Source organism: Musca vetustissima, unplaced genomic scaffold (genome assembly GCF_032173495.1).
Source record: "Musca vetustissima isolate MV318-11 ecotype Yass unplaced genomic scaffold, APGP_CSIRO_Mvet_v1 utg1456, whole genome shotgun sequence".
NCBI lineage: Eukaryota > Metazoa > Arthropoda > Insecta > Diptera > Muscidae > Musca > Musca vetustissima.
Window position 1 is genome coordinate 7,112 of NW_026882470.1, and position 144,179 is coordinate 151,290.

The following is a 144,179-nucleotide window of genomic DNA, read 5'->3' on the forward strand; positions in this document are numbered from 1 at the left end:
GGTACAGGGTATTATGTCTTTGTGCATATGTTTGTAACAGGCAAAAATAATCGAGATAGACCCATGGTTCCTTTTGAGAATATGCATAGAATCACTTTCTGAGTCGATTTATGCATGTCCGTCTGTCCGTCCGTCTATCCGTCCGTCCGTCCGTCTGTCCGTCCGTCTATCCGTCCGTCCGTCCGTCCGTCCATGTATTTTTGTTAACAAAGTACAGGTCACATTTATGATCCGATTTGGATTTGGATGGATTTGGTACTTTGAGTTCTTATTGGGTAGCAAATCTCTCTACCAAAAATTATAAACAAAGGTCAATTTTTTCGGATAGCCCCCATATAAGGGTACCCCCAAATTTTCGGTATTTTGAGGTTCTTGAGCGCGTTTTTTAACTGAATTCGCTGAAATTTGGTACATTGAGTTCTTATTGGGTAGCAAATATCCCTACCAAAAATTATAAATAAAGGTCCATTTTTTCGGATAGCCCCCATATAAGATTACCCCCAATTTTCGGTATTTTGGGGGTTTTGATAGCATTTTTCGACCGAATTTGCTGAAATTTGGTACTTTGTGTTCTCATTGGGTAGCAAATCTCCTTACCAAAAATTAAAAGTAAATGTCAATTTTTTCGGATAGCCCCCATATAAGGGTACCCCACATTTTCGGTATTTTCGGGTTCTTGGGCTTGTTTTATAACTGAATTCTCTGAAATTTTGTACATTGGGTTCTTATTGGGTACCAAATTACTCCACTAAAAATTATAAATATAGGTCTAGTTTTTCTGGTAGTTCCCATATAACGGTACCCCAAATTTTTGGTATTTTGGGGGTTCTGATCGTATTCTTCAACCAAATTGACTTAATTTAGTACGTCGAGTTCTTATTAGGTAGCACATCTCTACACTATAAATAGTGGTCAATTTTTTCTGGTAGCCCCCAGGTTTTGAGGTTCTTGAACCAATTTTTTTTTCTGGCACAGGATATTATGTTTTTGCGCATATGTTTGTAGCAGGCAGTAGGAAACGAGACTGACACATACGACTTCTGTTAGGATTCATTTCTTGAATATACTCAAAGTGGTGAAGGGTATCATATAGTCGGCCCCGTCCGACTTTACTACTTTCCTTACTGGTTTAATTATGTTGAAGATTCTAGAGGAGTTATTTTTAGAAAAAAAAAACTCCAATATGTGAATGCCTTCTAAGGGGCGTACCTGATAATTTTATGATTTATTATTTTAGGCTCCCCAAAATTATTTTCTTTTCATAATTTCGTTCAAAAAGTGCCTAAGACCACCTGGGCAAACCTTTAGCCCACCAATTATCAAGGAATGCCTTTTTTGGTTTTCTTTTACAACCTTGATTAGATAAGACCATTGAAGTCTTCTTTGTTTATAATCCTTTGATTTTGAAAAGTGTTACACTTAAATTTAGAAAGGATTATCAGTTATTGTCTTATCTATTTTTATTAACACCTCAGCCGCAGCTGCTATGCGGTTTGGCCTGACTTCTTAGGATTTCTTATAAAATGCTGTGAAATTTTTGTTTTCTTGGATATAGAGCAACAAAACATTGATTGTCCTTTTTGTTGGTTAATTCTACTTTACCACACAGGGTTTCATTTATTTTTTGCAATACAAGAAAACCTTTGGCAATTTGCGGTTAATATTATCCTGCTGTCAAAAATTGCAATTTATTGTTGTACAACACCTTGGGTAATAAATCTCTCTCTCACACACATACATACGCACCCAACCTTTGTGAAGGAAAAATAATCTTTGCTAACCTACATTTGTTTTTGTTGTTTGGCAAAAGAGCGAGAAATATTTATTTCATTCTAGAATCCTTCTTTGTTTCTTTCTTATTATCTCCAAGAAGGACATAAATCATAAAATTTGGTTTTTCATATTTTTTCGGTGATGAGTTTTGGTTTTTTTCGAATTTCAAAAATATCGAATGCAAATATTTGACACATCCTTTGTTGCATGGCCTAAAATTATGAATAAATTTTCACCAACAGCTGTATGGAACTGAGAAAATGTTTAAGTGTTTCTTTTGTCTAGGACAAGATGTTGTTTCATTGTCCTGATGTTTTTGTTGGCTACACTTTGAAGTGGATAGATTTTGCATGAGAAACAATACCAAGATTTATGTAGATCAACAGCAGGATTAACGGGACACAAAATGTGGTAGTTGAAGAATGTGAATGAAGTTTCAATGGTGTGTGTGAATTTGCAACAACTTGTCTTGGGATTTGAGTCCTTAAACAGGACACAACTTTGGCATATAGTTCTTAGACTCGAATTTAGTATCAAAATAAGCATTCTTGGTCTTTAGAAATAACGACAAATTTTAATATTCCATATCGTTAGCTAAAATGCAAAAAGGCGTAACTAACAAAAAATTGAAAATTGACTTTTTGAATGAATATTGTGAATGTCAATAAACTACATGTGTTGACAAAGTCAATTTCAATTATCAATTTTTTGTTAGTTACGCCTTTTTGCTTTAGCTAACGATATATTAAAAGTCTTAGCCTTGAAGTATGCTACACTTTTTAAAATGAACTTCTGCCTTCAAATATTTCTTCAAATTCTGCACATCATTCATTTAAGTATGTAAATATTGACATTTTGACAATTTTCAAGAGCCAAAATATATCTGCAAAAATATCTGAACATCCCTCTCTTCTTTTGGAAAATTTTACAGCTGTCTGTCATCAAAAAGAAAAGTAAACAAATCTACAATTTCACAGAATATTTGCAAACTTTATTTGTTCAACGAAGATGTTCGTGTGTTTACATAAAAACTTTACGGTTCTGTCACATGAGTCATGAAAAATAAAAAAAAAACAACAACAAAGATGTTAGAAATTTGAAACCATTACAAATACCGATTTTTTCTTTGTTTTGAAAATTAGAATAAAAAATCGAATCACTAACCCTTTATTTTAAAATACTTTTTATAGACAGCCTTTAGGCGTGGATTTTTATACCCGACAAAACTATGTTGTCAGGGTATTATAGCTTTGTGCAGCCCCAAGAGTTTGTAACGCCGCGAAATATTGGTTACAGACCCAACTTTAAGTGTACCGATCGTCATATCTCGACTAGCTAAGTCGATATAGACATGTGTGTCCCTCCGTCCATCTGTCCATTATAATTTATAAACACGATACAGGCCACAGTTATGGACCAGTCTTCACGAAATTTTGCATGTAGGATGGGTTCTGCCCAATGAAGACCCCTATTGTTTTTGGTAAATATCGGTTAATATTATGGGGAAGAAATTGACCAAATACTTAATTTTTGTCGGTTTTTCTGGTCGCTCCAAACACCGCAATCGCGAATTTTTACATGCAGACAGGGGATCGGGCCAAAGAATAAGCATGCCTGTTTTGATAAAGAGCGGTCAATATTTAGCGGATCAAATGGATCCTGAATTTTGTGTGAAAAATTAAAAAAAAAATTGTATTCTATAAGGTATATATTTACTCCTGGAGGACATAGACCCAATAAGTTGATATTTAAGAGGAGTGGTTGACCATTAAATTGATACCAATTGTATTGTCGTATGTGCTCGAATGTGGGAGTTACACCTAAATATTTGAAGGTATCTCCGTATTGGTATATTATTTAGTAACCCATTACCACACTAGAGGGCGGAAATATAGCGCTGATCGCTTTAACATTTTCCATGAGGTTCTAATGTACAAGGAGTTTAATTGTTTAAGAGAAAGCATACCACTTAGGCGTGGATTTTTTACAAACCACACTTAGGCGAGGATTTCTTATAGACCACACTTAGGAGTGGATTTTTTTATCGACCACACTTAGGCATGGATTTTTTAAAAATATTTTTTATAGACCACACTTAGGCGTGGATTTTTTATAGATTTAAAATATAGATTTTTATGGATTTATAAAAAAATTATAGATTTTTTTTAAAATATTTTTTTATAGACAGCCCTTAGGCGTGGATTTTTTGTTCAATTAATTTTTTTATGTTTTCTCATCTTCTGAATGGTATTATAAGATACTTTGTGATATATGTATGTATGTATATGTTTTATATATGTATGTATTATTTTTCTATTTATTTTTTTCCAACAGCTGATACGATTGCGAATTTTCTTGCTCCGTTTTTTTTTTCATTACTGCAAGATTATAATCTTCTATCGAGTTTCTAATATCAAACGAAACGAAAATCAAAACCTATCAACTTATCCTTTTCTAACGGATTTTTAATACCATTGTTTGTTGTTTTTATTTCTTTCATTTTCGATCTGCTAAGATCTTATAACCATCGCAAAAAGAGTAGCACTAAAGATAACTGCCAATAAAACTACAGGCAAAACGATTTTTTGCTATAAATAAACAATAACAACAAAGAAGGCACCCATGAAAAAAACAGAGTAGGAAAACAAAACACCGGGTGTTAAAAAAACAAAAAAATCGCACTTCTTTACTTCAACGGACCTAGCAACAACTTCAAGGAGAGCTCGTGTTCCTTTGGCAAATCTAATAAATCCATAGCCTAAATAGCCTTGGGACAAATATCAGCATCAGCAGCAGCAACACCACTACCACCAGGAGTTTGCAAAACAATAACATTTATACAACACTTTGATTCGGATTGTTGTTGTTTTTGGGTTTGCTTAACATGGCATGGGATGGCCTTGCTCTATTTAGTTAGGTGTTGGAAAGAAAAAATTGAAAAAGAAAATCTCCTTGAAGAAGAGGGTTGTCCTTTATGGGGTGTTATTTCGCCAAAGAAACAACTGCCAGGCGCACACATTTTTTTCTTTTGTTTTTTTTTTTGGCAAGGCCAAGGATTTTTTTTAAAGAATTTTCTTGTTGTTGTGTGTTTTAATTTCCGTTAGCTATGGCCCCCTCTTGCACAAAAAAAATTAATTAAACGTAATTGTTGAAGAGAAAGCATATCATAATTTTTATGGCTCAGTTTTTTTTGCCAATGCCTTGGGGGTAAAATTTCTCCCTTCCAAAGATTTTTGTTTTTTGATTTTCCGATTCCGTTCAGAAGACATCCTTGTTTGTGGTTTTCCCAGCAGGCCATGTTCGGCGACAGCTGGATACCACAAGTCGTAAACTAAAACAAAAAAATAATCATATTTTGCAATAAATTATTTCATAATTTCTTAATAAGAAAATTATGAGTTTGCAAACTTACAAACTAAGGTTGGGGGCAAAACAAAAGACTTAAGACACAAACCTCGATAAGAAATAAAAAATCATAAATTATGAGAATTTTTTGTAATTAAATGTGGAAAAAATATTAAATAATAAAATAGGGTTACTAAAAATGTGAAGAAGAAGAAGAAGAAAAAAAAGAAATAAAAAAATTTTAAATTATGAGAATTTTTCTAAAAAATCTACGACTACTGCAGTACTCAAAAAATATATGATAAAAAATAATTTTTAAAAAATCCACGCCTATGTTAGTAGCCAAAAAATATTTTCAGTAGTGTTGGCGGTTTATTTGGGATACCATTTGTATTTGGTTTTTGCAAAATAGTCAGGCTGAATCAAATTATAATGGACAGACGGAAGGACGGACGGACACACAGTTCGTCGTTTTTATAAAAAAAAATACAAACTGTTTATGACAACATAGTTGTGTAGGGTATAAATATTAAATAATAAAATAGGATTACTAAAAATGTGAAGAAGAAAGAAAAAAGAAATAAAAAAATTTTAAATTATGAGTACGACTACTGCAGTACTCAAAAAATATATGATAAAAAATAATTTTTAAAAAATCCACGCCTATGTTAGTAGCCAAAAAATATTTTCAGTAGTGTTGGGGGTTTATTTGGGATACCATTTGTATTTGGTTTTTGCAAAATAGTCAGGCTGAATCCCAGTTCGTCGTTTTTATAAAAAAAACAACTGTTTATTAGTGGGGAATGTATGGCTTTGTTCGCCACAGTAGCCAAAAAATATATTTAAAAAAATCCACACCTATTCTAAGTAGCCTAAAATTTAGAAAAACTGCCACTGGTGTGGTCTCCACTTCGAGGTGGCAAACGATGATTACATCTCCAATGGAAGAAAATCACAATGAACCATTGATACATCTTAATGATTACAACTAGTACCTTTACACTCCCCCTCATAAAAAAAATACCACCACTCCCCCTAGAACTACAATTTCATCTGCCGAAATTTGTCATCAAAGAAATTTCTTCTCTGAGAAAACAAAAATGGGCGTACATGCAAATTTCTTCTCGAATTCATTACTCAACTAATTGATATTGATCTAACAGTCTTACCCTGCCGTTTGAAATTGCTATCCTATCGAGGTGTGATTTTTTTTTTTTTTGAAAATTATATTCCGTCATAAAATTCGTAGCCGCATCAAATTTGTGTTAGTTTTACGAATTCTTTTTTTGCGGTGTCTTAAGCAAAGGATTTTCGTGGGACAGACGTTCTGGTAATAAACTCAATTAAGGAGGTACTTGAGTTCGCTGTTCGCTGGCTACCTGTTGGTGGCCCTTTTTGTTCATTCATTTGCTGTGTAATTTAAAATCGTTTAAGATTTTCTTCTGTTCTGTTCTGTTCTGTTTGTCGGTGTCAGTTGATTGCATTTCATAGCCACAGGTGTCGTAGGGTGGCCCTTAATGAGTTACTTTGTTAGTGAGAAGAAGTAAATTACAATAACAAAAATAATTTAATTTTTTTTTAAAAGAGCTTGAGGTGAGAGAATGAGAAAAGTACGATAGACGAATTCCAATGTCCTAGGAGTCACTTTTTTATGGTCGATTTTTTAAAATAGCAACCAAGAGTTGGATTTTTTTATACCCTTCACCACACTGTGGTACAGGGTATTATGTCTATGTGCATATCTTTTTAACAGGCAAAAGGAATCGAGATAGACCCATGGTTACTTTTGAGAATATGCATAGAATCACTTTCTGAGTCGATTTATGCATGTCCGTCCGTCCGTCTGTTGGTATTAAAACAACAAACAAAGTACAAGTCGCATTAAATGATTCACCAAAGTCCCTATTTATCTTTCGATTTGCACGAAATTTGGCACAGCCTTATGAATTAGGTCCAGAATGATGTGTGTTAAGTTTCCTGAAAATCGGATCAGATTTAGATATAGCTTCCATACATATATTCGTATGATTTTATGTAAATGGTGCACCAAAGTCCCTATGTATCCTTCGGTTTGCACGAAATTTGGCATAGCGCAATGAATTAAGTATAGAAAGACGTGTGTTGAATTTCGTGAAAATCGGTTCAGATTTAGATATAGCTCCCATATATATTTTCGTCCGATTTAAGGTAAATGGTCCACCAAAGTCCCTATATATCTTTCGATTGGCACGAAATTTGGCACCGCGTAATGAATTATGTCGAGAAAGATGTGTGTTAAGTTTACTGAAAATCGGATCAGATTTAGATATAGCTTTTATATATATTTTCGTCCGATTTAGTGCAAATGGTCCACCAAAGACCCTTAATATCTTTCGATTGACACGAAATTTGGCACAGTGTAACAAGTTAGGTCTAGAATGATGCGTGTAAAGTTTCTTGAAAATCGGTTCAGATTTAGATATAGCTCCCATATATATTTTCGTCCGATTTAGTGCAAATGGTCCACCAAAGTCCCTATATATCTTTCGATTTGCACGAAATTTGGCACAGCCTTATGAATTAGGTCCAGAATGATGTGTGCTAAGTTTCGTGAAAATCGGTTCAGATTTACATATAGGTCCCATATATAGTTTCGTCCGTTAAGTTTCTTGAAAATCGGTTTAGATTTAGATATAGCTCCCATATATATTTTCGTCCGATTTAAGGTAAATGGTGTACCAAAGTCTCTTAATATCTTTCGGTTTGCACGAAATTTGGCACAGCGTTATGAATTAGGTCTAGAATGATGTGTGTTAAGTTTCCTGAAATCAGTTGAGATTTAGATATAGCTTCTATATCTGACCAAATGAAAAATTTAGTATCGGTTGCAGAATGACATGTTTATGGATCCAATTTCATTTTACTGGTCCTTTAAAAATGCGACGTTTGTTAGGATTCATCGGTTGAATATACCTAAAGTGTTGAAGGGTATCATATAGTCGGCCCCGTCCGACTTTCCTACTTCCCTTACTGGTTTAAATAATATTTTTGCATGTACTGCAATTGGCGTGAATTAAAAAAAACATGCTTTTTCAAGTATCAACAACGGCGTGATATTCGAATAAAAATTTTAATATAGAAGATATATTCAGTAATGTCATTTTAAAATTATTTTCAATGCTACATTTCAAATTTCCAATAACAAGCTAATTTATATGATGATCCTTTCAATACAACTTTCCACTTATTACACTGCCATTGTCATATTTTTTAATCCTTAAATTATGACAGAAAAAAATATTTCCTGAAAAAAAAACACCACCATCATTGCATAAAAAAATTGGGCGCGTGATCATAACCTCACTTTTGTGCAAAAGAGGATAAATCGAATTTTCGTTCGGCTTATTATTTTTTTAATGTTTTATTTAAATAGTACAGCGAACAGATTCGGAAAAAATGTCAATCGAAAGGATTATTGAAATTATGACAGAACATCAATAAAATGCAAATTGTGATTATTGTTCTTTTGTGTTGTTTTTGTATTGAATGGGGGATTTTGAAATAATGCAACTGAATTGGGTGATGACAATTTTTCGAAATTGTCATAAATAAAAATGATGCTAGGCTAAGGAGAAAATTTGGTACAGTTCGAAAAAAACGTCGAATGGATAGAATGTTATATTTTTTTAAAATGTTCATTGAAATTTTCAAAGGACATTGGTCCTTTTTGGCCTACTTAACAATATCCTTGTTTAAGTTACCAATACATTCTAGTTTCCAATACCATTTTTCAAATCCTGTTAAATTCCCCGAACAAGTTTTTTGAATTTATCGGAAAAAGGACATGGCCAGGATATCAAAGTTTTCACTTGAATGATTTTTAATTTTTAATTTTGTTGTTTTTGTGACAAAGGATTATGTCCACCTTTTTTGGCTAGACTTAAAATGGGACATTGTTTGGCTTGACTGCTAATTGGGTCACCACCACCGAAGTTGTGGCAACCAGCCGTTATGATCACGGCAAGTGCCTAAGGGGGTTGATTGGGTTAAGTTTTTATTGTTTCCATTTAAATACAATTAAAATTAAAAAAAAAATTGCAATTCGAAATTTACAACAAAACTGTTTCCGTTTTGTAATCCTTTATTGAAATGCAACCAGGCGTTAAATCGTCACAACGACAACAAATTGGTCAGAAGTCGTCATGGCAAAAAAAAAAACAAAGGCTTCTCTGGAATTTTCAAATGAAACGGCATTTTTTTTAATTTGTCAACAAATTCAACCCCGATATTAAAATTTTTGAAATGAAAATAAAAACTTGCAAATTGTTTACAAATAATTTTGGGTAATTTTTCCAAACAAAAGTTATGAAAACAATGGAAACTTTTTTATTTGGAAAATTAACCTAAAATACAGGGGTGTTCGGCAAGCCCTCCCCTACTTGTCAACCAAAAAAAAAGCTTTTGTTTTCATATTTTTTTGACTCCTTGATAAAAAAAATCATAATTTCCCTGAAAACCCAGGTGTTTTCCATACCACCCATTCAACAGAAGGGTTATAACTGTGATTTCAATGGCTTACCCTTTAGCTGCCTTTATGCTCTGCTTTTAAGCAGCTAATTTGTATGCTGATCTCCTTTTTTTTCTGAAAATTATGATGATGACCCAATGAATGCATGGAATGGCTTATGTCAGCAGTCATAATTTTAATTCCAAAATTATGACTCTAATACACCCTGCATATGATTAGCAATGCTACTCTGTACAGCAAACAGAAATGGAGCAACAGCTCTGCCTCAATATGGGATATTGTGCCACCCTTATGAGTCAAGGGGAAGCAACTTAAAATATTCAAAAGGTTGTTTTGCATATTTTTGGAAATTACGTTACGTCTATTAAAATAATTGTTATATTTTGGAAGATATATTCCTCTACAGGAGATATGTTAAAGAAAAACCAGTAAGGAAAGTAGTAAGGTCGGACTGGGCCGACTATATGATACCCTTCACCACTTTGGGGATATTCTACATATGTATCTTTACAGATGTCGTCTTTTCGAAGGAACATTGACATGAAATTGAACGAACATAAAAATGTGATCTTTATCTATAAGTTCACTATTTAAAATGTAATACCAATCAAGCACCCATTGATTATTTGGTTTACAATCAACATGTATAGGTCGAAATTATATATGGAAGCTATGCTATATCTAAATCTGAACCGATTTCAAGGAGCTATATATAAATCTGACCCGATTTTCTCGAAACTTGGCACACGTCATTCTTGACCTAATTTAGTACTTTATGCCAAATTGCGTGCAAATCGAAAGATATATAGGGCTTTGGTGCCTCATTTACCTTAAATCGGACGAAAATATATATGGGAGCTATATCTAAATCTGGACCGATTTTCACGAAACTTAGCACACATCATTCTAGACTTAATTTAGTACGCTGTGCCAAATTTCATGCAAATCGAAAGATATATAGGGACTTTGGGGCACCATTTACATGAAGTCGGACGAAACTATATATGGGAGCTATATCTAAATCTGAACCGATTTTTACGAAACTTGGCACACATCATTCTGGACCTAATTAAATACTCTATGCCAAATTTCGTGCAAATCGAATGGTATATAAGGACTTTGGTGCCCCATTTACCTTGAATCGGACGAAATTATATATGTGAGCTATATCTAAATCTGAACCGATTTTCACGAAACTTGACAAACATCATTCTAGACCTTATTCATAACGCTGTGCCAAATTTTGTGCACATCAAAATATTTCCAGGGACTTTAGTGGACTATTTACCTAAAATCGTGCGAAGCTATATATGGGAGCTATATCTAAATCTGGACCGATTTTCGCGAAACTTAGCACACATCATTCTGGACCTAATTCAGTAGGCTCTACCAAATTTCGTGCAAATCGAAAGATATAAAGGGACTTTGGTGCACCATTTACCTTAAATCGGACGAAAATATATATGGTAGCTATGGGTAAATCTGAACCAATTTCAATAGGGTTCGTCCTTGGGCCAAATAAGTGAGCTGTGCCAAATTTCATCCAAATCGGATCATAAATGCGACCTGTACTTTGTTTACAATTTAACATCAACAGACGGACGGGCGGACGGACATGCATAAATCGACTCAGAAAGTGATTCTATGCACATTCTCAAAAGGAACCATGGGTCTATCTCAATTATTTTTACCTGTTACAAACATATGCACAAAGACATAATACCCTGTACCACAGTGTGGTGAAGGGTATAAAAAGGGGGTTATATGGGGACTACCCTAAAAAGGGGGGGGGGCGAATATTCGGCTGAAAAACGCGCTCAAGAACCCCAAAATACCGAAAATTGGGGGTTACCCTTATATGGGGGCTACCCGAAAAAATGGACCTATATTCCTATATTTTTTTTGTGGAGAGATCTGATACCTATTAAGAACTCAAAATACTAAATTACAGCCAATTCGGTGGAAAAATACGATCAAAACCCCCAAAATACTGAAAATTAGGAGGTACCGTTATATGGGGGCTACCAGAAAAAGTGGACCTATATTTATAATTTTTAGTAGGGAGATTTGCTTCCCATTAAGAGCCCAAAGTACCAAATTTCAGCAAATTCGGTTGAAAAACGCGCTCAGGAACCTCAAAATACCGAAAATTGGAGGGTACCCTTATATGGGAGCTATGCCTAAACGTGGACCGATATGTCCCATCTTCGAACTTGACCTGTCTGCAGACAAAAGACAACTTTATGCAAAATTTCAGCACCCTATCTCAATTCCATCAGAAGATAGCGTGATTACAACAGACGGACGGACGGACATGGCTAGATCGTCTTAGAATTTTACCCTGATCAAGAATTATAGGGTCGGAAATGAATATTTCGATGAGTTACAAACGGAATGAGAAAATTAATATACTCTCCATACTATGGTGGAGGGTATAAAAAACGACAAAAAAATAAAAAAAAATATTTTTTAAGAAACCAAAATATTTTTTAACAAATCCCAGCCTTGGGTTAATAGCTCGGTTTTTTAAAAAAATCCGCGCTTTTAATTGTATCCCAAAGATATTTTTTTAAATCCACATCTTTGGTAGTACCCCAAACAAAATTTTTTTTTTTTTTTTGAAAAATCCATCGATATTGTAGTATTTAAAAAAATATTTAATATATCCAAAAATTTAAAATCTTCGCCAATTGTAGTTCCAGAACAATTGCAACACATTTAAATGCGCAACATCTGCCTGCTATCTTAAAGAAATTTTGAACAATTGTTAGATAATTTATTACAATGTAAGAGAAGGTGTGATTCAATGACTTGACAAATTTTCACCAATGGTCATTTGGTCCAACTGGTACCTGGTCAAGGACACCTATGGTAATAAATAAGGGCGGTTGTCTGTTTTTCATTTGAAGTCCATGACAATGATTTATAATGTGTGGAGAGATTTATAGGATTTTGTTTTTTTGCAACATATGCTATAAAATTAATTATTTGGTATTAGAAGTGTTCGCCGGGTTTCGTAGAAAAAATTCTTACTCTTGATTTGTTAATGAAAATATCCTTTGAAAATTTGATCATGCAAATTCTTTATAAAATTTGTCATTTGAAATTTCGTATTTCGATTACCAAATTTTGCCTTTTGTACACTTTCAGAGATGATTTGAAAACCTGGATACAATTTTGGTATAAATAATTTTTTTGGTTAACCAAAAACATAATTTTTTGAAGGATTTTTGCCCACAAGCTATATTTATTCCCATGAAAAATGAATATAAATTCAAGGACATTTTTTAAAAAGGGTAGCCCAAACCAATCCATTTCTCACCCAAATTGTCCTTGAAATAAATAAAAATATTTTGGTGGTAAACCAGAATATAGATTGGTGCTTAGGTAAAAAAAAGGATTAGCCGTTGGAAGAAGAAACCCTCAGCTATGAAATTTACAAGGACAAAGTGATTCATTAAATTCCAATTTTATATTAGGACAACAGGACCTAGATCGAAAAATTCGAAAACAAAATTGAATGAAAATTGATATGTCCCAGAGCAAAAACAAAAAAAAAATATTTCTTGTCATTGTTTTCTTTGTAATTAGTTACTCCTTCATAATTGGTTCTCAAAAAAAAAAAAAAAAAAAAAATGGTTGACTTTTTCTGCGATTTCCCCCTTTTTTTAACCCAAAATCACAATCAATTATTTTCTTTATTTTGCCACACGAATTGATTGATAGGTGTCGAATGTTGAATAGAGAACAAAGGCAAAGGAAAAATACGGAGGAAAAGGAAATCATTAATTGGTAGTTGTGGTAAGAGGGGATGCTTTCTTTTTTATTACTGTGTGTGTGCAAAAACAAAACAAAAATTGTGGTTAAAATAACAAAAAAAAAATTATTTTTTTTTTATTATTGGTGGAATATCAAAATATTGTACATAAAAACTTTTGATTGATGAACATTGTTTTATAGAGAAATGTTATTGATTAATTTGGTTTTCAGACATCATTCTATTCTCAATTCAGTACGTTATGCTAAATTTCGTGCAAATCGAAAGATATATAGCGACTTTGGGGCACCATTACATGAAATCGGACGAAATTATATATGGGAGCTATATCTAAATCTGGACCGATTTTCACGAAACTTGGCAGGCATCTTTCTAGACCTAAATGATTAGGCTGCACCAAATTTCGTGCAAATCGAAGGATATATAGGGACTTTGGGGCACCATTTACATGAAATCGGACGAAACTATATATGGGAGGTATATCTAAATCAGGACCGATTTTCATGAAACTTGGCAGGTATTATTCTAGGCTCAATTCAGTACGTTATGCCAAATTTTGTGCAAATCGAAAGATATATAGCGACTTTGGGGCACCATTTACATGAAATCGGACGAAACTATATATGGGAGCTATATCTAAATCAGGACCGATCTTCATGAAACTTGGCAGACATCATTCTAGGCTCAATTAAGTACGTTATGCCAAATTTCCTGCAAATCGAAGGATATCTAGGGACTTTGGGGCACCATTTACATGAAATCGGACGAAACTATATATGGGAGCTATATCTAAATCTGGACCGATTTTCACGAAACTTGGCCGACATAATTCTAGACCTAAATGATTAGGCTGTACCAAATTTCGTGCAAATCGGAAGATATATAGGGACCGTTTACATTAAATCGGTTAAATATATATATATATATATATATATATATATGGGAGCTATATCTAAATCTGAACCGATTTTTCCCAATTTCAATAGGGTTCGTCCTTGGGCCGAATAAGTGACCTGTGCCAAATTTCATCCAATTCGGATCATAAATGCGACCTGTACTTTGTTTACAATTTAACATGGACAGACAGACGGACAGACGGACGGACGGACATGCATAAATCGACTTAGAAAGTGATTCTATGCATATTCTCAAAAGGAACCATGTGTCTATCTCGTTTCCTTTTGCCTGTTACAAACATATGCACAAAGACATAATACCCTGTACCACAGTGTGGTGAAGGGTAAAAAATTTATTTGGTTACTACCATATTCGTGGATTTTTTTTCGCTACTAACATAGTCGTGAATTTTTTAGTAAATATTTTTTTGGGTGCTACCAATTTTTGTAATATTTCGCTTTTTCTTAACCACTATCCTTGACCTTAATGCAATTAGCAAGGTCTTCCTTATCCTCCGTTATCACACATTGCCCATTACACAGAAAACCACTCAGACCACAACTTATTTTTGCGGAAATACAAAAAAAAAAAAAAATTCGAAAATTTGTCAAGGTCAACCCAAGAGATGTGCCAACAGTTTGTCAGATTGTCCGACACCATTTAAGTGACGAGCAGTGTTAGGTGATAACGACCTTGACCTTGATAAAAACAAAAAATAATATTTTTTGAGCGGTTGACCTTTAAATCCTGGACGGTAGACTTTCATATTTTTAGATAGCTAATTTTAAAGTGGTCGGAAGATAAAATTTGGCATGGTTATACCAAAAGGGAAATATTGAAGTCAATGCAATTAATTTTTCTGATAACAAATTAAATTTTGAGATTTTTGAAAAATGTCTGAGATTTATTTCCTTTGCTTCCATATTGGCGCCAATGTTTTGTGTTAATATGAAATAATTAAAATTAATTTGTTTAAGTGGTAATTGCCGGACCTCCATGATGTGATAATTTGTAACCTCTTGAAATAAGTATCCTTCAAAAATAAATAGTATTAAAATCCTGTCCCGCTACTAAACACTTCTGACGCCACTAAGTTCTTCCAAGAAATTTTATTTGGCAGCCTTAAAAAACTTATAACACTATTAGGCGTCCTGAAGTTACTGATCAGTAGCCAAGTGAATTTGTAGCATGAAATTGAAAGTCTTTGCAGCACCATCGGAAAATTGTATGGCGCCAGTGCTCGAAAAATTAACCCTGTTACACTTATATGGCACGATGCAGTTGCACTTCATAACCGCTGGAAACCGCGAAATACAAAATATCCATCCATTTTTTTCCACTTCATTAGAGGGCCAAAAAATACAAAGTGTTTCTAATTTTTTGTAACAATTCATATTTAGGACTCTCCACAGGCCTATCGTATTTCCTATAGTCAACTCTTGTCGAACCATCATCGATGGAAATTATTATCCCACTGTGTAACAATTTTTTGCTGCAGAGAGTTACATAGACTCGAAAACCACAGGTAGTCCTTGCTGATCCTTGCCTCATCACCATCATCATCATAAACCGGAAACAGGTTACAAAAGAGAGTAACTCTAACTGGCGCGCACACACGCCAGCGAAGAAAATTTCTAAAGTGTTCCATTGCATGTGTGTGAAAGGGAAATTCGTTACAGGAAAAACTCTTTTTTTCTTTTCCAATATTTTCCTATTGTGAAAATTTACATTTCCTAACGACAGGATATCGGGCAATCGGAATTTGCATGCTGTGTTTGTATGTAGAAGTCCTGCTGGAATTGAACTTGTGTCATACACAAGTCAAGAGTTATGTCTCCATTAATGCGATGACGAGGATGACTATGATGAGGATGTTGGACAAGTGGAAAACGGAAAGGGAAAGTCTAGACACCAGGATGCATAAATGCAAATATTGAAGGGGAATAATGGAAAACAATGTGTTCATTTCTAACAATTGATTTCAATTTCGATAAATATTTTTTTTTATAAATGACATTTGAAAAAAAACGTACCTTAAAAATGTACCCAAAAATATTTTTTTAAAAAAATCCACGCCTGTGGTAAAATATTTTTTAAAAAATCCTCGCCCGTGGTAAAATATTTTTTTTAAAAAAATCAAGCCTATGGTAAAAAATTTAAAAAAAAATCCACGCCTGTGGTAAAATATTTTTTAAAAAAATCAAAGCCTGAGGTAAAATATTTTTTTTCAAAATCCACGCCTATGGTAAAATATTTTTTTAAAAATCCACGCCTGTGGTGAAATATTTTTTAAAAACCACGCCTAATGTAATACTCAATATTTTTTTAAATCAGCGTCTGTGGTAGTTCTAAAAAAATATTTAAAAAAATCCACGCCTATGGTAGTACCCAAAAATTATTTTTAATAGAAAATTACTGTTTTTTTTTCTATTTAAAAATCTCATAGAATTTTTCTATTAAGCAGTTCATTAACCCTTTGGATGCCCTTTCAAAAAATTATTTAAAAATCCTGTTTCCCCACATTTAAATAAAATCCTTTCATCTTCCTTTGAAGATGATTTTAAACTACATTTGCATAATCCTCCTTTACTCATTGTCTTCATCTCGCCAAGCACTTGGAAACAGTCGATATTGGTAAGATCTGTGGCAAAATGTGTCCGCATGTTGTGAAACTAGCTCAGCTAGTTTTCGCAACCCCAATTGCAAAAACTCGAATCCTTGCAAAAATATTTCTTTACACTCCACTGAATTCAGTTGAAGCATTTCTAAGAAGGTTCGCAATTTCTTGTAAGCAGCCGGATTGCAAAACCAGTTCTAATTGAGAGTCCTCACGTGTCCTCACCAGGATATCCAGACATACAAGACATAGGATTGTGTGTGTGGAGGATAGCAGCACGATCTGGCATAGATTCATCCAGCTGTGTGGTAAGTAATAGCAAAATGCAATGATCGGTATTAGATTGGAAGGGAGAGAGGTCTAGCCATGCCAAGGGAAACTTAGTTGAGGGTTGTTCTAAGTTTCCCTTGGCATGGCTAGACCTCTCTCCCTTCCAATCTAATACCGAGACGCCAGGCTTTTGTCAAGTCATCCATACGTCTGTAACGTAAATATTTGTGGCCAAACAGATTTTTCCTAAAGGGGTTTTGGAATCATGTTAACCTGAATCCTTTTAATCAAATTTGTCTCTTTGGAGAATTTCAAATTTTCTTTTTTGGTAAAATTTCTCTCTCTCTCATTGTTAAAATTACTCCTCTCTCTCTTCCTATCTTGCTCCGTTTCAATTGGATGAGCCTGTCGCCAAGCAAACCATTCCAGGACTACCTGCTGTTTTTGACTCAGTTCGCCTAACTCAAAATGTTACACAGTGGGATAATAATTTCCATCGATGATGATTCGACAAGAGTTGACTATAGGAAATCCTGTGGAGGCATGTGGAGAGACCTAAATATGAATTGTTACAAAAAATTAGAAACACTTTGCATTTTTACCCCTCTAATGAAGTGGAAAAAATGGATGGATGAATATTTGTTTTTCGCGGTTTCCAACGGTTATGAAATGCAACTGCGTCATATAAGTGTAACAGGGTTAATTTTTCGAGGACTGGCGCCATACACTTTTCAGATGGTCCGGCAAAGACTTTCAATTTCATGCTACAAATTCACTTGGCTACTGATCAGTAACTTCCAGACGCCTAATAATGTCATAAGTTTTTTCTGGCTGCCAACTAAAATTTCGTGGAAGAACTTAGAGGCGTCAGAAGTGCTTAGTAGCGGCACGGGATATTAATGATATTTATGTTTGGAGTATCCATATTTTAAGAGTTTAAAATTATGACATTATGGAGGTCCTGCAATTGCCACTTAAACGAATTAATTTTAATAATTTCATATTAACATCAAAAATTGGCGCCTGTATTGAGCCAAAGAAAAATTCTTCAGACATTTTTTCAAAATCTCAAAATTTAATTTTTTATCAAAAAAAAAAAATAATAATAATAATAATAATAAAAATAAAAAATAATTGCTTTGACTTCAATATTTCTCTTTTTGGTATAACCATGCCAAATTTTTATCTCCCGACCACTTTAAAATTAGCTATCAAAGAAAATGAATGACTACCGTCCAGGTTCTAAAGGTAAACAGCTCAAAAATTATTATTTTTTGTTATTTTTTATCAAGGTCAAGGTCCTTATCACCTAACATTGCTCGTCACTTAAATGGTGTCAGACAATCTGACAAACTGTTGGCACATCTCTTGGGTTGTCCTTGACAAAATTTCGAAATTTTTTTGTACATCCGCAAAAAGGAGTTTGTGGTCTGAGTGGTTTTCGGTGTAATGAGCAATGGGAGATAACGATGGATAAGGAAGGTCTTCAAAATTCTATTAAGGGGAAGGATATTGGTTACCTTATTTTCCTCAAATTGGGTTTAAAAGGAAGAAATCTACGCCTATGTTAGGAGCCAAAAAATATTTTTCAAAAAAAAAAAAATGTTTTTAAATCCATGCCTATTGTAGTACCAAAAAAATATTTTTTTCAAAACACACGCCTATGGTAGTACTCAAAAAATATTTTTTAAAAAATCCACGACTATGCCAATAGCCAAAAAATATTTTTAAAACAAGACAAAAATGAAACTCAACAAGTGAAAAAGCAGTAAGTTCGGCCTGGCCGAACTTTGGATACCCTCCATCATAGGGTTGACAGCTACTAAAAATGAAAATATAGGGAACATACCAAAAAGGGGACCTATACCGACATTTCTAAAAACAGATTATGTAAACCATAATACAAATTTTAGAAATTTTTAAAGGATAATTACACCCTCAGCCTTATGGCTAACACGGTGAAAAAGTGCCTCATCGAAATATTGGTTCTAGACCCCATGTTTCTTTGAACCAAATCCGTTTCAGAAAATTTGGATTTCATCCGAACTTTGTCCATCTTATTATTTCTTCCAATTTAGTTCAAATTCGAAGATGGGGAATATTGGTCCACTCCTTCTGAAATCTCCACACAGGAATAAATGCGGCTATAGTTCATTATCGAACCTTACGTTCTAATTGTTTATCTTTCTATCCTCCGCAGGTAAAATGATTACAAAAGAGTCTTAGAACCAAACTCAAAACACGGAACAAATCAGATAACTATTTTAATATTAAAAAGGGGGTTATATGGGGACTACCCCAAAAATGGGTTGAGTATTAATAATTTTTGGTAGGGAGATTTGTTACCATATACGACTACAAAATACCAAATTGCAGCGAAGTCGGTTGAAAAACGCGCTCAAGAACCCCAAAATACCGAAAATTGGGGGTATCCTTATATGGAGGCTATCCGAAAAAATGTACCTATAGTCATAATATTTTGTGGTGAGATTTGGAACCTATTAAGAACTCAATGTACCAAATTTCAGCGAATACGGTTGAATATCGCGCTCAAGAACCCCAAAATACCGAAAATTGGGAGGTACCCGTATATGGGGGATATCCGAAAAAATTGACATATATCTCTAATTTTATGTGGGGAGATTTGGTACCTATTAAGAACTCGAAATACAAAATTACAGCCAATTCGGTGGAAAAATACGATTAAAACTCCCACAATACCGAAAATTAAGAAGTACCGTTATATGGGGGCTACCAGAAAAAGTGGACCTATATTTATAATTTTTTGTAGGGACATTTAGTACCCAATAAGATGTACCAAATTTCAGCGTATTCAGTTGAAAAAACGCGCCAAGAACCCCAAAATACCGAAAATTGGGGGGTACTGTTATATGGGAGCTACGCCTAAACGTGGACCGATATATCCCATCTTCGAACTTGACCTGCCTGCAGACAAAAGACAACTCTATGCCAAATTTCAGCACCCTATCTCAATTCCTTCAGAAAATAGCGTGATTACAACAGACGGACGGACATGGCTAAATCGTCTTAGAATTTTACCCTGATCAAGATTATATATACTTTATAGGGTCGGAAATGAATATTTCGATGAGTTACAAACGGAATGACAAAATTAATATACCCTCCATACTATGGTGGAGGGTATAAAAATATTCGGAAAAATATTTTTTAAAAATCTACGCTTATGTTTGTGGTCCAAAAATTCACGCCTATTGTAGTACAGAAATTTTTTTTAAATCCGCAAAAATTTTTTTAAAGGAATTCATTATTTGTCACTACTCTCTTATTATTATGACATCCTTTTATGCAAATTCCTTTAAAGGATACCTGATTTTGCATTAATTTAGAATTGCTAATGATGATGTTAATGTTTTTCCTCATTGAATTTCAAGTAGTTTCTGAGGTCCTCGACGGCAAGCATTGATATCCTTTGAAAGGATACTTTGTAAATAAATTGTTTGGTGAGAAAATAATTTTTTGCATAATTATGCAAATTTTCATTTCAAGTGCTAGATAGATAAGCAGGACCTCTTGTGTGTGTTAACAAAGAAAATTCGATGTGTGAACAAAAGGGGTAGAGAGGACCTAACATTATTTTTTGTCAAATTTATTATTGCAAAAAGTAGGGTGTGTATGTACAAGCACTTATACATATGTATGTATTGTTGTTTTAGAAAGGAGTTGTTGTTGTTGTTTCCAAAAAAAGGACACTGTCGTCCTAATGTGTAATATGTCATATTATCTTTACCAGCCATCCCTGCTCTGTCCGGGATCTCAATAACACATGCTACAATAAATTAATTAATACAATAATGTCCTGATCTTGATCCTCAACCTGAAGTGAGAAAAAAACTACAAGACCCTACTAATGAAAAAATCACCTGTTTATCCCAGAAGCACATACACACACGCACTCACATTCAGACAACCTAAGGAGAGCAGCTAAATTGAATTGAAATGAAAAAAAATAAAATAAAAACAACCTGCAACAGTTTCCATTCCACAAACATGATCCTGCCATAAGGACAACAACATCAAATCAATATTTTTTTTTTGAGGCAAAACATGGACATCATTAGCACTTGAAGTGTGTGTTCTGGAAATTAAAGGAAACATGTTGTAGAGAAACAGGTGGGATTTTCTATCTCTTTCTCAAATTTTTATTCCAATCGATTAAAAGGATATAAAACAGAGATGATAAAGGATAACGACTGAAAAATAAATGTGTTTACAAGGCGGGAATTTTTTATAAAGAACAAGTGGCAAAGGAAGGTAATAAAATAAAAACAAATGTTTTGATAAATATTATGGGGAATTGTATTTACAAGGATAATAAGGATTTTGATATTTTTCAGAGGCTGCTTAAGAGAGTTTTTGAAAGGAATTTTTTTATTTTAATTTTTTTAGTTATTAAAAATATTTGCTGCAATTTAAAGGATACCAATTTAAAAACAAAAAAATATTCGGAAAAGGATTTAAGGTTCCATGTCCTTGAATCCTTTTCAGAATATTTTTTTTTCAAATTGATATCCTTTAAATTGTAGCAAAATATTATTGAACATATTGAATATTATTGAACATTCAAAGGCATATTTTGTTCTTTTGCTGTCAAAATATGGCTACTTGACTCCCAAAGGATACCTCGAAATTTTCAAAAAAAGGGTTGGTGTTCCGCCAATGCCTCTGGTGTCCTCGTTTTCAAAAAAAAAAAAAAAAAAAAAAAAAAAACAAATCGTTGCATATCAAAACAAAACCCATTTGAATTCATAATTATATGTACATGAAATAATAATAATATTTTTTGGGAGGCATTTGAATATTGTCACCAAAAAAGGACACACAATCAAAAAAACAAAAAACAAAATTGGAAAAGAAAGGAAGGAGTTAAGAAAATCCAAATAACAACATCCAAAAAAATCTGCATATAAATTAGCTAATTATAGGAGAGAAAAAAGTATCAAGATGAGGGGTGACTTAACACAGCCCAGGAAAAAAATTCTGGGAGAAAGGATTGGAGACTGAGAAAGGACACTGAAAGGATTACATTGTAAGGCATTTTGTGTGTTACAGATTTTTTTGCGTTGTTATTTTGATAACATAAATATTTGGCTGCCAAAGGACTAAAAGGCAATATTCTTGTTTGAAAAAAAATATATATTTCGAACAAAAGGTTTGAAAATAGTCGCTTTGAAATTACAAGGATTTACATAAAATTATATGTCAGCCATTAGGGTAATATAACTGGAGATGCAATGCCAGACGTGAGACAGAGTGAGAGGCTGTAAGGGGGGTTGTGCCTGCCAAATGGTGTCACATTACATTTTCGTATTATTTTTTTTTCTATAATTTCATTAGAAATTTACATGAAAATTATGAAAATATTTTGGTGGAAAAATCCAAAAAAAAAAAATGGCATTTGGTTAGGGAGGAAAGGGGTTTAACTTTAATTGAATTATAGGTTGTCAAATAATAATTAAAAACATATTTTATGGGAGGGAAGGAGATTTTGACTACGATGACATGTTTATTCGAAAGGGGGAAAAATATTTTTGAAAAAAAAAATATATATAAAAAAACCAAGAAGAATATGACCAACATTGAATGGGGCCAATAATATGAAATCCTACAACACGTTCGTCATATATCGAAATCTGAACCGATTTTAACAAAACTCAAAAGACGTCATTCCAGAGTACAGCCGACAGCTTTTGCATCATTTCGTGTTAGTCGAACGCATGTAGGGGGTCTTTTTGCAGTATTTACCCGAAATCGGACGAAAATCTAAACCGATTTCAATAAAATTTGGGAGATGACATTCTAGTGTCAAATCAGAGGACGGTGCAAAATTTCGTCTCAATCGTACAAAAATTGGCTATTTGATGGGCGATTTGTTTGAAATCGGACGGAAATATATATGGGAGCTATAGCTGAATCTCAATCGATTTGGTTTAAAATTGACACATATTATTGTAGACTTAATACATTAATATATATAAAATTTCGTGTCAATCGAACAAACGTAAGGCCTTAGGTCCACCATTTATCTGGAATCGGACGAAACTATATATGGGAGCTATATCTAAATCTTAACCGATTCGGATCAAATTTGTCACACATTATTCCACGTTCAATTTAGTAGGATATTCAAAATTTCGGTTGAATCGGATCTTTGGTGCACCATTTATATTAAATCCGACGAAAATACATATGGTAGCTATATCGAAATTTCTACCGATTTAAATCAAACTTGACACACATTATTCTATACTCAATTAAGTACGATATACTAAATTTCGTAATAATCGGACAAAAATTGGATATTTCGTGCACTATTTACCGGATATCGGACGAAAATATATATGGGAGCTATATCGAAATCCAAACCGATTTGTATCAAATTTGGCATATGCGATTCTCGTCTCAAATCAGTTGGCTATGCAAATTTTCGTGGTAATCGAACAAACTTGGGGTCTTTCGTGAGCCACTTACCTGAAATCGGACGAAATTATATATGGGAGCTATATCTATTTCTCAACCGATTTCTGTCAAACTTGACACACATTATTCTACACTCAATTTAGTAGGCTGTGCAAAATTTCGTGCCAATTGGACAAACATTGACTCTTTCGTGCGCTATTTACTTGAAATCGGACGATATTTTATATGGGAGCTATATCGAAATCGGAACCGATTTGATTCTAACTTGACACAAATCATTCTATACTTAATTAACAACGATATGCCAAATTTCGTGACAATCGAACAAACGTGGGTTCTTTGGTGAACCATTTACCTGAAATCGGACCAAATTATATATGGGAGCAATTTTAAGATCTGAACCGATCAGGATCAAACTTGGCACACATTATTCTACACTTAATTAAGTAATGTATGCAAAATTTCGTAGCATTCGGACAAACGTTGGGTCTTTGGTGCACCATTTATCCGAAATCGGATAAAAATATACATGGGAGCTATATCTAAATTTCGACCGATTCCAACAAAACTCAATACACATCATTCTAGATCCAATTAAGTAACCTATACTAAATTTCGTGACAATCGGACAAAAATTGGCCCTTTTGTACGCTATTTACCTGAAATCGGACGAAATTATATATGGGAGCTACATCGAAATCGTACAAAATAAAAAAAATCGCTGTTGCAAACATAAATTTACTGTAAAAAAACTTCATTTCGGGGGGACGTCCCCCTGCGTACGTCCCTGATGGGAGCTATATCTAAATTTCGACCGATTTTAACAAAACTCAATGCACATCATTCTAGACTCAATTAAGAACGATTCACTAAATTTCGTGACAATCGGATAAAAATTGACTCTTTCGTGCGGTATTTTCCTGAAATCGGACGAATATTTATATGGGAGCTATAGCTCAATTTTAACCGATTCGATTCAAACTTCACGCAAGCTATTCTATATTCAATTCAATATGCCGTACAAAATTTCCCGTCAATCGAACAAACGTAAGGCCTTAGGGCCACCATTTACCTGAAATCGGACGAAATTTTATATGGGAGCTACAGCTCAATTTCAACCGATTTGATTCAAATTTGACACACACAATTCTACACTCAATTTAGTAGGCTGTGCAAAATTTCGTGGTAATCGGAGTAACATGGGGTCTTTTGAACACCATTAACATAAAATCGGACGAACATATATATGAGAGTTATATCAAAATCTTAATCTCAGGATCAAACTTGACACACATTATTTTACAAACAATTTAGTAGGCTTTGCAAAATTTCGTGTCAATCGGACAAGGAGGAGGTATTTTAAATTAAAATTTATTTTTCATAGCCTATCCATAGGCGTGGATATTTTAAAATATATTTTTCATAGCCTATCCATAGGCGTGATATGTTTTTAAGGGAAATTTTCATAGCCTATTCATAGGCCTGGATATTTTAACATTAATTTTTCATAGCCTATCCTTAGGCGTGGATGTTTTTCAAATAAGTTTTCATAGCCTATCCATAGGCGTAGATATTTTAACATTAATTTTTCATAGCCTATCCTTAGGCGTGGATGTTTTTCAAATGAATTTTTCATAGCCTATCCTTAGGCGTGGATGTTTTTCAAATGAATTTTTCATAGCCTATCCTTAGGCGTGGATGTTTTTCAAATAAGTTTTCATAGCCTATTCATAGGCGTAGATATTTTAACATTAATTTTTCATAGCCAATCCTTAGACGTGGATGTTTTTCAAATGAATTTTTCATAGCCTATCCTTAGGCGTGGATTTTTTTTCAAATAATTTTTCATAGTCTATCCTTAGGCGTGGATGTTTTTCAAATGAATTTTTTTAGTCTATCCATATCCCATGTTTTCTTTTCTTTAAAAATTATACCCCATCAAATAAAACACATTTTTTTTTTTGAGAAATTCAATCGTTGTGAATGATATTTGTTTCCTTTATTGTTGTTTTGTTTTTTTTTTCTTGTTCTTTCTCATATTGTTGTTGTTTTTTGGGTTTTTTGTTTTTGTAATACATAATTTGATTAAGTACTTTGTTTTGTCTTTTGCTTAATTTCATTACTTTCCCATTCAATTGTTGTTGTTGCATTTTAATTAACATTTCTATTTGCCGAACCTCAAGAACCTGTAGTTTTGCTACTGGGTCTTGGGGCAACTCTTTTATGTGTTCTTCTTCTTCTTTTTGGGGGTAATACTATTTGGTTTCACTTGATGTTTCTGTTTTCTTAATAACATATTTTTTATGTATTTTTTTCAATAATAATTGCATGTATTTCTTTTTTCTTAATTTTTTTAAATACATTTGAGCTTGATTTGTTTTGTTTTTTTTTATTGTGGAATTTATTTTTTTTATTGTTTTTTTTGGTTTTGGCTTTTTTCTTTTTTAACAAAATTTATTCTAAATAAAATTTAAAATTATTATTTATTGTATTTGGTTTGTTTTGTTTGTTGTTGTTGTTTTAAAAAATTCTATATATAATATGTGATTTGTTACTGTTGTTGTCTTAAAAAATATGCTAACTTTTTTGTTAATATTTATAATTATTCATAATAATTATTTTTTATGTTAATAATAATATAAATTTTAATAATTAATAATAATTATTATTTTTAATAATAATAATAAAAATAATTAAATAATCATTAAATCTTACACTCAAAGAAATGCTTTTTGTTTTTTTTTTCAGTGTGTCACATTGAGTCTTAACAAGACGAGAGAGAGAGAGAGTGTAACAAAAAAACGTGAGTTTCAATTGAGTGGATGAGTGAGTGAGAGTGTCCATCATGTGAGTGTATATATATATAGGGCGAGGGGTTAGGTGTATATTTCAAAAAGTTGCTAGTTGTTTTTTTATTAAATATTTTTTTTTGTTTTTTTATTATTTTAATTATTATCGTGTCCAAATGTTGAATATGAGAAAAAATTGTGAGTCTTAACATTCGTATGTTTCGTTGGTGTGTATGAGAATTTATAAAAAAATGTCTTTTTTGTAAACTTTTTTGTTAAGTGATTGTGTTTTTGTAATTTTTGTCGTTTGTTTTTTCTCAGTGTATTTTAATGTTTTGTTAGGTTTTGGTTAGTAGTGCAAAAAATTCGTGTATTTATAGTTTAAATGGTGAGCGAGAGAAAGGGGGTAATTAAAAAAATTATATATTTTTTTTTATAAAAAATTATATTTTTATATATAGAATTATATTTTCATAAAAAAATTATATCTATAAAAAAAATAAAAAAATTATTTTTATATAAAAATGTTTTTTTTTTTACATAAAAATAATATATTTTTTATATTAAAACCAGTAAGGAAACGGACTGGGCCGACTATATGATACCCTTCACCCCTTTGGGTATGTTGTACACATTTATCCTTACAATTGCATGTCACTGGTCCCTCGAAGGAACAAGCTCATGTCATTCTGCAGCCTATGATAAATTTAATTTCATTCGGGCAGATTTAGAGTCGTCTGCACCACACTTTGGTGCACCATTTTCCTTAAATCGGATGAAAATACTTATGGGTGCAATATCTAAATCTGAACCGATTTTCACGAAATCGCAATTTAAGACTTAATTCAGTACGCTATGCCGAAATTCGTGCAACTCAATTAATTTTCAGGGACTTTGGTGCGCCATTTACTTAAAATCGGACGAAACTATATATGGGAGCTATATCTAAATCTGAACCGATTTCCACGAAACTTAGCACACGTCATTCTAGACTCAATTCATTATGTTATGCCAAATTTCGTGTAAATAGATGGTTATATAGGGACTTTAGTGCACCATTTACCTAAAATCGGACGAAAATATATATGGGAGCTATATTTAAATCTGAACCGATTTTCACGAAACTTATCACACATCATTCTACTCTTAATTCAGTACGCTGGGCAAAGTTTCGTGCAAATTGAACGATAAATAGGAACTTTGGTGCATAATTGGTCTTAAATCGGTCGAAAATATATAAAGGATCTATATCCAAATCTGAACCGATTTTCAAAAATTTTTACACACATCATTCTAGACCTAATTCAGTACACTATGCCAAATTTCATGTAAATCATAATCACACCATTTACCTTAAATCGGACGAAAATACATATGGGAGCTATATCTAAATATGAACCGATTTTCATGAAACTCAGCACACATCATTCTAGACCTAATTCATTACGCTGCGCCAAATTTCGTGCAAATCGAAAGATATATAGGGACTTTGGTGTGCCATTTACCTAAAATCGGACGAAAATATATATGGGAGCTATATCTAAATCTAAACCGATTTTCAAGAAATTATACATACATCATTCTAGACGCAATCCAGTACTCTATCCAAATTTCATGGAAATCGGAGTATATATAGGGACTTTGGTAAACCATTTACTTTAAATCGGTCGAAAACATATATGGGAGCTATATTTAAATCTGAGCCGATTTCCATGAAACCTAGCAAACATTATTTAAGACACAATTCAGTACTCTATGCCAAATTTCGTGCAAATCGAAAGATATATAGGGACTTTAGTGCACCATTTACATTAAATCGAACGAAAATATATATGGGAGCTATATCTAAATCTGAACCGATTTTCAAGAACTTTTACACACATCATTCTAGACCTAATTCACCGATCATACGATACCCTACACAACTACCACAGAACTCTATCTTTCTGTGGATTTTTATTCCTTCTTCTTCTTGCCCGATTAGAGGTCAACAGCACCTCCTTCTTACACTGACATATTTTCCGAATGTTACCAATATTCAGTACAGCCCTTCTAATTACTTGTCCATATTCCCTTCACCGTGGGTTGTGTTGTGTTGTTCGACCTATAGATCGACTCCAAAAAAAAAAAAAAAAAAAAACACAAAAAATTAAGTTTTCGGTCCACTTTATACCAATATTATTATCTGATCATCACCGAAAATTATAGACGTTATCCTAGATCATACCTGGATCCTCATGCGAAATTTCAAAGCGATTTGCGCTATATTTCCGCCCTCTAGTGTGGTAATGGGTTACTAAATAATATATGAATACGTAAGCATCTGTAAATATTTAAGTGTAACTCCCACATCCGAGTACATACGACAATGTAATTGGTATCAATTTAAAGGTAAACCACTTGCCTTGGATATACTGTCAACTTCTCGGGTCAATATCCTTCAGGAGTAAATATATAAGCCATGAAATACAAATGTTGTCATTTTTCACACAAAAGTCAGGGGCCATTTGACGGGCTAAATATTGACAGCTCTTTATCAAAACAGGCATGCTTATTCTTTGGCCCTTCTGCATGTAAATATTTGCGATGTTGGGGCCGTAATTGCGGCCTTTGGAGAGACCAACATAAACCGACAAAAATTAAGTATTTGGTTCATTTCATCCCCTAAATATTAACTTATCTTTACCAATAGGCGTCTTCATTGATCTTTATCAAAACAGGCATGCTTATTCTTTGGCCCCATCCCCTTCTACAGTTAAAAACTAGCGATGTTGGGGCTCATAATTGCGGCCTTTGGAGCGACCAGAAAATACCGACAAAAATTAAGTATTTGGTCCATTTCATCCCCTAAATATTAACCGATCTTTACCAAAAACAATAAGGGCCTTCATTGGCCAGAACCCATCCTATATGAAAAAATTCCTGAAGATTGGTCCATAACTGTGGCCTGTGTCGTGGTTACAAATTACTATGGTCAGACGGGCGGACGGATGGACACACATGACTATATCGTCTCAGCTAGTCGAGATATGACGATCGATATACTTAAAAGAGGGTCTTGGGCAAATATTTCACGGCGTTACAAACTCTTGGGCCTGCACAAAGCTATAATACCCTGACAACATAGTTGTGTAGGGTATAAATATAATTTTTTAGAAATGTATTATTTTTTATATAAAACAAAAATATAGAAAAACAAATTTTTTATATAAGAATATATTTTTTATATAATATATGATAAGTTTTATTTTTTGCATTATATAAAAAATTTTATTTTTTATAATATTAGTTTTTAAATATATTTTTATTAAAAAAAAATATTTTTGATGATCTATATTTTTTAATTTTTAATAGAAAAATTTATTTTTCTTATAAAAAAAAATATTTTTCTATTAAAAAGGGATATTTTTAAATAAAATATGTATTCAAAAATATATTTTTTAATAAAAATATATTTAAAAAATAGTATTTGTTTATTAAAAATAAAAATTTTTATATATATAAAAAATAAAATTTTTTATATAATATATGAATTATATAAAAAATATATTCTTATATAAAAAATTTGTTTTTATATATTTATATTTTTTTAAATGATATATTATTTTCTTTAATTTAAATTTTTTTAATTACCCCCTTTATTATATATATTGTTTATACATTTATTTGTGAATGTCTGATTTGTGTTATTTTTAATTATTATTTTTTTAATATTTATAAAAATGTTTGTTAACAAAAAAAAGAGTTATGTGTAAATTCTTAAGGAATATTTGTTTACGTCTTTGTTGTCAATTTTTTCTATTTGTTGTTTTTTTTTGTTGTTGTTTGATTTAATAAATGTTTAACTTTTTTTCATAGTTGCATTCATGATTTTTTTATATATTAGTTATGATTTTTATTATAATTAATATTATTATTTATTTTTATTTTTTTGTTAAATACATTACACAAAAGGAGATAGCATTTGTTTTTTTCATGATTTTTTTTTGCCTTTGCTTACTTTCCGGGGAGGATGTAAAAAAGGATATAGTTTTTTTATAATTTTTTATAATAATTTTTTAATAATAATTAACTAAATTTTTTAATGGTTATGTGATGTTTTGGGGATTATGTATATATGTATGGAGGATATTAGAAAAAAATCTTGTATATAAGCCTGGTTTTTTATTACTTCAAATATTTTTTTTCATTTCATTGTATAATATAATGTTATTAATGTTTTTTGTCGCATGAGATATAATATAGTACTATCAGTCTCACTTCCCGTGCCTAAATAAGAAAAAAAATTGTTTTTTTTATTTTTTATTTCTTGATTTTGGAAGGGTTTATAATTTTTGTTTATAAAATAAGTTTTTTGTTTTTTGTTTTTTTTTTTTCATATATGTGTATGTATATTTTTCTTCCTGGGGTTCAATTTTTTGTGTATCTTTTTGCCTTCCATAATTTTATTATTTTTTTCATCTTTTTCATGTTAATATGTTTCATTTTCCTCATCATTAATTAAAATATATATATGTTCAATGTATATTTATTTATATATGTGGTGTGGTGTATAAATACTCGTTTTGTTTTTATTTATGTTTTTTTTTTGTTTTTGTTTATTGTAAGGGGACTAATACATGTTTACGGTTGTTGTTTTATTTTTTCATTTTTTCAAATCCATGACTTCTCTTGAGTGGAGAGAGGGGGGTGAAGATTTTGAGATGATTAATGTTATGGGGACATTTATATGTAAAAATACTCCAAAATATTTCGATTTGGAAAAATATTTTAAAATTTGGATTTTTTTCTAGTAGACAATTATTGCATGAAATATGTGAAATAAATAAATAATAAGAACTACTGCTGCGACTTTTTTTCTATACTGGAAAAAATTAAATAAAAAAATATAAAGAAAATTACATTTTTTTAGACGAAACGGCTGAAGCTAGATTCTTGACATGTTGGTTGAGGGTCACTCTTGCTCCAAAGGTGACAGATAAGGCTGGGTTTTTTGAAATTCGTACTAGAATGATACGAAAAGTACTAAAAAGTACTAAATGTGATACCATTTGTATTTGGCGAACCGGTGAAGCTAGAAATCTGAAATTTGGATTGAGGGTCACTGATGGAGTGCACAATAGATGTAGCAAAGGACTTTTTAGAAATTCGAACTATAAGTATCCGAAAAGTACTGAAATGTACTAAATTTGGTACAATTTCGTAGCATGTGAATGGATAGAGCTAAAAACTTGAAATGTGGAATGCGAATTAGGGTTGAGATGTAGAGTCTATTTAAGGAGATGATTTTGAAAGCGTGTACTCATGTGTACGAAAAGTACTATATGGTACTATATTTGGTAAAAATTTAACTTATGCTAATAAAAGAATAAAGTGATTGACTGGCTGACTGATTTAATGATTCATCAACTCCCAGTCGAAACGGCTGAAGCTAGAATCTTGAAATTTTGGGTGAGGTTCACTCTTGGTCCAAAGGTGACAGATAAGACTGGGTTTTTGGAAATTCGTATTAGAACAGTACGAAAAGTACTAAATGTGATACCAATTGTATTTGGTACAGCTAGAACTCTTAAATTTTATTGTACACTGATGGAGTGTAGAATATATATAGCAAAGGTTTTTTTGGACATTCGAACTATAAGTATGCGAAAAGTACTAAAATGTACTAAATTTAGTACAATTTCGTAGCATGTGAATGAATGAATTGAGCTAAAAACTTGAAATTTGAAATGCAAATAAAGGCTGAGATGTAGGGCATATTTAAGATGATGATTTTGAAAGCGTGTACATATGTGTACGAAAAGTACTTTATTCGGTACAAATTTAAATTGGAGATACAAATCGAACTGGAATCCTGAAAATTGAAAGTAACATTACCGTCAGAGTGTAGGATTGGGATATGTACGCTGTTTTGGAAATTTTTACTTATGTGTACAAAAAGTACTAAATCGTACTATAATCGGTACAGTTTGGATTTGGGTGATCCTATAGAGCGGGAAGAATGTAATTTGGAATCAGTATCACTGTGGGGGTGTGGGATTGGGGTCAGGATTCAGATTACGAAAATAATGCTGAATTTTAGGTGAACCAATAGAGCTAGAATCGTCAAATTTGGAGCCAGGATCACTGTTGAGCTGTAAGATTGAGATATGTAAGAAGTTTTAGAAATTTGTATTAATGTGTACTAAATTTGGTACAATTTGGTACAAGAGTTGGAATCCTGAAACATAGAATTGGGATCACTGTGGAGAAGTAGGATTGGGGTATGTAGAAAGTTTTGGAAATTGGTACTAATGTGTACTAAATTTTGTACAACTTAAATTGTGGGTGGAACCGATAGTGTTGGAATCCTGAAACTTGGATTTTTGGATCACTGTGGGGTTTGGGGTAAGAAGGAGGTTCTGGAAATTCGTACTACTTTCTACTAACTTTGGTACAATTAGAATTGTGGGTGAACTGATAGAGTTTGAATCCTGAAACTTAGATGAAGTTGAAGGATTGGGTTATTTAGGAAGTTTTGAAAATTCGTTCTACTGCGTACTAAATTTGGTACGATTTAAATTGTGTGTGAACCAATAGAGTAGTCCTGAAATTTGAATCTGGAATCTTTGTGGGGTGTAGGATCGGGGTATGCATGAAGTTTTGTTGGATGGTTGAACAGGGTACTTAAGGAAATAATGTGTGCTAAATGGAAGATTTGAGTGAACCTTTAGAGCTCTAATCATGAAATTTGGTTCTAAATGGTACTCAAATTTAATTTATGGTCGATGTTAATGCACGTTTAAATATTTACTACATTCGCTAACGAAGTTGCCGGGCATATGCTAGTTTACAATATTTTTTCTGTAATATAAAATATCCCATGCAATATTTTTTTTCTACTAGAAAAAATTATCTCATTTTTTTGTAAATTTGAATATTTTAAAATATTTAAATTATGGAGTATTGATTTTATATATTTTTGTTATGTATGTAAGTATGTGTTTGTCTTAATTTTTATTTTCCTTAATTCTGTTTCCGTTTCCTCCTCATCCTCATCTTTATGTTCATCATTTTATTTTTCTTGTTTTGGTTGTTCAAAAAACTTGAGTGCACAATATGTTAACTTTCATATATGTATCCATTTTTTTCTATATCAAAATTTTTGTTTTATTAGTTATTTCTGTATTTTTGTTTGGTTGAATGGATTTGGGAGGGCAAAAAATAAAAATTAAATTTTGAAAAAAAATTTCAAGAACAAATTTTCATTTTTTAAAACACACACACGCACATTTATATATTGGCTAATTTAAAAATACGCTTGCCTTTATAACAATGATAAAATTAATATTTATAAAGGATTAAAGGAAAATTATATATTTCTTATTAAAAAATATTTTTTATTAAAAAAATTTAAAAAAAATATATTTTTTTATTAAAAAAAATAATTAAATTTTAAATTTTTATATAACAAGAAAAAACATTAAATACAAAAAATATTTTTTTTAATAAAAAATAATTTTTTTTAATAAAAAAGTATTTTTATAATAAAAAATATATTTTTTATTAAAAAAATGTTATTAAAAAAAATAATTTTTTTTAATAAAAAAGTATTTTTTTTAATAAAAAATATATTTTTTATTAAAAAAAAAATTACTTTTTATTAAAAAAAAATTATGAAAAAAAATTTAAATAAAAAATATTTTTTTTAATAAAAAATAATTTTTTTTAATAAAAAATATTTTTTTTATATATTTTTTATTAAAAAAATAATTTTTTATTAAAAAAATATTTTTTATTAAAAAAAATAAAAAATAATAAAAAATATTTTTTTAAAAAAAAAATATTTTTTATTTAAAAAAAATTATTAAAAAAAATATTTTTTATTGAAAAAAATATTTTTATTAAAAAAGTATTTTTTTTAATAATTTTTTTTAAATAAAAAATATTTTTTTTTAAAAAAATTATTTTTTTAATAAAAAATATATAAAAAAAATATTTTTTATTAAAAAAAATTATTTTTTATTAAAAAAAATATTTTTTATTTAAATTTTTTTTCATAATTTTTTTTTTAATAAAAAGTAATTTTTTTTAATAAAAAATATATTTTTTATTAAAAAAATACTTTTTTATTAAAAAAAAAATATTTTTTTTTAAAAAAATATTAAAAAAAAATATTTTTTTAATAAAAAATATTAAAAAAAAAATGTTTTTTATTAAAAAAATATTTTTTATTCAAAATATTTTTTTTATTTATTTTTTTTGTTTTTTTATAAAACTATGTTTTTAAATAAAAAAATATATTTTTTTAAATAACAAATATATAATTTTTTAAATAACAAATATATATTTTTTTAAATAAATAATTTAAAAACAAATATTTTTTTTATTAAAAAAATATTTTTTATTAAAAAAAATAATTCTTTTTTAAAAATTAATAATTTTATTATATTTTTTTTAATTCATATATTTTTAATTTTTTTTATATATAAAAAATGTGCACCTTAAAATTTGGTTATAATTTATTTTAAAAATAAATTTTAACAAATAAAAAAATGTATATGAATTAAGTTAACAATTAGTGTTTAAATATTTTTTTTGCATTTTTTTAAATCTTTTGCTAAGAAAGTCCGTTGTCGTTTGTCTTTTTTTTGAAAAAGGGGGGAGTTCCATTTATTATGGGAGTTTGAGTTTTTTTCTATAATTTTTCGATTCCCTTGTCAATTCGTTCGATTTTTTCGTTTCGATGCGTTTCTTGATTCCTTCCATCATTCTATGCTTCCTTCTTTCCTTCAGATATCTATGGCGGTTTCATTCCAGGTTAATTTTGCTTTATGTTAAAGTATTTCCGTTTCATAGACCTGTTTAGTTGTGGTGGTGTTGGTTCCGCTGCTGCCTGTATTGGTTACCGTTCCCGTAGTACCACCATTTGTTGAATTGGCCCTATTCAAAATAATTTTCTCATTGGCCACAAGTGAAGAGGGACCATTGCCGGGAGCAATCACTCCCAGCGTGGTGGTGGTTGTGTTGCCACCTTGACCATTATCGCCAGCCGCTGGGGTTAAAGTTAAACTAATTTTCTGTTGGATATTCGATTCACTGCCCATTTTTTGTAGGGGTACTGGTGCCCCAGCCGCCGATGCTGCAGCAGCTGCCGCCGCCGCTGTCATATCAACCGAGGGCATTTTGCTCATTTGCTGCAAACGCTGATACTGCTCCTGTAGGACCTTCTGCTTTTTGAGTAACTCCTGGTGGCGCATCTCCAAGGCCACCTGACGTTGCATGCTGTCGTTGCCAGATTCGTTGCCGCTTGACGTTTCACCGCCACTGTCAACGGCGGCTGATGATGATGCCACCGCCGCCGCCGTCACAATGGCAGCATTGGCACCATCCTTTGCCTCCGTCTCATTAACCGTCGGCATAATTTGTGGTACATTTGGACTTGTGGGACTGGCCAGGGGACTACGGGAACTTGTGCGAGGTGGTGGTGGTGGCGGTATGCGTTTACCCACCTTCATTATTAGCTCTGCATTACGTTCGGGTACCGGTGGCTTGGCCACAGCGGTACGCATTATCGGTATGGGTATAATATCACCCTCACATTGGGTGGGCATCGAATGCAAACGCCTCAAACTGGACACATTGGATGCGGTAATTAGGGGTACAACTGGTATGGGTTTATTGACGGCATTGGGTGTGGATGAATTGGCCACATTATTCTGGGCCGTTAGTTCATTGATGCAATTGGCCAGATTGGCTTCGTTTTGATTATACAAATGGGCCTGGGAAATTTGGGTGGTTACGGTGCTTTGTACCAAAGGGGTACTGTCATCGGAAGTGGAATCATCGGGTCGGTTCTGCAAATAAACAAAATGACCAATTTTTTTCTATTCCTCCCTCACTCCCTCTCTTGCTCTCTTACCTCATTATTGGCTATTAGAGGCTTTGAAAATGTCTTCAATTCATCTAACAAAGCATCGAGTGCGTTTTCTGGTGGGGCTCCCCCGCCGACAGCGAACGTCCCCATCCGGGGTTGTGGGATTGGCTAATTGGAATAAATATTTTTTATTTTTATAAAATTATCAACGTTCTTGGATTTTTATTCTCTTAAAGAAATATCCATCAAAATATAGAATTGTAACATAAAATTGGAAAAAAAATCGTGTTGAATAAATATTTTATTATTTGCAAGGATTTTGGAAAAAATATTGAAAAAATTGCGTAATTTTTTCGGTGAGAGAGGAACTTGTGGATTCAAATATTTTTAATAAAAAAGTTTTTTTTTGTGGATCATAATTTAAACCACCATGCGGATGACAGGAGGAATGATCTGCAGCGGCTATCTACTGTTGAAATGGTAAACAGTGACTTAGCAGAGACATACACCCGAAGAGAAGATTATATAACACGGCACCATATGCCGCTAGGTGGCTCTGTAACCACATAAAGGCTATCATTTCCCAGAGATGGAAAATTGTTATTTTTGGAAAAAGTAACGTACTCGACCGGGCCGAACTATTTATGCCCTCCACCTTGATGTTAAAATTTAATATACCGGAAAACGATCGCAACTTTTAAATGAAATTATTCTATAGTAAATTGCTGTCAGGAGAAAATATAATACCAAACCACAAACACTCAGCTAGAAAAATGGGGCTAAAATACCAAAAAATTAGAGTAACGGGCGGCCTGAGGGCTATACCAAAAGTGGGACCGATTTTCCAGAATATTGGTAGAAAAATTTGGCAATCAATGCAAACTTAAAATATGAAAAATTAATCGGAAAGGATGTCCAAACTCCCGAATAATTCGGGGTACAAATTTAATAAAGACGTCATCTTGTGGTGGAAGGCGTAATTATTAACATTTAAGATATTTTATTATTCAAAGACTGCGGGACTTCTATAGAAATCTAAATATTTATAAATATTTGTTGCAAAAAAATATTTGATACAACTGAAAGTTGTACTCCAAATAATTTGTTTGTGCTATCAAAACGTAGACCTTTATATTCTATATTCAATATCAAATATCCAGGGAGTAGTAGCAGTTTTTACCTTATATATTGGATTATGCTTTTCATTTCTCACCGAAATTAAATTACACAATTTTTTCGTTAAGTGTTATTTTTTTTTAATTTTACATCCTTAACTATAGCAAATTTGTTTGTAGCATATTCTTTCTGTACATAATTTACACAAAATATTTATAACATTCATATTGGATTTTTTTTTAAATTATGAAAGCTTTCTACAGATATTGTCAATATGTCATATACAAAAAATACAAGAAATTTCAATCCAGTTAAAACAAGACAAATAAATCCAATCACAGTCAAAACAAGCTATTAAAAACATCCAATAAATAATTCAGCACATTGGAAATAAGGGACTTCGAAAAAGCTTTTCTATGCAAAAAAGTTCCACATGCACATATAAAATTACAAAAATTAATTATATACAAAAATTATAACTATGGTCCACATAATTTTTAAAAAAAGAAAAAATTATAAAAAAAAATAAAAATTATATATTCCGTCAATTTCATATTAACAAATTTTTCATGAGAAGCTACAACAAAAAATTTACGAAAGTTAAGAACTAAAAAATCGAATATATCTTTTGTGGATTGTGGACGGTGAGGGAAAGTTTATGGTTAATGGTAGATGGATGGAGAGAGTGAAGGACCGTTTCTTACTGCTAGGAAATCATTAAACAAATATATACGTCTATACAATTTAAATCATATTTGTTTTATAAAAATACTTAATTTAGATTGTAAGGTTCAGCATCAGTATGCATTCTATTGTGCTTTGTTTAAAATATTCAACTACTATGTTCGAATACATTCGATTAAGCATAGGATTTCCAAAATTTGTTTGATGATTTCCTCTTTTGAATTTTTTTTTATTTTCTTCTAACATTTATACCTATTCACGTTTCCTAAGAAAACTTCACCGACTAAAAACATCAATGCTAAATATCACATTGAATACTAATTATTATGATTTAATAATGCCAATTCCCATTTAATTACATTCAACATTTATTAAAGTGTCAGTTGTGGGTGAAAACAATGATGAAATGATAAAATTTACAAATGAAAATGACAAATGAGTATGTACTTTGCTGTACTATTGAATATATGAGTGATTATTTAAGACCGTAGGTTATGTGGTATAGTAATACTGTCGGAAGATATATCGACTCTGCAGTCCATGATAATCAATCTTGAAGAATACTGTCGTATTTGGAATCTTACTGTTAACATGGCAAAATCTGAAATTCTGGTATTCCGAAATGGCGGTCGACTTAGTAGAAGTGAGAAATGGTCGTACTGTGGAAGCGAGATAAAAATTACAAATGAATACAAATATCTAGGCGTTACCTTCACACCAAAACTTTCATTCTCAAAACACATTCAAAACAGAACAAGCCAGTCAAAAATGGCTATAAACTCGACCTGGCAAAACTTCCTGGGGAAAAAAGAAGTTAATATTCAAATGAAATGGAATGTCTATCAATCTGTATGCAGGGCAATACAATCATATGCGGCTGAAGCCTGGGGGTTTTCTTACTTCGACGAGATAGATAAATTGAAGCGTTATTTCCTAAAGAAAATATTAAACGTACCCAGTTTTACTCCAAATTATGCTCTCATGCTAGAGACGTCGGTCGATCTATACACACTCAATATAAACTTACAGTAAAAATTGTCATAAAATTAATAAATCTTAATTTTCAAAGACTACTATTGTGTATTTTCCGAGAATTTAACTTCTATTATAGGATACTAAAATTTTTAAACATGTTAAGGAAATCAGAGATATGATCTGGCTCTTGGCTATATAATAGAAAAATTGAATTTAAAAAATATTGGGCTATTTATGTTAGTTTTAAGTTCTCTATAAGGTAACAGTTCTGGCATATTTATGTTGAGTGTTTTTTTGAACCTTTTTTGTTGATATTCCGGTAATGAGATTCTTTGAGCTTGAGGTCTTCTGTTAAATTAGTTTATTTATTCAAATATTTCCCGATATTTCGCAATTATCAAATTGCATCTTCAGGGGTGATATCTACATAATAATAGTCAGGTTTTTCTTAATAGCTAATGTAGTTGTACTAAAATTGTCTATAGTTGATATTGCACTGACATATTATTACATGGTAAAGATATTGATGTTTGTATGTGATATGTAGCAATTTGGTCATTTTTGGAGAATATTTCGGTGATTAAAACCGAACACAAACGAAGTTTGCCTATTGCTTTGGGTAATGCTTGGTTAATATTAGGGTATGAAGTGGCCAAAAACTTTATTTGTTTCTTGTTGTCTAGACGTCACATTTATGATCCAAACCTTACAAAATTTTACACGGAGAAGGTGATTGAGCCAACGGCTAAGTATGACTGTTTCCACGATGTTCAATATTTAGCGGGTCAAATGAATCGAAACTTTTGTGTGAAAAATTCCATGTTATATCGTACATATAGGACATAGACTGGATAAGTTGAGAGTATATCGAACTTGGCCTTTAAATTGATACATACCGATTATATGGCTATATGTAATCAGATATAATAGTTATATATACCTATTCGGATATTGCTTAGTAGTATCATTAGAAGAAATGTCGCGTTTTGAAATTTTACACGAAGTTCCTATTATGATTAAGGACTACGCTTACAATTTTCAGTGATGATCAGACCCTATTTAGGGGATGAAATCGACCGAAAACATTATTTTTGGTCTTCTAGTCGATCTAGAGGACACAATTATAATCCGAACATCATACAGGAAATTTTGAATCTTATGGCATCCATTCCGGGAAAACCTAATTCGAAAAAGATGCCAGATGAGCTGTTGACCCCAAATCGGTTAACAGGTTGTAATGTAGTGGTAGTTGTTTAGGTTATCACAGAGCCACCCGTCTGACTGTACTGCTCGTTTCACTGGTTCTTTAAGTGTTTAATTCTCTGCATCTTCTATATCTTTTTGTTCCAATGAGTTTAAATTTTCAAATATTATTATTCCCGTATGATACATGTAGTTCGATTTTGGAATTATGGAATCCTAAATTAGTGGCGATTATGTGCAAAATATTTTAACGGGATATTACATAAGTGAGGATTTATTTAAATATTCTTCCTTGCACTTTCAAATTTGACATTTTTATAATTATTTTGTTTTGTATTCAATAGGTTTTTATAAAGGTTTTTAAAATGTAGATATTTATTCCACGATCCCTTGATTTTACATTAGAATAGATTATTTTTAAATAATTTTCCCGGATCTTTAAGAAATATGTTTCTAGGATCCCAGATTACCCGCAAAATGTTTTTTTTTTTTCAAAAATCCTACATTAGAGTGGATTTTTTAAAATGTACATTAACATATATTTTTAAAAATATTTTTATGGGTCCTACTCATACTTGGATATTTTTAAAATAATTTCTTATTGATCTATTGAAATTTTTTTGAAATCTTTTCTTTCTGAATCCGTAGATTTTTTGGGACCTATTTATGCTTGGATATATATAAAATATGTTCTCCTATATGAAACTTAATATTGAAATTTTTGAAATATTTTTTTTCATAATTTTTTACATTTGGTCGCATTTGAAATAGATTTTGTGGTATTCCATCTCTGAATATTCCGTTATATTTCGGAATGATCTTTGCAACCACAACGCCACGTATGGTCGAGTAGCAGCAACACAGCTGCGGTTTGTGTCTGTAAAAAGTGATTTCCTAATATTAACACCGATGTTTAACCAGCAGATGGCGCCCAATGTGAAAAATATTGATTTTTGAAGATGGTATAAATTTCAATATACCCAGACGAAATATGTGGTCTTGTGTATAACAAAAAAATAATTTTTATCTGATTGGAATATTTTCTAATTATCATTTTATTTCTTTTAATTTTTTTTATGAAAATCTTCTGAATGTTTTCTGATTTTCTGTTTTTCTAATCAGACTATAAGACTAATTAGTGCGCAATCGTAACGTAACGTAGAGTAATGCGATGATGGCGTTCATGAGTGATAATAATAATAAATGAGAGCAAACGATGAGTAATGATGGTGAGAGTGATGAGAGCTAATGAAGAACACTGATTGATCTTGCTTTGATGAGAGAATAATGTATATTAATGGACCAATTATTAGACGATTTTTTGTTTATAAATATACCAATAAATAAATCAATAAAATTTTGAAACATGACACAAAGTTAAGAAGCCATTTTAATTGCACATAAAAAAATAACATTTATAATGCAATTATGTGAAATGTAAATTTTTAAAAATACATAATTTCTTATATGAAAATAATACAAAAAATAAGACATTAATAAAAATAAATTTGAAATCAACATAATAATTATATAAACCAAAAAGGACAATTAACAAGCGTTTTAATTAAAAAAAAATAAATAATTTGAAAAAAGTTTGTTAAGATTTTGGTTTTTCTTTTTTTTTTGTTAATATATTACATTATTGTAACATCAACCTAGATTTGTTTTAAATTATTATTTTTTTTCATATAGCTTTAGATAGTTATTTATATAGATTTTGGTGATCTAATATTAATTTTTTATTTTTTGAATACGGTTAGTTAAATATTGTTTTAATAGAAAATTTGTTTGTTAGGTTCTCTGGTTTTGTTGCTTAGAGAGAGAGAAAAAAGTAGTTGGGTGGTGTTAACAATCAAAGTCCAAAAAGAAGAATATGGAAAACAAAACAAACGCCAAGAAACTTAAAAATAAGTTTATATATTTTTAAAGATTTTTATATCTTTTGTGATTGTTTTTGTTTTTTTTTAATTATTTAGCAAAAAAGAAGTGGGGGATCATTACTCAGTGATTGCCTCTTTGAAGTTTGAACTCCAGCGCCAGTTAAACTACACGCATTACCAAAAAAAGAAATGTCAAAAAGAAAAGAATCGTTGTTGGTAACAAAAGAAAAAAAAGAGAAACGAAAAAAGCAAAGAAAGAAAGACGTTTGATTTTTGTTTGGTTTGGTTTATTTTATTTTATTTTTTTATAGGTCAATTATAACACGCAATGCTGCAACAACATTTAAACTTTGTTGTAGAGAGACAGAGAGGGGGAGAGAGTTTTTTGTTGTTGTTGTAGTAGTAGTTTGTTGTTATGATGATAGGTCATAAAGAGATTAAAAAAGTAGTAGTTGGTTGGTTGTTGTTGATTGGTTGTAAGTAATAGTAGTAGTAGTAGAATGAGAAAGAGAGAAAAGAGAGGATAACAATTTTTGATTGGTTTTTTCATCTGTTTTCTTTTGATTCGATTCGTTTGCTAATTGATTTTGATTGATTTTTAATTGTTTTGATTAATACAATGACGTCCTAATTATACTGATTTAATGGAAATAAATTGTCTAAATAATAAACTCTTTTTGAAAATTAAGGGGAGCCAAATTGAGATAAATAGCTCCTATTGAAAATACTTAAACGGCTGCTAGTTCAAAAACGTGGTATACTTATGGGCGCAAAAATAATAAAACTTCAAAGTATAATTATTTAAAAAATACAGAAAAAGGGCATTTATTTTAGTATAAAATACAGAAATATACTTTTGCATACTTTCAGGTTTCCACAAAAAAGTCAAATAATCTTGGATTTGAAGGGCTTCGAATGGTTTATTTATTGACCTCAAAGGGCTTCAAACTCTACAAAGAGCATGTCGACTTTTAAAGGACAAAATCTTCAGAGCAACAGAAGTGATTTAATAGAAGTAACCAACACGTCCGACATGTGTTCCCAAATAGCGAACGTTTTTTTTTCTAAAAAAATACAAGTGCAATTTGATCAAAGTTGCTGTATAGAAGATTTGCATATTTGGCCCAATCGGACATTCCATAGCATGTTAAATAAAGTCATATAGTTCATATAAAAATAATGGATTTCTATAACACATTTAACAATAATTAATAACAATATACGAGGAAAGCCTATAATAATTTGAGTCCAGCTGTAGAAAATAATTTGTTTTATTGAAAAAAAATAGTTGTTCGGGGTATTTTTTCTGTAGAATTTATTTCCTTAAAAATTTAAGAAAATTGTCAGAAAAATTTAGAATATCTTTTAATACGAATCTATGAGCCTTGGAGTATTTTTCTATTGTGGTAGAGTTCCTAGATCGATAATACCTATGAAGGACGTTTTCTTAAATCTATGGTGGGACAAATTTCATGAATTTTTATAGGAAAAAATCCCTCACTCCCTTGACAAATAGTTTTTGACTCAGTACCTGAGCTCTTTTCTTATAAAAAAATGCAGTAGAAAATGACATCTCGTTAATATTAACCTAGGAATTCTGAAGTTTTTTAAGGATAACGCATAACTTTTCGGAGGCTTTAGAAAAAGGCTGACATCCCAAAAAAGAATATTAACCTATGAATTCCGAAGTTTCTTAACTTTTCCGAGGCTTTAGAAAAAAGGCTGACATCCCAAAAAAGAATTCATCCTTAAGGCATTTCGATCTGAGGATATTCCTCTAGATGAAAAAATTGGTTAACCAGCGCTGATAACTTTTCGGAGGCTTTAGAAAAAGGCTGGTATCCCAAAAAATTCGATTTCTGAGGGAATTTTTCTCTAAAAATAAAATATCAGGTTTTATAGACATTTTCTTAAATAAAAATATTATCCTAGCCTAAGGACTGAGAATTTGTTCTTTAATGTAAAAGAGTCCAGATTTTTGAAAATAAGTTGTCCGAAACTGATGACATAATAGGAAAAGCCCATTCCGTACTCAAGGCAGACCCCATGTGCCTTGAGTACGGAATGCCAAAGAAAAAATCGTCCTCTGAGCCCATTTATTTATTTCCAACACTTGAGAAAACTGAAGAAAAATTCAACTTCTATGTCAGAGAGTTTCTGAAACAAGAAAATATGCTAAAAACTACTGAGCGGCGCTATATAGTCGAACGGCCGACCATATGATACCCTACACAACTACCACGAAAATCAAATTTTATGCGGTATTTGCTTTGTTTTCCCGATGAGAACATTTACGACAGAAAATCAAAATTTTGTCACTTTAGGTTTTGTTTGATTGGACCGTCGGAATAGTGACCAATCATCATCTTAACAGCCGTTCAAAATATTTGGTCAGATACCCTTCATCGTGGTATAATGCCCTTCATAGCGTTCTTCATATAGTAATGTCCCCAAGAACTAGAAAATCTGACCAAAATAAAAAATTGGGTTCATTGCACCCCCAAATACCATCCCAACATCATTGAAAATTATAGGCGTTGTCCTTGACCGGAATTTCATCATTTCATTCTAATTCTATGGTCAGACCCCTTCCTCTGTGTTATAATTGCAGTCTCTAGAGCTGCCAGAAATACAGACAAAATAAAGTTTTTGTTCCATTTCATCCCCTAAATATTTACCGAAAACAATAGGGGTCTTCATTGGCCCGAACCCATCCTATGTGCAAAATTTCGTGAATATTGATCCATAACTAGATCGACTCAGCTAGTCGAGGTATGATGATCGGTATACTTAAAGGTGAGTCTGGGACCAATATTTCGCGGCGTTACCAACTAATGGAACTGCACAAAGCTGTAATACCCCGACATCATAGTTGTGTATGATATAAAAACAGTTCAAACATATTATTGAGGGCCGCTTGGCCTCAATAATATTTTCCGCTTGGAAAAATTATTCTGAAGACGTGAGGGATTGTTTTTATAATACAACATATTAGTACCTTGAGAGAATTTTTGGTGGGAGATTTTATTTTAGACGCTCAAAGAATGAAGCCTTTTTATTAATAGAAAACCAAAATGGAACTCGTGAGGTCATATTTCATATGCGATGCATGCGGAGTTTTTCACAACCAGTCATTCCCTCAGTCTGAGAGAATTTTTTTCAAAATAAAAATAATACTCCAATGATAGAGGAATTTGTTTTACATAAGAAAACATTGTAATCAGGCTAATGTATTCGTTTTCAGTACATAGAATGTTTATCGTTAGCAATAATTTAATCCAGAAATGAACAAAAATAATATTAAAACGTCTCAGGAATATTTATAATAAAAAAATCGGTCCCAATAATAAAAAAAAAAATACTTCAAGGTTTAAAAATTAAATTCAAACCTGAGAAAATGTTCGTCTAAGTTAAATACGCAACAAAATTTTTTAAAATATTCTAGAAGTGTTTAATTAATCAAATACATCATTGAGTTTAAATTCTACATTTTCATCGCTTGACTTAAAATTTTAAGCCAACGTAATACGCTCCGTTTAACCTCCAGTTAACTTCCTGCGTTGCGTTACTTCAAATTTGGCTCCCCTTGTAAATTGACTTGATGTAGTTACTGTTGTTGTTTTTTAATTTAAAACAAAATGCAATAAATAATTACTGTTCTGCGTCTAATGATGTCTTCGAATGATAAGATTGCACCGATTCTGTTCATTGATTTTTTGTAAAAAAATGAAAAACTTTGAAAACGAAACTGACTACAAAATTGTGGTGTTTGTTCTTTTTCTTGCTCTAATAGTTTTGAGACGTTTTTTATATGTTTATTTCTTTTAGATATTTTTCTAGTTTTGAATTTTTTGTTAGTTTTTGTTTTTCTTCTTTTTTGATTTATAAACTAGCTGAAGAATCGGTGAAGCGTTTCTTTGAAACTTGTTGTTGAATGAGGGAGAGTAACAGAAAAAAATAAAACATAAAAAATTAACCTAAAGCATAAAAATCACCAATGATATTTTTTGTTGTTGTTTTTGCTTTACGATATTTTGATTTTATTTTTTTCTTTTGAATGAAGAGAGGTTAAGGGAAAAATTAAAATTATTGAAATTAAATTATTTGAAAGTCAACATAAAATTTTATGGCCAATTGCAACATAGGTATAATTAACTGAAGATTTAAAATTTTTTAAAGTACAATAAATATTTCTTTAATAAAAATATGAGTTATTTAATTAAAAAATAATTTTTTTAATAAAAATATTTTTTTTTAATAATAATATATAATTTTTTTGTATAAAAACTATAAATTTAAAATGTATAATAATTTTGATATTGTATCCTTTTAAATTAAACAAATATTTCAAATTTCATTAACTCAATTTCAAAAATACAATACTTAGATTAACCAATGGGCAGTGGAACAGGGCCATAATGACTTATTTTTGTTATAAGGAATTATTTAGTTTATTATTATCATTTAAAGAATTAAAACATTATTTAAACATTATTTCAAAATCTACTTAATTTATTTATATTTTGTTATATATTATTAATTAATTTTCTTAGATTTTTATTATAATATTTTTCAAATATATTTATATATTTGATTTATATATGTTTAAAATTATAGGAAAAGACCCACTTATATATCCAGTCTCAGAATATTTGAGTATAGATATCCCTCCACGAGCTATAGTAAGCACATGGGTCTTCTTTGGAGTATGGAGGGCGTATGACTGCTGTCGTAAGTCATACGCCATGTGGTACACTAAACTTAAGTACATTGCGTTAGTAGTATCTGCCCAAAAATGCATAAATCTATTGAAGCTAGGTACTTTTGCTCAGAACAACATTGAAAGAAGAGGACTTGAACTTCACATCGATATATAATATATAGCTGTAGCTTAACAAATATTCGAGATATCGTTAACATAATACAAATACTCAAAATCTGACACATTTGTTATCAATACTTTATTATTTGCCAAAAAAATCATAATTATGTTATCGGTAGGTATTTTCAGGCAGAAGTAAGTTGAAAATAAAGGACATCAACTTCACACTGATATAAGATATGTAGCTGTAGCTTAACAAATACCAAAGATATCGCCAAAAATATACAAATACTGGAAATCTGCTACATTTTCCGTCATATTATATAGCAAATCGGTATTATTTGCCCGAAAATTAAGATTTGTGTTACAGCTAGACATTTTTGGTCAGAACAATATTAAAAGAAGAGAATTTGATCTTTATATTGATATAAAATATATAGATGCAGCTTAACAATTATTCGAGATATCGCCAAAATGCTGCAAATACTCAAAATCTGTCATATTTGTTAGCCATACAATATTATCTGCCACGTAAATCATGTTTAGGCTAAAGCTAGATATTTTTGCTCGGAACAAAATTAAAAGTAGAGGATTCGATCTTTATATTGATATAAAATATATAGCTGCAGCTTAACAATTATCCGAGATATCGGCAAAATGATACAAATACTCAAAATCTGTCACATTTGTTAGCTATACAATATTATCTGCCACGTAAATCATGTTTAGGCTAAAGCTAGGTATTTTTGTTCGGAAGAACATTAAAAGTGGAGAATTCGATCTTTATATTGATATAAAATATGTAGCTGCAGCTTAACAATTATTCGAGATATCGCCAAAATGCTGCAAATACTCAACATCTGTCAAATTTGTTAGCTATACAATATTATCGATCAAATAAATCATGTTTAGGCTAAAGCTAGGTATTTTTGTTTGGAACAACATTGAAAGTGGAGAACTTAATCTGCACATAGGTATGAAATATATAGCTGTAGCTTAACAAATTCCAAAGATATCTGACATATACAAATATTAAAAATCTACAAAATCTACTACGAACTATAAAAGACCCTTAGGTCCTCCATTGGCTCCAGAAGGCACTATTATGGACGATTTATAATTTCATTAATTTATTTCTTTATTATTATTTTCTAACAATTAAATATTTAATTTTTTTTTTAAATTTTCATTATGTTTTAATTTTTAAAAAATAATTTTAATAAATATATAATATTTATAATTTTTTAAGAATTTCTCAAAAATTCATTATAACCCTGAGCCACTGTATATTTTTTATATATTTTTTTGTATATTAAATAAAATTTTGTTTTAGGTTATGTATATACACACAGATCTAATTTAAATAATTATAGGTTTGGTTTTGGAAAAAAAACAAAAAATTCTGGTTTGTGGAAAAAGTATATGGGAATTTTATCGGTTGGTTATAACTGTAGCTTTCTACTTAGTAAATTAATTATAACAACAAAAATCAAAAATTAACCAAGGATATTTGAAATATATTTTTTGGGAAATTTCAGTCTTTTTAGAAACCCAAATTCCAACAAGAAACGGAAATCATAAAATTTGTAACTCAAAAAAAAAGAAGAAAATAAAATTTCAACTTCATGGTGGTAAAAAATTCAGTTTAGCTTAATTATGGGTTAACTAATCTGTTCAACTATATAAATGGTTTTAAAAATTACGTTTTAATGCAAAATCAAATCAAACTATAATGTATTTTTGTTGTTGATTAGCATTTATTTTTTTGTTGGTTGTTGTTGTTTTGGTTTCAAATTTGTTTGGTTTAGTTTTTGAAAAAAGCCTCTAAAAGTGAAGTGCTTTCTGTTTTTTTTATAGGTTAAGGGGGGCTAAGGGGGTTTGGGGGGCAGTGAAATAGTTGGGAATTTTGGCTAAGTCAGCATTTTCGGTTTTTGCTGGGTGTGTGTAAGTGTTACTGTGTGTGAGTGTCTGTATGTGAAAAGACTATGCACTGTGTTCGTATGTTGAGCTACAACTAAACTTACCTTATCGGGTACGGGTACATCAGCGGAACGGGGTGGATCTTCATTAATTGGCGGCTCAGTGGGTGGTAAACGTTGTTCTTGGACACTGGCCAATCTGCAAGTGAAGAAAGAAATTTCCAGAAATTAATTTTAATTATCTGTTAGGCAAATCATCTTCATGAAATACAAGACCCTAATTAACCTGCAATGCCATGGGGCAAAGGTGACTTGCTTTTTTTTGTTTCCCATGATTTCAATTTTAATTTAAAAGTCAAACTTTGTGTTAATTCATGATTTTTTCTGTTTGATTTCAATTGCAATCAATCAGTAATTGTCTGCTGAAGACTAACTGTTTTAATCCGACACATGAATAAGTTGTTTTGACATGAAACGACATACAAAATTGCGTACGGCAAGGCCACCACAAAATGAATATGAAATTAAATTTCATTGCACATAAAAATTCTCATAAAGTATTCGATTGAAATTGGATGAGAAAAAATAAATAAATTAATTAAAAAAACAATAACAATAACAAGACACTAGTAAATCTTCCAAAAATTTGATATTTTGTGACTTTGTAGATCTTATGAGTTAAAGGGTAAGTATTTGGTCTAAAATAATGGGTTTCTGGTAATAAAAAATGATTTTAAATTAATGAAGTTCTTCGCCTAGAAGTAGGCAAGAAATTGGTCTACTTTCTTATTGAGGTTAAGAGGCGTATGACTTATGGCAATAGTTATACGCCATGTGGCACACTCCATAAAAATACTTTGTGGCAGTATTATTTGGCATTAAAATCCTATTTGTGATGCAGCCGGGTATTTTTAGCCTGAATAACATTTGAAGTAGAGGACTTCAGCTTCACACTGATATCTAAAATATAGTTGTAGGTCAACAAACATAAGATATACGGGGAACATTATACAAATACTCAAAGTGTGGCATACTAACTTGAAATACTTTGCGTTAGTATTATTTGCCCCAAAAATCAGATTTGTGTTGCAGAAATGTATTTTAGAACAAAATAACATTGAAAGTAGAGAACTTAATCTTCAAATTGATATATAATATATAGCCGTAGCTTTATAAATATCAGAGGTATTCACAAGATGATATAAATATTTAAAATCTTTCACATGTTTTAGCTATACAATATTAACTGGCTAGAAATTCATATCTGTGTAGCAGCTAGACATTTTAGGTCAAATTTTGAATGAAATTTGAGGACTTAAGCTTTACATTTATATAAAATATTTTGCTATAGCTTACCAAGTACCCGAGATATTGAGAAAAGTATAGTGCAAAATGTTACCTCAAATTTTTAGTCGAATTCTTTACTGTATATTTTTCAACCTAGTTGTAGACATTATAAATATGTGCCTAATACCTGCTTCGAATTCTCTGAGGCTAAAAATCACCCTCCATAAATATTTGAGAGAGATATCCACAAAATGAGATATCCCCAAAATGATATAAATATTTAAAATCTGTCAGATGTTTTAGCTATACAATATTAACTGTCCAGAAATTGATATTGGTGTTGCAGCTAGGCATTCTTTATCAGAACATAGATGAAAGTAGAGGTCTTCAGCTTTATATGTATATAAAATACTTAGCTGTAGCTTACCATGTACCCGAGATATTGACAAAAGTATACACATAATCTAAATCTGCAAAATGTTACCTCATATTTTTAGTCGAAGACTTTTCTGTATATTTGTATAATGGTAGACATTATAAATATGTGGCTAATATCTGATTCGGTTTTTTTGGGGCTAAAAATCACCCTCCATAAATATTCCGTCGTTTATTTTCGTCCTGAGGGCGTATGATTTATGACAACAGTCATACGCCGTGTGGTACACTAGATTTAAATGCATTGCGTTAGTATTATTTGTCCCAAAATTATATTGGTGTTAGAGATGTGTTTTTTGCCCAAGACCACATTGAAAGTAGAGAACTTAATCTTTAAATTGATATAAAATATATAGCCATAGCTTTAGCAATATCGGAGATATCCCCAAAATGATATAAATATTCAAAATCTGTCATATTTTTGTAACTATACAATATTATCTGCCCAGAAATTCATATTTGTGTTGCAGCTGGGCATTTCTGGTCAGAACATAGATGAAAGTAGAGGACTTCAGCTTTACATTGATATACAAAATATAGCTGGAGCTTAAGACCTCCTAGAGATATCGCCAACATGATACAAATACTTTAAATCTGAAAATGTCACATTTTTCAGCTACCCCTTTAGTCGAATTCTTTTATTTATATTTTTCCAGCCTAATGGTAGACATTTATAATACGTGTCTAATTTCCTACTCGGATTCTTTGAGGCTAAACACATGCTTCCATAGATATTCATTCCCTCGTCTTTTTACCAGAGGGCGTATGACTTACGACAATAGTCATACGCCGTGTGCTACCCTAAATTTAAGTGTTTTGCGTTAGTATTATCTGCCCAAAAATTCATAATTATGTTACAGATACGTACTTTTGCTCCGAACAATATTCGAAGCAGAGGACTTGAACTTTACATTGATGTAAAATATATAGTTGTAGCTTAACAAATACCCGAGATATCGTTAAAATGATATAAATACTCAAAAGCTGTCACATTTGTTATCAATACTATATTATCTGCCAAAAATCATAATTATATTGCAGATAGGTATTTTTGAATAGAACTAACTTGAAAATAGAGAACTTGAACTTCACACTGATATAAAATATATAGCTGTAGCTTAACAAATATCAGAGATATAGCCACAAATATACAAATACTGGAAATCTGCAAAATGTTCTGTCACATTTCATAGCAATTCGGTATTATCTGCCCTAAAATTCCTATTTACGTTGCAGCTATGCATTTTCCGCTCGAACACCATTGAAAGTAGAGGACTTGATTTTCATATTGATATAAAAAACATAGCTCTATCTTAACCAATAACTAAGATATAGCCAAAAATATACAAATACTCAAAATCTGAAAAATGTTCCGTCAATTTTTGTTTGCAATTTCAAGGCCTAAATTTAATTCTAAAAACAAAAATCACTCACCTCTTCAATGTCACCAAAGTACCAGTTAACTTTTTGCACCGACGCAATGCCGATTCCAAGCGATCGGGTTCTTCTTTTAGGAACTTTTCTTCTCTGACGACTTTTTCCATTTCATTCGATAAAATACAGCGCAGGCCATTGGACAAGGCGGGGAATTTCATTTTTAGTTCGGCAACGGTTTTACTGAAAAAAATCAATTCATTAATCAAATTTATTAAAAAAAATGCTACCCAACTCACCTAGCTCTGCTCAGGACCAAAGCCATATCCTCCACCGCTGTCATATTAACTCTTGTCCTACGATTAATAACCTCTCCTCTTAGACTCTCCACCGATGATTCCAAATCACTTAAATCTTTTTCCAAACGTATTACCTCCTGTTTGTACAGCTCCTCCTCACGTGATATTCTCGTTGCATCTTGATCCTGATGACCCCATATACTACCGCTGCTGGCCAAGAGGGTGGCACGAATACGCATAAATGTACTTTTAATATCTTCACGGACGGCCACGGCTTGGGCCTGAGACAACCTCCTCAGTGTTCTCACTTCGGTTCTTAAATCTTTGGCTTTCTTTTGCAGACCCCTTAAATGATTATAGACCTCAGGGGCCAGAGCAATATCGGCCCGATAATTGTTGTGGGCCGTTTGGGCCAATACCATGGGTTTGGGAGGTGGTGGCGGTTTAAGGCGATCACGTTCTAGAGGGAGGAGAGAGAAAATATGTAGAGTTAGTTGGATATTCAATTGGAGAGGAGGTCTTAGAAGCTTCTACACACAAGAATTTTATGTGCAAAAGATAGGCGTGTCATTCATGGTCGATATTAACCTTGGCTCTTACCTTGTGATGAGGTTCTTGGCAAAGTGGAGGACTTAATGGCTGGTTTTGTGGGCTTGGTATCAGCTTTACATGTTCACAAACATTGAAGTGTTGTTGTTTTTGTTTTTATAAAACACATTATTATTATTTTTGAAAATTTTAAATTATGGTTTCAGAACACTGACAAGGGTCGGAATAAGGCATGCACAAAAACTACGTTTAGAAGTTGATTTTTCAGAAGGGGTAGAGGCATAGAAATTCAAAACTTGAAGCTACAAAAGAAGCGGATATTTTCTTCTTGGAAATTTAAAGCAGTGTGGTTAGGTTTTTTTAATGGGGTCCAAAACTACTAAAAGAGGGGGTCTTAGTTCGGTACGGATACCTTTATGGCAAATAATAAAAATATGTAGTTAAAACGGAAAATAAGAAGAATTTGAACATGCAGAATAGAAATACGAGTATAAAAAGTACAGATTTATGCCAGAAAGTCCAAGTGGAATCATTATAGGAACCTATGCAGGATAGTAGTCCTGTAGATTTTTCTATAGAATATAGAAACCCATTATATTTTTTTTAATGACTGGATAGACCTTCAGATCTTCATGGAGAATAAGATACGTATAGGCCTTAGAAGACTTTTCGCTGAACCCTAAAATAATTTCAGATCTTATATAGACCGGTTCAGACTTAAAGGGCTTCCTGAGGCCTTCTATTGAACATGGACGATCCTTAATTCTTCTATGGACTTTAGAAGAACCCCACGTCTTCTGTAGACTTTAGAGGACCCTTATGTTTTTTATGGACAGTAGAAGACCCTCTTATCTTCCATGAAGCACAGAACCAGCGCATGTCTTCTATGGTCTATAGAAAAGCCACAGACCTTCTATGGATTGGAAAAGTTCCAGATATTTATCCAGTATCAGAATATGTGTATAGTATAGAGGACTCTCCACGAGCTATAGTAAACCCTTAGGTTTTCTTTTGAGTATGTGGGGGCGTATGATTTACGACAACAGTCATACGCCATGTGGTACACTAAATTTAAGTACATTGCGTTAATATTATCTGCCCAAAAATTCATAATTCTGTTGCAGCTAGGTACTTTTGCTCAGAACAACATTAAAAGTAGAGAACTTGATCTTCACATTGATATAAAATATGTAGCTGTAGCTTAACAAATATCCGAGATATCACCAAAATGATACAAATACTCAAAATCTGTCACATTTCTTAGCTATACAATATTATTTGCCGATTAAGTCATGTTTATGCTACAGCTAGGTATTTTTGATCGTAGAAACATTGAAAGTAGGGAACTTAATCTGAGTATTGGTATAAAATATATAGCTGTAGCTTAAAAAATACCAAAGATATCGGAAAATATACAAATACAAAAATTCTACAAAGTGTTTACATCTTCTTTTAGACGATCTAAAAAACCTCTTAGGTTCTCAATAGGCTCTAGAAGACACTTCTATGGACGATTCTCAGGACTTTTATGGATTATATGAAACTCCAAAGGCTTCTGCGAACTTGAGAAGGCTCTTGGGTCCTCCATGAACTGTGGAAGACACCCCTATGGACGATTCTCAGGACTTCTATGGTTCATATAGAACTCCAAAGGCTTTTTCTGATTTTAGAAGACCCCCAGGGTTCTTATGATTTCCAGAAAAGCATTAGATTTTTTTAAGTTTAGGTCCTACATAGGCATTAGAAGAAACTTATATGAACCACCCATAGGACTTCTGTGGATTATATGAGACTACGGACCTTAGAAGATGCTTATGTTTTTTAAACCCTAGTAAACATTATCAGTTTTATGTGAACTTTAGAAGATTCTCGAACCTTTTACAGACTATAAAAAACCCGCAGCTTTTTTTGGACCATAGATTTCATTTTGGCCTCGGAAGAACCTCACATATTCTGTGGGACACAGAACACCTTCAGGTCTTCAATGGAGTATAGTATATCGGAGGGTCGTTTGGTCTTCTACGAACTATAAAGGAGGTCAAGCTCCACAGGCTCTTCTGCGGATTATTGTGGTCAATAAAAGTCTCCAATGAAGATTTTTTGTTTGTATCTCCAATGATGGCATTATATGGGATAATTGTCTTCGATGGAGATTTGTTGTTTTACAGAAGTCTCCAATAGAGGTTTTATATTCTATAATAGTCTCAAACTGAGATATTTTATTCTATAGAAGTCTCCAATGATGGAATTTTTTCTGTAGAAGTCTCCAATGGAGGTGTTTTATTCTATAAAACTCTCCAATAGAGGCATTTTGCTTTACGGAAGTCTCCAAATGAGGTATTTTATTTCACAAAAGTCTCCAATAGAGATAATTTATTTTACAGAAGTCTCCAATGGAATTTTATTTGATAGAAGTCTCCAATAGAGGTATTCTGTACTATAAAAGTCTCCAATGGACATCTTTTGTTTTACAGAAGTCTCCAATGGAGATATTATGTTTTAAAGAGGTCTCCAATGGCGGTCTTTTGTTTTACAAACGACTCCAATGGAGGTGTTATATTCTATAAAAGTCTCCAATAAAGGTCTTCTATTCCATAAAAGTCTCCAATGGAGGCATTTTATTTTATAGATGTCTACAATGCAGATTTTCTCTTCCAACATAAGTCTCCAATTAGTTTACTCGGTTCTATAGAAATCTCCGAAGTAGGTGTTCCAGTCTATAGAAATTTTTGAAGCGGTTTATTCATTTCTACAAAAGTCTCCAGTAGAGGTTACAGATTCAGAAGTCTCCAATGAAGCTGTTTTATTCAATAGAAGTCTCCAATGTAGGAATTTAATACATTTAAGTCCCCATCGGATGAACTATAGAAGTCTCCCATTTCTCTCACAGAGTAATATGAGATCTACAGATTCTCTATAGGTATTGGGGTCGCTGTTTGTGGCATAAATCTGCACTTTCTTTGTATATATTAAAGACAATTTTATATAAAATCAAAAAAATCGTATTTTTTTAAAAAAATTACCAGCATGTTGAGGACTATGTGATTTTGGGATACCCTGTATATCATCACTAAAGGATACGCTCTTCTCAAAGGATACCGATTTTCCTATAACAAAAAATTATTACCACAGAAAAAAAACTTTGGATTAGCAATAGTTTCATAATGATTTGGAACTTTGGATATGATTTGCAAAAATCTCAGAATTCATTTAATAAGGTGGGAGGTCAAGGACAAAAACAAGAACTTACAGGACCTTTCAAAAGGAGGCAGTATACAACCCTTTAAAATATCCTTAGAATCATTCAGGGATCTCCATTATGAAGAGGCCTTTAAGGATATTTCAGTCACTTGTTCCTGGCCTTGACCCTCCATCATTGAAGACCTTCGGGACTCTCACGAATATACTTACCACAGGCATTCTTACCCAATTTGGGAGCCTTTTCTCTAACATACTGATCATCACCGGCACCATTAACTAAAATGTGATAATTTTCGATAAAGCCGTGTTTGTGTTTGACAGGTTAATAGCATTTGGAAAATAATATTTAAAAACATTTTAGGTTAGTAAAAGCCATGTGAACAGAACTTTTTTCTCAGTGTATGATGAGAGTGAAAAATAAAAAAAAAAAATTGCAGGTGAAATTTTGTTTACACTAAAAATTATAAATGAAATGTTTTGGCAAAAGCGGTGACGTCTTAAATGACAATAACAACAATAAAATAAAAATAACAACAATAAAATTGATAATAAAAAAATTATTTGATGACTTGGCACGCGTTGCCATTGCATGAAACCAAGTGTCGCTAATTTGCGGCGGATGTGGCTATAACCGAACGAAACTAACTAACATACCATGGCATGGTGTGGGTACTACCAAATAGTTGGGATCCAATGTTGGCACTGGTATGGGAGCTATTTGTGGATTTTGATTTACTAACGCTTTTTGCACGAGGCCAGTCAAATTGGCCAGCTGGCGTTCCATATGTTCGACGCGAAAGCGATGCAAGTCTTCGGGTCTGGAAAAATAGGAGAAGACGAAGGAAATAAAAAATTAGATTGGAAGGTAATTAAATTTATTATATTTGAGGTTGGTTAGAGGGGTCCAATATGGTCCTACTTCGATCTAGAGAGCCCTTTGAGGTGTTTTTTATTTTGTAAAAGTCTCCAAAAAAGATTTCTTATTTTTAAAGGATTCTACAATGGAGATGTTTTTCCATAGAAATATCCAATAGAGATTTTCCATATTATATATTCCTCCAAAGGCGGACTTTTGTTCTCTTGAAGTCTCCACCGGAGATTCTTATATTTTATGGAAGTCTCCAATGGAACTTTCTATTCTAATTGCTTATAGAAGTTCTAATGTTTTATAGAAGTCTCCATTAGAGTTCTTCTTTACTCAAAAAGTCTCCAATGGACGTTTTCAGTTCTGTAGAAGTGTGCAAAGGAGTCTCCGAGTTTTTAGATGCCTCAAATGGAGGTTCTACATTTCACAGAAGTCTCCAGAGGAGCCTAAAAGGATTATTTTATTTTATAGAAGTCTCCAATGAACGTCTTCCGTTCTGTAGAAGTCTCGAAAGAGGTCTATGATGTTTTCAGTGGAGGTCTTCTATACTACAAAAGTCTCTAAGAAACGCATTCTGCTCTATAATCGTATACGTTGTAAAATTCTCCAATGAACCTATACAATTCTATAGATGTCTCCCAAGGGGTCTCCAATGGACCAATGGGTATTTTAAAAAAGTCTACAATGGAAGTCTACCATTCTATAGAATTCACCAAAGAAGGTATACTATCCTTTAGAAGTCTGGCGTGGAGGCCGTAAATTTTATAGAAGTCTCCTATGGAGGTCTCAAATATTATTAAGTTCTACAATGGTGTCCAAAATGTTCTCAAATGCCTTCCAAAATGCCCTCCCATCCCTGCCTGCATCTTGAGACCTAAAAAATACTAAAATTAAATGTTTTCTTTCTTCCGACACGCTCTGTTAATTATTCTGCCGGCGCCACAACTTTCCAGGTCTGTGAGACAAATTCGTTTTTGTCATTCATTTGGAATTTTCCTTTTGCTGCAGTTGTCACTTGACGTGAAGAGTGAAAAGAACATGGAAGCGGCAGATACATGTAGTGGTAATTAAAAAAATAAAACAATTTCCCAGAATCCCAATTAAAATCCCTCTCTTTTTCCCCCAACCTAGTTACCGATCCCCATTTGTTCAGCAATTGTCTACATGACCTATCTATCAGCGAGTTATTGGTGCTGCAACGTTCTCTTAATAAGATCGATTTGATGCAACCGGAACCGGAAAATCGTTATTTGGAAACGGAGGCCGAGGAGGCAGGCAATTGTGAGGAAATGAAGGAGGGCAAGTGCTTGAAGCCATCTTCAATGGCCTTGGTGGCGGAATCGAGGTAATGTTTTTGAAATCTATGATTTTTTAAAGTATTAAATGTTTTTTTTTTTTGTCGCATTTTAGAGGTTATGTGGAACCACCTCACCCGGGTTATGCACCATCGCATCACCACGAGTCGTGGGAGGAGGAAAAACCTTCGAAGTTACAGATTTTATTTCAAATCACTGTCACAGCTTTATCGTTTCTATCATTTGGTGGATATCTGCTGTGTTTGATTGTCCAGTCCATAAAGAGTAAAGGTAAGTAGGATATCGGGGGATTTTTGAGAAATTTGGAATCAAGGAAGTCCTCAGACAGAAGATTTCTGTTCTTTTTATACCAAGAGATTTATGAGAAATTTGGAATCAAGGAAGTCTTCAGACAGCAGATTTCATTTCTACAGAAATTTACTGTCGGTATAATTCCTTTTGGGAGTCACCTTGAGATCATCATCTCCAGTGAATGCCTAATGTAGATCATCTTTGTGTCACCAAGTATTTCAGGTTGACGGGATTACATTGAGTTTCCCGTCAACCTGAAATCTTTGATAAGTGGTTCGGAAATTTGCTAAATGTTTATGTCCAGTAGGTGGCGTTTCTTTGACCGCTGTGTCACCCAGTATTTGAGGTTGTCTGGAAACTCAACGCGTGAATAAAGTCCTTGATAAGTGGTTTGGAAATTTGATAAATGTTTATGTCCAGTAGGTGGCGTTTCCTTTCTAATAATTTCCTGCCCATATAGGTCCAACAAATATTTATTAATACCCTTTGTGAGACACGTTGTCATCATCATCTGCAGTAAATAGCTAATAAAGATGACTTTTGTGTCACCCAGTATTTTAGGTTGTCGGAAAATTCAATGTGCATAGAGTCTTTGATAAGTGGTTCGGAAATTTGCTAAATGTTAATGACCAGTAGATGGTGTTTTCTTTCTAATAAATTCCTGCCCATGTAGGTCCAACAAATATGTTATAATACTCTTTGCGAGTCACCTTGAGATCATCATCTCCAGTGGAATGTCTGATGTAGATGACCGCTGTGTCACCCAGTATTTTAGCTTTCCTTGGAATCTCAATGTGAATAAAGTTCTTGATAAGTGCTTCGGAAATTTACTAAATGTTAATGTCCAGTAGGTGGCGTTTCTTCTCTAATAATTTCTATATAGGCCCAACAAATATTTTATAATACCCTTTGTGAGTCACCTTGTGATCATCATCTGCAGTGAATAGCTAATAAAGGCTACCTTTGTGTCACCCAGTATTTGAGGTTGTCTGGAAGCTAATCTTGAATAAAGTCTTTGATAAGCGGTTCGAAAATTTGCTAGATATTAACCTGCAGTAGATGGTGTTCCTTATCTAACATTTTATTATTAGTTGCACACATTTTCAGGAGAATATATTCTAGACTTCGAATCGGATTTCTAACTTTTTGTAACATTTTTTCAGTAAATTAAATATTTCATTTTTCATATTTTCATTTCCAGGTGGTACCTATTTCCATCCTATGACCTCAACCGCAGCCACCATGACCAATGTAAAACGTATTAAGGTATATCGCAGAAGTCGTCGATCATCACTGCCACCTATTGCACCGTCAACAAATTATAATTATTGGCAATCGGCCAATCCCTATCAATATTATTATAAGGAAAATAATTGAAATAAAAATATTACAATAAAAATTAAACCAAAAATTTTCCTGATTTGAAATTAAAATTTCATAAATTTAAGGGCCATGCATACATTTTTGCTTATAACTTTGTGTTTGATTGGCCGATGATTATCAAAATTTCAGAGAATATACATTAAGGACCGTAGTATCTAAAAACGTAAAGAACTTTAAAACTTGTTAAGTCGACTTAGCATAATATGGTTCGGAGGCGTCGAAATATTAAATAAAATTAGAACAAAAAACCTTCGTGAATTTAATTTAAATCCAGCGTTTTAATCATTTGGTGGATATCTCCTGTGTCGGATTGTCCAGTCCATTTACTCTTAATGGTAATTGTTAAAGGTAAGTCAGATATCGGGGGGTTTTTGAGAAATTTGGAATCAGGGAAGACCTCCGACAGAAGATTTCTGTTCTTTCTATACCGGGGGTTTTTTAAGAAATTTTGCAAAGAAGAAAGTCCTCAGATAGAAAATTTCTCCTCTATAAAAATTTCCTGACGATATATATATCCTACAAATATTTTATAATACCTATTGTGAATAACCTTGAGATCGTCATATCAGTGTATGTCTAATGTAGATGACCTTTGTGTCACCCAGTATTGACTGGACATTCAATGTCAATGTTGCTATGTATTAATGACCAGTAGGTGGCGTTCCTTTTATAATATTTTAAGTTGGCACATTTTCTATAAAATCTATTCTAGACTTCGGATCGGTTTTTTAACTTTATGTATTAAGATGGTCTGGAAAACAAAGCCACGAATTAATCAGTTGATTATTAGAGTGCTTGAAAAGTGGATTAGGACCTTGCTAAACGTTGAAGATCTCAAGAGCTCGTGGTAGTGTCAGTCTTACTCTAGATCTAACATTTGGACGCCAAATACCCTTGGGATGAGACACCACTCAAATATGTTCAATCAAAAAAAAAAAAAGTTTGATATTTACCTTGTCGGATCATACATTTGATTATTGCGGGGTATACGGCCAGCAGGGCCCATTTTAATGCCATACAAAGCATATTGGTCTTCAGTCATGGTAACTTCGCTGTAATAACAATAATATGTTTATTACAAAATACTTGAAACCCATCCCTCCCCAAATATCCACTTACGTTTGTTCCTCATCAATAATGGGCGCTATCACCGTACCCCTTGTACCATATTGATAATACGAGGGTTCTTCATAATTGCCACGTGTTGATCGTTCCGGTGAACTGGTATAACCATCTGGAAAGTTATTTTATTAAAATTAAAAATCGATAAAATAGGCAAAAGGTTGTCAACAAAGCTACTTTGAAAAAATTTTAACATATTTTTTACTCAATCAAATTTTATAAAAAAAAAATATAAAGCTACGTATTTAAAAAAATATATAATAATTTTAACTACATTAAACCAATTCGTATGTGTTTTGGATGATAATAATATACAATGATCGATATGGCAGAACTGTGGAATTGAGGGTTAAGACTTCAAAAATTCATTTAAAAAAAATTCCTTTAACATATTTCAAGAAGTTGGAGCATTTCTGAAATATTTTTTTACCAAAACGTCACTTAAAGCCATTTCTTTTTCAGGCAGATTTTCTGCTGACGCCTCATAAAATCTAAAGAATTATCAGGCAAATAATTGATAAATGGAGGAAAAACTGACGATTTTTTAACTGAAAAAAGTTTCAGTAAACCACTGACTTGATCTAATCTATTCCAAGGACGAAAAGGTACTCAAATTCTTGGCGTATTTGCATTTAAAGTTATTTCTATACTATATGACTGCCTATAGTGAAAATACATACCTATAGGGACCTTTCTGAGGCGGAATATTTGCAAAAATGAGACAAAATTCAGGTATCCTCCTTACCTATATGGGCCTCAGTAGTTTTCCTTTATACCTATAGTGCATATATATAGTGCAAGTACATACCTATATGGACCTTTAAAAATGATTTCACAATACCTAATAGATCCTCCTTACCTATATGGGCCTCCTATACCTATACGCTCCTATTGTGCTGCCTCTTACCAATAAAGGCTTAGACAGAAGTCCACCGTATCATAACCAACCTCTACAAAGCCCCTCCTTACTTAATGGAACCTCTATTGAGCACTTCTTCAATTATATGGACCCCTATACGGACCTCTATAGAGCTCATACATAGCTATAGGAATCTTCTTACAGTTACTGTACTCATGAAGTCTCCCCCTTACCTATAAAGGCCTCAGTAGGGTTCATACATACCTATATATACCTCTATTGTGCTGTCTCTTACCAATAATGGCTTAGGCAGAAGTCCTCCATAACTAAACGGACCTCTACAGAGCTTCTCCTGACATAATCGAACCTCTTATTATGTTATTCTTGAATTATAGGGACCTCCAAAAAGCTCTTACTTTAGTTTTTCGTCCTCCGATCAGTATTTCCTTAACTATACCGACATCTACAGACCTACAGGGACCTTTAAAAGAGTTCTTTATACACTTAGGGACCTCAAGAAGTCTTCTCCTTACCTATACTGACCTTAGAAGGGCTCCTTCATACCTATATGAACCTCAATTGAACTACTTTTCACCAATAGTGGCTCCAGAATAAGTCCTCCTAAACCTAAACATACCTCTACAGAGCTTCTCCTGGCACCATACCTATATAAACCTCTAACGAATTACTCTTTCCCAAGAACTGCTCCTAAACGTGTCTCTATACAGCTCCTACTAACCTAATCAAACTATACCTATATGAGCCTTTTTACCAATAACTGCTTCGGCAGAGGTACGCCTGACCCAAACGGACCTCCACAGGGCTTCTCCTGACTTAAACGAAGCTCTATTTTGCTATTCTTGAATTCTACGGACCTCCAAACAGCTCCTACTCCACTATACCAACCTCCGATGAATATTTCCTTAACTATGCGGACCTATACAGAGCTCATACATACCTATAAGAACCTATAAAATAGCCCTTTGAACATTTAAGGACCTCATGAAGTCTCCTCCTTACCTATAGTGACCTTAAAAGGGATCTTCCATACATATATGGACTTCTACTGAATTATTCTCTATCAACAATTATTTTAGAAGAGGTACTACGTACCTAAATGGACCTCTACAGAGCTGATTATAAAGTAATTGAACCTCTATATAGCTATTTCTTAATTAGACAGATGAGCATTTCCTTTCCTGTACGAATTTCTATAGAGCTCAGACACACCTTTAGGGACCTGTAAAAAGGTTCTTCTTACATTTAGGGGCCTTATGAAGCCTCCTTTTACAGAGTTCCTCTTTTCTTAATCGAAACTTTATACCTCCTTACCAATAGAATCCTCTATTGAGCTACTCCTTATCAATAAAGGCACCAAAAGAAGTCTTCCTTACCTAATCGGATCTCTACAGAGCTTATCCTGACATAATCGATGCTCCGTAGACCTACTGATAATTATACGGACCCCCATAGAGCTCCTATTTCATCTTATTGACTTCTGTAAAGTTTCCTACCTATACGGACTTCAAAATACATCGAAATAAGAACCTATAAAAGAGTTCTCCTTACATATAATGATCTCCTCGAGTATCCTCCTTACCTATACAGACCTCAATAGGGTTCCACCATACCTTAACGGGCCTCTACCGTGTTCCTTCCAACTTTGAGCATTTATTGAGTCTATTGGCATACAGAGTTCCTACTTCACCAACTTCCTATGTCTTCTTTCTTACGAGTATAATGACCTCAGCAAGTATCCTACTTAACTATACAGGCCTCAATAGGGTTCCTCCATACCTATATAAATCTCTATTGCTTCAGAAGAATATGTACTTACCTGAACGGACCTCTACAGTTTTCATTCCAACTTAATCGAACCTCTATTGTGCTATTCTTGGAATCTAAGGACCTCCACAGTCCTTCTACTTAATTGTATCGGACTCCAACAAGTTCCTAAAGAGACCTCTCCGTAGCTTATCTAACTTAATGGAGGTTCTCCTCACTTAAAGGATCCTAATTTTGCTTCCATATCTTCCCTATAGAAAATTCAGAATATAAAAAAATGCCCTTGTATGGGGTCTCCTTGATTTGACCTCAAATTCCACAGCTCTGTTTTCGGTGGTGCCAATTCTGTCATTTGTAGTTTTTGATCCGTCAAATTCCAATTTTGAACTCCTCCTCCTTCAAATTTTTGTTGTTGTTTTTTTCTTTTTGTATTTTTTGTTGTTGTAATAACAAGTACCTGGTATACTGTATAACTGATCCGGGGGATAAGGAAACAAGGGTTCCATGCTACCCCTGGAGTTGGGCGTTCTTAAAGGTTTCAATGGCGTTCCTAAGCAATCACATCATATACATACATATATATTTATATATTTTTTTGTTTATACAATTGAATTAACAAACATTTTGTAAATAATATACAACAACAATAACAACAAAAACAAGGTGTAACAAAAAAAATATTAACTGGAATGGAAGAAATGAAGCATGCACACAAGAGGGGCCAAAGTTAGGTTGATACAAGGGATTTCGAACAGAAAACAGAAAAAGACAGTAGGTAGGTCAGGTGATAAGGTCTCAACATAACCAAAAACGAAATAAGACAAAAACAATAACAAAATCTCAAAAAAAATTATGAATGACAGCTGACAGCCATACTTACCCATGGCCACCTTATTGCGATCGGTATACATCCCACGTGGTAATGTCTGTGAGGCACCCACATAATAGGGAGCCTGCTTGCCAATCTGTAAATCAAAATAGAAGACAAACAAAGAGCATTAGTATTATTGTTGTTGTTATTGTTGTTATTACTTCGATGTTGTAATAGCTCATCATTATCATAATCATGCCACACAAAGTTGTGGGGGACCCGTTTCTTTTACCAATATTTTTTCTCCCGCCATCACTCTTACGTTCATAACCATGTTTCGTAAGAAAGCCAAAGCAACGAACATTTCCTTGGCATTTGACCAAGTTTTTTTTTTCCAACGATGTAAACAAGCCATAACATGCAGCAGCTGTTGCAGCAGCACCTTGGCTTCTGGAAGCTAGGCGAACACTTCGTTGTGGCTATTCTGCATAATTTCACTTTCGATTTTTTTTATTAAGTGTTTATGGCCAATTTGTGTGGATAATTGGCCACAAGATGGGGCTTAAATGTTTGTTTGCTTATTTTTGCCATTTCCATGCCCCACATTTTTTCTCTCGTCCCTCCCCTATGTTTGGATTTTCCCATTATTGCATAAAACAAATAACGAACCCCAGCCCACCCTCTACCACATCTCAGCTATCTGAGAATTATAAACTGCATGGCATAAAGAAAGAGTGTCAAGTTCTTGGTCATGAACAATTTTGCCTTATGGTATTTTTCTCGCTGTTGTTGTTTTCTTTTGCTTTTTGTTGTTGTTGTTGTTGCTTTGTAAATAATCGCCTTTGTGCTTTAATTAGCATCCATTTATGGCTAAAAGGCCTGGCCATAATAAAATCAAAAGGTGGAAAATTAAAACGTTGCGAGTGTGTGTGAATGTTTTGCCATGTGTAAACCACATTGCAGTGGAGCTTGGTTGAAGTGACAAGGAGAGCTACATCCAGGGAAATGGGAATAAAAAAGGCGCAATATATGTGTCCGCATTACCTATGCGAACCTCAGGAGACTTTGCAAATAACGGCTTCGGTACAGGTCTTCCTTACCTATACGGGCCTGTACAGAGATCGTCCTAACCTAATCGTAGCTCTATAGAGCTATTCTTGAAATATATAGACCTGCAGCGAGCTATAGCTTAACTGTACCAACCTTCCTTAGCTATATGGACCTCTATATAACTCATATATACCTATAGGAACCTCTAAAAGAGTCCTCCTTACTTATAAGGACCTCTACAAGACTTCTGATCACCTATGACTGCCTCTATTAAGCTATTCCGTATCAACGACGGCTTCAGAAGAGGTTCACTTTAACTAAAAGGAGCTCTACAGAGCTCATTCTAATTTAATCGAACTTCAATAAATATATTTTTGAATTATACAGGCCTCTCCTTCATTTTATGGTCCTCTATAGAGCTAATACATATCCATAGAAACCTCAATAAGAGTCCCCCTTACATGTAAGGACCTCTTCAAGCCTCCTGATTACCTATAACGCACTCAGTAGGGTTCGTCCATACCTATATGAACCTCTATTGAGCCTCTAATAAGGGCTTCAGCAGCGATTTTCTTTACCGAAACAGATCTTTACAGATCTCCTCTTACTTAAATGATTTTCTATAATAACTTTATCTTAACTTATAAGAACCTCTTCAGGCCTCCTGGCCATCTATAAAGGCCTCAGTAGGCTTCCTCCATACCTATATAAACCTCTATTGAGCTACTTCTAATCAATAAAGGCTTTAGTGCATGTTCTCCTCACCTAACCGAACATCTACCGGGTTCCTCTTAACTTAATCAAATCCCTATGGGGCTATTTTTGTATTATACGGACCTCAGCAGAAGTTCTCCTCCATTTTATGGACCTCTATATCTATCATTTGTACCTATAGATACCTGTATGAGAGTTCTTCTTGCCTATATGCAAGAGGTCATTTCAGTAAAGTTGGAGCTCTATAAGGGTCTGTATAGGCAATGAGAAGTTCGTAAAATTAGCTAGTAGTTATAGAGAAGCCCTTCAAAGGTTCCTATCACCAAGAAAATGCTTTGGTAGGATACTTATAGGTAAGGTAAAATCATGTAAAGGTCCTCATAGTTAAGGAAGAAACCTGCTGAGGTTCTTATGGGTGATAGTGATTCCTATAGAGGTCCGTACAATGAAGTAGTAGTTCAGAATAGGTTTGTACAGGTAAAATGGAACCACTGGAGGTTCATTTAGTAATGTAGGAGCTTTGTAGAATTCTGTGAAGGTGATTTGATAGGGTACTTATAGGTTAGAGGAACTCATGTCCTAATAGTTACGAAAGAAGCCTGCTGAGGTACCCATAGGTATTGCGGTCTCTTGTAGAAGTCCGTAAAATTAATTTCTAGTTGAATAGAGGTCCGTATAGGTTAAACGGAAAGGTTAGTGGTCAATTCAGGGTAGTAGGAGGTATGTGCAGGTTAGGAAGACTCCTACATAGCACTATATAGGTTTGTACAATTATGTAGTAGTTCACTAGAGGTTACTTATACGGTGGAACTGTTGGAGGTTCATTTAGTAAAATAGGAGGCCTGTAGAGGTCTGTGTAGGTAAGGAGGACTCGGTATAATTAAAAAGTTGCTATAGAGAAGCCCTGAAGAAGCCTCTAAAAGCAAGTAGGTGCTTTGATAGGGTACTTATAGGTCAGAGGAACTCATGTGGAGGTCCTAATAGTTACGGAAGAAACCTGTAGAGTTATCCGTAGGTATTGCGGACTCCTGTAGAGGTCCGTACAATTAAGTAGCAATTCAGTAGAGGTCTGTAGAGGCAAAATGGAAAGCTTTGAGGTCTATTCAGGGCAGTAGGAGGTATATGCAGGTAAGGAGGACTCTTATAGAGCACTACATAGGTCTGCATAATTAAGTAGTAGTTCATTAGACGTCCATATAGTAGTTCACTAGACGTGCATATAGGTAATATGGGACTGTTTAAAGTCCATTCAGAAAATTAGGAGGCCTGTTGAGGCCTGTGCAGGTATGGAGGAGTCGGTATAAGTAATAATTTATTCTGGAGAAAGCCTTCAAAGGCCCCCATAAGCAAGAAGGTACTTTGGAAAGGCACTTATAGATTAGGGGAACTTCTATAGTGGTCTTTATAGCTATGGAAAAAGTCTGCTGAGGTCCCTGTCCGTAATGAGAACTCCTATAGAAATCCATACAATTAAATAGTGGTTCAGTAGAGGTTCTTATGTGTAAAAGGAAAATGATAGAAGTCTATTTCGTAAAGTAGAAGCTTTAGGGAGCGCCGTGTGGGAGTCTGTAAAATGAATTAGTAGTTATAGAGAAGCTCTTCAAGAATACCTATAATTAAAAATGGGGCTTGATAAGGTACTTATAGGTAGGGGGAAGTAATATAGAGGTCCTTTTAGTTACGGAATAAGCCTTCGGAGGTCCCTATAGGTAATGAGAACTCCTATAGAAGTCCATTTAGGATAGTAGGAGGTAGTAGAGCACCACTGGGGCTAATATAGAGGATCTGTGTTGTTAAGGGGGACCTCACTAGAGGTCTGTATAGGTAAAATGAGACTGTTAAAGGTCCATTCCGCAAAGTGGGAGGCCTGTAGAGGTCTGTGTAGGTAGGGGGAAGTAATATAGAGGTCCTTTTAGTTACAGAATAAGCCTTCGGAGGTCCCTATAGGTAATGAGAACTTCTATAGAGGTCCGTTCAGGGTAGTAGGAGGTAGTAGAGCACCACAGAGGCCAATATAGAGGATCTGTGTTGTTAAGGGTGACCTCACTAGAGGTCTGTATAGGTAAAATGAGACTGTTAAAGGCCCATTCCGCAAATTGGGAGGCCTGTAGAGGTCTGTGTAGGTAGGGGGAACTAATATTGAGGTCCTTTTAGTTACAGAATTAGCCTTCGGAGGTCCCTACAGGTAACGAGAACTCCTATAGAGGTCCATTCAGGGTAGTAGGAGGTAGTAGAGCACCACTGGGGCCAATATATAGCATCTGTGTTGTTAAGGGAGACCTCACTAGAGGTAAAATGAGACTGTTAAAGGTCCATTCCGCAAAGTGGGAGGCCTGTACAGGTCTGTGTAGGTAAGGAGGAATGCTATAGAGGTCGATATAATGAAGTAGTAGTAAAATACAGTTTCTTATATGGCTCCTAGAAGTGGTCCAAAAATATTTTTCTTTGAGAAAAATTAAATTTGTTGTGCAATATAAACAAAATGTTGAACTTTTTTTCTTGAATTCCTTTACAATGTTGCCTGACCGGAGATTATTCGAGAGATTGTAACCATGACGTTTGCTGTTTTGTCGGTTATGCGTTACAAAAATATGCATTCCCATTAAACCGGCTTAAAATGAGTTAATCTGAACCAGCGCAAAAAAACTGCTACAAATGAAATTGAAAGTTGGTTAGAACTGGTCAGAAGCCAAAGACGTGGTCAAACCAACGGCCACTGAACTGAAATATTGACAAATTGCCAATGTAATTTGTCGATGGGAAATGAAGACAAAAAAACAGAAACAGAATTCCAAGAAACCACTTCGAAGCAATAACCGGCCATCGGAATGTAACAAATGTTTGTTAGCAACTTTTAGTGCCCGACACTTGACAAGAAGGGTGTCTGTTGTGATAGTGAGGGAATGGTGACAAAAGAAATGAGTGAATGAATGAATGAATGGTCCGTCCGTCCGTCCGGCTGTCCAACGTTGTAATCAAGCCATTTGGAGCAAGTCCAATGCCCGTGCCATTCATCAGTTGGCAGCTGTTACCCACAGCAGAGATCGTGGTAACACCTTTTGTTTTGATTTTGATTTTTTCTGTTCGTTACAAAATTTCTTCAAAGTGAATTTTTAAAGCCAGATACCCACACACAAACACACCGACACACACGTTTTAATTTCAAATGGTCTTTAATAGTGACAAAGCTTGCGGGTTTAGCTTGACTTAATTGTGGGGTTTAGCTGCAATTTTTGTTTGCCAAAACAAAAGAGCTTTTTCAGAGCTCTGTTTGGGTAGGCAGCATGTAGGAAGCTTGGCTTAGCTTCGGCGCAGGCGCACAACTGCACAACTCCCTGAGTGTCGATTAGATTTTCTGTTAGTCTGCAGCGGACCATTGCGGTAAACGGACGTCAAGTTAAAAGTCGTAAAAAATATAATTTTCGTTTAAAACATTCGGATTCGGATTTAATTACCCTGCACTATTTTTTTCTTTCGTTACATTTGTGGTTAATTCAAGTTGTGTGTGGTTTTAAACCAAATCCCCATTAATTGGGTTAATTTCTTCTGTGCGCGCGTGTTCGCCAGCGACAAGGAACCAAAACGAAACGAGCTTCTTTTAATTTGTCAACATAAAAATGCGTTTAATTTATTTATTCGCGGTAATTGGCTGGGGCCAATGCGTTTTAGGCCATGCCTGGAAGCCCATAGTGGGACATCTGCCACCGGCCACCTCTACCATAAGTGGTTCCAAGGCAACCTCGGCCACATTTACAAGTTCGTTTAGTTTACAGCAGTCGCATCCTGAATACGGCAGTAAAACGTCAGGTTATTCCACGGCCGAGGCAGCTGTAGTGGGTACACCAATTGGTGCCCCCAAGGAGCTAATAATTAAAGAAATACCCGCCGTAACTGTGGCTGAACCAGTGGCAGAGGTTCTTCCACTCAAATCCACCGTCAAGACCTATGCCACCACAGTGCCAGCTGCCATTAACTTTGGTGATGCCAGATTTGGTTACAAGGGAGCCGTGGCATATAGTGAGGTAAAGCTCCCAAAAAGGACCTTCTAAAATCCAAAAATTTTCCTAATTCCCAACTTTTCCCCTTTGTTTCTCCCCCTCTTCCCCCATTCTTAACCCTAGGACCAATGCTCGGTGAAAAAATATGCCTTCAATCACGACGGCATTGTGGAATATGACAACGAGGTACCGGAGCTGTCGCAATTTACCATTTGTTTCTGGATGCGTTTTACCAATCACAGTGGCGATCATGTCATTTTAACATATTCGGGTAAGTGTCGTTTTGTTGTTGTTGCTGTTTTTTGTTTTGTTTTGAAAAGCTTTTAACGGATTTGCTATTCATTACTGGGTGATTAGTACAGTTGGTATGTTGTTATAAGCGGATTTTGTTGTCATTAATTGTTGTTTGAAGTCTTTTTTGTTCTTGTTGTTGTTTCTGATTTCTTGAAAAGAATGCTGGGAAATTCTTAACCGCATTTCAATACAATGTTTGTGGTCTGAATTAAAACAAAAAAGTAAAGCAACGGGCAAAGAACGACAATGTCGCAAATCGAATAAAAAATTAAAAACCCCTAAAAAGTGATTCTGCTGGCCTCTATGAGCATTTTTCCTACCTATATGAACCTCTAATGAGCCTCTGGTAACCTGTATGAACCTCTATGCATCTCCAATTCCCTTATACATACTTCCATAAACCCCTATCATAGCTATAAAGCCCTGAATCGCAATCATCCTTATCTTAAGGGACCTCTGTAGGGTGTATTCCTACCTTAAAATCAACTTATTAGACTTCATAAAACTTTACCCTATCCATAGCGACCTCCAAATAGATTCTAGTAACCTGCAGGAGCCTCTATGCAGCTCCTATTTAGTTTTAATGACCTTCAGAAAGTGCCATTTTAGTTAGATGGGTCTATAAAGAAATATTCCTTGCCTCTAGGGACCTCATCAAGGCTCCTACATATCTATAAATACTAGCAGGATATGGACCAGCAGGATACGGACCTCTATACGAGTTCTCTTAACCCAGAAGGACCTTGTCAAGTGTTCCGCCTGTCTTTAGGGACCTCCGAAAGGTTTCTTCATAGCTATACCGACCTCTATATGAGTCATCTTAGCCCAGAAGGGCTTTATCAAAGATTCTGCTCGACTATAGGGGCCTCCGAAGGGTAACCTAGTAGGATCTCTTCATGTGCTCCCTTTGTATTTAGGGACCTCTGAATGTTTCCTTCTTAGCTGTACGGATCACTTTATGAGTTCTTCTAACCTATAAATTCCACCTCAAGAGTTATCTTTGCCTATAGCAACATCCGAAAGCTTCCTTCTTAGCTAAACGGACATTTTTCATTTTTATGAGTTCTCCTAACCCAGAATAACTTCAGAAAGCTTCCCTCTTACCTATACGGACCTCTATATGAGTTCTTCTAACCCAGAAGGATTTTATCAATTTTAGGGACCTCCGAAAGGTTCTTTTTACCTATACATGCCTCCATATGAGTTCTCTTAGCCCAGAAGGACCTCGTCAAGTGTTTCGTTTGTCCTTAGGGTCCTCCAAAAGGTTCATTCTTAGCTAAACAGAACTCTTTATGAGTCTTCCTAACCTATATATACCTCCTTAAGAGTTTCCATCGCCTATAGGGACCACAAAATTGTTACTTTTAGCGAAACTAACCCAGAACCTACGAAAGGTTCCTTCTTACATATACGGACCTCTATGTGAATCCTCCTAACCTATAGTACCTCCTACAGGGTTCTTCTAACCCAGAAGGACTTTATCTAAGATTTTTTGTTTTTAGAGAGCTCTGAAAGATTGCTTCTTATCTATATGGACCTCTATATGACTCCTTCTAACTCAGCAGAACTTTATCAAAGGTTCTACTTGTCTTTAGAGACCACCGAAAGGTTCCTATATACGGAACTCTATATGATTCCTCCTAACCTGTGAATACCTCCTCAATAGTTATCCTTGTCTATACGGACCTCAGACTGGTTACTTTTTACCTATACAGACCTCTATATGAGTCCTCCCATCCACGAAGGACCTCATCGAGAGTTCTCCTTGTCTTTGGAGGCCTCCTAAAGGTTCATTCTTAGCTATACGTACCTCTTTATGATTTTTCATAACCTTATACGTACCTCTTAGCTATACGTACCTCTTAGCTATACGTACCTCTTTATGATTTTTCATAACCTACAAATGTCTCCTCAAGAGTTCTCGTTGTCTTTAGGGACCTCCAGAAGGACATCATCTAGAGCTCTTAAGGTCTTTCGGGACCTACAAACCGTTCCCTTTTAGCAATATGGAGCTTTGTATGATTTCACGGCCATGGATTTTCTATGGAAAATTTTTAGAACCTTCTAGGTATTATAGAATGTCTATAGAAAATATTGACCCTATCAATAGCCGTAGAATGGCAAAAATGGTAGAATTTTGTTTCAAAAAGGAGGTCCTTTGTGCCAAATATTTCCTATAGACAACCATTTTTGGTCCCCTTTTTAGGATCCTAATATTTATGAACCCTGAAGATGCTACACATTTTTCTAGGGAATTGTTAGGACCTACATTTGAAGCCATCAATTTCCCATTGCCCTTTCCCCCATTGTTTTGTTGACCGGAAAAATATTTCCTCTAAAAATATTTCATATCACCTACTGCTCTACCAAATAATGGCCACTAACCATATCCGGTCAGCTTCGGTTACCATTGAAATGGACATCAAAAAAGCCCATTACATATTTTTGACACACAATTGGCAGTCGAATTTATTCATTGAGAGAGATGGAAAACGGAAACCCGTACGGATTCTTCCGCTCCATTCAAATGGTCGACAACTGTGAATGGCCAATTTTGTATTCAGACAATATTATTTCCTTACTGCTTTACATTTTCCAAAGCATCCTAACGAAATTCAAAAACATTTTCCTTGTAACATAGATTCGACAAAAAGGCATCACATTATTTCCCCCCCGTCTATTACCCTGTAGTTGAAGATCTTCTTCAGCTGAAAGCGATGCTTAGTTTTAAAATGACTATTGGCATCGTTTACTTTTTGTTGTTGGTCAATTGTTTACCTACTTCGAGAGAAAGACTTGGATGTTGGCTAGGTCTGTATGTCTGCCTTTTTTTTGGTGCTGTGGTAGCTGAACGACTGCTGGTTGCATCTTCTTCGTCTACCATTTGAAAAAATGGTAGATCTGCTGTCGGTTGCGCAAGACTAATTTTGGGTTATGAAGTTTTTTTTCTGTTTTTTTTTTGAGTATCCCCAAAAACATTATTAAATGCTTAGAGAAAAAAGTGAAAGGAAGCCAACTTCCTGCTGAATGTGCCACGATCATCATCGACGTCGTCATCGTCATAGCTATGCTTTGGGTTCGGTCTAAAGCGCCAAAGTGTGTGCATCGTTTCTCTTAGTGGTGAAGCAGTTGGCCAGGTTTTTTTGTTTGAGACTTTGACAAGTCATGCGAAAACTCAAAGACATTTTTCTTCAATTTTATAGAGAGGGTCGGAGTGGTCAATCCGCCTCTAGAAGGTTCCAAAGTTTTTTTTATAGAAAATCCAAGGCCTCTATGAGAGTCCAAAATGTTTTTATATAATATCTATGGCCCATAGATAGGTGCAAAAACTGTCCAAAAAAAAAATTCATGGCTCCTGGAGGGGTTCAAATATTTTTGATGGAAAATCCATAGCTCCTAGAGGGGTCCAAAAATCGAATATAGAATATGCATGGCCCCTAGGGGAGACACAACTAAATTCTATAGAAAATCCATGGCCACCAGAAGATTGCAAAGATGTTCTATGGAAAATCCATAGCCCCTAGAAGGTTCCAAAAATGTGCAATAGTACATCCAAGGCCCATAGAAGGTTGCATAAAATTTCCAAAGAAAATCCATGTCCCACAGAAGGTTTCAAAATTCTTCTATAACAAATCCATGGCCCCTAGAAGTTTGCAAGAATTTTCTATAGCAAATCCATGACCATGAATGGCCAAAAATTTTCTATAGAAAATCCATGGCCACTAGAAGCGTCCTAAAATGTTCTATAGAAAATTTATTGCCTCTAGAGAGGTCAAACAATTTTTTTATAGAAAAACTAAAGCCCCTAGGCGGGTCTTAATTTCTTTCTATATAAGTCCTTGGCCTCTATGAAAATAAATGATCTTTAAAGGAGTCCAATAATGTTTTGTAGATAATACAAGGGCCTTACAAACTTCCAAAATTTTTCTATAGAAAATCCATGGGTCCTAGAAAGGACCCAATTTTTTTCCGAAGAAAATCCGTGGATCCCGGAAGTGTCCAAAAATATTTATAGAAAATCTCTAGGGAATATATTTTTGGGCTCCAAAAATGTTATATGTGTCAAAGGCCCCTAGAGTGAACCCATTTTTGGTATCTTCTCATGGCAACCCTGTTAAGAGCTGCCACTGGCTTTTGTAAAGCAGATGAATCAGTGGGGTAATGGCCAAATGTGGAGAAATAAAAATAAATAAACCGCACAAGAAATGTAATGGTCAATTTCAAGTTGCAAAGCAAAGACACTGACTGTCTCTCTCTCTCCATCCATCCATGCATTACATAATTGCTGGAAACGTGAAAAAACAACAACAGCAGCAACAACAGCAAGTGGATGTTGCTGCTGCTGCCCCGTTTCATGTCGTTGATTTTGTCCATTGAGATGGTGTTGTTTATAATGAAAATGAATTTGTTGTTGTTGTCGGTCTCATGTCTAGTTAGGCCGGTATTGGCTTAGTAGGCCTCTATGTTTCGTTTTCTGATTTTTTTCTTCATTGCTTCGGAATTTCCATTTGAATTCACATCACTGCTGGCCAATTTCCCATCACCGTTGCCGACCAGACCAGGAGAATTGCTGCAACAATTGACACAAATTTGCTTAACAGTGCAAGCGTGAATTCAAATGCCCAAAACCAACAACAACAACAAAAACAAACAAAAAAAGTAAATTCGCACCGCACGAATAGTTGCCAAGTTTGCAAAACTCAATTACTAGGTTACTGAAATGGGTTGCAATAACCAACCAGAGAACCTCTTTTCCACGAAAATAAAAAAAACGAAATGATGTTCACACAGTAAACATTTTATGTGGATTTTTATGTGGAGTTTTGTAAAGGTAAATTGGGAATGGACAGTGGGAACCAAAAACGTTTTGAATTTTTTTATAGAAGGCCCCTAGAAAGGTTAGGGTCCAATTTTTTAAAGAAAATTTTTCTATTGAAAGTTCTATTGAACATTTTTGAAGCCTGGATTTTCTGTAGAAAATGATTGCAACCTTCTAGGGGGCATGGATTTTCTATAGAACATATTTGGACCTCTTCTAGGGACCATCGATTTTCTATAGAACATTTTTGGACCCTTCAAGAGGCCATAGATTTTCTATAAATTTTTTTGGACCTTCTATGAGCCATAGATTATCTATAGACAATTTTTGAACCCTTTTAGGGGCCATGGATTTTTATTGAAAAATTTTGAAACCTTCTGAGGGCCATATATTTTCTATATACAATTTTCGGACCCTTCTAGTAGCCATGGATTTTCTATAGACAATTTTTGGACACTTCTAGGAGCCATGAATTTTATATGGAAAAGTTTGGGACACTTCTAACGGCCATAGATTTGGTAAATTTTTTTTGAACCCTTTTGGGGCCATAAATTTTCTATGGAAAAGATTTTCTATAGAAATTTTGGAAGGTTCTGAAGGGAGTAGATTTTCTGAAGCAAAAAAATGTATACCCTACTGAGAGCCTAGGATTTTCTGTACAAAAATAGAAAACGTTTCTATAAAAAAATTTTGAGCCCTCTATTAACAAATACCAGTCTGCATGCAAAAGAGACATCTACAGACCTTAAACTGTCATGCACACTGGGAGTGGATGTCTTTGCTAATGGTAGTACAACGATTACATCCGACAGGTGTCGTTTCTACACATCAATATCTTATGGACTTCTGTGGTCGATATTATCCGAACGTCTTACCGGAACGTCTTTTACATCTTTTGAAACTGATACTAATCCTTCCTCAATGTGGCTTTTCTTGATGCCGGATCCAAATCGGTGGCCGATTCGTCCAGCTCGTAAAAGCCTTACCACATCTGCAGCCTTTTGGCTTAGTATGAAGCCATAGGAGTCGTTTCTAATCATCGATATCTTATGAACTTCTGTGCTTGAACCACATACTAAGCCGCCCTCAACAAACTATAACCTAAATTGTTTGTCACATTCCTTGACGCTGGAAAAATCAAATGGGTGACAGATTCATCGAACTCGGAATATGGAAACATAGCCTCACCACTTTTGTCTGCAGCCTTTGGTCTCAGATATGAAGCCAACTCGCGATACATGTCCATCACAGCCTTCTTTGTTGAAGCCTGTTTCTGAATCAGAATTACTGCGGTCAAAAAGCATTTTTACTGAGGAAACCTAAAACATATTATTAACAATGCCGCATATATATGTTTCTTAATAAAAATTCAGCATTTTTGTGACTCATGTAGAAGAGACATCTACCGACGTTAGTAGGGGTGATTGTCTTTGCTATTAGTTGTACTAAAATATTCCCCTATAGATGTCGTTTCAACTCCTACATATTTGATGGGCATCTGTGATTGATGTGACAGAATTTATGATTAAATTAGGTATCACATCGAGCTACATCTCTGAAATGTTAGCTTGTAACATCTTGCCGTAAAAGATTATAAAATTCTGGTAATTAATTACATAATGTACCAATAGATGGCGTTGTGGGGAAACAAATTATACCTTAACGACTAGAATTTGACTGAAAACTGGAGGAATGAACTTAAATTCTTAAACTTATGAATTAGTATAATGGCCACAGTAGAAAATATTGGCCTTGTTATGGAGAATTATAGAAGGCATTTAAGAGGTCTCATAGCTTTGATTAAAATGCCAAAAAACCTTCGGACATATTTCAAATCCGTAAACATCTATAGTATGCTACAGGGTCTTGCAATCTGAAAATCCGAATTGCAAAATAACTTCAATTTTTTGTTATTTTGCAAATAATCCTCAGTAAATTCGGAAATTAAATTTGATTTTTATGTTGAGTATCGAAATCAATTACTTTCAACTTTGGTGGAATAAATCAAATTTGATTTGAATTGGTTATATAATAATTATGTATGTATGTTTGTAAGATCCACACACATAATCTCATATAATTATGAGCAACAAAAATTCCGCAGCAATGAGATTTCTTTAGCTAATGCAAATGTAACGTCTTTTTTACGACTTATAATCATCCGCACATGATTATTTTGAAATTACACTTAATTTCGAATGTAATCCGTAGCATAATGTTTTAGCTAATATGTGATGCCGGTTGATTAGTGGGTTGTTCGGTCGGTCGGTCCGTCATGAAAGACAATGGGTATCATTACGGCAATTGTTTTGTGATTAATTGCCTTATTTACTGTTAAAGTTGGCCCAGATTCGAAATTTTTTGTTATTGTTTATGTAATTCATGCTGTATTGTTATCGCATAACCCTTTTTGTTTTTGAAAGTTAAAGAGAATTAATTTAATTGAGAGTCAGTTTTTCGAGAGGTTAAAAGATTCCTAAATTAAATAATTAAAAAAGGTCGTTTATAGGTCTTTAATTAAATGACATCATTCTAAGGGTTCTCAACAAATAAAAGGAGCTATATAGATTTTCTGAAATCTATAGGTTAGAAATCAGCATATATATCTATATATAAGCCATAAGTAGTATGGACCCTCATAGAGATATATGGTGAGAATCATTTTTATAGACTTCTAAACCTTCATGACTTTCTTCTTTGGGCTATAAATCCCTTTCAGTGAAATTCTTTGGATTAATAGGAATATTTTGAGGACTTCCTTAAAATGAAAACCTATTTTAGATCTTTTCCGTATTCTAGAGATATATTTCAGGATAAAATATAGGAATGAAGGATTTCACAAAGTTTTTGATAGCGTACAAGGCGTCAATAGATGTGTTCGGTATTATTGAAAGGATCAAAAGCCTTTCGTAGAGGTAGGTGGACGATAGTTGGCCTCCGAAGAAATCGTAGATATAATTGAGAATGTCTTTTCAGGAATTTGTGTCTAATAGCAAGCCCTTGTAAAGTTAGAGTATATTTTCTAGGTCCAAGAGCCTTGTTATATTTTAGGGAACTTCTTAGATGTCTTGAAGGAGATATAAGACCTTCTTGAAGGTTTTTGATAACACAAAAACTCTTCTGTGAAATTTTCCGAAAAGGAGCTGTATACATTTTCTGAAATCTATAGGTTAGAATTCCGCATATGTTCCTATATATAAACCATAAGTAGGATGAAGCCGGATTTTATTTATTTTTTGTTCAGCCAATCTGTTTTTTTTGATTTATTTTGTGTACAGATATACTTTCGTCAAATGGTAATTGTGTAGTCGTCATATAGTCCACCTTGTTCTAAGCTATGATATATTCGTAATAGTAATGACACCTATATGTCGTTTTGCTTTGTGGTTTGGGTCTACGCTTATCATTTTGTCCGATAGTTGGCAATTAACAATGGTCAACATAATGTAGATACGGCTTTTGGATTATATTTTATTTGAAATAGGGTGTATTTTCGATACAAATCTAAATGGAACTAAAATTATTAAATTCAATCATTTCCCGATTTTCCCTTCTAAAACTATGCCACTCTTTTTAATAGATCAGGATTTTATTTTATTCTACAGATCTATAGATGGCTTATATTGGGAGATTTAATATTTACAAGAAACACCAGTTATAGTTATAATATCATAGCCAAATAACGACACCAACATGTCATTTTGCTTTGTGGTTTGGGTCTACAATTAACATTTTGCCCGATAGTTGGCAATTAACAATGACCAACATGATGTAGATACGACTTTTGAAATAGAGTGTATTAGGGACATCCACAAGAATAGCAATAAAATATTTTCGATAAAAAATCGAAATAAAAATAAAATTATTAAATTTAATTCTTCCACGATTTATTCTTAAACGTTGGCCTAAAAGTTATTTACAATATTCCCTATTATTACAGGATTTAAGTTTATTTTTTTGATACATGAGGTATTCTATAGATTTATATATGACTTATAATGGGAGATGTAATATTTACAAGAGACACTAGTTATAGAATTGATCATCCTTCAATCTGTTTTACTCAGGAATAGCTTAGTCAAGTAACGACACCTACATGTCGTTTTGCACCAGAACAGGTCGTGTAACAGGACAGTCATGGTGTCGCTAGACCTATCAAAGGCATTTGATACCGTCAGTCACGCCAAGCTGTTCGAGGACATCGAGAGAACAATCCTCCGGCCAAGTTTGAAACGTTGGATCGTAAACTATATGTGTGGACGCCAGTCGTACGTGGAATTCAGAGACAGGAAATCGAAGGCCCGTAGAGTTAAACAGGGAGTTCCCCAAGGAGGGGTGATATCTCCTGAACTGTTTAACCTCTACCTCTCTGATATTCCACGCCCACCGGACGGCATAAAGATCGTAACATATGCGGATGATTGCACGATTATGGCGTCAGGACCTAAAATTGATGACATTTGCGAGAGGCGTGGATGTCGCTGATTTTTTCCGGTCGAGGAATATGAAAATATCCGCCACTAAGTCAACGGCCACACTGTTTACCACATGGACAACGGAGATGAGGCTATCTTTGTATGTGCAGGTCGAGGGGTCCACAATTCCGACCACTAATTACCCCAAGGCTTTAGGGGTCACATTCGATAGCCTATTCAAGTCGTCCGCGCATGCCACAGCTATTTGCGATAAAGTCAGGAGCAGAAACAATGTTTTCAATTCGCTAGCCGGCGGCAATTGGAGAGCTGACAAGGAAACCTTGTTAATGACTCATATAGCAATAGGCCGGTCTGTGGTAAACTATGCGGCGCCAGTGTGGTCCGCTAACGTCAGTGCAACGCAGTGGAAAAATCTTCAATCCTGCCAGAATACCGCCTTGAGGACTGCAAAAGGGTGTCTCCTCATGACTCCAATAGACCACTTGCATGAGGAGACGAAGATCCTTCCTGTGCGTCAACACAACAAGATGTTGTCGATGTAATACCTGCTTGGGTGTTATAGGAGCAGCCATCCGAACCGCTACCTAATGGATAGGCACCCACCACCCAGGCATGTCAGGAAGGATCTCCATGATCTGGAGAGAGAGGTCCAAAGGTACAAAAGGGAGCCTCTAGATCTAGAGCAGCAGCTACCTCGACAAACTAGAGTGGTCTTGGCACAACTGAGATCTGGATGGTGTAGCCGCCTCAATTCGTATTGGGCTCGAATTGATGGAGGGGTCGACAATGTCTGCCCGGCATGTGGTAACGGACCACATGACACGCTACATCTGTTCAACTGCCCAGCCAAACCCACTCACCTAACCCCATCTTCTCTCTGGACTCAACCAGTACAGGTCGCAGCCTTTCTGAATTTGGAGTTAGAGGCAGAATCAGATTAAAGAAAATTTAAAATACACAGCAGTACTAACTGCTACAACAACATGTCGTTTTGCTGTGGTTTGGGTCTACGCTTATCACTTATCCCGATAGTTGTTAATTAACAATCATCAGCATAATGTAGATACGGCTTTTAGAGCGTGTTTTATTTGAAATAGGGTGTATTAGGGACATCCACAAGAATAGTAATAAATTATTTTCGATAAAAATCTGAATAAAAATAAAATTAAATTCAATTTTTTCATAATTTATTAAAAAAAATCACCTAAAGATTACTTAGAAAGTCCCCTTAAAGTGTCTCCCTAAAATATGCTACTCTTTTTATTGGTTCAAGGTTTCAGTTTATTTTTTGATATATGAGATCTTCTATAGATCTCACATACTCATCTTCCATAATTTAATTTTTTTTTAATTTTTTGCTTTGTTGTTTTCTAATTTAGCCGAAGACGGCCATCGTGATTTTCAATTCTGGGTAGCCAATGCCAAAAATTCCAGCTTTATATCGATGGCCATAAAAGATCAGCAGGTATACAGGTATGTACAAAAACAATTTTGTTATTAAATAATTTCATTAGTTTGTAATTTATTTTCACAAAAAAAATATTCCCATAAATCCTTCAATCATTTCACACACGAAAACAAAAAGTAATTCAATCAATCATTCGATAATTTCTAAAGATGTTGGAATAAATTGTGTTCAATGTTCAATTCATTATGTTGTTATTTTTAATGTTTTTGTAGTTGTTGTTATTTTTTATTCTTAATTTTTTTATTATTGTTAACATTTTTATCTGTTTTTTATTATTTAGACTCAACTATCCATTGCGGGTCCGTCAGTGGCATCACACTTGCACATCATGGAATGGCAAAACTGGTGAATGGCAGGTCTGGCTAAAAGCCGAACGTATTGGGCGAGGTTTTCACAATTCCGTAAGTTTTATTTGTCTGTGTTTTTTCATTCATTTATTCAATTTCATTTTAATTTAATTTGATTAATCATTTGCGTCGGGTAATCAATTACAATCATAGATCTGATATGTCAGGAATTAAATGGTTTATGAGCAAAAAAAAAAAAATTAAATAACCTTTCACCGGAATGGAAGGGGGATTTATGACAAAAACTCGTCAGAGATTAAATGTAGTTCAAGTACGATAACACATGTGAAGCTAAAGAGATTTATAGCTATGATAAAAAACCTAAGTACTATTACGGAAAAAGAAAAATAACCAGTTCATAAATAGGGAATATATATAAGGGGGAACAAATTACAATTTTTATTTCCAAAAATAATATTCTTCCATGCTAAGGTTCGAGCTACCTATTTATAGAAGACTATAGAAAATATTACATAGTAAAAACCAAAAAGCTCTTAAATGACATCTACATATCGTTTTACTGTGGTTTGTGGCTAAACTTATTCAATAATGTAAATGTTGCTCGATCCACATGGTGTAGATACGCCTTGGTGAGCATGTTTGTTTTGAAATAGGGTGCATATGGGGGAGTCGACAATTTAAGCAATAAATATCTTCCATAGATAATAATTTAAAAAATAAAAAACGGCATGTAAGGATATAATGAATAGACGTCTGAAATAGGATATTCGCACTTCATAGGGAATTTTTCAGGCATAGAAGACATTTTCAAAGTTGTTCTAAACCATGGCAGACTGCTGTACAGGTCTTCCCGGAGAATAGGGCAACCCCAGGAGGATTTCCTTAATGTGTCCCAAGCATACGGTATGAAAATTCTATAATAAGGGATCCCATAAAGAATTTTTTTAGGAATCGTATTCATTTAACGAATCCCCTCGGCCTGAAAGTCCCTTAGACATATTTTCTAGAATGAGAGTATTCACATGGCTTTCTATAGGAACTTCATAGAGCTATACAGTGAGAATTCTTGCTACATGATCTATTATTATTAAATAAACTACGCAGAAAATTTTTTTGACTTCTAAACTCTCATAACATTTTTCTTTGGGCTATAAATCCCTTGTAGAGAATTTCTATGGATTAATAGGGATATTTTGAGGACTTCCTTAAAATGAAAATCTATTTTAGATCTTTTTCGTATTCAAGAGATAGATTTCAGGATAGAATAGAATAGGAATGAAGGCTTTCACATAGTTATTGATAGCGTACAAGGCTGCGATAGATGTTTTGATATTATTGAAAGGATCAAAAGGCTTTCGTAGAGGTAGGCGGTCGATAGTTGGCCTCCGAAGAAATCGTAGACATAATTGAGAACGACTTCTCAAAGTTATTCTAGGGAAAGAGTATATTTTCTAATTCCAAGAGCCCTGTTATATTTTTAGGGAACTTCGTAGATGTTTTCAACAAGATATGAGAACTTCGTGGAGATTGTAGATTACACACAACTCTTCTGTGAAAGTTTCCGAAGGTACATTATACTTCGAAGGTAGTGTTTGGTCCTTAAAGTCGTAATCTGTTCCACAGAAGACCTCAGTAAACAATAGACGACAATCGTAGAGATCTTCATTCAGATGGAGATCGTTTAAAGTGATATTTTATCAAAATGAAGACTTTTAATTAGGCAGATGCCATTCCCTAATTTTGTCATCGGAGTTTGTATAGTAGGGCATTTATGGGAACATTTGTTGGAACAGGGTATTTCTGAAATAACAAAACATAGGAAAATGAATACCCTGTGTGTATGTAGGAAAATGAATACCCTGTGTATTTCTTATTCCACAATGGGAGCACATTACAGGGGTCCCTAGCAATCGATATTTTCCAAAGAAATATTTATGATAATTCTAGAATCAGGGTATCTTCTTCATAATGAAACTGGTTGAGAAGATTGGAGTTTCAATGAATATTTTTTAATCACAGGGCGTCTCTAAAGTTTAAATAGAATAATAAAGCTTCCTGGGTACATTAGTAGAACAGGATGTCTCAGAAAATATTTTTTTTTCCAGAAATATTTATACAAATTCTGAATATAGGAGGTCTACTATATAAAGGAATATTTTGAGGATATCGAAGCTTTAGTGTTATGTTATAAGACAGGGTAACTTCAGATATAAATATAGGATGAATTTGTTCAGACAGGGTGTCTTAGAAATTATAATTTTAAATTAATGCTACCAGGAGGTCTTGTAACGCATTGTAGGACATCTTTCCCGAGGGTTATGAAATTCTAATTTAATTTTACTATTTTTTAATTATTTTTTTCAGCTTGTTGGTCACAAAATTCCACCCAAAGGCAAACTATATTCTGGTGGTCCCTCAGTGACAGGTAAAATCTCCGAAGGCTTACATTTCGAGGTAACGCTGATACAAATCTATCGTGTGGCTTTGAGTGCTGGTAAGGCCCATAGGGATCATAAACATCATCATGCCCATCATTTCGATCATGAGGGCAAGGAAATACATCCGACGACAAAGGCACCACCAGTGGTAAGATTTTGGAACTAGAAATCTTTATAGAAGATATAGATTTTTTTATATTTTTGAATTCTTTCAGATCAATCGCCCTCAGCCCATGCATACCTTATTGGCCAATGGTCAGATACCGACAAGGGTGCGTATAAATCTGGCTCAACCCCAGGCGGCAGTGGCTGGTAATGATATTCTACCGAATCCTACAACGGCTGCCGAACAGGCCTTGACAATTCACACGAATTTCATAAATGGACAAATAAATGCCGGATCGCGATTGGTGGCTCAGCAGCTGATTGGCCTGAATCAGAAATATGGACCACACGCCGCACAAACAGTAAATCGTCAGGCCATTATTGATCCCAATAATCCAGGCAAGGTGAAATTTGTGGATGAAACAGAAACCCACATTCTCTTCAAAAGGGATATGACCGGCCAAAAATCCGCCGGCAAGGATAAAAATCTACAAAAACGTGGCCTAGTATTTTTGGATGATGGTAGTATTGTAGATGATCCCTTGATACGCGGCCCTGGTGCTTTGAAATATGACGGTCTTGCGGAATTTGGTGGCCAACAGTTTAAGGAGGATTTAAGTGGAATTATGAATGTGGAAGATGAAATTTCCGAACATGATCGTGAACCAGCCGAGGAAGAGGTGAAGGCCGTTATGGCTTTGTGTGGTGCCTGTGATATGGAACCATTCCAGGGTGCCATTGTTTTCGCATGGAAAAATGCCCGAGAACATTTGAATAATGCCCTGCAGGGTTACAGTGTGGGACGATGTGGCAATTTTTAGGAATTAGATTTTAAGAATTAGTTAATCTCATGCGGAGGAGGGAGTTTTTTTTTAGCCACTAGTCAGGTTAACGAAGGTCAAAATTATTAAAAGAAAAAAGAAGCGGAACAAATGACTCGGGGTCCACCACAAGAAATGCAATTATTTTTATATACACTTTTATATTATTTAATAATTATTATTTTTTTTTTTTTAAATAAAGAAATTTTTTATAAAAAAAATAATGGTGACTTACCTTGGATTTGTGTATGTGTTGGTTTTTATATTCCGAATCGAATTCCGGTTCGCTGAAGTAACTCTAAGGACGGCAAAAAAGAAAGGAAAAATATTAGATATAATATTCCGAAGTAAAAGTGTTTTAATACTTACCTGATCCTGATCCCAATGTGGTGGATTTGGTTGTGGCAGTGGCTGTGGTATCCCTGGACCACCTGGCAACATTTGTGGCGGTGCTGCCACCTCAGTCGATTCGAACAAGCGTAAAACTGAACGATCTCGTATTTCCCGCAAATGCGAGCGGACATCCTCCAGTTCATAGAACATATCCTTGCTGGCATCATGGATATATATCTTCACATTTGGCCCCTCCAAATAGGCCATTGTCAATTGGCGGGGAAAGGATCGAACAAATAGCGCCCTCACCGTATCAATTGAGGTGATTTCATTAGGCAGCACTGCCATTTTTGTTTCCGAACGATATTGTAAAAATACCAAACCTAAAAATGCCGGCCAAATGGATCCAAAAACGAAAAGAGAGTAAGGAGAGAGATAAGTAGACGTTGTCAGTTTGACTGTCGGAAACTGCATTTAGGTAGGCTATGTGTGACACCATACCTAGAGGTCTTTCTAAGGTTTTCGAAGGTGTACGCACAACGGGTAACGAAGAACGTTGCTTACCGCCACGTCTAAACCCAGTACTGGCCGTTTCCACCTCAGACATAATACCGGGATCATCATCGAACAGGGGTCCTTGATTGATGGGTGTGTAGCCGCGAAAGGGTTGGGCCTGCAAAGCAAAACAACAAAATCATTAATTTAGTAAATTTGAGATTTTGAAGATGGCATGTGAACCTACCTTTTTACTTTTCTGCATGCGTGTGTTCATCTGAAAGAGAGAAGGGGATTAATATTTTATAGTGATATAGAGGATTGTTGGGATGTGAACAAGAATTGTTTAAAAATTAGCTACGGAAATCTTCAACCTAAAATTGTCATTTTATGGGTACTACAATCCTTCCCAGACCTGTCCCTCTACTACAACCGGTATCCTCAAAAAATATTTTTTTCAGCTTGAGGGGTCACATAATTCTTTTTAAAGGGAAACCCTTTTCTGCCGATCCCTAAGTAAATGGCAAATATTTAGAAGGTTTCCAATACAAATCTATCGTATGGCTTTAAGTGCTGGTAAGGTTCATAGAGATCATAAACGTCATCCTGCCCTGAAGTTGCTTGGAGGTTGAACCTCATTCGAGGATTGGTATTTTGTTGCGTAGCTCTCTATTCCGAAAGTTGAGATTTTTCATTTTCAAAAATATATTTTTGGGGGAATATTTTAGGCAAAAATATATAATTGTAGATTTTTTTTAAATTCTGACAATTTGCAAGGTCGAAGGTAATGAATGACCTACAGCCATATCGGATAACTTCATAGGTGAAGTCTATCTAACTATTATCCTACTCTATATTTTTCTCATGAAATATCAAATATGATCGAAATGAAGGAGACCAGAGTATGCCTAAACTCTATGCCTTTTTATGATTTATTTTTTAGATTTTAGATTTTTATTCCGACAAAAATTTTTTTTTGACACTGAAAGGGTTAAGGCGTTCACACATTATTTTATTTAACCTATCATTGCATATTTTACGGGGTAAAGGGATATTCCGCAAAATAATTTATAAAACTGTTGCATATCTTTAGGGAGCTGTTTGAAGTATGCCGAAGTTTTATAAATATAAATATAAGTAAGCGAAGGCGAAACATGAAATTAATGAGGAGAGTATGGGAATTTTATATTACCTTTAAGAGGTATATCTATTGTGGGGGGATGTATATCTATTTATATTACCTATAAGAGGTATATACAAAATTGTGGGGAAAAGCTTTATAGATATTATGTGTAAAGATTACAGCCCTTTCGATTATGCAGGGCGACAAAAAAATTTCTTCAATGACGATTTTCATTTAGAAGAGCCCATAATGGCGGAATTTAAATCTCAAATGTACTTCGCCCTATGGTGGAGGTTGGAGATTGGTGGATTGGAAGGAAAAATTAAATTCTAAATCTCTAAAATCTAAATCTCTATCCTGGCGTCATTACAACTTACAGTTTGACATCGCTGCTCAATCGGCTTTAAACTCTACGGCGATCAAAAATATATGGTGTCTGAACTGATAATTAATTGAAATAATTACATATTGAATGAGCTCCATAATATACCCTACTACATACATAACACCACAATATAACCTACTTCACAGCATCGAGACTATAATGTACTCATATAATATAGCATACTTTTAGGAGAAAACTATTTCAAATGTAAAACTAGGTTTTATTTAGTATGAACAGTTTAAAGCCCAAATAAAGACATTATTTTAGAAATAATTTTTGTATTTACTATGTTTAACAGTACTGAGGGTTCTGATTACAAGGATATACAGTTTACTTTGTGCTGAAATCCTCACGTTTGTACGGAAATCCTCAATTCAGTCCGTATAACATTTCGTATAGGTTGTTTAAGAGATTCATAAAACCTATACCAAATTTTATACGAACTCGTGAGGATTTCAGTACGAAGAAAAATTTGTATCCTTCTGATCAGGACCCTAAAGGCTGCTTCTAATAAATTCCAAAAATATATCTAAAATAATATCAGTTTTAGGGCCATAAACTCTCCATTCTATATATAAACTAGTTTACCCATTTCACATTGTTTTCTCCTAAAAGTATGCTATTTTATATGAATTTATTATAATCTCCATGAGGTGAAGTAGGGTATATTATGGAGCTCACTGCTCTACAATTTAAATTTTATTAAATTGTACCCACTCCTGAAAGTATGCTATTTTTTTATTAGTTTATTATTTACTCACTCCTGAAAGCATGCTTTTTTTATATTTCATTATTATTATAATTTCCACAATATGAAGTAGGGTATATTTGGGAGCTCATGCTATTTGTAATTAATTAAAATAATTATGAATTTAGGCACATATTCTAGATTGCCGTCAAGTTAGCAGTTATTATATTGTAATTTTTTTGGATTTTGGATTTTTTTTGGTAGAGATTTTGTTGAGTTTGGAATTTGAAAAAAAAAATATTTTTCCTTCCATCATACACATTTTTATGAGGGTGAAGGGTATATTAGGTTCGTAAGGACAGAAAAATTTAATTTAGAACATTTGTGCCTAATTTACGTTCCGCCATTTCTGATCAATGATTTTTTATTATTTTATTTTTTTAAAGGAATATATGATTGCCTACTTTTAGGGGGTAGACGTAATACTAAACATTAATAAATACATTTTTTTTTATTTTGGGGCATTGATTTCACTTTCGTCCTCAGCTTTCCTCCACTCTGAAGTTTAATAAAACAAAAAATTCTACCCACTGCAAATATTGGTCAGATTATTCGAGGCTATTGAATTTCTAATTTATTTTGTTTACTTCCTTTGTGTTTTATTTATCACTGAAATGCTACACTTCACACTGAGAAAGATGAAATTTTTTTTGAGAGAAACTCCCACCAAAAATAATAAAAAAAAAATAAAAATTTTTAGAAGTACCACTTACCTCCAAGTCCATGGATTTAAGAGTCTGCTGTTGATTTTGTTGATTGACATAGGATAGCATATCGCCACCCAAGGTATGGCGACGTGGATCTTCGCGACGCATATTGCGTCTTCTGTCTGTACACACACACGAAAATGGGCGAGGGAAGAAAAACAATCGAGAGGATGAGGAAGAAAAATTACTTAAAAGTCCCCTTATAGAAGAAAAAATTTACTTCGTGTCGTGGAGGTTGGTTGGTAATATTTACCTTGTTCGCTATTTTGCATATGACCGGATTTCATATCATTTTGCCAGTTTTCATCTGAGGCTGTAGGTGGGCCGGGGGTCGTTGTGGATTTGAGGAACAAGGAAATGGTGACAAAATGCCATTAAACACCAGCACGAACAGAAGCAGCAGCAGCATTATTATCGTCACCACCAATATGTAATGCAGCCACCATTATGACAGGACACGGAGTTTTTTGTTTTTTGTTAAACAAACAAAGGCATTAGGAATAAAACCCCGAGAAGTTGTAGTAGAAGAAGAATGGCACCAACAACAACAACAAAAACACGGGAAACGCTTAATGAAAAATTCAATTGCGCTTTCGTGTTTGCCTAATGTGGTGGTCCTGCCATGTGTACTTACCGCCCTCACGTCCTTTACGTTTCTTTTTCGAACTACTGCCACTGGAGGCACTGCTGCCGCCTCCGCCGCCACCACTGCTGCTACCTCCTCCTCCACCACCACCACTGCCACTGTTGGCATTTGAAGAGTTCGCTGAACTTTTATCTTTGCTTTTCCAGCGTATTAACATTTCGAGCGGCTAGAACAGGCCAGAGCCTATGGTTGCAGGGCAAAGAGGAGAGGGAGAGAAACCAGTAAAGAGAGAGGATGTAATGAAGACAGAAATCCAGGAATTTTTGAATTTTTTTCTTGTAAGACAAAAAAGGAACAAAAATGAAACCCACATAAAGGGTATCCTTGCTGAAACAGGTTTTATGGGGACCCCAGAGAAAGAGAAAGAGAGGGAGGGGGTTGAATAAAGGATAACAAAAAAGGATTTTGTTTTATGTTATCTTGGTAAAATAAATATTTGATGTGCAATGACAAACACTAAGACCCCCTCCCATTCCCTTCTCACACTCCTTCAATATAACTTGTAAAAAATGCACAGGATAACCCAGTCAGGATATGCCACCTAGACTGTGGCCGGATAAAATGTGTTAAAAGGACAATGTTGGAATACAACACACAACGACGAAAAAAAAGTCTCATGAATTTTTGATAAATTCTTCTTAAGTAAAGTTCTACAACAACAAGAAGAAGGACGAGGCAGAATTTTATGGCTTTCGGCTAGGGAGGGTGGCCAGGCACCAGAAGCAATCAAGCAGCCAACGAGCTAGTCAGCCAACCAACCTGCCAGCCGGGTCAAGAGGATGTTTTTGAGGTGGCTGTTCAGAAGGGAAATCCAGTTCCGATTCCGCAACAACAAACCCCTCCACTGCGCATGTCCCTGTTACACATATGAAATTTCACAGTTCATCGGAACAGAGGGTCGTTGTCGGTCACACAATTCGTGTTTGTTTATGTTTGAAAAATTCAAACAAATATTTTGCCGGTAGGTATTTCACCAGGACAACAACAGAAAAAAAATATCACGTGCATTCGAACTGAAAACAAAATAGAGAAGTCCACCTCTCTCTTGCTCTCTCCGCCAAAACACTTCTCTCACAAAACTCTACTCTGAGCAAACTTCGTAAAAAATTTCTTGAGAGCCCTAATGGACGGACTTTGGTGAATTTGAAAAAAGTTGGGTAAGGTTATTGCCGAGCAATGTCTTTCAAATTACTCTGCGCCCAGCAATGACTTGAAAACTTTGGGGCAGCAATTTCAGGGAGTTGTTGTGCTAGACCTTAGGCGTTTTAAGGTTTCAAAGTAACTGGGAATTTTGTTGCTGTGTTTTTTCTTCATCGACGATTTTTTTGTTGTATTTCTTTTGCATTTTTTTTGGGTACTTGGTTTAATGTTAAAGTTGAAGTGCTACATATATATATATTTTTTTTTTGACTCAATCAAAAATTCCTTTACAGCATCCACAACACTTTTTTCACATGTATAGGAATTTCTTGCAATTTCTTTTTTAATTCCACAATTTTTATTTATTTATTTTTTAACAATTTCCATCATTTATTTCCTTTGCAACTTCATCACAAATTCACACACGAAACACACCTTTTATTAAAAATTTCCAAATTTTTTAATAAATTTTTTCACAGGATTTATCCTGTATTCCTTTTTTCACTCCACTCCCTTTTTCCGTTTTCCTTTCTTTTTTTAAATAATTATTTTCTTTATTAAAAAATTTTAATAGCCTTTTTTTCTAAGCAAAAAATTAAATTTTGCTTTTAATAGGAATTTTTTTTTGTTGAGCTTTTGATTATTTTCTTCTTGGCTGTTCGTCTATGACCGTATGAACCGTTCGATACTTCTTAAATGCCTCTGTGAAATTCGTGTATATCATAGAAGAGTTTCCGCCCTAAATGCTGCCGATTTGCCATGAACTAAAAACGCGCATGTGTTATCCTTGTACACCACACCAGAATAGTTTGAAAAGCATATGGGAAAAATGAAAACACACAAAGGATGTAACAGCAAGAACAATTCGAATGCCTAAAAGTAGGCAATAAATATTCAATTTATTTATTGATTTAAGAAATAGGAAATATGAACTATGGTATTTAGGAACAAAAGTTATGAATTTAAGCAAAATAGGAACTACTATTTTTATCGATAAATATAAAAGCTACTGGATTTTATTGTGTGAGGACCCCCAGTGAAATTTAGCGTAGAATATTTCTCTCATTGACTCCGACCCTCTAAAATATGTAAATAATACTCAAATTGGCTAATTATGAAGTAGTACTTAACAACCACAAAGTTGTAGATTTTCTCCACAATAAACAAATTGAGACGAATATTTCTTATATAAATATTATACCTATAGATTTTTGTTGTTCGGTGACCCTTAGTCGAATTTAGTGTAGATTATTTTTCTCCTTAAAATTATTCCTCTAACTTGAACAGAAAATTGAAAAATTGTAAATTTTTAGATGTGCGCAAAATGGTCTTAATGAGTTACATATTTTCTAACGAAAGCGATTTTCATATTTTATGCATAAAAGTTAAAGATATAGGATTTTATATGATGAGGACCCATAGTGAAATTTTGTGTAGAATATTTCTTTCATTGATTCCGACCTCCTAAAATGTATAAATAATACTCAAAATGGCTAATTCTGAAATAGTACTAAGTTAAATCAAAGTTGTAGTTTTTCTCCGCAATAAACAAATTCAGACGAATATTTCTTATATAAATATTATAGATACAGATTTTTGTTATTCGGTGACCCTTAGTGGAATTTAGTGTAGATTATTTCTTCCATTAGGATCGCCCTCCTAAAATAACTCACAAAGCGGCAATCTGTCAATTTTGGAAGTACGCAAAATGCATCGAGTAAATCAAAAAAATTCTACTAAAATTGATTATCATATTTTATGTATATAAGTTAAAGATATGGACGTTTGTTGGTAGGTGATCCATAGTGAAATTTAGTGTAGAACATTTCTTTCATTGGTTCGAATCCTCTAAAATAGAAAAATAATACTCAAATTGACTAATTCTGAAGTAGTACTTAGTCAAACCAAAATTTTAGTTTTTCTATGCAATCAACAACTTGAGACGAATATTTCTCATATAAATATTATAGATACAGATTTTTGTTATTCGGTGACCTTCAGCAGAATTTAGTGTAGGTTATTTCTTCCATTAGGGTCGCCCTCCTAAAATAACCCACAAAGCGACAATCTGCTAATTAGGGAAGTACGCAAAATGTAGCAAATAAATTCAATAATTTCTACCGAAAGTTATTCTCGTATTTTATGTGTATAAGTTAAAGATACAGATTTTCGTTGGTCGGTGACCTATAGTGAAATTTAGTGTAGAATATTTCTTTCATTGATCACAACCCTCTAGAATTAGGGAATAATACAAAAATTTACCTCATTTTGAAATATTGCCCAATTAATTAAAAAAAAACATTTTTATGTAATAACCAATTTGACACGAATATTTCTTATATAAATATTAAAGCTACAGTCTTTTCTTGTTCGGTGACCCTTAGTGGAATTTTGTGTAGATTATTTTCTTCTTTAAAATTATCTCTCTACAGTGGGCCGAAAAGGAACAATCATAAATTAGTGAAATGCGCAAAATTAACCAAATATATTAAATATTTTGTGGCATATTTAAAGCGCACATTTTATTGAGATATATTATAGGTACAGATTTTTGTTGTCCAGTGACCTATAGTGAAATTTAACGTAGAATATATTTTTCATTGAACCCAAACCTCTAAAATGAAGAAGAACTGACAAAATTGGTCTTATTTTGGAATAACAACCAATTAAGTAAATCTATTGCCTTTATTTGTAATATTGTAATTAATATGAAAATTATATTGGTAAAGAGCATAGCTACAAATATCTTTTGTTCGGTGACCCCTAATGAAATTTAATGGAGACTATTTCTCCCATTGTCATCATCCCGCTAAAATGCTGCACAGTGGGAAAAATTGTCAATTTTTGCGAAAATCACAAATTTGAAAAAAACATCTTCTACTAAAATGTATATTGCAATTTTTCTGATATATGTCACAGCTATAAATTTATTTTGTTCAGTGACCTCTAGTAAAATTTAGTGTAGATTATTTTCCCCATTGGCATCATCCGCCTAAAATGGACCACAGTGGGATATTTTGTCGATTTTGTTGAAAAAAAAACACAAAATCGACCCAGAACTGTTTCTATCAAATTTTATGCTAACTTTTCATTGAAATATATCATAGCTAAAGATTTTTATTGATCGGAGACCTATAGTGAAATTTCGGGTAGATATTTCTTCCATTGAATTCATACTTCTAAAATGATCCGCAGTGGGACAAATTAACACGTTTGTAAAATCCAAGAAATTAACACAAATTTGCCTCATATTTGAATAAAATCCGAATAAGGCTTAATGACTATTTACACTAGATATCGGATATAAGAAACTCAAAAAAGCCGGAGATTTCTTTCTTATATGCGTTTTGTTCTTATATGGAATTATCGGATAAAGGAAGTATAAGCTCGGTGTTTTTGATAATATTTCTTATATGCGATTTTTTCTTATATGAGATGTGCTTATATCCGATATCTACTGTATAACCAAATATATTTCTATATGTAGTCGAACTTCCATAACTCAGACCCCCCGAAAAAAACTTCAACTTATGGGGACTTCGAGTTATGGAATTATAATTTGACTCCATAGTGCTATTGCCAAAAAAGTCAACTTGTGATGTTCAAGATATGACATTTCGAATGAATGGGAACCCGTATCTTTAATTTTTATTTCCTTGAAATGTGGTGAGTTTCACATCCAACGAGGTGGCATCTGTGTTTCGTTGAAAGTAATGGATATATAGTGTTTGGCTACGATGAGAACTAATTCACCTTACGGGGCGACATCTATTTGCCATAATCATGTACTACTAATTCACCTCAGTACTTACGACAACAACACCAATGGGTTACCACATGGTACTTTTTCACCACGTTGTGTTGGAACTCAAAAAACCAAACGCATTTCTTAACTATTTATAGATATTCCCCTCATATCATGTGATTAACATAGAGAGTTACCACACCCAAATCAAACTAAAAGAAATCTAAATACACCTCTGGTGAGTAGAATGTTTTCACCTCTATTGATAAACATTTGTTTTACATGTTTGTATTTTTGTCTAGCAAGCGGCCATATCATTCACTTGACTGATACTACGAGGTCGCAGGTTCAATCCTCAGGTGGGTTATTTCTCCTCTCTTAGCAGATAGGTTTCTTTGTAATTTAACAACGAATCTCGTTGAATCCCTCGCCAAATATCCGCCACACGTCATTTGCTAATCTCCTTGCATTTGGAACGTGCCATTGGAAAGAAGGGAGATGAAACTTCTCTGAAGGAAGCTAAGTCAGTCGTTGCACTCGTTGCTAGACGCTTAGTGCCAATCGAGATGAGAAACAATTTCTTTTTTTAATTTTTCGATTAAAAAATATAGTAAAAAATATTTTTGCTAATAACAAAATAATTTTTTTAATAAAAAGTAATTTTCATTTTGTTTAATTTTCAATTTAAGATAAAACAACTCCCTGATGATGATCGTCGAAGACAATCGAAATATCGGAAACAAAATAAAAAAACACACACTAAATAAAGCAAAATTTGTTTTATTAAAAACGACCTCGAGCCGAACAAAATGAAAGTCTAAGGAAAACTTAACGATCAAAGGTCAACAAAAATCACCTAAAAATTAAAAAAGTAATTTTTTTAATAAAAAATAATTTTTTTTAATAAAAAATATTTTTTTTAATAAAAAGTAATTTTTTTAATAAAAAGTAATTTTTTTAATAGAAGATATTTTTTTTATAAAAAAATATTTTCTATTAAAGGAATTATTTTTTAATAATAAATAATAATAATAATTTTTTTTAATAAAAAATATTTTTTTTAATAAAAAATTATTTTTTTTCTAAAAAAGTATTTTTTTAATACAAAATAATTTTTTTTTAATAAAAAATAATTTTTTTAGAAAGAAAAAATAATTTTTTTATATATTTATATTTCTTTTAATAAAAATTATTTTTTTTTAATAAAAAAAATAATTTTTTAAAAAAAAATAATTTATTTAATAAAAAATAATTTTTTTTAATAAAAAATAATTTATTTAATAAAAAATAATTTTTTTTAATAAAAAATAATTTTTTTAATAAAAAATAATTTTTTTTAAATAAAAAATAATTTTTTTTAATAAAAAATAATTTTGTTATTAAAAAATAAATAATGTTTTTAATAAAAAATATTTTGTTTAATAAAAAATATTTTTTTTCAATAAAAAATAATTCTTTTAATAGAAAATATTTTGTTTTTCAATAAAAAATAATTCTTTTAATAGAAAATATTTTTTTAATAAAAAATTTTTTTTTTAATAAATTTTTTTTTTAATAAAAGATAATTTTTTTAATAAAAAATAATAAAAAATATTTTTTTTTAATAAAAAATAATTTTTTCTTAAAAAAAAAATAATTTTTTTAATAAAAAATAATTTTTTTTATAAAAAATAATTTTTTTTATAAAAAATAATTTTTTAATAAAAAATATTTGTTTTAATAGAAAATATTTTTTTAATAAATAAATATTTGTTTTAATAGAAAATATTTTTTTAATAAATAAATATTTTTTTTTTTTAAATAAATATTTTTTTTTTAAATAAAAAATAATTTTTTTAATAAAACAATAATAATTTTTTCTAATAAAAAATAATTATTTTTAATAAAAAATATTTTTTTCTAAAAAAATTATTATTTCTAATAAAAAATATTGTCTCTTAATAAAATGTGTTTAATACAAAATAAAAAATATTTTTCTTATAAAAATACTTTTTTCTAATAAAAATTTGTTTATAATAAAAAAAATAATTTTTCTAATAATACAATTTTTTTCTAATAAAAAAATTATTTTTTCTGATGAAAAATTTTGTTTCTTATAAAAACTATTATTCTTTTAATAAAATAATATTTTTTAATAAAATAAATTTTTTTAATAAAAAATATTTTTTTTTTTATAAAAAAAAATTCAAATAAAAAATGTTTCTAATAAAAAAATATTTTTTTCTTTCTAAAAAAATATTTTTTCTAATATTTCTATTTTAGATTCCCATTTTACCCCACCTTCCTTGAAATGTGGGTCAATCTTTGTTGTTCTTGCTGTCGTTATGCCTTGATCCATGACACTGAAAAATCTGACTCTAATCTTATTGGATCAATTAATAATCAAAAAAAAAAAAAATCACTCGGACAATGAATCTTTTTGACACCGACTAAATAAAGCTGACAACGGCTATGTCATAAATGGTGCATGTTGGCTTGACGAGCGAGCGAGTGCCTGCGCCAAAAAGCCGTGAGATGAAAGAACAAATGCCGACCACAAAACATTAAAAAAGAAAAGCAACAACAACAAGAAAAACCAAAAAATATTATTTTTTGGTTGTTGGTTTTTTTTGTTGTGGTCTCATATCTTCCTTCATCTTGGCCAATATATTCATCGGATTATTACTCATTCAATTTTCGTACATAGTATATATGTATGTATATAAACATGAATGTTTATGTTTAGGCGGTTTGTTGTTGTTGTTGGGGTTTTTGTTGTACTCTTGGCGTTTTGTTTTAGTGGCTATTGTCATGATTTTTTGACGGCAGATATTTCATAATGGTTCTAATACGGGGGGACTTCTACCATCACCTTGTAATTTGATGGATGGCTGTTTTTGTTTGCCGGGGGTGGCAGCTACAACAATAACAATACGAGTATATGGATGACCGGACCGGACATATATGTGTGCCATGTAATATAGATTGTCGGCTTACTTTTTTGTTGGCTAAAAAATAGAATTAATTGCCAAGAAATATTAACACAGAATAAATTAAGTTTTAAAGGCTATTTTTAAAAAAAGTTTAAATGTATAAAAATATATATTTTTTAATTAAAAATTAATAGCTATTAATTAAAAATTATTTTTTTAAATTAAATATTGCTTAAATTAAAAATTAACCAAAAACAAACAAATAATTAATTATTATTTTCTAATTTAAAAATAAATAAGTTTTAAATTAAAAAAAAATAAATAAAAAAACAATAAAATTTGTATATATGAAAAAATCATTAGAAACGAAAATAAATCTATTTTATGCAAAAATTGTATAAAATATATACAAAAATATTTTTAATTTAAAAATTAATTTTTTTCTAATGAAAAAAATAAGTCTCAAATTGATACGATGTGCAAAATTTCGTGTTAATCGGACAAACATTAGGAGTTTGGTCGAATACATATGCATATATGGGAGCTATATCGAAATATGAACCGATTTTCAGAAACTTACCACTCATCATTCCTGACTCAATTCAGCTCGCTAAGCCAACTTTCGTGTTAATCGAAAGATATATAGGGACTTTGGTGCACCATTTACCTCAAATCGGACGAAAATATATATGGGAGCTATATCTAAATCTAAACCGATTTTCACGAAGCTTAGCACATATCATTCTAGACTTAATTCAGTACGCTATGACAAGTTTCGTGCAAATCGAATGATATATAGGGACCTTGGTGCACTATTTACATAAAATCGGACGAAAATAGATATGGGAGCTATATCCAAATCTGAACCGATTTTCACGAAACTTAGCACACGTCATTCTATGCTTAATTCAGTACTCTGTGCCAAATTTCATGCAAATCGAAGGATATATAGGGACTTTGGTTCACCATTTACATTAAATCGGGCGAAACTATATATTAGAACTATATCTAAATCTAAAACGATTTTCACGAAACTTAGCACACATCATTCTAGAGTTAATTCAGTACGCTGTGCCAAATTTCGTGTAAATCGGAAGATATTTAGGGAATTTGGTGGACCACTTACCATAAATCGGACGAAAATATATATGGGAGCTATATCTAAAATTGAACCGATTTTCACGAAATTTAACACACATCGTTTTAGACTTAATTCAGAACTCTATGCCAAGTTTCTTGCAAATCGAAAGATGTTTAGGGACTTTGGTGCACCATTTACCTCAAATCGGACGAAAATATATATGGGAGCTATATCTAAATCTGAACCGATTTCCACGAAATTTAACACACATCGTTCTAGACTCAATTCAGTGCTCTATGCTAAATTTCGTGCAAATCGAAAGATATATAGGGTCTTTGGTGCACTATTTACCTTAAATCGGACGAAAATATATATAGAAACTATATAGAAATCTGAACCGATTTTCCCGAAACTTAACACACATCATTCTAGCCTCAATTCATTACGCTATGCCAAATTTCGTGTAAATCCAAGGATATATATAGACTTTGGTGCACCATTTACGTAAAATCGGATGAAAATATATATGGGAGCTATATCTAAATTTGAACCGATCTTCACGAAACTTAGCACACATAATTCTAGACTCAATTCAGTACGCTATGCCAAATTTCATTCAAATCGAAAGATATTTAGGGAATTTGGTGCACCATTTTCCTTAAATCGGACAAATATATTTATGGGAGCTATATCCAAATCTAAACCGATTTTCACAAAACTTAGCACACACCATTCTACTCTTAATTCAGTATGCTGTGCAAAATTTCGTGCAAATCGAAGGATATATAGGGACTTTGGTGCACTATTTACCTAAAATCGGACGAAAATATATATGGAAGCTATATCTAAATCTGAACCGATTTTCCCGAAACTTACCACACATCATTCTAGACTCATTTTGGTATGCTGTGCCAAATTTCGTGCAAATCGAGAGATATAGAGGGACTTTGGTGAACTATTTACCTAAAATCGGACGAATATATATAGGGGAGCTATATCTAAATTTTAACCGATTTCCACGAAATTTAACACACATCGTTCTAGACCTTATTCAGTATGCTATGCCAAATTTCGTACAAATCGAAAGATATATATAGACCTTGGGGCACAATTTACATAAAAAATATTCAAAATTATTATTTTTTTTTTTTTTTTGAATTTTCCTTAGTACTGTATTTTTATATAACCTCACCTCCTCTCCCCCATCTCTAACCCCTTAGATGACTAACCTGTTAACTTGTCTTGTTAATAATGTCAAATAAGCCATATCGAAGCAACATTTTGTCTAGAAAGTCAATCAGAGCAGATTAACTTTTTTTCTTTTCATAATTTCCTCTGATTTTGGCAAAAGGCCAAATTGAAAAAATCAACAACAACAACAAAAACTGCAACATAGTCCACACAACACACTTGTTGTTGCCTGGCCATGTATTGGTGTACAAAAAGAAGAAGAAGAAAATCCAAATAGAAAAAAATCCAATTGAAATCTAAACATTGGAAATGGGAGAATGAGACCAGTGGTTTATCCAAACAAACACACCGTTCCCCGCAAAAAATTGTGCATAAAGGAAAAAAATTGTGTCCGAATCGTAAATCTCGCCAAACATTTGGGCCATGTGAGTTATGTTTTCTGCCAATAATGGGTAAAGAAAAAAACGACAACAACAACAACATAAACGACTACATATTGAATACTACTTTTGGAAATTAGCCAAGTGGTCACAACAAAATACGCATTTTGTTTTCATTTTTTTTCAATTTGTTTTTATCTCATTTTTTATTTCGATTTTTTTTATTTTTTAATTTCTCAAAAATTTTGTTTTTAAAGCTTGACAAATTTCCTAGCTTTCCATGGGCCAAACAATGCAAACATTAATCAAGCGGTTTTATTTATTTTTTGTTTTTCTTAAACAAAATAAAATGTTGTTTAAATCGCCAATTAGAAGCCTGACCACATTGACATCTCTATTGACGAAGCAACGACCAACACGACCACCACCATCAGTCATGGGTTATTTGGATGATTTGTTTGCCGAATTGATGGACTTGACTTGACTCGGCTTGGTTTGGCTTGGCTTTGTTGTATTTACATATTATTCACTTTGTAGTTATTGTTGTTGTTGCTGCTGTTGTTTCCATACAAATCCTATTAGCCAATGATTAAGCTGTAAGAATAAACAATAGCCAGATTTATGAAATAATATTTCAAAAAGCAAAAACAACAACAACAACGCAAGACTGGGCACCCTACGCAAAACAGGTGTTTCTTTTATACAAATTTCGGAATGAAATAAATTTCCCAATGGGAAATATTTTTTTTTTAATATATATATTTTTTCGTTAAAATCGGATGGCTGAACCTTTTTATAATCTCCACCATGAGGTGGGTATTTAAAATACCTAAAATCGGTCGGATTCCTTATATGGAAGAAAATTGAAAAAATGGATCCAGAATAAAGTTTATTTGTGTCTAGGAAAACGGAGCACTAAATAGCGAACAAGAAAATTGCAGGTTGGAAAAATCGGTTTGGAGCTTAAATATACCGAAAATGGTCGTGACATTTACAGGGGATTACAAAAACAGGGCCCATTATTGAAAATTTTTAAATTTCGATATTGGTTGTCGAAATTGAAATTTTCTACATAAATTCCTAGCATTCTTAGGATGTTTGGTATTGAAAATGGGATCTATAGGTCCACATTCTGATATAGCCCTCATATTACGGTACCCGAAATATATGGGCACGTTTTTTTAACCTAATTGATTGTAATATGGTACTTTGTGTTATTATTGGGTAGAAAATCTCTCTACCAAAAATTTTAATTGTTGACGCAAATTTCGGGATATCCTCCTACTCAGTATTTTAAAGAGCTTAGTCCCTTTTTCAACCGAATTGGATTAAATTTGGTATTATGGGTTCTCATTGAGTTGCAAACCTTCATACCAGAAAATATTTTTATTGGTCCACTTTTTAGGATAGCCCCCACATAATGGTACCCACCAAGTTTATGTATTTTGGGGAGCATGGGCACGTTTTTTAACCGGATTGGCTGAAATTTGATATTTTGGGTTCTAATTGGCTAGAAAATTCCCCTTCCAAAAATCATTAATATTGGTCCACTTTTTAGGGTAGTTCCCATATAATCATACCTCCCAAATTTCGGTATTTTAGGGAGCTTGGACACGTTTTTCAAACGAATTGGTTGAAATTTGGTATTTTGGGTTCCCATTGGCTAGAAAAACTCCGTACCAAAATTTATCAATATTGGATCACTTTTTACGATGGACCCTATATAACGGTACGTCTCAAAGTTTGTGTATTTTGAGGGGTTTGGGCACGATTTTCAAACGAATTCTCACTGGAAAGAAAACCTCCGTACCAAAATTTATCAATATTCGATCACTTCTTACGATGGACCCCATATAACGGTACCTCTCAAAGTTTGTATATTTTGGGGAGCTTGGACACGTTTTTCAATCGAATTGACTGAAATTTCGTATTTTGGGTTCTCATTGGCTAGAAAATCTCCGTACCAAAATTTATCAATATTGGATCACTTTTTACGATGGACCCTATATAACGGTACCTCTCAAAGTTTGTATATTTTGGGGAGCTTGGGCACCATTTTCAATCTAAGTGGCTGAAATTTGGTATTTTGTGTGCTCTTTGGCTAGAAAATTCCCCTTCCAAAAATTATTAACATTGGGTCCACTTTTTAGGATAGCTCCCATATAACCATACCTCCCAAAATATCGGTATTTTAGGGATATTGGACACGTTTTTCAATCGAATAGGCTGAAATTTGGATTTTTGTGTGCTCTTTGGCTAGAAAATTCCCCTTCCATAAATTATTAAAATTGGGTCCACTTTTTAGGGTAGCTCCCATATAACCATACCTCCCAAAATTTCGGTATTTTAGGGAGCTTGGGCACGTTTTTTAATCGAATTAGGTGAAACTTCGTATTTTGGGTTCTCATTGGCTGGAAAATTTCCCTACCAAAAATTATAAATATCGGTCCATTTTTTTAGAGTAGCTCCCATTTTCCGATAACTTCGGAATTTCGAAATTTTAAACATTGGGTATATTTTTCAACCGAATAGGATCTAATTTGATATTTTCGGTTCTCATTAGATGGTAAACCTTCCTACGAGAAATTATTAATATTGGTCCCCTTTTTGGTATAATCCCCATATAACGGTACCTCCCAAATTTCGGTATTTTGGAAATTAAGGGCATATTTATCAACCACATTGGCTGTAATTCGGTATTTTGGGTGCTCTTTGGGAAGAAAAATTCCCAAAAAATCATCAATATGGGTCCACTTTTTAGGGTAGCCATATAAGGGTACCTTCAATTTTCGGTAAATTGGCGATTTTCAGCATTTTTAAACCGAATTGACTGTAATTTGGTATTGTGGGTTCTCCGCAGGTTGTAAATTATCCTACCAAAAATTATAAAAATTGGCCCAAGTTTTGGGTTGGACCCCATATAAGAATACCCTTAATTTTCGGTATATTGAAGATTTGCAGTACATTTTTTTTGAAACGAATTAGATGAAATTTGGTATTGTGGGTTCTCTACAGGTTGTAAATCATCCTACTAAAAATTACCCATATTGACCTAAGTTTAGGGGTAGCTCCCATATAGCGGTGCCCTGAAAAATTTCAGTATCTGGGGGAATTTTTGAAACTTTTTTCTTGCCGAATTGGTTTTAATTTAGTATCTTGGGTTCTCTTTGGGTAATAAACCTTCCTACCACAAATTATCAGTATAGGTCGATGTTTTGGGTTGTACACAATATGAGGGTAGCCTCAATTTTCGGTAAATTGCGGATTTTCAATATGTTTTTAAACCGAAATGGCTGGAATTTGGTATTGTGAGTTCTCTGTAGGTTGTAAATCTTCCTACCAAAAATGAGCAATTTCGGTCCATGTTTAGGGGTATCTCCCATATAGAGGTACCCTCACAATTTCAGATTTTTGGGAATTTTTGACAATTGTTTTTCGCCGAATTGGCTGTAATTTCGTATTTTGGATTCACATTGGGTAGCAAAACTAGGCAGCAAAAATTGTCAATATCGGTTGACGTTTTGTTATAGTCCCCATATAATGGCGCCCAACTATTTTTTGTTATTTTGAGGATTTTTTTTAGTTTTTTTGTACCAAATATGTTAAAATTTCATTTAGGCCTGTAAAAACCCCAATCCTTCCTCCCAAGCCAAGGTGGTAACTAATTGTAAATATTTTTTTCAACGCAATCCGCATCTACTTGTATTTGAAAAGATGTTAACAAATAGATAAAAACAATTTACATGTGTCAAACACTTGTCAAAAAAAAGGCCACAACAAATAGAGAATACAAAAAACAAAAAAACACAACAACAACTACAACAATAGATAACGAAAAAACCATGACTATTTTTGTAAACCGCAATAGGCTGAACTGCGAAAAAATGGTTACAATTTTAGAATGGTTAATGCGTTTGGGGAATATCCAAAGTTGATACCGGTTACATAGAAAATAGGGGGGTAATTAATTTTTCATTAGGGTGATAGAATTTCCTAATTTACAATTTTTATGTAATTTTTATTATTATTTTTTTTTCGTCAGCATCTATATTTAAAAATGTGTAGTTTCGAGCGAATGAATAAGTAGTCGTAGTTATGGCTGGGAACGTGCCTTGTTGCTGTCATTGCAGTGCCGTTTTGTGGATGATGAGGCTGATGATTCTCTAGAATTTCATTTGAAGAACAAAAAAACAAAAACAACAACACCACGAAATAATAACAAATTGCAGCGATTAAGACAAATTACCGAATCTTTGCCACAAATTGGGTGTGTCTGTCTGTGTGTGTGTTGGTGTGAGTGAGTGTGCCACAAACCAAGTCAAAAGATCAAAGAAATTATGAAGCGGCCAGGCAAAGCACTCTCTCTCCCCCCGCTCTCACTCTCTCTCTCTCTGATGAAAAACTGCATATTTTCAAATGTAAATTTTTCTTCTAAAAAATAAAATCGAAAGCAACAACAACCTCACCAAATGCTGACAACAAATTCTTTGAAATTTTTCTGATGAGTCGCAAAGGCGTCGACGAGGTCCAAGCCATTTAAAATAGTGGCAAGTGGACAATAACAACAACAGCAATAAGCAAATATTTGCTCAGCCAAACAGATGTTGCAAAAATGTATTTTTTTTTTTTGAAAAAATATTTATTTTTCAGCTGTGATGCTGCTTCTTCTTCTTCTGCGTCTTCTCTTTATTAAATAATTTCTAATGTTATCGAGTTGTATTGTTGTTGTTTTTTTTTTTTTTCTTAAAAAAGGCCAATCCCAATGCTGATGGCGACACAATGATTGTTTAAATGTGGCGATCATAGAATGTGCCACCACCGAACCATTCTAGCCCCATAGCAGCAACCAGCCCTCATCCGCAGTGCTGCTGATCTTGCCAGACAATGAGTCAACAGTGGACGACATGGATGGATTTATCTTTTTTGCATCACAGCTCACAGCTATCGCTTCGCATAAAGGTATGTTGAGGTTTTGGCACACATACTAACACACACATATATACATATATACTCACATGTGAGTGTTAGAGATAAGATGAATTATGTTTTTCTGTCAACTCAACGAGGTATGAAAAAATGACAATAAAATACACTGAGAAAAATATTTCGTGATGGAAACATTTTTATAAAAAACCAGTAAGGAAAGTAGTAAAGTCGGACGGGGCCGACTATATGATACCCTTCACCACTATGGGTATATTAAACAGGACTATTAACATGTAATTGGATGAAAAAAAGTAATATTTATCTAAATGTGAATCTACCTAGATCTATCCATAAAGTATGTTAATCGACTTCAAACAAATATAAATAAGTCCGTTGGGCTATGTCTGTACTTCTAGAAAACGCAACTACGTAATTGTATGCTCAATTTTGTGCGTTGTGCACAATTTGATGTCAATCTGACTAACATGAGGAGTCTGATGCCCAATTTACTTGAAATCGGTCGAAAATATATATGGAAGCTCTATCCAAATATTAAGCGATTTCAAACAAACTTGTCACAGGTTAGGTTATACTAATTTCAGAACGTTTTGTTTCTATTGGTTCCTTAGTACGTCAATTACTTAAAATCAATCTATAATAAAAGGGAGCTATATCTAAATCTGGACCGATTTTCACGAAACTTGGCAGACATCATTCTAGGCTCAATTCAGTACGTTATGACAAATTTCGTGCAAATCGAAAGTTATGTAGGGACTTTGGGGCACCATTTACATGAAATCGTACGAAACTATATGTGGGAGCTATATCTAAATCTGGGCCGATTTTCTCGAAACTTGGTAGACATCATTCTAGGCTCAATTCAGTGCGTTATGCCAAATTTCGTGCAAATCGAAAGTTATATAGGGACTTTGAGGCACCATTTACATGAAATCGGACGAAACTATATATGGGAGCTATATCTAAATCTGGACCGATTTTCTCCAAACTTGGCAGACATCACTCTAGGCTTAATTCAGTACGTTATGCCAAATTTCGTGCAAATCAAAATATATATAGGGACTTTGGGGCACCATTTACATGAAATCGTACGAAACTATATATGGGAGCTATATCTAAATCTGGACCGATTTTCTCGAAACTTGGTAGACATCATTCCAGGCTCAATTCAGTACGTTATGCCAAATTTCGTGCAAATCGAAAGTTATATAGGGACTTTGAGGCACTATTTACATGAAATCGGACGAAACTATATATGGGAGCTATATCTAAATCTGGACCGATTTTCTCCAAACTTGGCAGACATCACTCTAGGCTTGATTCAGTACGTTATGCCAAATTTCGTGCAAATCAAAAGATATATACGGACTTTGGGGCACCATTTACATGAAATCGTACGAAACTATATATGGGAGCTAAATCTAAATCTGGACCGATTTTCTCCAAACTTGTTAGACATCATTCTAAGCTCAATTCAGTACGTTATGCCAAATTTCGCGCAAATCGAAAGATATATAGGGACTTTGGGGCACCTTTTACATGAAATCGGACGAAACTATATATGGGAGCTATATCTAAATCTGGACCGATTTTCTCCAAACTTGGCAGACATCACTCTAGGCTTAATTCAGTACGTTATACCAAATTTCGTGCAAATCAAAAGATATATAGGAACTTTGGGGCACCATATACATGAAATCGGACGAAACTATATATGGGAGCTATATCTAAATCTGGACCGATTTTCACGAAACTTGGCAGACATCATTCTAGACCTAAATGATTAAGCTGTACCAAATTTCGTGCAAATCGAAAGATATATAGGGGCCGTTTACATTAAATCGGTTAAATATATATATGGGAGCTATATCTAAATCTGAACCGATTTTTCCCAATTTCAATAGGGTTCGTCCTTGGGCCGAATAAGTGACCTATGCCAAATTTCATTCAATTCGGATCATAAATGCGACCTGTACTTTGTTTACAATTTAACATGGACAGACAGACAGACAGACAGACGGACAGACGGACGGACGGACGGACGGACGGACATGCATAAATCGACTTAGAAAGTGATTCTATGCATATTCTCAAAAGGAACCATGTGTCTATCTCGTTTCCTTTTGCCTGTTACAAACATATGCACAAAGACATAATACCCTGTACCACAGTGTGGTGAAGGGTATAAAAACGAATAACCGGATAATATTCCATTATATTCGAAAAAGAAACCGAATAACCGGATAATATTTTCTTGATGGAAACATTTTTTTATAAAAAAGAAACCGAATAAACGGATAATATTCGATTATATTCGAAAAAGAAACCGAATAACCGGATAATATTATGGGTACTCATATAGGGGTACCCCCAATTATTCGGTATTTTGCGGATTTTGGGCTCGTTTTTTCAACCAAAGTGGCTGTAATTTGGTATTTTGGGTTCTCACGGGGTAGAAAATCTTTCTACTAAAAATTAACAATTTTGGCCGAAGTTTCGGGGTAGCCGCCATATATCGGTTTCCTCATTATTCGATATTTTTGACACGTTTTTCAACCGAATTGGCCATAATTTTGTATTTTCAATTCTCTCTGTATAATAAACCCGCATACTAAAAATTATGAATATCGGTCGAATTTTCGGTACAGCCCCCATATAAAGGTACCCCAGATATTCGATATTTTGAGAATTTTGTTAAAATTTTTTCAATCGAATTGTATTTAATTGTGTATTTTGGGTTCTCTTTGAATCGTAAATCATCCCACCAAACCTCCATAAATTATGAATATTGGTCTACGGTTTGGCATAGTCCCCATATAAAGGTAATCCTGATATTCGATATTTTGAGAATTTTGTTCACATGTTTTCAATCGAATTGTATTTAATTGAGTATTTTGGGTTCTCATCGAATGGTAAATCATCCTAACAAAAATTATCAATATTGACCCATGTTTCGTGGTAGACCCCATATAAGGGTATCCTAAATTTTCGGGATATTGGCGATTTTGAACACATTTTTAAACTGAATTGGCTGGAATTTGGTATTGTGGGTTCTCTATAGGTATTTAATCTCTCTACAAAAAAAAATTATAAATATTGGATCAAGTTTGGTGCTATACCCCATACAAGGGTACCCTCAATTTTCGGTATATTGGCAATTTTTCTAGCACGTTTTAATTACAACTAAATCGCTTAGTTGTAATTAGGTATTTTGGGTTCTCATTGGATGGTAAATCATCCTACCAAAAAGTTATCAATATAGGCCCAAGTTTCTTGGTAGACCCCATATAAGGTTATCCTGAATTTTCAATATCTTGGGGAAGTTTGGGCACATTATTCAACCAAATTGGCTGTAATTTGATATTGCGGGTTCGCATTGGGTGAAAAATCTCTATACTAAAAATTATAAATATTGGCCTAAGTTTAGGGGTAGCTCCCATATAGGGACACCCTCAAATTTTCGATATCTTGGTGAATTTTTGACACTTTTTTACAGAGTTGGCAGACAATTTCGTATTTTGGGTTCTTTTTGGATAGCAAATCTCTCTACCAAAAATTATCAATATCGGTCAACGATTTGGTATTGCCCCCATATAACAGAAACCCAAAAATTTCGGATCTTTGGGGAGTTTGAGTACATTTTTTAACCGAATTGGCTGAAATTTCGTATTTTGGGCTCTTTTTGGGTAGCTAAGATCTATACTAAAAATTATAAAAATTGGATAACTTTTTAGGTTAGCTCCCCTATGACCGAACCTCACATAATTCCGTATTTTTGGGGGTCTTGGGCACGGTTTTCAACCGATTTGACTATTATTTGGTATTTGGGGTTCTCTTTGGGAAGGAAACCTCCCAACCAAAAATTATATATATCGATCTAGATTTTCCTATAGTCCCCTCCCCATTTAAAGGTACCGAAAATTTCCCCACCTCACATTATTCGGTATTTTGGGGTCTTGGAACTGGCCGTTATTTGGTATTTTAGGTTCTCATTGGGCAGCAAACCACCGTACCAAAAATTATGTATATCGGTCGATGGTTTGACATAGTCCCTATATAAACATATGGAATACCCCCGATAATCGGTATCTTACGGATTTTGGGCACATTTTTCACTTTTCAAGTTAGCTCTCCTATGATCCGACCTCACATTATATCCGATATTCGATATTTTAACTATTTTGGGCACTTTTTCCAACCGAATTGGCTGTAATTTGATATTGTGGGTTCTCATTGGGTAGGAAATCTTCCTACCAAAAATCATCTATACTGGTCTTTATAGTACGGTAGCTCCCATATAGTGCTTCCCCCAAAATGTCGGTACTTTGAGGATTTTGGGAACAGCTTTTCATCCGATTTGGCTGTAATTTGGTATTTGGGGTTCTTATTGCGTAGTAAACCTATCTACCTAAAATTATCAATATCGGTCAACGTTTTGGTATAGCCCCACTATACCTCCTCCGATGTTCGGTATTTTAAAGATTTCGGGAACTTTTTTCTAACCGAATTGGCTGTAATTTGATATTGTGGGTTCTCATTGGGTGGCAAATCTTCCTACCAAAAATCACCCATGCTGATCTTCATTGTGAGGTAGCTCCCATATAGGGGTACCCCCAAAATTTCGGTATTTTGGGGACTTTGGTTACGATTTTCATCCGACTTTGCTGTAATTTGGTATTTGGGGTTCTCATTGCGTAGTAAACCTCTCTACCAAAAATTATCAATATCTATATATGTTTTGGGTACGTCCGATTTTCGATATTTCAACTATTATGGACACTTGTTTTCAACCGCATTGGCAGTAATTTCGTATTTTTGGTTCTCTTTGGGTTGCTCATATCTCTACCAAAAATTATCAATATAGAATATATCGATCCACATTTTATTATAGTTCCCAAATATTGGCGCCCAACCAATTCTCTTATATTTTGTGAATTACGGTATTTTGTGGACTTTGGTTACGATTTTCATCCGACTTGGCTGTAATTTGGTATTTGGTGTTCTCGTTGCGTAGTAAACCTCTCCACCAAAAACTATCAATATCTATATAGGTTTTGGTATAGCTCCCATATAAAGGTACATCCGATTTTCGATATTTCAACTATTTTGGGCACTTTGTTCAACCGCATTGGCTGTAATTTCGTATTTTTGGTTTTCTTTGGGTAGCTCATCTCTCTATCAAAAATTATCAATATCGATCCACGTTTTGGTGTAGTCACCATATAATGGCGTCCAACTTATTCTCGTTATTTTGAGGATTTCAACACGAGTTTTTTCCAAATGGAGTTGCCTCTGATTTGATATTTTGTGATCTCATTGGGTGGAAATTCTGTATACGAAATCACAAATACATAAATAACGATCGAAATTTGGCTATAGCTCCCATAAAATGACAACCCAGCGACCTTATAGATATTTCAGTGGTCCTAGACGTTCCCTTCATTTATTTTCCATATAATAACTGTGTCAGTTTTGTTGTTTTCTTTTTCAATTTTTCTCGATTAATGCAAATCTCAAAACATGATTTATTACAACTTGTTTTCTGATCGATTCCGAATCGATTTATATTTTCTTAAATATTCTATTTAAATGCATAGAATGTTTATTTTGTATAATTCATTGCATGGAAATATGGTATGTGAGATGCATTGCTCCATTTTTCTCAATTTCCATAGCAAATTGTTTTACACGTTTCTCAACAACAAAGTTGTGTGGTTCGATGTTGGGTGGTCGTGGGGTGGTTGGTTTACTGCTTGAATTGGATTCAAGGCAAATTTGCATTTATAAATGTTTCAACTATTGGCACGAAGGCTGTGTTATTTGATAAGGAAATAAAACAGATTTCGGAATCGGAGCAGAAATACAAAATTCGAGGGAAGTAAGAGGGGAAACATATTATTCCGCCTCCAACATGCCTTGAAAAAATATTTTTATACGCCTTTTTTTTAATCCCCGCCTCTTGCTACGCCTTTATAAAATATTTTAAAAAAAATCCAAGCCTCTTGAAACGCATTGAAAAAATATTTCTTTTTAAAAATCCATCCCTCTTGATATCCATAAATACCTGTAACCAGAACTCCATATTAGAACCACAAACTCACAAGACGAATGAGTCTTTTATTTATTTTATGAATTTCTAATGGCATTATTTGCCAATGAGTCAGTCAGTCAAACAGACAGAGACACTCCATAAAAAAATACATAAAATTTTAATATCTAGTCTCTCAACTAAAAAAAAAAAACAATAAACATTAGAAGACAATAGAAATGTTTTTTGGTTCGAATGCAAATTTTGACATTTTTTATAATGCAAAAAAATCGGTGATTTATTATTTCCATATATTGAAAAAAATAACAATAATAAAAAGTGTATATAAAAACTACACAATATTTAAATATTTTGGGCTATTTCCATCTAATTTCCTAACACCAAAATTAATCAAAACAACAAAAACTCATTTCCTTTAATAAAAAATATCGTTATATCCCCCGGCATATGATTTCGACCACTTAGGTCACACTACAAAAAAATCCACCCATTATCAATCAGCAGCAGTCAACGAAAAATCGTGAATTGTTTTATTTGAACAACATACAAACATCTATTTATTCATTCACCGAGCCATCGATCGATCGATCGCACTGATCCAATCGCCCAAACCATTGGCTATAACCATGACATCAAGTCTTGCACATTTTCTATGCTGAGTGTTGATTCTCCACCACAGCTTGGACAGTCAGGCAGACAGACTGTCTAAATAGTTAATTTATTTTCTAAATACCCTCAAAAGATTGTCGGACTAAGTAACAAAAATAACCAGCTACCAACAAATGCTGCCTGATATGTCACTTTGCTTAAATCGAGTTGGCTGCTGTATTATTTGATTGTTATTGCGGCTGCTGCTAAGCCAGCTTCTGCTGCCGCGACTGCTACTCGAAAATGGTGTATTTATTTATCTATTGGTATTTAGACGTTAATATTAAATGATTATTTGCGGAATAAATATAAAAAGAGCTATCTATGGTGAAGTAGTTGGAGCAATTACCACAACAGTGGAGGGCAAAAGTGGACATCTTTTTATGAAAAAAAATAAAATAATTTTTCGCATTTTTCCTAGTCTTGTTTTAGGCTATGAAAACATATGTTTAAAAAATCCACGCCTAAGGATAGGCTATGCAAAACTATGTTTAAAAAATCCACGCCTAAGGATAGGCTATGAAAAACTATGTTTAAAAAATCCACGCCTAAGGATAGGCTATGAAAAACTATGTTTAAAAATTCCATGCCTAAGGATAGGCTATGAACAAATTTGTTTATAAAATCCATGCCTAAGGATAGGCTATGAAAAACGATGTTTAAAAAAATCCACGCCTAAAGATAGGCTATGAAAAAACTATGTTTAAAAAATCCACGCCTAAAGATAGGCTATGAAAAAACTATGTTTAAAAAATCCACGCCTAAGGATAGGCTATGAAACACTATTTTTTTTAAATCCACGCCCAAGGATAGGCTATGAAAAACTATTTTTTTAAATCCACGCCCAAGGATAGGCTATGAAAAACGATGCTTAAAAAATCCACGTCTATGGATAGGCTATGAAAAATTATGTTTAAAAAATCCACGCCTAAGGATAGGCTATGAAAAACTATGTTTAAAAAATCCATGCCTAAAAAAACTAAAAAAAACTATGTTTAAAAAATCCACGCCTATGAATAGGCTATGAAAACTATGTTTAAAAAATTCACGCCTAAGGATAGGCTATGAGAAACTATGTTTAATAAATCCACGCCTGATTGTAGGCCCTGAAAAAATATGTTTAAAAATCCACGCCTAAGGCTAGGCTATGAAAATATGTTAAAAAATCCACGCCTAAGGATAGGCTATGAAAAATATTTTTAAAAAAATCCATGCCTAAGGAGAGGCTATGAAAAAATAAGGTTAAAAAAATCGAAAGATATATAGGGATCCTGGTGCACCAATTACCTTAAATCGGATGAAAATATATATGGGAGCTATATCTAATTCTGAACCGATTTTCATGAAACTTTCCACACATCATTCTAGGCACAATTCAGTGCACTATGCAAAATTTCGTATAAATCAAAAGATATATAGGGACATTGGTGCACCAATTGCATAAAATCGGACGAAAATATATATAGGAGCTATATCTAAATTTGACCGATTTTCAGGAAACTTAGCACACATCATTCTAGACTCACTTCAGTACGCTGTGCCGAATTTCGTGCAAATCGAAAGATATATAGGGAATTTGGTGCACCAATTACATAAAATCGGTCGAAAATATATATGGGAGCTATATCTAAATCTGAACCGATTTTCATGAAACTTTGCACACATCATTCTAGGCTTAATGCAGTACGCTATGCTAAATTTCGTGCAAATCGAAAAATATATAGGGACTTTGGTGCACCATTTACATAAAATCGGTTGAAAATATATGTGGGAGCTATATCTAAATCTGAACCGATTTTCATGAAACTTTGCACACATCATTATAGACTCAATTCAGTGCACTATGCCAAATATTGTGCAAATCGAAAGATATATAGGGTCTATGGTGCACCAATAACCTTAAATCGGATGAAAATATATATGGGAGCTATATCTAAATCTGAACCGATTTTCATGAAACCTAGCACACATCATTATAGACTCAATTCAGTGCACTATGCCAAAATTCGTGCAACTGAGAAGATTTCCAGGTACTTTGGTGCACCATTTATGTAAAATCGGTCAAAACTATATATGGGAGCTATATCTAAATCTGAACCGATTTTCACGAAACTTTGCACACATCATTCTAGACTCAATTCACTACGCTATGCCGAATTTCGTGCAAATAGAAAGATATATAGGGACTTTGGTGCACCATATACCTAAAATCGGATGAAAATATATATGGGAGCTATATCTAAATCCGAACCGATTTTTACGAAACTTAGCACACATCATTCTGGACCTAATTCAGTACTATATGCCAAATTCCGTACAAATCGAAAGATGTATAGCGACTTTGGTGCCCCTTTTACCTTAAATCGGATGAAAATATATATGGGAGCCATATGCCAAAGTTCGTGCAAATGAAAAGATTTCCAGGTACTTTGGTGCACCATTTACACAAAATCGTTCAAAATTATATATGGGAGCTATATCTAAATCTGAACCGATTTTCATGAAACTTAGCACAAATCATTTTGGACTTAATTCAGTACCATATGCCAAATTTCGTACAAATCGAAAGATATATAGGAACTTTTGTGCCCCTTTTACCTTAAATCGGACGAAGCTATATATGGGAGCTATATCTAAATCTGAACCGATTTTCAATAGGGTTCGTCCTTGGGCCAAATAAGTGTGCTGTGCAAAATTTCATCCAAATCGGATCATAAATGCGACCTGTACTTTGTTTACAATTTAACATCTACAGACGGACGGACATGCATAAATCAGAAGGTGATTCTATGCATATTCTCAACCATGTGTCTATGTCGTTTCCTTTTCCTGTTACAAACATAGGCACAAAGATATAATACCCTGTACCACAGTGTGGCGAAGGGTATAAAACTCCACGCCTGTAGGCCCTGAAAATATATTTTTACAAAATCCACGCCTTCTAAAATTGTTCCCATAATTCTCCCTCAATTTCCCCCTCCACTGTATTTTTTCGCCTCGTGGGACTCCACCCTGTATTAAATGCATGGACTCTGATTTTGGTTACAATTTCATGCAAGCACCAATTATCTTTCCAAAAAAGATATTGAAATACAATAACAACAACTTGTCGTTGTTGTTGTATTTCAGTACTTGGTTCATAACTATGTTGAAAAGTTTTGTGTTTCGTGGCATAACGAAGTGTTTTCTGTCTAATGAATAGAACTCCACCTTACAGATTGCCAGGGAGGACGGACTTTCGGGACAGACAGATTGCAATGTCAGGCGATTATGTTTTCATTACGAAACTATGTTAATTAATTGCCATAAATGTTGTGTGTATGTGTGTGTGTGTGTCTGTGTGCGAATTAAATAACAATAATCATTCAAATGTCTGGCAGTTGGTGGCTGTCTGTCCGTCCGTCCTTCCGTCTATTCGCTAGTTCTGCTAAATGCTTTTATTGTTTCGTTTAATTGGCCTCCAGCTTAAGATCCTGATTAATATGTTAAAGTTTGAAAAGTTTAATAGTTTTTCATAATTTTGCTGCTGTTGTTTTTGTTGTTGCGGCAATTGAAAATTTGTCTAGATTTGAGATTCTATCCAAAGGTGTGTGTGTGTGTCTGTCTGTGTGTGTGTGTTATGCGTTTAAATTGAAGTTTCATTTTGAGCTCTTTTGTTGTTAATCAAATTTGTTTACAACAAAAACGTTTTAATGGATTAAGATTTGCTATTCCGATTTTTTCAATTTTTTTTTGTACTACGATTCCGAAATGCATGGCAAACAGTTTTGTTCGATAAAAATAAAAACAAATCACTTTTGAAAATCTCTACTCAATCTTGAGTCAGGTTTCAATTATTTGTAGACAATAAATACCCCAATCATGAAATGCGTTTCATGCGATTGCAAAATGTCAAAGGGGGAAACGTTTAGCTATGAAATTTGAATTTTTTGAAATAAATTGAAAAAAAGTTTGAAAATCGTGCCAAATCAAAATTCTTTTTTATTCAATTTTTTTTCGAAATGGAATATTTATTAATTTGCAAAAAATATATTTTTTGATATTTATTCAATTATTATAATTCAAATCTAGTCGTAAAAGAAGAAGAAGAAATTTGATATTTGTGTGTGTGTGTATGTGTGTGGAATTTAATGTTTATTTATTTCTAATGGCCATAAATTATTGTCTTGTCTCCAAGCAGAAGCCACATGGTCACAAATAGTAAAATATAAATTATTTAAATAAATTTATTCACCTCAAATATTAAATATTCAAACAAGTTCAGGTAACACTTCTTAAGAAATATGCCGATATTTCCTGATGTGCAAAAGGAGATATTGGTTAGAGGCCTTTAAATATTTAAAGAAAAAAATATTTAAAAACAATTCTTTGCCAATAAATAGGCTTAAGTTTTTTAAAAAAATATTTTTCCTGGCTTAATAATAGGCGTGGATTTTTTATAACCTTCACCACACTGTGGTACAGGGTATTATGTCTTTGTGCATATGTTTGAAACAGGCAAAAGGAATCAAGATAGACCCATGGTTCCTTTTGAGAATATGCATAGAATCCTTTTCTGTTGGACCAATGGTCCTATATATCATTCGATTTGAACGAAATTTGGCACAGCATAATGAATTGAGTCTAGAATGATATGTGGTATGTTTCTTGAAAATCGATTCCGATTTCGATATAGCTGCCATATATATTTTCGTCCGATTTAAGGTGAATGGTGCACCTATGTCCCTATATGTCTTTCGATTTGCGCGAAATTTGGCACAGCATAATGAATTGAGTCTATAATGATGTGTGCTAAGTTTCGTGAAAATAGGTTCAGATTTTTATCAGGTTCCCATATATAATTTCGTCCGATTTTGTGAAAATAGTACACCCAAGTCTCTTTATATCCTTCGATTTGCACGAAATTTGGCACAACGTACTTAATTGAGTCTATAATGATGTATGCTAAGTTTCATGAAAATCGGTTCAAATTTAGATATAGCTCTCATATATATTTTCGTCCGATTTTAGGTAAATAGTGTTTGGTGCACTATTACCTAAAATCGGACGAAAATATATATGAGAGCTATATCTAAATTTGAACCGATTATGTAAATAGTGCCTCAGAGTCCCTATATATATATTTCGATTTGCACGAAATTTGTCACAGCGTACTAAATTGAGTCTATAATGATGTGTGCTAAGTTTCGTGAAAATCGGTTCAGATTTAGATATATCTGCCATATATATTTTCGTCCGATTTTAGGTAAATGGTGCACCAAAGTCCCTATGCATCATTCGATTTGTACGAAATTTGGCACAGCGTACTTAATTGAGTCTATAATGATGTGTGCTAATTTTCGGGAAAATCGGTTCAGATTTCGATATAGCGCCCATATATATTTTCGTCCGATTTTATGTAAATGGTGGACCAATGGTCCTATATGTCCTTCGATTTGCACGAAATTTGGCGTAGCGTACTTAATTCCGTCTAGAATGATGTGTGCTAAGTTTCGTGAAAATCGGTTCAGACTTCAATATAGCTGCCATATATATTTTCATTCGATTTTATGTAAATTGTGCCTCAGAGTCCCTATATATCCTTCGATTTGCACGAAATTTGGCACAACGTACTGAATGAAGTCTAGAATGATGTGTGCTAAGTTTCGAAAAACTCGTTTCAGATTTCGATACAGCTGTCATATATATTTTCGTCCGATTTTACGTAAATGGTGCCTCAGTTTCCCTATATATCCTTCGATTCCCACGAAATTTGGCATAGCGTACTAAATTGAGTCTATAGCGATGTGTGGTAAGTTTCGTGAAAATCGGTTGAGATTTCGATATACCTCCCACATATACATATATATTCGTCCGATTTTACATAAGTGCTGCAGGGTCTAAAAATAGACGTGGATTTTTTAAAAAACATTTTTTTTTTGATTTTGGATGTTTAGATTTTTTAAAAATATTTTTACCCTACACAACTATGTTGCCAGGGTATTATAGCTTTGTGCAGCCCCAAGAGTTTGTAACGCCGCGAAATATTGGTCCTAGACCAACCTTTAAGTATACCGATCGCCATATCTCGACTAGCTGAGTCCATCTATACATGTGTGTCCGTCCGTCTGTCCATTATAATTTGTAAACACGATACAGGCCACAGTTATGGATCAATCTTTACGAAATTTTGCATTTAGGATGGGTTCTACCCAATGAAGACCCCTATTGTTTATGGTAAAGATTGGTTAATATTTAGGGGATGAAATGGACCAATTACTTAATTTTTGTCGGTTTTTCTGGTCGCTTCAGAGGCCGCAATTATGGCCCAATTATAATTACATGGAGAAGGGGATTGGGCCAAAGAATAAGCATGCCTGTTTTGATAAAGATCGTTCAATATTTAGCGGTTCAAATGGACCCAAACTTTTGTGTGAAAAATGACAAAATTTGTATTCTAGAGCGTATAGATTTAGCCGTGAAGGACATAGACCCGAGAAGTTGACAGTATATTCAAGAGGAGTGGTTGACCTTTAAAACTAACTATGTTTTTTAATAATCCACGCCTATTGGTGTGCCTTAGAATTCTTTTTTAATTCAAGGTCCACTCACTCCTTTTATAGAATATCTCAGCAACCAATTACCCAGAATATTGTAACTTAAAATGTTCTGTTCTTTTGCTTTTATTTTCAATTGTTTAAATTATTGATCGTCAGCCGGTATTGGATTGGATTAGACTAATCCATCATACCGGGAGGTGAATGTGACGGGTTTAGGTGTTTTGTTTTGTTTGCTGACAAAGTTCGTTTGCTGTTTGTTTGTCAAACATGACAATATAGTTTTTTTTTATTGTATTTAAAATAACAACAACAATAAGAAAAATAATCATTAGCACCCAAGCAACAACAACAATAAATAAAAATAATAATTTTTCATTTACAAATCAAATAATGAAAAATAAAAAAACTGAACTGACTGACCTCCGCCAAGTCATGTCACCTTCACCCAATGTGCAAGTGAATGAGCCAGCCAGGCAGCCATCTAATAGGTAAAGTGAGTGAGTGACTGACTGGGTGAGTGAGTGCGTTTGGTGTGTTGGACTGCTGTTGTTTGCTGCACCTTTTCAAATACTAGGCAAACAAATAAAAAATTACAATAAATAAAATAAAATAGAAATATGTATATTTTTGCAGCCGGCATAAATTTTTGTTTTATTATCATGGAAACAAAACAAAAAGAGGAGAAAAAACAACAACAACAACATTATTTAATAGAATGCCATAAATAATTAAACAAAAATAACTTTAAATACAATAACAAATAAAAAGTCAAGCATTCATTAGTTTTAATCCAGCTCTTCCAACTCCCAACCTTAGCGCCAATCGAACAACGAACAAAACAATCCGACCAACCAACCAACAGAGATTCAAGTTCAACTAGATTCTAATAAGAACAGCGTTTTAAATGAAGCATAAAATATTGGTATTAAGTCCGTAGTTCAGGCAGCCAGCCAGTCAGTTACTACGCACCTTTATAGTAAAAAAATAAATAAAAAAATTTTGAAATAAATAAAAAAATATTTTGAAATCAATTCATGTGATTGTGGGATCACCTTTTTTTGAAATTCTTGTTACCCTCAGTCATGCATAATTTTTAATTAATTTTTTTTTCAAAAATTTTCTACGCCAATGATTTAAATAAAATTAATTACAGTAAAACATTTAAAATGTGTGAACTGTCAGTTGAGCTGTTGACAAATGTCTTGAGAGTTACACAGGTTACACAGATTTAGATTGTTATCTTAGTTGTGAATTCGAAATACTTGTTAGTTTTAGTAAGGTGTTTGAAAATAAGAATTGGCTACGAAATAGTTTTCAATATTGGCAATGACACACTTTTTATTTAGATTGGATATTTTTTAGGTATCAATATTAAAAAAAATATTTTTAAAAAAATCCACGCTTATTTTTAGTCTGTGAAAAAATATTCATAAAAAATCCACGCCTATTTTTAGGTTTCGAAAAAGACATTTTTAGGCTTCGAAAAAAATATTTTTAAAAAAATCCACGCCTATTTTTAAGCTTGGAAAAAAATATTTTTAAAAAAATCCACGCCTTTTTTTAGGCTTCGAAAAAAATATTTTTTAAAAAATCCACGCCTATTTTTAGGCTTCGAAAAAAATATTTAAAAAAATCCACGCCTATTTTTAGGCTTCAAAAAAAATATTTAAAAATATCCACGCCTATTTTTAGGCTTCGAAAAAAAAATATTTAAAAAAAATCCACGCCTATTTTTAGGCTTCGAAAAAAATATTTAAAAAAAAAATCCAGGCCTATTTTTTGGCTTCGAAAAAATATTTTTAAAAAAAATCCACGTCTATGTAAGCTTCAAAAAAAATATTAAAAAAAATCCAGGCCTATTTGTAGGCTTCGAAAAAAATATTTTTTTAAAAAATTCCACGCCTATTTTTAGGCTTCGAAAAAAATATTTTTTTAAAAAATCCACTCCTATTTTTAGGCTTCGAAAAAAATATTTAAAAAAATCCACGCCTATTTTTAGGCTTCGAAAGAAATATTTAAAAAAAAATCCATGCCTATTTTTAGGCTTCGAAAACAAAAAAAAAATCAAAAAATCCACGCCTGTTTTTCGGCTTCGAAAAAAATATTTTTAAAAAAATCCACCCCTATTTTGAGGCTACGAAAAAAAGATTAAAAAAAATCCACGTTTATTTTTAGGCTTCGAAAAAATTTTTTTTTTTAAATCCACGCCTATTTTCAGACTTCGAAAAAAATATTTTTAAAAAAATCCACGCCTATTTTTAGGCTTCGAAAAAAATATTTTAAAAAAAAAAATCCACGCCTATTTTTAGGCTTCGAAAAAATATATATTTTTTTAAAAAATAAGCCTTTTTATAGGCCGCGCCTATTTTTGGGGCTTCAAACAATATTTTAAAGAATCCGCGCCTATTTTTAGGCTTCAAAAAATATTTTTAAAAAGTCTTCTCCTATTTCTAGGCCCTGAAAAATGTTTTAAAAATATTAAAAAAACACGCCTTTTTGGACCCTTAGAAAAATATTCCACGGTTTTTTGTAGGCCACAAAAAATATTTTTTTGAAATTTATTCAAATTTATAGACTTTGAGAAATATATTTAAAAAATCCACGCCAATTTATACCTTTTAATTTTTGTGTTCCTGGTGGCCAGGATATCGAAATACAAATCTGAAATGGGCGTTGGCTGACCTTCACCATTTCAACTCATTAGCATTTAGATTAGTTTATTGTTTCAACTGACATGATATCCACTCAAAATGAAATATGGATTTTCGAAAAAAAATAACATAACTGCCACCTTTTTGTTGTTAAATTGCCAAGCAATCAATTAGTAATCGAAGTGTTTTTTTTTTCTTCTAAATACTCCATGTCAGGTTGCTAGAATATTAGTTACGATTTTAAAAATATCCACAATGATTAATAATAGCATTGACAAATATACAGCCATAGGCCAGCCAACCAACAACAACAACGAACTGAGAATGCATCACCATAATGACTGCTGGAGTTCGTTGAATATTCCTTAGAAAAAAATCTTTGTCACAACCACACAAAACTATTGTGTCAACCAAGAGAGTGAGATCGGGATGGGGAGGGATTGTCGAAGTATAACTAAATGAATGTCAGTCAATTGTCATGTATCAGGTTGAAAATAGTTCGAACATAAATCAAATTACAAAAACAAAAAAAAAAATAGAAAACATTTTTCTTATAACAAAATTTTGCATATTCACAAAAATAACAACACGTTTTTTTCGAAAATTGAAAAAAAATAAATTTACAAAAAATGGAATTTGTCAATGGCCATTGGACATTGTTGTAAACTTGTAAAGAACACCATACCTCCTGGGGCGCTTGTTTTCACCTCCTCCTCCCCCCATACTCACTCCCTGCCACCCTGCATTTGGACAATGGAAATCAATTTGATATTCCAAGCATGTTACTCAACCCGGCCTGTGGTGGTGGTGGTGGCGGTGACGATGGTGTTGTTTTTGTATAAATTTGCATAAATTCAATTTGGAAATTGATTTCAAATTCAATTTCAATTTAAATCTATATTTCATTTCAATGAAAATATCATCAACGCCTACACCCATGCCTGCATGCAATTTTCCGTTTCACTATATTTTTTTTATTGTTTTTGTTGTTGTTGTATTGTTGTTTCTATTATTAATAAATTGAAATGGAAATGTTTGTCATCGTTTGTTTGCAGCAGCACCCCAAGTGGTGTCAGTCGTGGTGGCGCAACGTGATGGTGTCTCTTTTGATTCAATCAAATCTGTAATCAAGTGCATCATACATTGTAAACGGATTTTGAATTAATTTTTAAAAAAATATTTTTTTCAAAGTCATTAAATAGGCATTGCTTTTGAAAAAATGCTTATAGAAATACTCTTCTGGGCGATTTTTCTTCAAATAGGCTTGGATTTTTATACCCTTCACCACACTGTGGTACAGGGTATTATGTCTTTGTGCATATGTTTGTAACTGGCAAAAGGAAACGAGATAGACACATGGTTCCTTTTGAGAATATGCATAGAATCACTTTCTACTTCGATTTATGCATATTCGACAATCCGTCCGCCCGTCTTTCTGACCATGTTAAATTGTAAATAAAGTACAGGTCGCATTTATGATTCGAATCAGATGAAATCTAGCACAGTTCATTTATTTGGCCCAAGGACGAACCCTATTGAAATTAGGAAAAATCGATTCAGATTTAGATATAGCTCCCATATATATTTTCGTCCGATTTAAGGTAAAAGGTGCAGCAAAGTCCCCATATATCACTCGATTTGCCAGAAATTAGGCACAACGTACCGAATTAAGCCTAGAATGATGTGTGTTAAGTTTCGTGAAAATCGGTTCAGATTTCGATATAGCTCCCATATATAGTTTTGACCGATTTTATGAAAATGGTTCACCAAAGTCCCTATATATCTTTCGATTTGCACGAAATCTGGCATAGCATAGTGAATTAAGTCTAGAATGATGTGTGCCAAGTTTCGTGAAAATAGGTTCATATTTAGATATAGCTCCCATAAATATGTTCGTCCGATTTATGGTAAATGGTGCACCAAAGTCCCTATATATCCTCCGATTTTCACGAAATTTGGTACAGCGTATTGAATTAAGCTTAAAATGATGTGTGCCAAGTTTTGTGAAAATCGGTTCAGAATTAGATATAGCTCCCATGTATATTTTCGTCCGATTTTATGTAAGATGTGCGCCAAAGTCCCTATATAACTTTCGATTTGCACGAAATTTGACTCAGTGAGCTGAATTGAGTCAGGAATGATGAGTGTTAAGTTTCGGAAAAATCGGTTCAGATTTCGGTGTAGCTGCCGTATATACTATCCTCTGAAATTATGTAAATGGTGCAGCAAAGTCCCTATATATCCTTCGATTTGCATGAAATTTGGCATAGCGTACTGAATTAAGTCTAGAATGCTGTGTGGTACGTTTCGGGAAAATCGATTCAGATTACGATTGAGACTTGTAGCTAGATTCCATATGTATTTCGAACGGGGATCTGATTGAAATAAAAATTTTAACAGTGTGACGTACCGAATAGCTTGTATCAATTTTCCTATAAATCATTTTTCATAAATTTGTCCCATGGTACACAGACGACTCTAAAGCTGACCGAATGAAATTAAATTTAGCATAGGTTGCAGAAAGGCATGAGTATGTTCCTTCGAGGGAACATTGACATGCAATTGTAAGGATACAACATACCCAAAGTGGTGAAGGGTATCATATAGTCGGCCCAGTCTGACTTTACTACTTTTCTTACTGGTTTAAAAATATTTTTCTAGGGCCAACAAAAAACCATGGATTCTTTAAAATTACTTTTCTAGGGCCCTCCGTTTTATTCTTGGGGATCTTTACCAAAAAAATAAATGCAATGAATTATAATTAGAAAAGGAAGCATGTTTTATTATTTTGCATAAATCAATCTGAAAGATGTACAATAAAAATAAAATTAAGATATATTTTTGAAACGTTTTTTCGTTCAGGTCTTTGATTGTGGCAGCGTAAATTTCCAATGCCCACACAGTTCTTAATTTTTGAATGAATAATACATTTCTTTCGTTTCGATTCTGTGTTAGAATACATAATTATTTAATTAACGAATACAAGAGAAATAAAATTATAATGTATGTGTATATACAATTAAAATACAGTAGAACCTCACAACATGGACCAATTCTATGAGAAACTGAAGAATGGGAATAAGATTTAATTTTTTTTATAAAAAAAATACTTTGAAGAAATTAAAATCATTTTAAAGATGTTCTACTAATTTTATAAACTATTGTCTCCCATACAAACAGTGGAACCCTCTAAATATAGTGACAACAATTAGTAAATAACTTTTTTTATTCTAAATTTCCCATATATAAAACTTCCCTGGACATAATTTCCAATTTTGAAATTATTTTTAAAAAATCCATTCTTAAAAACGGGGTTCTACTGTGAAAAATTAATTAAATTTTTATGCAAATTTTTAGCTACCAAATTCTTAAATAAAAAACTAGATTTCTTTCATTCGAATTTATAAAAATGATTCTTGGTCCAATCCACACTTCTCTAATTTCTTTCAATTCCAAAAGGCCAAAGTGAAACCACATAAATAATTACTTACTTAGCTGGCTTGCTACAGAACGGTTGTTCCATAAACCGATATAAAAAAGATTTCTAAGCGCGTCGGTCTTCTCCGTTTTCTACTTGGTCTTTCCATCTGATTCGTGGCCTTCGCCTTCTACGGGAACCATCGGTAGGCTCGCTTTTATATGCCTTTTGATCTGGGGCATTCTCATTCATTCGCACAACGCGTATGAATTATAAAGCTCGTGGTTCATTGTATGCCGATATTCACCGTCAACGCAGATCGGCCCATAGATCTTTCGGAGAATTTTTCTTTCAAACACCCCAAGAGCTGTCTCTTCTGCTTGCGCAAGTACCCATGCTTCAGATCCATATAATAGCACGGCGGGTAGTATCAGCGTCTTGTAAAGTGTGAGTTGCGTCTGGCGGGAGGTGGCCTTGTTTTTAAACTGCTTACTGAGGCCATATTAGCATCTGTTGGCCATCACAATCCTTCTCAGAATTTCGAAACTGATGTCAGTCGTTTTATTTTATGGCGGTACCAAGGTATATCAAATCTTTAGCTACCTCGAAGCGGTAGTTCTCAAGTTCCACAGTTGGTCCGAGTCTACTGGATGCGCCTTGCGCGTTGATACCATCAGCTTGGTCTTCTCGCCGTTTACTGCCAGACCCAGACTTTGGCAGACTTCTCAATTTATTCAAAGGTCGATGTCATCGGCATAGGCGAGTAACATGTGTTGTTTGGTGTACAGAGTGCAGATTGTTCACCTTTGTCTCTCGTATGACCTTTTCCAGCAGGATGTTAAAAAGATCACACCACAAAATTATATCTAATTACCTACAAAAAATACAAATACAACAAATATAACTTCAGTGCCAACAACAAAAAATCAACCTTATTTTTTTTGTCTGTCAGAGGCTCCACTATGGCGCTTTGGATTAGTTTTAAAACCCCATTCCCCAATAACAAAAAAATTCAAAACAAATCTTGGATTATCTGCATCATGAAATTAATGCTTAAAGTTCCGAAACAAATCCATTCCAACACACACACACAAATTATAAGTTAATACCACAACAACAAACACACAAATGAGCGATTTTTTCAGAAATTACCATGGAGGGCAAAATAAATTTTTAAGCCACGAAAATTCCTTTGTGGAGGATAAAAGCTGCATAAATAGCCTTAATTACATCCTTAGATACGATCCTTAAAATAAGCATTTCAAAGGGATCTTCTGTTGCATAGAATATCCCTTTCATTATACAGAAGGTTCAAAAAGAACCTTTCACTCTATAGAAGACCCTTCACAGAGTATTTTTTGTAGAAAAGTACTTCAGAAGCCTTCTATTTCCACCTGAGCCCCATAAAAAGACCTTCCGTTGTCGCTGAAGAATTCAATTTTATTGCAGACCTTAACAGGACTTATGTTATATATCGCACACCCTTTAAAGTCTTTCTTTCTTTTTATGAATCTCCTCACCTTTTTACCCTTTGCAGAGTCCTTATTATAGAAAAGTACTTCAGAAGCCTTCCGAGGCCCATAAAAAGACCTTTCATTGTCCCTGAAGAATTCCATTTTATAGCAGACTCTACAAGGACTAATCTATTCTATTTCGAACCCCCTTTAATGTCTTTCCTTCTTTTTATGAATCTCCTCACACTTTTACCCTTCACAGAGCCCGTTTTATAGAAAAGTCCTTCAGAAACCTTCTAAATGCACCAGAACCCCATAAAAGGCCTTCCATTGTGCCTGAAAAAATCGATTTTATAGCGGACCGTAGAAGAACTAATGTTCTATTTAAAAACCCCCCTTTAATGTCTTCTCTTCTCCTTTAGGAACCTCCCTATACTTTTACCCTTTAGTGTATAACACACACACTCACTAAATAATGTACTGACTGCACTTCAAGATCCGCTCAGGAAATAAATTAATCTAATGGCAGACATAAAACAAATGTTGTATAATGCATTCAGAGTGTGTGTAAATGTGTGGAAAGGCAACAACAACAAATACACAATGAAAAGGGAAAAAACTCTGGCTCTCTCTCATTTGCAACAATAGAAGCCAACCGAAATAATAACTCACACAAACATTTTTTTAAAACAATCAACTTAATTTGTAATTAAAATGTTATATTTTTTTGGTGGAAGACATTGGGGTGGAACGAAAAAAAAATTAAAATGGGTCTTGTATCATTTTTTTTTTTTTGAGAACCAAAAAATTGTTGATTTTTTAAATTTTTTTCTTGACTTATAAATGGATTGGATTTAAAAAAATCTTGGTCTAACAGTAGGCATGGATTTTTTAAACATATTTTTTAGGCGTGGATTTTATAAAAATATTTTTTAGGGCCTAACATTAGGCGTGGATTTTATAAAAATAATTTTTTAGGGCCTAAAATTAGGCGTGGATTTTATAAAAATATTTTCTGAAGCAAAAAAATCCATTTTTTTTACATTTAAAGTATATTTCTTATATTCAAATTCCATTCCAATTCAATCCCCATTTCAAGGACACTTTTTCTCTATATTTTGTCCATAATAAACGGCCACTAATTGCTGGCCATTGTCTTCAAGACTTTTTTATTGTGATATATTATTTTAATCTTTCAAAGTGACATATTTACATGACATTTCGCCACAGTGAGTATTAAATGACAAAACGTTTTCAATTCAAATTTGAACGAAATTCCAACAAACACACAAAAAAACCAAAACTTCAAAATGGCCTTAGGTGGTTATTTTCGATATGCGTGTTGAGCATTTAACAGCTACTGGTTTTTTAAACGAATCAAAATATTTTGTTTGGATTTTAATAAAAACAACAACAAAATTAAAAAAAAAACAACAACTATTAGGAATATGTTGAAAAAATAACAGCAACAAATTTATTCCGTATTAAAAATATGCTCAGAAGTGTGGGGTATCGGAACCATTAAAAAAATTAATAACCAAAAAAGTCTTCTCGAAGAGCTATAGAAGCCATTGAGGACCTGTCGAGCGTCTAATATTACAAAAATTAGTAACTATCTCCCCATACAAATTATTACTCCCACCGAACTGGTGGGGGTTTCGAGTTAAATATTTTTTTTAATTTTTTTTTTTCTTGCAAAAAAATTGCACTGTGCCTTCAACCAATCACAGTTCGTAATTATTGAAAAAACAAAAAACACAAAATTATATATTTCAAGTACGTTTCACTTTATCTACGATTAACGCCTTTTGACAGCCAAATGACCAATCGCAAAAGAAACTTTTTTTTGGCACGCCAAATAAATTGACTAGCCTTTTGTTGTTGTTGTTGTCGGGTGTATGAGTGTGTGTGTTGGTATGTTATTTTTCTTGTAGCGATATGAGTGCTTAACTAAAATATTTATTAATATTATTAAATAATTGTTTTATTTTCTATGGCATGATATCATTTAATAAAGACCCATAACACGATCGAGTCAATCAAAAAAATCCGACGACATGCAGCACTTCAAAAATAACATATTTTCGTTAAACTGATTAAATCAAGAAAATCAAAAGAATTTTGAAGAAAAAACCGTTCAAAAAAATTAGAAAAATGCCAATGGTAATTTTTAAATTACACTAAGGCCTAGTTTTAAGGGTTTTTTAAAAAATCCACGCCTAGGTAAGGCAATTAAAAAAAGACCTTTGGATAAACCCTAAAAAATATTTTTAAAAATCCACGCCTATTGTAAGGTGTTTTCAGATCTGGACCTTGTAAGGCCATGCAAAAATATTTTTAAACTAGTAAGGAAAGTTGTAAAGTCGTACTGGGCCGACTATATACCACTTTGGGTATATTCTACATATGTATCCTAAGAGACGTCGCGTTTTTGTTATATATCTATATCTGAACTGATTTCAGGGAAACTTGCCAGAGACTAATTTATATAACTTCAGTACGTTGTGTCAATCGGCCTAGCTATGGAGTAGATTTAATTCAGTACCCCATACCAAAATTCGTGCACATCGAAAGATATATAGGGACTTCGGTACACCATTTACCTTAAATCGGACGAAGATATATATGGGAGCTATATCTAAATCTGAACCGATTTTCACCAAACTTTGCACACATCATTGTAGACTTAATTCAGTACGCTATACCAAAATTCGTACAAATCAAATGATTTTCAGAGTCTTTGGATCACCAATTCCCTAAAATCGGATAAAAATATACATGGGAGCTATATCTAAATCTGAACAGATTTTCACCAAACATTGCACACATCATTCTAGACTTAATTCAGTACGTTATGCCAAATTTCGTGCAAATCGAAAGATATATAAGGACATTGGTACACCATTTACCTTAAATCGGACGAATATATATATGGAAGCTATATTTAAATCTGAACCGATTTTCACAAAACTTAACACACATCATTCTAGACCTAATTCATTATGCTGTGCCAAATTTCGTGCACATCGAAAGATATATAGCGACTTTGATATACCATTTACCTTAAATCGGACGAAAATATATATGGGAGCTATATCTAAATCTGAACCGATTTTCATGAAACTTAGAACACATCATTGTAGACTTAATTCAGTACGCTATGCCAAAATTCGTGCAAATCAAATGATTTTCAGAGTCTTTGTTGCACCAATTCCCTAAAATCGGATAAAAATATACATGGGAGCTATATCTAAATCTGAACCGATTTTCACCAAACTTTGCACACATCATTGTAGACTTAATTCAGTACGCTATACCAAAATTCGTGCAAATCAAATGATTTTCAGAGTCTTTGGTGCACCAATTCCCTAAAATCGGATAAAAATATACATGGGAGCTATATTTAAATCTGAACCGATTTTCACAAAACTTAACACACATCATTCTAGACCTTATTCATTATGCTGTGCCAAATTTCGTGCACATCGAAAGATATATAGCGACTTTGATATACCATTTACCTTAAATCGGACGAAAATATATGGGAGCTATATCTAAATGTGAACCGATTTTTCCTAATTTCATTAGAGTTCGTCCTTGGGCCGAACAAATGGGCTGTGCCAAATTTCATCCAATTCGGATCATTAATGCGACCTGTACTTCGTTTACAATTTAACATTGACAAGTCCCCAGTGTATATTAATTAATTATTCACACACAGGCCATAATATATGCGCATATGTCCATCTATATCGTGAGTGTTTTTTCTTTAGTTAATTGGCACGCAAAAAATGTCAACTTGTAAACAAATTAAATGATTTAAATTAATGAAAGCAACTAAATTTAAATATCACACACACACACACACGATGAGCGATGGACGGACAGCCATCTAACGCCAGGCCAACAAAAACGCCACCGCAATTAGATTCGGAACAGCAATGTTCAAGTGCAGGAGCCTCAGTTTTCAACACCCACTCTTTATTACTCATCCCCTCTCTATTACCACCCATCCCCTTTCTCCTCTCATATTTCCATTCCAGTCAATCATTTTTCCATTTGTTTTCAGTTCGAATGAAAGAAAGAGCGAGAGAGATGGAAGAGAATGGCAAATAAATTCACACTGGCGCATCCGACACAATGTCAGTAAAATGTAATTAAGGAAAAATACAATAACAACAGCAACAAATTTGCAACATTGTTGCCATTAATGTCTTTTGTTGTTGTTGCCGCTATTGAGGCGGCAGTCATAAAACAACTTCCCCGGTTTCTAAATTAGTTAAATTATTTGTACATAGATATATAAGGGTGGAGTGGAAAAAAATACGAATTATTCAAGGCCCATTATTGGCGTGCAGTTTTAAAAAATATTTTTTAAAGCGGATTTAAAAAAAATCTATATTTTTTTCCATCAGAATAACAAAAAAATGTATTTCATAGAAAATATAAATAAAAAATTAAAAAAATATATTTTAAATATAAAAAATCAATAAAACAATTTTTTCAAATGCCACTGTGTACGTGGATTTTTTTCAAAATATTTTTTAGGGCCTAACCAAAGGCGTGGACTTTTTAAAGATTTGATAAAGATATTTTTCAAGGCCTTAAAATAGGCGTGGATTTTTTAAAGAAATATTTTTCAGGGCTCATAGATAAGCGTGGATTTCAGATGTTATTGAAAAAAATATTGTTAAAAAAATCCACGCCCGTAGATGCTATTGAATTTTTATACCCTCCACCATAGTATGGAGGGTATATTAATTTTGTCATTCCGTTTGTAACACATCGAAATATTCATTTCCGACCCTATAAAGTATATGTATATATTCTTGATCAGGGTAAAATTCTAAGACGATCTAGCCATGTCCGTCCGTCCCATAAAAGGGTACCCCCAATTTTGGGTATTATGGGGTTCTTGAGCGCGTTTTTCGACCGAATTCACTGAAATTTGGTACATTGGGTTCATATTGGGTACTAAATGTCGCCACAAAAAAATATAAATATAGGTCCACTTTTTCTGGTAGCCCCCATATAACGGTACCTCCTAATTTTCCGTATTTTGGGGGTTTTGGTCGTATTTTTCCACCGAATTGGCTGTAATTTAGTGCTTTGAGTTCTAAATAGGTTCCAAATCACTCCACAAAATATTATGAATATAGGTCCATTTTTTCTGGTAGCCCCCATATAAGGGTACCCCCAATTTTCGGTATTTTGGGGTTCTTGAGCGCGTTTTTCGACCGAATTCGCTGAAATTTGGTACATTGGGTTCTTATTGGGTACCAAATATCTCCACTAAAAATTATAAAAATAAGTCCATTTTTTCGGATATCCTCCATATAAGTGTACCCCCCAATTTTCGGTATTTTGGGGTTCTTGTGCGCGTTTTTCAACCGAATTCGCTGAAATTTGGTACATTGGGTTCTTATTGGGTACCAAATATCTCCACTAAAAATTATAAATATAAGTCCATTTTTTTCTGGTAGCCCCCATATAAAGGTACCCCCAAATTTCGGCATTTTGAGGTTCTTGAGCGCGTTTTTCAACCGGAATCACTGAAATTTGGTATTTTGTAGCCGTATTTGGAAACAAATCTCCCTACCAAAAATTATTAATAGTCAAATCCTTTTAGGCGTAGTCCCCATATAACCCCATTTTTTATATTAATATAATTATCTGACTTTTCCGCGTTTTGGGTTTGGTTCTAACACTCTGCTGTAATCATTTCACCTGCGAAGGATATCGAGAAAAAAAAAACTATAACGTACGTTTCGATAATGAACTATATGTGAACTATATACCGCATTTAGGCTTAGCCGTAGCCCCTGTGTGGGAGTTACCAGAAGGCATGGACCGATATTCCCCAAATTCGGACTTCAACTAAGTTTGGAAGACATAAGTAGGAGGGATGAAATCAAATTTTTCTGAAACGGATTTGGTCCCAAGAAACATGGGGTCTAGAACCAATATTTCGATGAGGCACATTTTCATCGTGTGAAAGTGTATACACCCTCATTAGCCATAAGGCTGAGGGTATAATTTTCTATTAAAAATTATTGTTTACATAATAGGTTTGTAGAAATGTCGGTATAGGTCCATTTTTTGGTATGTTCCCTATATTTTCATTTCAAGTACCTTCAAGTATATTTATGGTGGAGGGTATCCAAAGTTCGGCCCTGCCGAACTTAACGCTTTTTCACTTGTTTTTTATAAAAGTTCAAAAAATCTAGGCATATTCTTAGGGTATGAAAAATTATTTAAAAAATACATAATACACTTTTCCGCATTTTTATTTCTAATGGAACCCCTCTAAGCTCCCCTTCTCCTCATTTTTCGACTTTTATAATCCACTTAACCTTAATTGCATGGAAAGTAATATCCCAAAATCCATGCCATTATGACCTTCAATTCAATCCATATGCAACAACAATAAAATTTATATGTAAACCTTATAGCTGATCCGAATAAAAGCCGGTCGAAGCTATAAAAACCATTTTCCCCCATCCCCTCGATAATTTCGCTTTATGTGTTGAAAAAAGAAAATAAAATTGATTTTCTCTTTGGCAAATTCTCAATTCATTTCATAACAGCTGATATTACAGTTAAAGCCTTTGTTGTAGTTGTTGTTGTTGTTGCTGCTAATTTTTTTGGGGTCATTAATGTCAGTCAGTCAGGAAATTCTCAATTTCATTTCAGACGACACCACCAAAAAGGACAACCAACTTAGTTGAAATTGTCTCGAGGAGTATGTGTGTGTGCGTAAGTGCTCACGAGAGTTGAGTTTCTTTTTGGGATTTTCCGCAGGGCCAAATAGAGCAAAGTTCACTATTGATCCTTGTTTCTTATTTTTCTCTCTGTATGCCTGTGTATGTGTGTGCATAACTGTCATGTATATGCGAGAATATTTTCCGCAAACCCAACAGAGGGCGAAGAAGAAGGAAACTTGCATAGCCATAAAAACAAGGGATGAAAATGAACTGCAAGTGTGTGTGTGTCTGCGTGCAGAGGGGAGGGATAAGGTTATGAGGGCCATAATTGTCAGTAACGACATTTAAGGTTCATTTTCTTCTTTTCCGAACATTTTATGAGATTTTCATAGTCGTGCACGCACGCACGCAAAACAACAAGAACATTCCTTATTTTTATTTCCTGCTACGGCTAAGGATTCGTGGTTGTCCTTTTGTTGCTGCCAGGGTTTGTTTTTTTGTTGGCAGTTGGTTTTACGACTCAGTCGCTCGTTCACTCAGTTACTTAGTGGCACGCAACAAAATTGTAGTCTCTTATTACCAACCCACCAAAGAACCAATACATGCTCACACGTATTGGAGCACACACTCGGCTGCTGCTGCTTCGCTTCGTTGTTGCCTCCAAACCGCTGACAACAAATGAAAATGAAAATTTCGAACAAACAGCCGCCATAGCGCCACGTCTATGTGGCGCCTCCGAGTTTTTATGATTGCCAGCATGGCAGCAGCGACAACAGCAAATTGTTGCTTTTTATTCCTTTTCAGCTGTTATTATTATTGTTGTTGCTTTTGTTGTTGCGCGATAAGCTTTTGCACCGAGTAGAAGAAGAACAACAACAGAAATCGTTTTAGAGCTTAACACGAACTTAAATGTGTTTTTTTTAGGGGTGGGGGTTGCTTTAATTCTTTGGAGGATGGCATGGAATGTTGGCACACAATTACCATACCCCCAGCTGGGGTTTGACACTATCCGCCGGGCACACACATACACACACTAGGGAGGTAAAGAGCATAACCTAATAGTAGTTTTTTTTTTTTGGCAGCTGAGGGAGGTCCTGCGGGAAATATAAATGCAAGAAAACAGGGAATATGAAATTCCTTAGAAAAAATGTGAGGTATTCGAAAAATTATTCAAATTTTATTTAATTTGAAAGCTTGTTCATAGCCTCAATATTTTCTCAGTATTCCGATATTCTATTTACTTCCTTATATTAACCACGAAATATTTGAATTAGTATTTTTTATTCCCAATATTAAACTGAGTCTTTAATATTATCCAAATATTTTCCATTGCCAAAATTCGTCTCCTAATTAATATCTAAGGCCTAAAATTTGTATCCGTTATTTTTATCCAAGGCATTATCCAATCCTATATTCATTATCCAATGCATTATCCAAATGAAAAATCGCTTTATCCGCGTCATTTTTGAAAATTCTCAATGCATTATCCTCGACGATACTTTTATACAAAGCAGTATCCAAGTCTATTTTTATTATCCAAATTATTATCCGCGTAATTTGGGATTATCCACAGTATTATCCGGGTCACTACATATTTTGCGAAACATTATCCACATTCATATTTGTATGCAAAGACGTATGCGCGTTATCCGAAGCATTATCCAAGCTTATCCGATTTATTATCCGAAGTATTATCCACTGACTTATCCATACAAAAAACGCTTATACGCGTAATTTGGGATTATCCACAGCATTATCCGCGCCACTAGTTATTATCCGAAGCATTATCCACCTATATAGTTTTATACAAGCCTTATCGACGTTATCCAAAGCATTATCCAAGCCTATTCTAATTATCCAAATCACTATCCGCGTCTTTTGAGATTATCCACAGTATTATCCGTGTCACTAAATAGTATCCGATGCATTATCCACGTAAATATTTGTGTCCAAAAACATATCAGCGTTATCCGAAGCATTATCCAAACTTATATTTATTGTCCACATAACTATCCGTGACTTTACTATTTATCCAAAGTATTATCCACTGACTTATCCATACAAAAATCGCTTTATCCACCTACATAGTATTATCCAAGTCTTATCCACATTATCCAAAACATTATTAACGTTCATATTTTTTTCCAAATCCTTATCCACGTTATCCTGAACATTATCCATGACTATAATTATTATCCAAATCATTATCCGCTTCAATTTTTATTATCCAAAGCATTATCCGCAGACTTAGCCATATAAAAATCACTTTATTCGCATTATTTTTAATTATCCTGAACATTATCCAGGTCACTGGTTATTATTCAAAGCATTATCCACGTCGATATTTTTATCCAAAGCCTTATACAAGCCAATATTTATTATCCAAATGATTATCCGCTTTGGTTTTTATTATTCAAAGTATTATCCGCAGACTTATCCATATAAAAATCCATTTATAAGCTTTATTTTTGATAATCCACAGCATTATCCGCGTCACATAGTTTTATCCAAGTCTTATCCAAACCTTATTATCCACGTTATCCTGAATATTATCAAAGCCTATATTTATTATCTAAAGCCTTATCCACACAAAAACCGTTTTATCCGCGTTGGTTTTGAATATCCACCACATTATCCGGCCTCCTAATAATTATCCAATGCATTATCTACGTCGATATTTTGATCCATAGTCTTATCCAAGCCTTATTTAGTATCCAAATCATTATCCATTTCAATTTTTATTATCCAAAGCATTATCCGCAGACTTATCCATATAAAAACCGCGTTATTTGCGTCATTTTTGAATATACTCAACATTATTCGGGCCGTTACTTACTATCCGAAGCATTATCCACGTCCATATTTTTATCCAAAGCCCTATCCACATTTCCCTGAGTATTATCCAATCCTGTTTTTATTATCCAAATCATTATCCATTTCAATTTTTATTATCCAAAGCATTATCCACAGACTTATCCGTATAAAAATCGCTTTATCCGCATCATTTTTGGATATTCTCAACATTTTCCGGATCACCACTTTTTATCTAATGTCAATATTTTTATTCAAATCATTATCCGCGACTCCATTTATTATCCAAAGCATTATCCACGAACTTAATGTCATATTCAACGCCCAGATTTGTATCCAAAATGTTATCCATAGTAATTTTCGCATGAAAAGCATTAACCACGTGCTTATTTGTTGTCCTCAGCATTATCCGAAACCGATTTTAATTATCCAAAATTATAAAAATTAAAATATCCACATCCATATATTCATGCTATATTTTATCCTCCTATATTTTATCCTCTTATATTTTATACTCCTATATTTTATCCTCATTATCCAAACCGATTATCCATTTCCTTAATTATTATCCAAACCATTATACAGTTCCAAATATCCCAATTGCCACACATCCATATTCCCATTGGACTATAAATGTTGCTACCTACTTCCCCCACCCCCAGAACTCCATTAAAATAACGTACAATGTTTTTGTTTGTGTGCTGAAAATCGTCTCTGTTGGCGGCTTCTTGGCCGCCATTTAGCACAGCAGTTGTAAAATGTTCTCTCTTCCTCTATCATTAAGTGGCATCAGCATGAGGAGGCCAACAGCAACAAAAAATCTAAATTTCTATGTATTCCGCATTCTGGACGAATGAAGGCCAAATCGTTTTTTTAGTTCTGGAGTTGTTGTTGTTTCTGTTTGTTTTATAACTTACAAAAAAAGATGAGTGGAAAAAAGGAAAAGTAACGTTCAACTAAATTTATAGCAGGTTCAGGCAGAGTGTCGCTTTTCACACTCTTTTTCATACAAAGTACTCTCAAAGAGAGCACGAGTGCGAAGGTTTGCCAAATGTCGATTTATAGTCACACCACGCAAACCCTCGCACGCATTCCCTCTTTGAGAATAATTCCTATGTAAAATAGCACCAAAGAGTGGCTCTCTGCATGTTCCTGATTTAAAGTGTAGGTGTTGTTGGCATTTCTCTCTCGCACCCCTTTCTCTTTTCTTTTTTAGACTATAGCTTACAACAATTTGCGGAAATAGTCAACAATTTTTCTAAGAATAACTTTAGTTTGTTATATGAATATTTTAGCGACATACATACCGACATTAATATATATATATTTTTTTTTTTGCACAAAACTTCTCAGCAATTGGGTAAAGGGAAAAAGTTTTAGAAGTAGCAGAACAAAAATAATTTTTGTCACAAAGTTTTTGTGCTGAAAATAGACATCTGAAGTGGAGGCATCTGCATTTGGCCATATAAATAATAATCATGAAAAAAAGTGAAACTAAAGTAATTGTGAAAAACTAAGGCCTCTGAGTAACAAAAATAAAAAAAACAACAACAATGTTATTCAACCCAAAAAAAAACAACCACAACCATGTAAACATTGAAAAAAGGCCAAACTTCGTTAGCAAACCCTTCTTAGCCGTCTATCGAGGGCGTATGAGTGTCATTAATCATGTAGCGTATACCACCTAGGGTCCCTACATCCAAAGCTCACACACACATACATACATACACATGTATACAGTAATGGACTCCTCTTCAAATAAAATGTCATCGAACACAATTAGGTGTTGCTAGTGGGAAGGTATTTATGAATGTGTGTGGGTGGGATTTATTATTCGTTTTTTCTTGCTTTTGTTTTCTCAGAGGGCGTACAAATCCTTGTTCGACGGTTGCAACTCTCTGCTTTTTCCTCTTCCTTTTTCTGCATTTTGATAAATTGTGAAGACATTTTAGATGACCTTGAAAGGGAACATATTTATTAGATTGATGGCAATAATGGAAAACAAGCTTCAAACCCACAAACAGGAAAGATCAAGCATTTGAGAATGAGATTAACATTTCCCTCTCTCTCTCTCTCTCTCTCTCTCCCACTTCACGAAAATATGTTACCACACTAAGTAGTTGTTGTTGTAGCAGCCCTATTGCAAACTCACAAACAGGAAAGATCAAGCATTTGAGAATGAGATTAAAATTCCTCTCTCTCCCTCCCTCTCTCCCACTTCACGAAAATTTGTCACCACATTAAGTAGTTGTTGTTGCAGCCCTTTTGCTTTTACACAATCGACTGAGGTGGCCGACGTTGGCCAAGCAAGACTCGGCTCGTTTTGGATTGAGCTCGGCTCTGTCGTGGAAAAGACAGTTACACATTAAGTAGTTGTTGTTGTTGGTTGGCTGAACTTTGTTGTAGCAGCCCTATTGCAAACTTACAAACAGGCAAAAGCAAGCACTTGAGAATGAGATTAAAATTCCTCTCTCTCCCTCTCTCCCACTTCACGAAAATTTATCACCATAATAAGTAGTTGTTGTTGTAGAAGCCCTATTGCCTTTACACAATGGGCTGAGGTGACCGACGTTGGCCAAGCAAGACTCGGCTCGTTTTGGATCGTGGCTCGGCTCTGTCGTGGAAACGACAGTTCTACATTAAGTAGTTGTTGTTGTTGGTTGGCTGAGCTTGTCAACAATGTTGGTTGTTGTTGGTGATTATTAGATTGATTATTTGCTCTTCAAAAATGTAAATTTACAATTAACACCAATGAAGGTAATTTGTTTGACAACAAGAGCAACAACAAAAAGTCGACAACTATTTGGTCAAAAAACCAGCTACCATTTCATATTGTGTTCTTCTGGATATAACTAGTCTTTCATGTTTTTTTTTCGATAATTTATACTTCCGCTAATTTAAATGCTTGAATGGAAGGTTGGCAGTTTGGCTGACTGCCTAACAGATTGGCTACTAAATCTACAAATTAGAGGAGGGAAAAGTAAATAAATCTCCAAAAGCAGAGGGAGAAAAATAAACCTGTACCTATTTCGTTTTGAATTGAAAATTGAATTTTTGGATTCCGAAAAAAACTGGGTTCAGATTTTTTTTCATTTTTTTATTATTTATTATTAATAATATTTTTTGTTTTTTGTTTTTTTTAACAGAAAAAAATTTTTGACTGCCTCTGTCGATATCTAGCCACAAATAAAGGTGTGAATCGATGCTACAAAATTATTCAATTAAGAGATTAATAATCGAAAAAATATTGAAACCAGTAATAAACACGCCAACCAAAAAAAAAAAGAAATTTGGTAATTTTTTTTTTAATTATTTTTAGTTAATTTTTTTCTATGGAAAAATTGTTGGCTGTTTTTTTTTAAAGAAAAAAATGTAGATGATTTTTTATTATTATAAATTTTCTATTGATTTTTTTTTCGATGGGAGAAAATTGTTGGTGAATTGTTTTTTATATAAAAAGATTGTTGCGAATTTTTTTCCATGAAAAACATTTTTTTAATAAAAAATTTTGATTGTTCTTTTTTCTATAGAAAGTGTTAGTGATTTTTTTTCCATAAAAAAATAGTTGGTGAAAATCTTCAAGGAAAAAATTTGTTGGTGAATTTTTTTTTTTTTTTTTTTTTGTGAAAAAAAATTTTGTTGATTTTTTTTAAATAAAAAAAATTGTTGTTGGATTTTTGCTATAGAAAAAAATTATTAGTGAATTTTTTATATAAAAATTGTTGATGTTTTTTTTTTTATAAAAAATTTTGGCGATTTTTTCTTTCGAAAAAATTGTTGGTGAACTTTTTCTATGAAAAAAAAAAAATTATTGGTGAAATTTTTCTTTTGAAAAAATTATTGTTGAATTTGTTTCTATGAAAAAACATTTTTCTATTGAAAAAAATTTATTGTTATTTTTTATTATAAAAATTTTTGGTGAATTTTTTTTTTCTACTAAAAAAAATATTGATGAATATTTTTCTGATAAAAAAAAATTATTGGTGATTTTTTCATAAAAAAAATTTTTTTTTTCTATGAAAATTTTGAAATATTTTTTAATTAATGTTGAATTTTTTCCTATGAAAAAAATTTGTTGGTGAATTTTATCCATAAAACCAAATTGTTGGTGATTTTTTATAAAAAAAAAATGTGGGTGAATTATTTTTTTTTATTTGAATTTTGCCTTTTATTTTGAAAAAATTATTAGTCTATCTTTGTATATAAAAACAGTTAGTGATTTTTTTCTATAACAAAATAGTTGGTGAAAATCTTCTATGAAAAAAATTTGTTGGTGATTTTTTTTTTTTTTGAAAAACATTTTGTTGATTTTTTTTTCAAAAAATGTTTATTAATTTTTTTAAATAAAAAAAATGTTGTTGGATTTTTGCTACAGAAAAAAATTATTAGTGCTTTTTTATATAAAAATTGTTAATGTTTTTTTTTTTATAAAAAATGTTGGCGAATTTTTTTCTTTGAAAAAATTGTTGGTGAACTTTTTCTATTAAAACAAAATTATTAGTGAAATTTTTCTTTTAAAAAAATTATTGTTGAATTTTTTTCTATGAAAAAAATTTGTTGGTAAATTTTTTTCTATTATTGGTGATTTTTTCATGAAAAAAATTTTTTTTCTATGAAAATTTTGAAATTTTTTTTTTAATTAATGTTGAATTTTTTCTTATGAAAAAAATTTGTTGGTGAATTTCATCCAAGTACCAAATTGTTGGTGATTTTTTTATGAAAAAATGTTGGTGAATTATTATTATTATTTGTTTTTATTTGAATATTGCCTTTTCTTTTGAAAAAATTATTGTTAATTTTTTTTCTATTGAAAGAAATGTTGGTGAAATTTTTTGTATAGAATGATGTGATTTTTTTCTGTTAAAAAAAATTGTTGTTGGATGATGATGTACAGAAAAAAATTGTTGGTGGTTTTTTTCCTAGAAATAAATATAAATAAAATAATAAAATTGAAATTATTTAGAAAAAATAATTCTTTATAAATATATATTATTTTAATTTTTTTTTTTTTTTTGAAAAAATAATATTTTTAATACCATATTTATTTAAATCCCATAAATAAACAAAAATCAGTTTTTCTGAATCACTTAAAATTTGTTTATATATTATTTATTTTATTACAATATAACCCATTAAATTCACCATAGGGCTTAAGGACTTTGTTCCCCTGTAGAATTTATAGTGATAATAAAAAATAATAAAATTTATCATTATTTTTATTGACATATGAAATTGAAAAAAAAATAAAAAATGTTATCAGCCTTACATTAAGATTTAGTAGTACCACCACCATTCCCAAAAACCCAAAATGATTTGATAGCTATTTTTAAAATGTGATCATTTTGGAATATTTTGTTTGCCGATTTCTTTTTTCTTAAGCGTCATAATAGCTGATAGCAAAATATATTAAATGATTGATATTGATTGGCCACATTGTGATAAAGAAGTAATGACGTTTCTATTTGTTTTTTCTTGAGATCCCCACTACTTCTCGAAGTTTGCATTGCAATAAAACCTCAACAAGCCTAGGACAATTTATACACGATAAAAACTCTAATCTAAGTGTTGTTTTCTATTAATTAAATAAAATAGTTAAGAAAACAATGTTTTATTGTTGAAATTTAACACCAGTCACTCATATGACAGGTGTCATTTTTATTAAATTAATTTGAAAGAGAACATTTTTTCAAAATGTTTTCATCATTTTTATAAAAATAGAAATATAAGTCATAGATTAGTTAATAAAAATAATACATTGGAGAAAAAAATAAAAGCAATTTTTTGCATAAAAATCAAAAAAAAATCCATAGACAAAAATTGTTGTAACAAATTTTTAATGGAAAAAAGCAAATTGTTGGTTTTTTTTGTGGAAAAAATTCCTTTGGATTTTTTCCAGTGGACAACGATTGTTTTTGATTTTTCTCTATGAATTTTTTAAATTATTATTATTATTTTTTTTTAATTGTAATTTTTATGCTGATTTTTTTTTTTTTTTTTTTTTGTTTTTTTTTTTTTTTTTTTTTTTTTTTTTTTTTTTTTTTTTTTTTTTGTTTTTTTTATTTTTTATTTTTTTTTTTTTTGAAAAAATTTTGGAGAATTTTTTATTTAATTATTTTTTATTATTTGAGCCAAGGTTTTTTCTCCAAAAAATGGTTTAAATTTAATTAAAATTTATTTAATTATGTATGTATTTAATTTATTAAAATTAGTTTATCCTTTCTAGTCCCCTGAGACACATTAACCTATTTTATTTCCTAGTTTGCAGCCATTAATTAAATGGTGCTACTTACCCTTCACATCTGTGGTAAGAGTCACATTAATTTGGTCATAATTAAACAGGATTTTGATTCTCTTTACTCTTACAATGAACGACTCTGGCTCTTCAACTATCTCTGTTATGTTACTCACTTACTTATTCAAATTCAAACAAGCAACGTAAATTGAGGGATTCTCCATTCGTATGATAACAGGGTAACAGCTGCAATAACAACAACACACACTGCTGTCTACTGGAGAAATGAAAAGAACAACAAATTTGCATATGGGGCACAGAGAGAAGAGAAACAATAACAGTGCATTTGCCATACTACTCCTACATAACCCTCCACCACACATAAATAGCAACAACAACACACGAACACAGCAAGCAAGCACACACAAACATCCTAAGATACCTACATTGAAGTAAATTACCACTCTCATCTTCCCTTTTGGGGCAGTGTTTGCAAAAACAAATCCCGTTGTGGGAGATCGTAGGAGTCGGAGAGCAACATTGTGGATGAGTGTATGTAAAAAGAGAAAGTAACTTTTAAATAATCTCCGTTATTATTTGGTATTATTTTTTTTTTTGTTTCTTTACATTGAAGGGAGAAAGAACATTTTTGGGAGGCTGGAATACAAAGGGATTGATTTGTTGTTGGTACAATGAGAGTGTGTGTGGTGGAGAACTGTTGTGTTTGTTCTTGATAAATACATTTTTGCCGGTATTGATTACAGCATGCGTGTGTTTGCTTTTGCAAGTGGGGAGATCTTTAACGTTGGAGTATGTAAAGTTTAAAAGGAATGTTAGTAGGTGCTTAGTAGCCAGGCACAGTGGCATAAAATTAAGGAAATATTCTTTGGAAACAGAAAAAATATTTTATAAAGGAAGTTTTTTTTTGAAGAATATAGATTTACATAAAAAAGAAAAATCAAATTAATTTACCATCATTTTGAATATTTTAATAGACAAAACTGCTGCTATGAAAAATATTATTTAATTAGATAAAAATCGATGTAAGTAATTTTAAGGAAATTAACGAATATAGACAAAAATTAATTTTTTTGGTCAGTATAATTTTTTTTTGAACAATATAGATATACATAAAAAAGAAAAATCAAATTATTTTACAATCATTTTGAAAATTTTCATAGACAAAAATGCAGCAATGAAAATTATTATTGAGGATTTTTAATTAGATAAAAATCGATGTAAGTAATTTAAAGGAAATTAACGAATATAGACAACAATTAATTTTTTCGATTAGCATAATTTTTATACCCTTCACCACACTGTGGTACAGGGTATTATGTCTTTGTGTATATGTTTGTAACAGGCAAAAGGAATCGAGATAGACCCATGGTTTCTTTTGAGAATATGCATAGAATCACTTTCTGAGTCGATTTACGCATGTCCATCTGTCCGTCCATGTATTTTTGTGAACACAGTACAGGTCGCATTTATGATCCGAATTGGATGAAATTTGACATATGTCACTCATTTGGCCTAAGGACAAATCCTATTGAAATTGGAGAAAATCGGTTCAGATTTAGATATAGCTCCTATATATAGTTTCGTCCGATTTTAGGTAAATGGTGCATCAAACCTCGAATATTTGTCCCATTGGGACCAAATTTTGCACAGAGTACTGCGTTAGGCCCAGATTGATGTATGCCAAATTTTGATGGAATCGGTTCAGATTTAGATATAGCTTCCATATATAGTTTCGTCCGATTTTATGTAAATGGAGCACCAAACTCCCAAAATTTGTCCGATTGAGACCAAATTTTGCACAGAGTATTGAATTAGGCCCAAAATGATGTATGTCAAGTTTTGTTTGAATCGATTCTGATTTAGATATAGCTCCCATATATAGTTTCGTCCGATTTTATGTAAATGGAGCACCAAACAGTCAAATTTAGCCCGGATGGCACAAAATTTTACACAGCATACTGAAGTGGGTCCAAATTTATATAGGGTAAGAGCACCAATAGTCGGCACATTAAGAATTTTCGTTTTTTAAACGCTTCACCATTCCAAGCGCATCTTGTCCACGATATTGCATTTAGGTTCAACTGTTTCGAAATTTTGTTTACTCTTCCATGGAATGCAAATTTGTTTAATTAACTCGTACTAAAGTAGATTAAATTAATAATTATGTAAAATATTGCCTTTGTGCCTATAGTCGGCACATTTTTTCAATTGTCGGCATGTTATGTTCCAATAGTCGGCATGTCACATTTTAGTTAAACAAAAATTATATATTTAAGTAATTTTTCTGCTATTTGCAATAATAAATTATTACTATGGGACGTTTCCATCAGTGTTGTATTGAAAACGTTATATAAAATAATATTATTTATTAAAATATTACAATTATGAAACATGATGCCGACATTAGGAACATGTTATCCAATTCTCGGCATGGCTAAATAAGGCATTTCAGAGGTTAAAAGTATTTGAGATTAAAATCGTGTCTTCTACTATATATAACACTCAAAACTAATTTTTTATAGGATAATCGTTATTTAGAGGACATCTTTAACGTGTTTTCCCATTTTGAGCCAAAATGATCGAAAAGGTGCCTTTTATTCACCCATATGCCGACTATAGGAAAACCTTAAATTTTTTTGTTCCTAAGGTCGGCATCGATAAAAATATTATTATTAGAAATATTTTTTTATGATTTTAAATTCTAAAGTATTCTCCTCTATGTTCTTTACAATTATAAAGAAGATCCTTGTGAAAAAATATAATTTTAATATAGTTACAAGTCTTTTGAAATCGTCATGCCCACTATTTTTTTCTTAAGAAACATGAATTATCGCTAGTGTTGACAAACCTCATTGACAAAATGCTAAATTTAGACTGAATAAATGTACATAGCTCGATTAAATT

At 33.1% G+C, this 144,179-nt stretch overlaps 3 protein-coding genes across 3 annotated transcripts; 1 reads left to right on the plus strand and 2 right to left on the minus strand.

Moving 5' to 3' along the window:
• Nucleotides 1-35,251: 35,251 nt before the first annotated feature.
• LOC133328931 (coiled-coil domain-containing protein CG32809-like) lies at nt 35,252-36,341 on the minus strand. Its single transcript, XM_061537439.1, has 2 exons — nt 36,337-36,341; nt 35,252-36,239 (listed from the first exon to the last, which is right to left on the minus strand). Exons 1-2 carry the CDS (start codon nt 36,339-36,341, stop codon nt 35,252-35,254), a joined length of 993 nt encoding a protein of 330 aa, XP_061393423.1.
• LOC133328936 (coiled-coil domain-containing protein CG32809-like) lies at nt 36,138-89,527 on the minus strand. Its single transcript, XM_061537443.1, has 20 exons — nt 89,344-89,527; nt 88,963-89,022; nt 88,716-88,831; nt 85,994-86,023; nt 85,753-85,924; nt 85,288-85,634; nt 85,154-85,216; nt 64,537-64,621; nt 61,010-61,124; nt 60,844-60,942; nt 56,690-56,853; nt 56,246-56,311; nt 55,858-55,941; nt 52,886-52,948; nt 52,286-52,745; nt 52,047-52,229; nt 48,996-49,089; nt 42,271-42,314; nt 36,337-36,459; nt 36,138-36,271 (listed from the first exon to the last, which is right to left on the minus strand). The coding sequence occupies exons 1-19, from the start codon at nt 89,510-89,512 to the stop codon at nt 36,381-36,383; spliced, it is 2,493 nt and encodes an 830-aa protein (XP_061393427.1). The 5' UTR covers nt 89,513-89,527; the 3' UTR covers nt 36,138-36,271; nt 36,337-36,380.
• On the plus strand, nt 69,849-84,918 carry LOC133328938 (uncharacterized). The gene is made up of 6 exons (XM_061537445.1): nt 69,849-70,253; nt 70,353-70,500; nt 81,158-81,251; nt 81,527-81,647; nt 83,919-84,140; nt 84,208-84,918. The coding sequence occupies exons 1-6, from the start codon at nt 69,849-69,851 to the stop codon at nt 84,916-84,918; spliced, it is 1,701 nt and encodes a 566-aa protein (XP_061393429.1).
• Nucleotides 89,528-144,179: the final 54,652 nt, after the last annotated feature.

Coding starts and splice junctions, on each gene's coding strand:
- LOC133328938 (XM_061537445.1), top strand. CDS start 69,849: ATGCGTTTAATTTATTTATTCGCGGTAATTGGCTGGGGCCAATGCGTT. Junction 70,254..70,352: donor GAGCCGTGGCATATAGTGAG/GTAAAGCTCCCA, acceptor TCTTAACCCTAG/GACCAATGCTCGGTGAAAAA. Junction 70,501..81,157: donor TGTCATTTTAACATATTCGG/GTAAGTGTCGTT, acceptor TTTCTAATTTAG/CCGAAGACGGCCATCGTGAT.
- LOC133328936 (XM_061537443.1), bottom strand. CDS start 89,512: ATGTTAATACGCTGGAAAAGCAAAGATAAAAGTTCAGCGAACTCTTCA. Junction 89,023..89,343: donor ACGTAAAGGACGTGAGGGCG/GTAAGTACACAT, acceptor GCCCACCTACAG/CCTCAGATGAAAACTGGCAA. Junction 85,925..85,993: donor GCATGCAGAAAAGTAAAAAG/GTAGGTTCACAT, acceptor TTTGCTTTGCAG/GCCCAACCCTTTCGCGGCTA.